General features: G+C 45.6%; 3 protein-coding genes and 1 non-coding gene across 4 annotated transcripts; 1 reads left to right on the forward strand and 3 right to left on the reverse strand.

The window, feature by feature from the left end:
- Window positions 1-5,848: 5,848 nt before the first annotated feature.
- LOC119381080 (anoctamin-7-like) lies at window positions 5,849-65,533 on the forward strand. Its single transcript, XM_049412213.1, has 18 exons — window positions 5,849-6,060; window positions 8,528-8,768; window positions 17,816-17,900; window positions 22,216-22,316; window positions 25,860-25,935; window positions 29,424-29,814; window positions 31,766-31,819; window positions 32,544-32,638; window positions 37,873-38,084; window positions 39,455-39,607; window positions 39,852-39,888; window positions 40,129-40,238; window positions 41,114-41,265; window positions 46,439-46,601; window positions 54,666-54,795; window positions 59,335-59,471; window positions 63,312-63,392; window positions 64,265-65,533. Exons 1-18 carry the CDS (start codon window positions 5,912-5,914, stop codon window positions 64,454-64,456), a joined length of 2,559 nt encoding a protein of 852 aa, XP_049268170.1. The 5' UTR covers window positions 5,849-5,911; the 3' UTR covers window positions 64,457-65,533.
- Trnap-ggg (transfer RNA proline (anticodon GGG)) lies at window positions 10,313-10,386 on the reverse strand. The gene has a single exon. It is a non-coding gene; the product is annotated as a tRNA-Pro (tRNA).
- Window positions 65,534-69,994: 4,461 nt separating the features above from the next.
- Window positions 69,995-84,444, reverse strand: LOC119382496 (uncharacterized). The gene is given in 7 exon segments (XM_037650207.2): window positions 69,995-73,121; window positions 76,529-76,625; window positions 78,037-78,143; window positions 82,663-82,680; window positions 82,682-82,796; window positions 83,680-84,062; window positions 84,310-84,444. Coding segments are annotated over 7 exon segments (969 nt in total). The 3' UTR covers window positions 69,995-73,007.
- Window positions 84,445-96,226: 11,782 nt separating this feature from the next.
- Window positions 96,227-112,407, reverse strand: LOC119382497 (beta-1,4-glucuronyltransferase 1). Its single transcript, XM_037650208.2, has 3 exons — window positions 111,500-112,407; window positions 102,628-102,853; window positions 96,227-96,439 (listed from the first exon to the last, which is right to left on the reverse strand). The coding sequence occupies exons 1-3, from the start codon at window positions 112,327-112,329 to the stop codon at window positions 96,248-96,250; spliced, it is 1,248 nt and encodes a 415-aa protein (XP_037506136.1). The 5' UTR covers window positions 112,330-112,407; the 3' UTR covers window positions 96,227-96,247.
- Window positions 112,408-144,179: the final 31,772 nt, after the last annotated feature.

Genomic DNA, 144,179 nt, shown 5'->3' on the forward strand with positions numbered 1-144,179 from the left:
TTCTATCTATTTCTCTTTCGTTTTATATGCTTCTTTTTTCTTTGATTCTCTCTCTTCCTTTCTCTCCATTTCTCTCTTTCTTCTTCGTTCTATGCTACATTTTACTCTATCCCCTCCTCCTCACCCCCACTTCCCTTTCCCACCTTCTTGCTATACTATACTATACAAGGCTACGCTATGCTCTGCTAGCGTGTCTGGATATCCGAATCGTTACGACGCTCGCCAACGGATCGTGGGTACGCGGATTCAAATCCCACCTGGCCAAGAAACTTTTCCGCCAAAAATTTCTCCCTTTTTCTTTCTTCCTCTCTCTCTTTCTTTCACTCTCTCAGTACTCGTTCTCTCGCCCATCAGAGTTATTGCGTCCCACGCCGGGCACGTCGGCGGAAGAGGACGAAGAGAGAGCGTCCCGGGCCCCGCCACGGTGGTCTAGTGGTTATGGCGCTCGGCTGCTGACCCGCAGGTCGCGGGATCGAATCCCGGCCGCGGCGGCTGCATTTTCGATGGAGGCGAAAATGCTTGAGGCCCGTGTACTTAGATTTAGGTGCACGTTAAAGATCCCCAGGTGGTCGAAATTTCCGGAGCCCTCCACTACGGCGTCTCTCATAATCATATCTTGGATTTGGGACGTTAAACCCCAGATATTATTATTATTAGAGCGTCCCGGTTCATGATGATGATAGTTTTCTGTTTGCTCTGCACGGACTAGCGGTCAGCTTGAACAGCTGCGCTGTTAAACGCTGACGACACGATACCTTATTCATTCGCCTAAGACGATTCGAAGGCAAAATCCAGCTTCATCATCATCCTAATTTTCTTCTCTTTCCTCGATACTGCTCCCTCCTGCCTCAATATATTCTCCCCCCCCCCCCCCCCCCCCATTCAGGATTTTAGGTATCGTTCGTGTTGACGCCGATAACTACGCCGACGGTCACTTTCCCGTCCGATGACGCATACTTACTCAAATACAAAAAAGACGCGTACCATCAAGGAAGGAATCAAGAAGAACAGAGAAGGGCGTCAACTCGTGTAACTGATGAGGCATATAAGGCTTTCGCCTCAATATACATAGCTTCAGATCTCAGACGATAAGGCAGTGGTCGTCTGGATACTCAGACTACATTATAATCCAAGCGTACGAGAACCTCACGATGACAATCAAAATAACGGGCAGCAGTCGAGGAAGGCAAACAAAAAAAATTATAACAAATAATAGTCTGCGACTGCGGAGTGGCATGGCTGTGGTCATCTATGAAAATGATACCGGCTTGACGAATGATGAAACGCAAAATTGGCCACTGATGCGTGCGAATGCTTGGTGAATCACAAAAACCGTATGTACACCATCAATCGTACAGATGTCGCTTATGGAATTCCGCTGTACGCTGCCATGCATGCACTTATGCTCGGCCACGGAGTTCTTCGACAACGACATGTTTAGTGGCCGGCTACGCAGAGACAACGCGTTCACTCACTGTTTTTTCTTGAATTTACGCAGTACCCTTATAGTACTTTGCTGCGTCACGCGCTATAGTTAGAAATCGCTTGCGGTTGTGCAAGTATAGCTCAGTAAAACGGCCCCTGAGAATTGGCAAATGACAATGTGACGTCATATCAATATTTCCGGAAGACATTTGATAATATTTCTCATCCATGACATGGGAGAATTAAACTTTTTTATGCGCGTTCTGAGAGCTCGTGTAGAAAGCTAGTGAAACTGATAGACAGGTGCTACACATGATTAGCGGCCCATGACAAGTATAGTGAAAACATTCTGTCTATTTCTTACTTTCTTATTTAAATTAAACGCCGCTTTAAGCTCGGCTTAACCCACTACAAGTTTATTTTGGCCAACGTGCAATGTCGTCATGGCAGCGGCGTAGCGGGGTCGCCAAGCTGCCACGTCAGTTTCAATACTACGCGAAACTGTGCATGACACGAGCGTAATTAAGGCCCGTGTCGACTGGCAGCGCAGTTGCTCGATTATGTCGCAACACATCTGAAGTTGACTTTCATTGTCTGAACAAGCTTTCGTGCCTGAGAAAATTAATGTTTTGAACAACGATCGAACATTTTGATCGACAGCAGGATTTCATCACAAGTCGGGTTTAGCACGACATATAACAACACTTGTTGAACGAAGGGGTTCATTACTATAGATCCTGAACCTAACTTAGCGCGCCAGCGCTGTTAAAAAACAGCTCTTGTCGGACTCAAGCGGGAGAGCGAATGAATGCTTTAATGGTACGAAGAATCAGTCAGAATGGCTGGCTACTCACACAAGGTACACGGGTGGACTCCTCACTTCAGCTATAACTATTGGCATTTACTGTTTTCCTGACCTGGTTCCTCGACTTGCGCTGGTTCACACCTAACAATTTATATAGACTAGAAGCCTCTCACATCTAACAGGCCGGTGCATGTAGATTCGTTCTATATGTCGCACATACGACTCTTGTCATCAGCCATAAGGGAATAAAAGCGAGATGAAAACCTCTCAGATTGTAATCTTCAAAAAGCTGAATATTTAGGAGCTTTTTCTCAACGATCAGGAATACGCTCGCGCATTGAACATATTAATTAAAACGCAGATGTTTCGAAATGCGATTTAACACAGGTTATTTGCAACTAAACTTAATAATCATGCCAACGCAAAACTTGCGAAACATAAAGCTGCTCGATAACGTATGCTGTTGGGCTAGCTGGTCCATAGCTGGTTAGAAATTTCTTGGCGCAAAACGAGAACGTGGACGAGAAGTATAGAAGAGGAACTTGGACCCTTGTCCGTGTTACTTCTTCGTCCACGTTCTTGCTTTGCGCCAAGAAATTTCTAATAAAACGTTAGTTATAGTTCTATAGTGCTACGATTTATTTAGCGTGCAGTAATGTTGAGCATAGGTCAGAAAAAAAATTGGAACTCACTCAGACTCACTCAAGAAACATATTTTGCTCTGAGGGCTCACTTGGACTAAGACTCACTAAAATTTTCCTCAACCGGACTCACTCGGACTCTGACTCGCTAAACTTTTTCTCAACCGGGCTCACTTAGACTCAAACTCACCAACATATTACTCAGCCGGACTCACTCAGACTCATGGCTTCACCTGAGCCTGAGTGAGCCTGAGTGAGTCGACTCATGAGTCCGTTGGCGTAAAACTAGCTTTTCAGATCATGGTGTCAATCCTCTTTAACGCCAATACCTCACATAATCGGTACTCCACGGTGCGCTTTTTGATCTTGTACCTTCAAATACGAGTTATCATCATATATCATATACCATCATTATCATATATCAGACCAGTAAGGACATTTTTATGAAATACGCGACTCTAACGAGATATTTTTATCAAGAACTTCCCATAAAAGAGTTTGCGGGGTGATGTCATGGCACCCCTTTCCCTAACTCACGCCTCTGATCAATGAATATTTAGGTGATTGCGAATGAATGCTAGTGTGCTGAGATATGTGTGACTAGGCTTGAGTATAAACGTAAGCCGATATAAGGCTGATAGTAATGCTGAAGATGAGTACATAGAACCATAAGTCGGCAACAAAAGGTGGAACTCACTCGGACTCAGAGTCACCAATATTTTCCTCAACTGGACTCACTCTGACTCAGACTCACTAAAATTTTCTTCAACCGGACTCACTCGGACTCAAACTCACCAAAGTAATACTCACCTGGACTCACTCAGACTGAGACTCACAGCCCGATCTGAGTCTGAGTATGTTTTAGTGAGTCGACTCATGAGTGAGTTTGCCGATCTATGATGTTGAGCGAACTGGCGTACGATGTGATTTTGTTGAAAACTTCGGCGCGCAAAAGTCCCGAAAGTACAGTATTCACTTGTTTCTTCATTTTAAAGAAATCACAAATCGATAAGAGTGTACTGCGAGACAAAGACTAAACGATAATTTGACGTTGTTAGAACTTCAAGCGTTCACGCTAATGCGCCGTATTTGTACGGTACCACGAACACTAGTGCTATTTCTTTTTTCAACCAGGCATTCTTAGGGAAGCTCTCACTCAAACGTTTTCGCGGCCTCGCCAGGTCTTGCTTAGTTTCGAGACACCTAGCCAGTGATTGGTTTCCCCGCAAGAAAAGAAAAATAAGCGTAACACTCTAATCGGCGTATATACAGCACACATATATTCTATTCCGACTTCGTCCCTGTCTTCCTCCTTGTCGCAGCGCGCGACCAATTCCCAGCGCTGCTCTTCGTCATTGCAATATTTTTGTTTCGGGAAAATTAAAAGTTTATTTCATCATCATCATCATCATCATAGGGTCTCGAAGGAATACAGAACCACAATGATTAGGACAAGTCACAAATTAGTCGCATAAACATATGAGCGAGTACCAGCATGGAGATCGGACATGCTAACTGTTATTTTTTTTCTTTCTTTGTCCGAAAGTGCTACTTAAGATGACTGTATAACATATAGATCTCAAGGCGCTTTTTTTTTTAAATAGCGGAGCTGCTTACGCTCGCCGTTGGTGCGTGCGGCGTTCGCAAGAACTCGGCCTGGCTTTGCATAGCTTAGATAGTCTAAGTCAGGAATAGTTAAGTCTGGCTAATTCTAGCTGAACATGATTGAGACTAGTTAGTCTAGCAATCGATACCATGTGATAGACAATAGTTAGCCAATCAATAGGTAATCGATAATGAATCAATATCAATAAATTAGAAAAAACGCTTGGATGAGCTTAGCCTAGCCCAAAATGCATGGTCAATACGTTGTAATAGTCAACCAATAGCCAATCGATAACTAATTGATAATCGATCAATAACCAATAAATTCTAGAAAATGCTTGTTTGGGCTCACCTTAGCTCAAAATGCACGAGAAACGAGGAAGGCGGCCCAGCCCCGCTCTTCCTCCAGGCTTGGCACCACTAGTGCGAAGTTGCCTTAATTTTTTTTTACATGAAATGCTTCTGTTATTGCAACACATGTGATAAAATTTTATACTTGAAGGAAATATGCGCACAAAACACCAGGACTTTCTTCGAGGACTGCAAAAAATTCTCCGTAGACTGCCATGGTAGGGATAATTATTTTTGAACATCGCTGCGTCATTAAAGTATATCCCTTGTCTTCACCGTATGAAAGCGCGCCATAATTTCATATTAGACCGCGTAGGTGTTGACGTCGGATGCTGCCGTCTTTGTGACGACCATGAGTCTGGCTGGGCGGTGACGCCGGCAGAATAGCGAGAACACCGGACGCGCACCGCGAAGCGGCGTACCCAGGGGCGTAGCCAGAAATTTTTTTCGGGGGGGGTTCAACCATACTTTATGTATGTTCGTGCGTGCGTTTGTATGTGTGCGTGCCTATATACGCAAGCAAAACTGAAAAATTTCGGGGGGGGGGTTCGGACCCCCCCAACCCCCCCCCCCCCCCCTTGGCTACGCCCCTGGGCGTACCCTACGATACGTTGGCCCCACTGCCAATGACTGACGACAAAAAATTGCCTTTCAGAATGAGCTGAGCTATAGTTGGTAAGGACTGATCGCAAAGGAAGGCAAGGTGTGCAAACAAGGACACAAGAGAAGTGTTGCTAGACACGTGAGAAGAGCGTGCCGTCTTGTTCTTTCGTGTCCGTGTTTGCACGCTTTACCTTATTTTATGAAAAGGAATTGCCCCTTCGCCGGTGGTCATGTGCCAAATCAGTCATTGCATACATGTCCCCGCTGCGCTTTCTTCAAAACGCTAATACGCGCCTCGATTCAACCCCAGCATTGGCGACTCGTGTCCCCCTCGCGGCGTCGTTAGGGTCGTCCGGAGCTTGCAGCCCGCGTGCTGCCCACCGGCCAGTCGTCAGATCGATGTTGCGCCCCGTACGCGGCCGCTGCTCAGAGCTGGCGGCGGTGCCGGGTGCCGGCGAAAGCCCGAGCCGTTGCAGCCTCGATGCCTGCCGGCGGCACCACGTGCTGGGAAGAGACTTCACAGTGGGCACTGGAGGCGCGCTCCAAGGTCACGCTGCCTGCCGCGGCAGCCAAGCGCAAGAACTCGCTGGCCAGCGTGCTACGCGACGCAGAAGTGGCTCTCAACCACAGGTGACATTTGCGTGGCTCCATCGTGCTCGTCGGTCGATGAGTGGCTGAAAAGCTCTTCACTGTGCGGCTCGAGGCACGCAACCGTGAAAAGCGGCGTGACGCCGTGCGCTCTGCCCGGAATACTATTAGGGGTTGTCGCCGTAAGAGCACCTCGCCCATGGCAAACAGCCTGTTGGTTTAGCGTCGACGCGCTCCGCTTATTTGAGATGACATAGGTCGTCCCACTATCCTAAATGGGTAACCAACTTGTTGCACTGGAAGAACCCACAGACGAACATGTTGGAATTTTCGAGGTGCGGCGATAGGAGAACGGTGCCGATCTTGATGGCGCGCTCTGTTGTTGTGCTTTCTATGTCTCTCCTTCACTGTCATGCACTGTTAACACGAATGGAAGGGGGGTTTTTTCGAGGGCCGGGCTGGTTTCTTTGTTAGAAACAACAAAATGAATCCAACAAGCAATTAGGCCACGGAAAGCATAGCAGACATTAATTGTTGTCTTTAACTGTGGCTGTAGTAATTATGACGATAATTGAGATGAATTAATGTGGACGAAAAATAACTCTTTCCGTCGGCGGGATCCGAACCCACGACCTTCGAATTACGCGTCCGACGCTCTACTGACTGAGCTACAATGGAAGGCGCTCTCAATAGCTTGCCGCACGAAGATATACCTGCATTCAGCGTCACATGTATGCAACAAAAAGTATGATATTGTAATGCAGCGAACTTTGGTTTTTGAATAGAACTTCTGACTTGCCCGTTGGGCTGAATACGGGATCATTGGCGGTCCACCGACACGATTCCGTTGTTTGTACTCAAACTTGTTTTTTCCAGTACTTGGAGCGTCCTGTATGCGGGCAAGCGTAAAGCTAAATCACCCTTCCAGGAGCACCTATTCGGTGCTACCGGTTCGGACCATAGCTGTCGATACTGACAGATTGATGCAAGGAAGAGGGAATGATGCGATGCTAAATTAGTAGCTCTGGAGTGATAAAATCTTGTTGATCTTTTGAGCTGAACTTCTATGTGACAAATATAATTTTCCTCCGCTGTATTTCAATCTAGTAGTAATTTCTTCTTGTACCATCCACTCGCCAATACTGGCAGCATCACAGACCCGTGGTCATGACCAGAATAGCGCTTACAATCTGTCATAACGCACTTACGAGATCAATTACAATTACGAGCAGCAAAACAGTTGGCTGATACGCTGTGTAAAACACGAGACGAACAGCGATGTATCGGGGCTTGAAAATGGGCTTCTGCATTGAATTGTGCCGAACAATGGACAACGATAGGTTCAGAGGCGATGTGAACATATGACTGACGCCATTCCATGTCTTACAATTTCTCTACTAAACGGTGAGGTTCTGTATACGCCTAGTTACTTATGGAGCTGGCCCCTGCTCGCTCTCTTTCACGCATAATATTGTACATTGAAGCCTCGGTATCTCGAACCCACCTTATAATCGAAAAATACGTTTAGGAAAAAGTAACCTCATTTCACTTGTAATTTGTGCCAACAGAAAATTTTCAAGACATTACGATCGAAAACAATTTATTTGGATATAAGCAATATCTACTCACATTAATTATTAATGTACCACACTTCATCTTATTCTAGCAACATACGTACTTGAAAAATCTCATTAAAGTACTGTAAGTGCAAAACGCTGCACTGCTCTGCATAAATGTCATGAAACTATCACGCCCGACAAACAAACTGAAGTGAAGCGTAAAAGACGTTGCGTCACCGATTGACGTTTCAATTGGGACACAAGTTGGTGTAATATACGTGATTCTTCTGGTAGACGAACGACTGCATCGCCAGAAAGTTTAGTATAAAACTCAGCGACGTACACAAAGTATATTCTTTCCGCATTGGGATGGCTGGAAGTCCTGCTCACGACAACTGCGAATGCAAAAAGATGGTCATGCGCCTTCTCTGTGCCTGAATGTTCCCGTTACTGTGTGGCAAGAAAGACACTCTCTATACAGTGGTTGATGAGCTGGACGATTGCCGCTTGACGGAAGAGTGTCTTGGGCAGCGGCCGCGGTCCTGCGAACCTGGTGCAGATATGGTTCAAAACTAAGTGCTCACATTGCCCTAATGAAAACCAACAGATAATAAGAATGCCGGAATATTTAAGGACTTGTGGGCTGTGCGACAAACCGAGAGTTCCATAGCGATGCATAGTGTTAGTGTCTATGCGCCTTTTTCTACGTTTTTACACCTTTTGTACTTCTATCAGCTTTTATATTGTTTATATTTTTTCCGCAGGGCGGAATAACCAGCTTGTCCATAAACTAACTAAGCTCCCTGCCTCTCCCTATATTTTTTCTCGTCCTCCTGCAGCTACGAAATGCACAAGTCCAGTTGTCCGTCACACTAACCCTTAACTTGACAGATCTTATAAGACATGTGGCACACGTTTCTGAAGCCTTGTGGCGGCGCCCACTGTCGCAGCGCCAAAGAGGTGGACTACGTGCTGGTCTACGAGTGCGACGATGTGAGCCGGAGCTACCAGGAAGCCGAATGGGAGCTGCATCGTCACTACCGCGAGCTCTACGAGAATGCCATGCGCAGCGAGGGACTTCAGATGGACCAGGAGCACATCGGCGAGTACGTCTTCCTCAAGGTGCACTGCCCCGTGCAGAGGCTCTGCCAGGAGGCCGAGAACGTGCGCCTGGACCTGCCATTAGAAGGCGTGAGTGTTGCACTACACTCCTTACACCAGTACTCGTTCTCTCGTTTTTTCTGGATGAGTGCTATAACGACAGCGCCGACCTTAAGCTAAAGGTGATAAGACGTTTAAGAGGTAAAGACAAGAAGAAAAGTTTACCTGAGAATGCTCAAGTTTGGACTAGCTTTTTTTAAAATATAAATTATATAAGGAGACGGTGCACAAATAAGGCGCCAGCTTTCTTTGGCTTTTTAATGACGGAACATACGAAATACACAGCACTGTATTACAGCACTGTAACTGATATATCAAAGAACGTTGTCAAAGCAATACGTACAAGGGCTTTAAAAAATGCGTAGTACATACGACTGATTTTCAATATTGACGCTCAGTGTTAAAAAGAGGATTTTTGGACTCACCGAACACAAGACTAAACTTTCTTTTTCTTCAGTTTTATTTGTAACCAAGGGGAAAGGGGTAGCCGTTGCCAAAAAGTGGCGACAGCTGCTTTATTTCAATAAAAAAAGGTGTTAGGAAAAAGCCATGCAGCTTAACTACAGCTGAGCCTAGTTGGTCGCATTACACTAAGGATGGCACAAAAAGATGAGACAACGTGGACAAATGAAGGCAACCGCGCTTCTTCCACTTCTTGAAGCCCTACGTTCACGCAAGGAACGAAAGTTTGGTACCTTTTGTAAGGAAAGTTTGCGTCGATTGCAAAACTTTATACATGCGGATCGCGAAAAGCATGCGTAATGGCAGAGCATGTATCAATAGATCCAGTGAAAACTTCGAAGACAGTTGACTCTTCTTCGAATTTCCCGACGTATGCACGTGCTAAATACTCGAAGTGTTAACTACCTTTCTGATTCACGGCTTTCGATGCTACTCACAAATGCAAGGTAATAAGTTCTAGAGATAGAAGAATGCTTGGCATGCCGTTTATTCATGCGCTTTGTGATGAGTTGCAAAACCGCGCCGCAGTCCGAACGCGAAACGAGAACTCGAGAAGTAGGCGGCTGAGCTCTGCTTTGAACCCGCCACGGTGCTCTAGTGGTTATGGTGCTCGACTGCTGACCCGAAGATCGCGGGATTGAATCCCGGCCGCGGCGGCCTCATTTCGATAGATGCGATATGCTGGAGGCCCGTGCACTTAGATTTCGGTGCACATTAAAGAACACCAGATGGCCAAAATTTCCGGAGCCCTTCACTACGGCGTCCCTCATAATCATATCGTGGTTTTGGGACGTGACACCCCCTCCGCCCCTCCCGCCACACACATACACACACACACACACACAAAAGAGAGAAAAAAGAGCTAGATTTCATGCAGCGAATACAACGTGGAAGCACCACTCCGTTGCTGAGTCAGTGCCGAGGTTCTGATCGCAAGGTTTCACAAGAAGCCAAACTGAGTATCGACTACTAAGAAAGGGAAAATAGACAACCACCCTTTTTTGTTAGGGTGGCTTGTTGGGCAAGTTGGTACATAGTTCTTCGTGGCACGAAGCCGCAAAGAAATCCATACGGATTTCTCAGAATGAAAGCCTCATGTCGCCGAGAAATTCGTCCTGGTCCGGGGTTCGAACCCGGGACCAACACCTTCCCGGGGCGGTCGCTCGACCAACTGAGCTAACCAGGAAGCTAGCAATTGGCAGCGCGAGGGCGAATTAATCGACAACTCGAAGCAAGTGGACACGTAATGCAAATAAGTTCTGCGCATTTTCCCTTTCTTAACCCTTCCGCCACCTTGCGGGTTTCCACAGAACTGATTTGCAGTATCGACTACTCTGTCCACGGATTCGCGACGGCGAATCTACATGGCTGACGTCGAAAGTTTTCGACCGAAATCGTATCTTTGGACGCGTGTGCGTGGGGGACCTGATCGTCCACGTCCACTCGTTCAGATGATGTGGTGGCGTCATGCGCTTCGTATGCGAGCATACACCACTCGTAGCATAGCTTTGCAAAAACTATCGTTAGGAACTTGCGCTGTCTTTAATGTCGTCGTGGTGAGCTGTGCACTGAAATGTTGAACGGCCGTTGATCGTGTTTCTTCAGCACTATTTTCTAAACCGTTGCTTGAGTTTCGCACAGGTCATGTTTAAAAGCTAGCGGCATATTTCATAGCTGTGCACAATAATCAAATATATACCCTCTTTGAACGTCTTAATGACGTTACAGCACTGTGATATGTGATACTTATATATTATTATTGTTGAGTGTTGAGTTTTTCGCACTGGCCCACACAGTAGGTGCGTTGTAAAAGGAAAATTGTCACGTGAGCGTGAAACATGATTGCGTCTGTATAAATTAACGACCCAGCGGGTAATATTCCTTGCTTCCCACAACTTAAGTAAACAAGGCGCTAAGAATAATTAATGGCTGAGTTTCAGAAATATAAAGCTGATGCTTCGTTGTAAAAATAGTATTTTTCGTTCGGTGTTTTTTTTTTAAATTAAATAAAGTAAGAAAATGTAGGGTCAAAATGACAACGTTCTTACTTCATAAGTGCTCACTGCGGTTGGCCAGACGGCATCGCTAATAATACGACCAACATCACTAGACTGCCCAAAGTTTTTTCTTGTGATTTTTTGTTTTTTCTAAAGTAAGACGATTTAATGAATACAGGCTGTGATCCCCACAGTTGATATATCTTAAAATTCTCTCGTTTATATGGCACAACACTCTTTATTAATTGTTCCATCTGTACTGCGTAAAATTATTAAATCGATTTTTGTGAGCTTGTATAGGAGCTCTAGGTAAGCGTAAAACTCCACTATGACACTACGAAGGCAGATGACTTTGACGCATGTACTGCTTGTCCGATATCTTTGCCCCTATTTACACAAGCTAATTGAAGTGTTCCAGCTTATAAATAGGCAGGATAGATGTAATTAAGAAAATACGACCGTAGGGTGCTCGTAAGCAATTAATCCTTACCATGTAATTATGCAAAGGGAATGCAAAGAGGCAAAGCCGCTGGTGAGGATCAGGTAACATCAGACCTGTTGAAAGACGGAGGAGAGATTATGTTAGAAAAACTGGCCACCCTGTATACGAAGTGTCTCTCGACGGGGAAGATACCAGAATCTTGGAAGAATGCCAACATCATATTGATTCATAAGAAAGGGGACGTCAAGGACCGGAAAAATTACAGGCCCATCAGCTTACTCTCCGTTGTCTACAAGCTATTTACAAAAGTAATTGCTAACAGAATTAATACGACATTAGAGTTCAATCGACCAAAAGACCAAGCAGGATTTCGTACAGGCTTCTCAACAATAGACCCTATCCATACTATCAATCAGGTGATAGAAAAATGCGCGGAATACAACCAACCCCTATACATAGCCTTCATAGATTACGAGAAGGCATTTGATTCGGTGGAGACATCAGCAGTCATGCAGGCACTGCGGAATAAGGGCATCGACGAAGCCTATATAAACATAATGGAAGAAATCTACAGCGGATCTTCAAGTAGAAAACAGCGCTACGAGACGGGACGAAGAAAGGGCACAAACACGGCGCTGACTATCAACCAAATGTGCTTTTATTCCACAAGTCCGCATATTTATACTCCACCATGACTAAAGAAAACATAACAAAAACCAGAAAAAACCGGTCAGCCTGCGCAAAGGCAAGAAAAAAATTTTCACCTCGACAGAAATGTTATCTCCTTCGAAAGCAGTGAAATCGAGGGGAGGCTAACACATGCCTCGCCGCCTTTACAAATGTGATACGCTTCAGAAACGAGACGCGCACGTTCGTCTAGTACTTTGATAGGAAACTCGTATCTTTAAAAGATGGCTGGCAGCCGCATTCATTGCAATGAATGGACAGTTGACTGTCTTTTGCTTGTTTGGAGACCTTGTTCGCGTGCTCGTGCAAGCGGTCATTAGCACACCGGCCAGTTTGACCAACATAGTAACGCCCGCAGGAAAGAGGAATCTTGTACACAACAGAATCGCAACATTCAACAAACTTTTGCCGGTGCTTCTTACTACATCTTTCCGTCTTGGTTTCTCTGTTTACCTGCTGACACAGGCTACCAAGTTTATTTTTGGCAGAGAATAACAACCTCACCCCAGCCCTACTGACCGCCTTTTTAAGATTATGTGCCACCTGGTGCACATACGGGATGACTGCAACTGGTTGCTGGGGGTGTGTCGGTGATTGCACAGCTGCTGAGACCCTGTTCTTAAAGCTAGAAAGGAGGCTTTCAGCGATGCTGGTCAATACAGTTTCCGGGAAACCTGCCAGCTTCAAACGGCATGTGTTAGCCTCCCCTCGATTTCACTGCTTCCGAAGGAGATAACATTTCTATCGAGTTAAAATTTTTTTTCTTGCCTTTGCGCAGGCTGACCGGTTTTTTCTGGTTTTTTGTTATGCTTTCTTTAGTCATGGTGGAGTATAAATATGCGGACTGGTGGAATAAAAGCACATTTGGTTGATAGTCAGCGCCGTGTTTGTGCCCTTTCTTTGTCCCGTCTCGTAGCGCAGTTTTCTACTTGAAGTCATGCACCAACCAGCCCAAATCCGTACCCTACTACAGCGGATCCACAGCCACTATAGTCTTCCATAAAGAAAGCGACAGAATCCCAATGAAGAAGGGCGTACGGCAGGGAGACACGATCTCTCCAATGCTATTCACCGCGTGTTTACAGGAGGTTTTCAGGGCCCTAGATTGGGAAGAATTAGGGATAAGAGTTAATGGAGAGTATCTCAGTAACCTGCGATTCGCTGATGACATTGCATTGATGAGTAACGCGGGAGACGAATTACAGCTCATGATTACTGAACTGGATACGGAAAGTAGAGGAGTAGGTCTGAAAATTAATATGCATAAAACTAAAGTAATGTGGAACAACCTTGGCAGACAACAGCGCTTTGCGATAGGTGGCGAGACATTAGAAGTTGTAAAGGAGTACGTCTACTTAGGACAGGTAGTAACCGCGGAGCCGAACCATGAGAGTGAAATAACTAGAAGAATAAGGATGGGATGGGGATCATTCGGCAAGCATTATGAAATCATGAAAGGTAGTCTACCACTATCCCTCAAGAGGAAGGTATATAGCAGCTGCATCTTACCGGTACTTACCTACGGAGCAGAAACCTGGAGCCTTGCAAAGAGGGTTCAACTTAAATGGAGGACGACGCAGCGAGCGATGGAAAGGAAAACGATAGGTGTAACCTTAAGAGACAGGAAGAGAGCAGAGTGGGTCAGGGAACAAACGGGGGTTAAGGATATCATAGTTGAAATCAAGAAGAAGAAATGGATATGGGCCGGGCACGTAGCACGTCGGCAGGATAATCGGTGGTCATTAAGGGTAACTGACTGGCTTCCAAGAGATGGCAAACGCGTGAGGGGGAGACAGAAAATTAGGTGGGTAGATGAGATTAAGAAGTTTGTAGGTATAACGTGGCAGCAGAAAGCACAGGACCGGGTTGACTGGCGGAACATGGGAGAGGCCTTTGCCCTGCAGTGGGCGTAGACAGGCTGGTGATGATGATGATGATGATGATGATGATGATGTAATTATAGTTGCAGCGATGCTTCAAATAGTTGTTAGTGAAGTTGAGCGGCCATACGCTTCGGTGGTACAATGGTTACAGTGCTGGGCTGCAGACACGACTGTCGCGGCTTCTACACCGGCCGTGACGGTCGCATTTCCATGGAGGCGAAATGCTAGAGGCCCGTGTATTGTGTGATGTCAGTGCACGTTAAAGAACACAGGATGCTACAAAATTTCGCAGCTCTCGTAATCACATCGTGGTTTTGGCACGTAAAACCTCAGATGTTATTATTTAAGTTTAGCAGCTGTTGGAGATTTCTCTTGAATGCCTCCAGGCGCGAGGCTGTTTTTTACCGTTGATTATAGCTTCAAAAAAAAAAAAAGAATGAAGTGTTCCGCACATTTCGCGGACCCATTCGAGGTTAGATGCTGGGCCCGTATTCACAAAAGCCTCTTACGCTAGAAAAGTTCGTAAAAGAAAATTTCATCCTATCCTGATGATGGCAATATCATTAGCGAACTCTGCTAGCCAATGACAGAGCGCCCTTACGAACTGGAAACTTTGTGATTTCGATGCCCGGACTTTTATGCTCATTGGCTAAACGCCAGTGGACTTGGCATCACGTTATAACCCAGGAAAACATCGTAAAACCATCTTAGACCAGCGCACTCTGGAGCCTTTCGCTCCCAACATTTCTTTACATTCTTAAAAGCTTCTATCACGAGATCAGGTGAAAAAGCAAGCGGAAAAGAAAGGCACGGAACATTTTTACACGTAATTAAAAGTTCTCTCACCGTGCCACAAAAGACAAAAGAGAAGCTGGAGTTTAGTCTGTTCTTTGCAAAAGGCAATGCTCGCCGCCTTGCGTTTCCCTTCGTTGCCGTCGTAATGGGAACGCGCTGAGGAAAAAAAAAAACAACAACAAAAAACAGTGAATATATCTTACTGCTTCGCGCTGCTCGTCTTTCTGCTCGTCGTCTTGCAGTTGCGCGGCCACGATAAAGCACAAATGGACATATTGATCCGGCATATGCGAAACATTGCGAAAAGACAGTCACGTTCATTCTTTGCGACGACACGCACGCACACAAAGAGGGGGGGAGGGGATAAAAATGCAGAGGCCACCTTCATTTTTAGCGACAACCGGTCCCGGCGTTCTTCGACTTTCCGGGAGTGGCCCGCGGTATTTGCGAATAATTATGCGAAAGCCAGTAAAGATGCAAAAGACTTGAAGCCAGAAAACAGTTCAAGCACGTGCCGTTTAAATCGATCTGTTTGAGACGACACGCCACGTCAGCTTCGGAGCCATCACGACCAGCTTTTCCCCCTTTCCGGCTAACCGGCTTCCCAACAATGATTCGGCTGCCCGTACGCGATGCACCTGTAGCCCGCGGCCTGTATCGAACGCGCTCTCCCCACACACTCGGCATTTACACGCACGCTCCCGCGGTGACATTTGCGTAGACGCCGTGGTCCACCACTCGCAATATACAAGCCTGATGCTAGCGCTGAAAGTAAGAATACGTGTCTCCGCAGAGGACGTACGCCAAACATCTGCACCATTACAGGAATTGCGAGATTACAGAACCACGCGGGTGTTGTCTGGCTCACACAGATTCCGACGATGAACGCTAATGGTCGTCATCCTCGCTATATTAGTTTACCTTGAGCTGACAGAAAAACGTGACACATATTGCGAGAATATGAAAAGCAGGGACGGCTAAATACATATCTGCAGGAGAAGAGTTCCAATCGACAGTGCAATCGGCGATAAGATGCCAGCTACCTCAAGTATCTAGCTTCGTAAACACGTCGCCGCCAAGCGTATTCACCCCTCTCGCACAAAAACAAAATAACTTTAATATCTTTTCCCAACGAAGTACGCAAATGTGGGCCAAAATGAAAACTAAGGACGGCTACATGAGGAAAGGTTAACGACGGACAGAAATAATTTTAAGTGCTTCACATCCCAAAGCTCAAAGGCGAGATAAACACGCCATTTTGTACTGACTCATGGTTAAAATAACGTAGCAGCGAATAAAAAATAAAGACGAATGATTCAGCGCAAATTTATTCGTTACTGTCAACAAGTAAATTATGCCGGAAAAGGGCGTCATGTAGAAATCTTGCTGTGCTCCTGCCTGAGAGGAGTCAGGGCTTTTCACTCGGTTGGCCAACAATGAAATGAGTTAGAGACAATTTCTCATATCTAAAAAAGAAATAGAAATTAGAAATTATAACGAGATCAAGCAGAGGGAAAAGCAATGTTGTCAAACGCCTCGGCCTGAAAGGGTCGAGCCTCAGGTCTCTCTCTCTCTCTCTCTCTCACACACACACACACACACACACACACACACACACACACACACACACACACACACACACACACACACACACACACACACACACACACACACACACACACACACACACGCCATAGTGTATGAGTCATCCGCTGTGGCTCGTACACGCTAGGAGTGGAAGGGAACGTTTCTCTGTTCTGGAGTGCTATTCCGGACACTGTCAAATTCCGCCATGTTGTCACATTCCGCCATGGATCAACACTAATTGGCCCTGAGGGCTGGTACAACATCTCTGATTGGCTTAAAATGCCGCCATTACGAAATTTGACAATATGGCGGAATTTGATAGTGTCCAGAATAGCTCCCCTGGTTCCGGGGAAGACGGGATTCCTGTTCTCTTGCTTGGCTCGCCCGTGACATTACTGGTGGAGGTGATGGGTAACACAGATGTTCGAAAATTATTAAGTAGGTAGTCTGGATGTAGCTGAAGAAGGGGAACGGATCGAGGGGCCCTTTTTTATGTAAGACACAATCGTCGGAAGTGAATAGGCACCGAGTCCAAGAAAATGTTTTATTTTTGTTTCGACTGAAATCTTGTAATTATCGGACAAAAAGAACATCAATTAACATGGATGGAAAAGCAGCTAGCCTTCGGTGGGTACATAACCCACACCCTTCGCCTTAAGCCTGCGATACTCTGCCAACTCTGCGTTCCCTTGTCCACTTTTAAAATTATTCCTGTATACGTCACCCTGGAAGTGTACCAGCGCCACTCGTTGCCATGGCGGCGAACAGCATTCTTTTTGCCAAAGAGCGTCACGTAACATGTGATCTTTTTACGAACTGACAGGCGACCTAAAAACCTTCGCATGCTACCTAAAGGCAACAAACGTCTCAATGGCTGCGCGTACATTCCTACGACCATGTCCCAGAGTGGAGAATTCCAAAAGTGACCGGAATGCAAGGTTCTATCTGATACACTGAAATCGCCTTTGTTAGCTTATCTTAAAAACTGCGGCATGCTAAGAAATTATCACCACAACCTGGGCGAAAGAGGGACGGTTCCAGGGTAGCTTTGTGCAGGTAATTAAAGTTCTGTTACATTGCTCACTTGTGTATTTGTCTTTTTAGGAATTGGTCTGCCAGATGTGGCTGGCTACCCGCGTAGTGTTTGTCGTCTATATACACACGTATTCAACTTTTTTCAACGCATCCGCATAAAAAAGAATCTGATCTTGTTTCTTAACGCAGCTTCTCATCGAAGACAACGAAGACGACGAAGAACAGCAGTGGATACACGAGAAAGTAGCAGCAATGTTCGACATGGGCGTAAATTGTAAGTTTCCTTTTGTCTCGATCTCAAACAAGACTAACGAAAACATGCACTTTGCTGTCCCTAATCTATAAAGGAATGCATTACGTAAAAATAGATAGTAACAGCGCTTGCAAGTGAAACAAAAAGAAGACAAACAAAAGTTCTGACTAACAACTCAAGCGCTTTATTACCAGAGTGGTTTTATTGTATTTATCATTTACCAGGACAGCCCTTTATGCGTCGGCACATCTTCGATCGCCCTGCTTGGTAGAATCAGTTTCTTGGATAGGCAATTATGCTATGGTATATTATTACAATCATTCATTACTTTCTCGTTTCTCAGTGTTGTTACTTTTTTATATTTATTCCAGTAGAGCGATGAAGGCGTTGAGCTGTTATTCAGCGCTCGTGTTTTGTCTTGCTGCCACGCCGTTTTCGCCCGCGAAAACAAGAAAGCAAAAATAAAGCCTCTTCGCATCTTGTACACCGTCCTTACAAGTAAACAAGGATATTTTGTACATTGGTATTCGAGACACGGGACTGTTAAACACTTTGTGACACGCCCTTGCTGTCAACGCATGAGAGGCTCAGGCGGAACGATTGCCCGCATGTTAGCCAGGGAAACCCAGCCTGCTGCATCACGACCACCGTTGGCGTATCCGAAGGTGGGGGTTCAAACCCTCGAATTTTATTCAATTTTGAATGTGTATATTACACGCACACATGCAAACGCACGCACCAACCTACATAATGTGTGGTCGACCCCCCCCCCCCCCCCCCCCCTCCCGCCCGGGTAAAAGTTACTGGCTACGCCCCTGACCACCACCACCACCTCCTCTTCACAACAGCTACTTGCAGGTAGCTCCGATCTAACAAAACATCGAATGTGGTGAGCACAGATTCAGAGTGTTTACGAATGTTTATTACTCAGGCTGTGTTATAAGCCACAACTTGACTACAAAAGAGCTATTCCATGCCGATCCAAGCCCTTAGAATACCAGTCGTACAAGGCCCCACCGTCTTAGCTAAGAGACCAAGGTGTTGGACTGCTAAGCTCGAGGACGCGGGTTCAGTTCCCGGCCATGGCAATCGCATTCACATAGGCGCGAAATGCATGAACACCCGTGCACTTAAAAGTAGGCGCACGTTAAAGAACCCCGCGAAGTCAAAATTATTCCGTAGCCGACCCCCATCCATCACTGCGGTGTTCCTAATAATGATATCGTGGTATTGGCACGTAAAGTGGTTGTGGTGGAGATCATGTTGCCACAAGCGGGGTTAGCCTGGCAGAAACTGCTAACTAGGGAGAACAATGATAAAACCAATTCCTCTGAGCTTTGCTTCAGCACCCTAAACTTTCTTTTACTGCGCAGCTTATCGGACCACAGTACCTGACAACACACGTTTATGTATTTCAAAGTGAGTCTGCTGCATCAATTTGAGCCCCATGACAGTCATTTAGGCGCGAAAAGAGCGAGAAAACGCAAGCCAGGGATCAGACTTGGTTCGACGGTATCTTTGAGAAACGTCGCCTTACATATAAGACTGTATCGCACGCTTGGGGCTAAAAAATCAGTGAGATAGTTGTTTCACAAGTTTGCGCTTTTTGAAAAGTATGCGCGGCGTCAAAAGTAAACCTGCTGAGGCCGTAGATGCTTTTCTAAAGCTCATTATTTAGGATTGACTGAATTACATGGTCGCTTTATTTTCCATCACCAAAGCTATAGCAACGCATTCGCAGTGATGCTAACGAGGACTTCTGATTTGGAGCAACTTTTTGTAGCAGCAAGATTTTCGTTTTGGAGCACTTTGAAGCAGCTAAAATTTCCATCTTGGAGCACTTTGGAGCAGGTAATTTGGCATCTGGGAGCACTCTGGAGCAGATATTTCACATCCTGGAGTACACTAGAGAAGCAAGTTGCATTTACATTCAAGAACCTGAATAATTATTATGGGGCTCTTATGAAAAGCAAGAACTATTTCGATTTATTGCAAATCTCATGGAGGAAATCATCTCAGGAGCTCTCCTTATTTCACTCGATAATGCACAAATAAGGGCGTCATGCAGCTAAGTGTTATAGGATAACCTCTTCAGCGTCTTTCCGCTTGTTTCTTCCTTCCTTCCTCTTCAGCGATTAATTTCGACACTAGCAAATAAACAGAATACTGGATGAATAAAATTGTACTTTATGAAATAGCACTCTGAAATACGTCTATGTGGTTTTCAACAGGCGTGGTAGACAAACGCCGCGACGTCCAACAGTGCCTCAATGCTAAAAAGTCTCACTGTCCCTAATGCATATCCCTAAGACGACAGTGGGCCTTCCGACACCAGGGCCGTCAGCGACGGGCCCGCTACTGACAGCTGCGCATATTAAAACCGAATTGTGGCTGCTGCGACGAGGAGGCATGCTTTTAATAATGAGAATAAATTTTTTAAAAAGCAATAAAAAAATTCGAATTGGGACCCTAGCACTCACGAGCTTGAAAGGGCAGGGCCTTTTAGAGGGTATTTACCGCAAGAGCGATTACAAACCCAGATGTTATGGTGGAAGGAATTACGAAAAAGTCCTTCTGGATGAAGATTCATGGATAAAAATATGTTTGAAGGAAAGTGTAAACGATTTCCCACCATTCACGTGCTCTTCTATTGACGCGAAGCACGGAAAATTCGATATTGTTCGAATTTCCGAACCTGCACTCATTGCTTCATTCATCTCTGTAAGCTATCTTCAGACGATTACAACCTAAAGCCTTTCTTTACGCACACTAACAGCTTTAAATACATTTTTCTAGAGTTATTGAAAATTGGAACGAATTACCCGGTAGTGTTCGTAAATTGGCACTGTCGGATTTTGTAGAATCGCTGTGATGAAAATATTCCTGTTTTCTCTCTCTTTTTTTTGTTGTTCTGTTCTGTTGTTTTTACTGTGGTGTCAACCTCGTGACCTGTGTATTTGCTTGTGTAAATGTACTCCACTCTCGCAATAGCCCTACATAGGGCTGCAGTATTTGAAAATAAATAAATAAATAAATAAATAAATAAATAAATAAATAAATAAATAAATAAATAAATAAATAAATAAATAAATAAATAAATAAATATCTATTGCTGGCGTTAGCGGATTTTATTGTTCGATGTCCAGAAACAGAAGTGGCAGACATTAGCGGCACGCGTGTAGTTATTAGTGAGCAATGCTTTAATTACGTGCCGTGCGATGCTTGAAACGAGCGATCAGCAGCAACTGACGACGTCTGCCGATGAATTGTCGCCACACTGTATCTCGCTACCGATTGGCCTAGACGTCACGAGCCTCTGCGGAGAGCGCATTTTGCCGTCGAGCCGACTTGCACAGCAGAAGATGCGTCAGCATGGCATGGTGGCTCATACTCGGGACGCACGCGCGAGCGCTGTTTATTCAGCGGAATAATTCTTGGTCCGTGGTTGTGACGTCGGCGGCCCCGAGATCAAGCTGCACATGTTTTGACGCGCCGACGGTGCGACTGCCGGTGATAGACACCCCTAAACCCGAGACTCTGGCTCAGTTTGGCGCAATTTGCATCGATATTATCAGGATGGTGCATTAAATCCAATTTGGCGCACTTTGGCGCAGTTGGCGCAAGAGTGGAATCGCTGCAATCGATATTGATATTTCGGCTCCCCATTGGTGGAATTTCACTAAACGGGGGATTACATTATTTATTTATTTATTTATTTATTTATTTATTTATTTATTTATTTATTTATTTATTTATTGGTACTGCAACCCCTATCAGGGTTTTAGAAGGGTGGAATACAGCACATGAAAGAAAATACAACATAATGGCACTCAGAATATATTGTACATGCAAAGGTTGCATAAGCAGAAATATTCCTATGAAAGGTTTTGTTGCTCGAATATGCTTGCGTTTATTTTTCTATGAATTAGCACATCTGTTGTGTGGTTGTATGAAATGTTCGCGCTGTTTCTGAAAAGTTTTCTTTTTTTATGCTAACATCCGTAAGTTCTTCGTTCTTTTATCGTGTATGTCTTATTAAGTTATCTGTAAGTGAGTTATGTCGAATGCGTGCTTTCCTCTACGATACCCTCCGGTGTATGAGGTGGTTGGCTCCCCTCAAGCCTGGAGATCTCTGGCCCTAGTATTACCGGCAGTTTGTTGTTGTTGCAGAATAGATTCAATTCAGTCGTTCTGTCCTAGCGTTACATATTCACTAATAGCTACATATTACCGAAATTATTTCCTATAGCTTCGTGTATACTTCAGTTTTACTTGGTGAAGGTGGTTACGGTTGCACGATGTCACTTGTGTTTCTGTGTGCGTTTTTGTGCGACAGCACGGACACTCAGCGCCCCTTTCCAATGCCGATGCAAAGAATGGTTTTTCGGCACAAAGGACCAATCGACCTACTTCCGGTCATCCATACGGTGCCTTTTGGTAAGTGACAGAGAATGCTCGTTGATATGATCAGCTTTTACACGAACATGCATATATTCGATGCGTGTATCAGTGGTTTAATACACGTCAACACTGATTTACGATACTATACAATAGAAAAAAAACTGTGATAAGACTAGAATGTCTTACCTCAAGATAACTGTAGACTTTCATTTGTGCGCGTGTGTGTTGTGAACAGAAGTAGCAGCTTTAGTCACTAATGGTAAACGAGCGACGCCTAATCTTTTTCTTATGCGGCGTGAAGTGTCAAAACAGTCAATTAAATAAGTTGTCTGATGCAGTTCTAATTTAATGCTTTGTCCGCCGGTATATGATAAAGAAATATGCGGAGACAAAGAATTGCCACATAGTCATTTCAGTCACGAGTTTTAATCTTCTGCCTAGAAAAAAATTACGCGCTCAGATATTTCTATGCAAAAATTCTAATTTTTAATGAAAAGAGCCCAGCGCTGCACCGTGAACGCTATACAATTTCGGTAACATAAGCACACCATGCATGATTCTGTATCTTTATTTCATAATGACGGACAGCCATTTAACAAAAAAAAAGAAACCTAGGTGCTTGTTCATATTGGAAGCTGCCTTACCGGAGAGCATTCGTAGAGGAAGTAAAATGTTAATTGTGCGTGGTACGTATGGGCATAAAAAGAATATGCACCGTCTTTGAATAAATATTTTCTCGGAAAGGCTTCAGTGCCCGCAAAGTAACTGGAGGTTAAGTATATTGCGTCTGTCGTATTGCTGTTCGCCACAAAAGGGCTCCTCAGAGCGCATGGAGGTGTTTGAAGGTTCTGTTGTATAGGATTTGTAACTGTCGCAAAAGCGTTAAGCGAACAAACTAGCCAAACAGTTTTCTAGAAAATAATATGAACGGTATTTCACGAATTTTAGCAGCCAATACACCGCACCTACTTTCATATTTCACGTGGCCAAAGAAAAAAATAACGAAAAGGCTGTTTCCTATCTATGTGGCGTCAACGAGGCAAAAGAGGTCAGCCGCAGTATTGATGATTCGTTTACACGCTTACATCGGATATCCAGTGATAAACATTGGTGTGACTGCGAGAGCAAGGACGGATAGTTATATGACATTAGTCACCCAATTCCCACTGCAATTTGGCGCCGGTTCCAAGAAGCCATGCTAATTATATATATTTAGCCCATGACTCGAAACTCGATGCGACATTATCGGAGACTTTATAAGCCGCGGCAGCAAAGAATAAATTTACTTGGGTAAACAAACAACCAAATTACTATTGTGTTGACCATGGTCCTTCTTGCCTGTATATTTGAGATTTGTGATGCAACGTGGTGGAAGTTGTTATCAATTTTATATTTCATTTGCTTGCCTTTTTTTATTTTCTTTCGCAGTGTTCATATGTAACAGAGACAAAGCGATCTTGCGTTATCTCTCTTGCACTATATAATCATCATCATCAGCCTATCTACACTGCAGGGCAAAGGCCTCTCCCATGTTCCGCCAATCAACCCGGTCCTGTGCTTTCTGCTGCCACGTTATACCTACAAACTTCTTAATCTCATCTACCCACCTAATTTTCTGCCTCCCCCTCACGCGTTTGCCATCTCTTGGAATCCAGTTAATTACCCTTAATGACCACCGGTTATCCTGCCGACGTGCTACGTGCCCGGCCCATATCCATTTCTTCTTGATTTCAACTATGATATCCTTAACCCCCGTTTGTTCCCTGACCCACTCTGCTGTCTTCCTGTCTCTCAAGGTTACACCTATCATTTTCCTTTCCATCGCTCGCTGCGTCGTCCTCAATTTAAGTTGAACCCTCTTTGTAAGTCTCCAGGTTTCTGCTCCGTAGGTAAGTACCGGTAAGATGCAGCTGTTATATACCTTCCTCTTGAGGGATAGTGGTAGACTACCATTCATGATTTGATAATGCTTGCCGAATGAGCCCCATCCCATCCTTATTCTTCTAGTTATTTCACTCTCGTGGTTCGGCTCCGCGGTTACTGCCTGTCCTAAGTAGACGTACTCCTTTACAACTTCCAATGTCTCGCCACCTATCGCAAAGAGCTGTTCTCTGAGAAGATTGTTCCACATTACTTTAGTTTTATGCATATTAATTTTCAGACCTACTCTTCTACTTTCCGTATCCAGTTCAGTAATCATGAGCTGTAATTCGTCTCCTGCGTTACTCATCAATGCAATGCAGGGCCCTGAAAATCTCCTGTAAACACGCGGTGAATATCTATATAATACTATAGGCTAATTATGATTTCTTATCATATTTTTGTAACCCTATCTAACAATTATTGTATACTTGTGTGCACTCTATTGTATTCTTGTGTAGACTCTAACTATTGTGTACTCTGTAGACTCTTTAAACCCACTCATGTAAAAAACCCTGACGGGATTGACAGTATTACTAAATCAAAAAAATTGAAACCAAAATGCTCGTTGACTACCACCACTTCACCACCCACATCCAGCAGAATATACCACCGAATTTTACGCCATGTCTCGAGGCAACACTACCTAAAGAAAACGAAAAAAGAAATGACACTTAATACCGCACACATAGTAGCGACAGTGGATCGAACCGATCGACCGGCCTTGCCAGCTACCTGGAAACGAAGGGTGCACGAGGCAGCGTGCGCGCCCATAGGCCCTCACCCGTGCGCGTTTCACGACGTCACCACCGCGACTGCATGGCGTTCAAACAGGCCGCTTTCTATGTAAAAGAGAGCTGAATCTTTAAATAGCTCTCGTGTGCTGCAAGCAATAGTGCTTGATTCTTTATATAGCATCGACCGAGGTGCACGCACGACGCCTACTGCGCACTCCGCTTCTCAACTTCTCATTGTTCCGACCGCTCAATGTTCAGTGTTCCGTGTTCCAATAAGGGCATAAAAATAGCCTTCACTTATTTTTCCTTGCTTGCCTTTCCCTTCTTTCTATACTCTTTGCAGCACAGTGGGTAAATCATCTTATTCGACACTGTGCTTCTTGCATTTCTTAATCATGAAAAGAGATATAGATAAAATGATGATATGCCGGCTAGGCTGTTGATATCGCAGGCTGTGTTCAGACTGGAAAAAAAAAATATTGAAGCAGCTTCACCGACCTAACGTCGCGAAGGCTGGTTAAATAGGGGAGCTGGTGGCATCATTTTGCTATTTAATTGCTTGACTTTACTCTATAGTAGTTTTGGCACCATCTGCACTGTTTAATCGGTCTTCGCGACGTGCACCGGAGGTGAGTAGTGGGGCTTGCCCAATTCCTGTGGCACATACCCGCAAGGAGCTGTTGACGAAGGCAGGAGCCCTACCGAAGAAATAAACATCCCAGTACGTTCTTCCGTCATTTTCAACGTCACACACACACGTGTGTGTGTGTGCGTATCTCTCTCTACTATATATAAATATATATATATATATATATATATATATATATATATATATATATATATATATATATATATATATATATATATATAATAACTGAACGTGTGTGCATTGAACCTACATCTTGTTTATTTTTATTTGCAGACACACCATGTACTTACAAACATCGATATTGCCAAAGACGAGACTTCAAACCCTGCAGAGTACCACAAAAAGAAAGGTAACTATTTTGGCAGCGCAGGCTCCCATCGCCAGCATGCCGAGAGAAATTGGCAGCGAGAGAACGAGACGAACGCAACGTGCATGACTATCAGCTGGGCAGCGTTACTCTTACCTTACTTTACTCACTGTTGTCAGACCTTCTCTTCAGTCATGTTATATTGCCTAACGTGGCTGATGGTTTTACAAATATCATTCGACAGGGGGGCTACTCAGGATGTCAACTACGTTATAAACGAGAAGCAATTTGTTCCTGCAAGTATTAAACGACGGAGAAAAATGATTCCTCTCACTTTTTTTCTACTTCCCCCCCGGACTGTATGCCAACAAAAATCTTATACACGTTCAACAATAAATTCCCTGCAATGAACTTAACGTGTGAAACGTACACGTTGTATCCCGATGAAGTGAACGAGCGTCGCCGAGTCATTACCTGGCATGCATTGCCGGCACCTACAGGACACCAGAGGGGCAACAGAACAACAAAGCTAGGGCTCGGACTGGTCCGTGTGTTGGCGACTCGCCGATACCGAACGTGCTTGGAGTGTACAATATAGGTTGTTCGCCAAGATGGCCAAACGAAGCAACGACTTGAATCACCAAAGCCAGGTCGAAAACAACTCTGAAGGCCTGACAGTGCACCTGCTAGATGTCTTCGTTATTGTTCTGTGACAGCAGACGACGCAAGCACGCCTGTACAATTGAGCCACTATAGTTGGTCACAACCTAGGAATAAATATAAGCTGACCTTCGGCTAAGCAGTGACGTCAGAAACTCTGATGAAAATTGCCAGGACGTTCAAGTTTTCGATGTGTAACCAGCGACACGATCATGTGTCAGTATGGAAACGCCAGCTATCTGAAGCACGAGAAAAGTGCTCAACTTCACGGAAATAAGCATGTGGGATTGGATGGAACGTCTATGCGAATTCTCTCTGCGTGGGACAGTAGGATATTTTTGAATAGGGGCCCCAATCGTTTTAGGGCCCCAAAGAAATAGCGTCGATGCCACTGCGCATGTGCCAGACCCATAGCGTTTGGGTTTTGCGTTGCGGACGATATTTCTCGAATTTAGCGGGAGCCCCAAAGCCTGCCCCAAAGGCTTTGGGTCAAACACACATGACGGCACCCACTGAAGCGACGGCTCTTGGCCAAGACTGGAGCAACTAGAGTGACCTAGCATAGGGGGAGTGTCCAAAGCGCCGCAGACCCTATTCGAAAACTATTAGCTCCTGCCGGACCCAAAGCGTGCACCCGCAAAGGACTTTGAGGCCCCATTTCGAAAACTCCCTAATGATGGCTGTGGGTGGAGCTTGTGTTAATTCTTAAGTTGTAGCCGACTATAGTCATCGCTACCATCTCATCGGGCTCGCAAGGTGTGCTGGACAAGGGCTTACGTCAGCGCAGTCATGTGAGGACCAACTTTGAAAGCCTTGCACTACACTTATTAACTGCCTTAATGTCTGTGCTTTGACCTTAGAAGCTGCACGCAGGCGTGATTAATTGAAGGAAACGTACAGGACCTCGTTACTGTGCCTCCTTTTTATTGCGATAGCAATTATATGGACACTCTCGACCGGATTTTGCCGTCACCGTCGCCGTCATGTTCCATATAAAGCCCAAATCGATAACATCCCCCGCGCATCGTACATTTTACCCGCGGGTAAAATCGCGCGAGCGGGGGCGACGAACGTGGCTGAAGCAGAGATGAAAGGAGCGACCCATCTCCGTTGCACGGAGGGCGAATGCGATAACATCACCCAGCGTGCCAGGCCTGCCGTCAATTGCTGCTCGAACAGAGAGGAAACGCCCCGCCCGTCTTCAAGGAGCATGAAGGAACGCGGGGGAGGGGAGGGGGAGGGATGTGTCGCTCGAGCAGCAACTGTGAACTTTGATTCTAAGGGTGCGGTCGCGATCGCTGGCGCGCGCACATTCTCGGCAGGCATCAGCACACGGCTCGTAAACCCTTCTAGGTGCTGCGTTTTCACGCGAAGGGATTGTGCGAAAAGTGTTTCTCTTCCTGGAGCGGCCGTATACTGTTACACCAGCGTTTTGTAGAGTTACGCGAGATCGGATCCAAAAGAGTTAGCTGCCAGCCTTACTTCGTATAATAGAGAGTTTGAGAATTGGGGCCCCAAGGAGCTTGGGGACCCAAGAAGTTTGCGAGCCGCCAGGGCGCATGCGCAGAACCCAAACCACTCTTGGGCTCTTGCGCTCGCGTTGGCCCGAGGCCCAAGGCCCAAAAATCAAAAACTAGCGTGGGTCCGCAAGGCATCCTGGGTAGAGAGCGACACAACGCAGATGCAGCGAGGGCCACGACGCAGCGAGGGCCAGCGAGGGTCTCGAATAATTTTAGTTTGGCCACGTGTGGCGCCCCGTACCTTTGACCCAACGCAGCTTGCGTTTGACCCAATCCTCAAACTCTGCTGCTCCCCCGAACGCAAGAGCAGCCTGCCCAACGCAGCTTGGGGACCCAGCGTCTTGGTTCCCCAATTCTCAAACTCTCTAATATTAAAATTTGTTGCTATCGCATTCATTGCTTCGCCCTTTTGGTGAAATTGTGATTTTTTATCTGCTTCACCGCAATACATTGCACATGCTTCACGGCATTCCCTTTGTATGCACCGCCGCGAAGCTTTGTTGTACTGCAACAAAGTGCAGATTATGTCGTAACTGCAACACTACAGTTAAAGAAAAACAATGTCCTCTATGCTTTCCTTGGCTTAATTGTCTGTTGGATTTAACTAACAGAAACATAAAATTAAGCACCAAATAAAGTAGAGCAAAGATTAATTGCAAACACAGCTTTCTGAAATAAAATTTTGAGATTTACTCGCACGTAGCACCAATCCCTAAGGAAAGCCCTTATTTGCATTTTGCAAAGGAAACATTCCTTACATAGAACTCAGGACGACTTCTTGAATGGGGAAGTCTGTCAACTCAACTAACCAGCAGAGCTCATAAAAGCGAGTGAATACGAGTATTCATAGTTTAAAAACAGCGCGAAGTAGACACGGACAAGATCCACACAGTGCTAGTCCTGTAGACACGGACAGTGGACACGGACAGATGCACAGGAGCGCTAGTCTTGCCTGCATCTTGTCCGTGTCTATTTCGCGCAGTTTTAAAACAGCAGAGCTCCACACGCGCGCTTGTCATTGACGTCCCCTGTAGTTGCATGGCATATTCAGACACGGGGTCGTAGCGCGCTTAAAGTGTTGCGCTACAAAGATCGAGGATACGGGTTCGATTCCCGGCCACGGCGGCCGCGTGTCGATTGGGGCGAAACGCGTGGAAAACAGTGTGCCTCGATGTAGATGCACAGGTGATCAAAATTAATCCTGAATCCCCTTCTACGGCGTGCCTCGTTACCAAACGGTGATTTTGGCACGTATAACCTTAGAAATTTAATTTTATGGTACAACCAGGCAGCTGGCGCCTATAAAAACGCAGGGTCGGCAGTGTGTCACACCACGCCGTTTCTTGACAGGGCTCTCGTACCTGCTGATGAAGAACGTGTACTTGGACGCGTTCGTGGTTCACGAGCGGTCCGCGCTGGAGCCCGTGTGGGTGCCAGGCGAGGCGCCACCTCCTCGTCCACAACCCTTGTCCGCCCTCAAGGTGACCGACTCGGTGCACGTTCTCGACGACGAACGCTTCTCGCCCATGGCTCCGACCGCCGCCGGCACATCCGGGGACACGCGCGCCGCCCTGGACCACCAGTGGCGGAAGCTGGTGGGCGGCCAGCCATTGGACAGCATCCGCGACTATTTTGGAGAAAAGATCTCCTTCTACTTCGCCTGGGTGGGCACCTTCATCGCATCCCTAGTCGTCCCCGCCGTCATCGGCCTCGGCGTCTTCTTCTTTGGCGTCATCGAGAAGTGAGTTGAAGTGCAAGCTTCGAGTACGTTACCGTCACATGCCGCTGTTCCGGCGCCCTTAGACGGTTTTACGGCGGGGATGTTTGCCTCTAGCTCATGCGCTCCCAGTGGGGGAAAGGGGGGGTTAGTCTGGGCGGCTCTCTTTCTTTCTTTGGCCGTGGCAGTCGCATTTAGATGGAAGCGTAACAAAGGAGGCCCGTGTACTTAGATTTAGTTGCACGTTAAAGAACCCCAGGTGATCAAATTTCAGGAGCCCTCCACTACAGCATGCCTCATAATAAAATCGTGGTTTTGGCATAAGAAACTCCAGAAATTACTATTGATTTGTTCAGTTATTTATTTACTTATTTGTTTATTTATTTATTTATTTATTTTATTATTTATTTATTAGGTGCGAAGCGTTTCTTAGCCAACCAAGGGCACTTCTATCTATCTATCTATCTATCTATCTATCTATCTATCTATCTATCTATCTATCTATCTATCTATCTATCTATCATCTATCTATCATCTATCTATCTATCTATCTATCTATCTATCTATCTATCTATCTATCTATCTATATCATCTATCTATCTATCTATCTATCTATCTATCTATCTATCTATCTATCTATCATATATCTATCTATCTATCTATCTATCTATCTATCTATCTATCTATCTATCTATCTATCCTATCTATCATCTATCTATCTATCTAATCTATCTATCTATCTATCTATCTATCTATCTATCTATCTTATCTACTATATCTACTATCTAATCTATCTATCTATCTATCTATCCGGCACTAGTGTATGACAAACACTATGAACAGGTCACTACATAAATAGGGTCGCGTACGTCACGAAAGTCACGTGTGGCACACATACCCGCATACCACGGCCCATGGAATGCGGGTATGAGCCACCGGTGATTCACAGTTTGTAGCAACCCAGGAACGGCGATAACAGACTTTCAAAAATCTTTACGCCATCGCTTATGGAGCTTGTGTCGCAGAATATGCGGGGCAGGCGTCGGCAGTGTTGTCGGCGAGGGAAATATTAGAGGGACGGAAATATTTAAAATCACGGTGAGAGCCACAATCAAGCCTAGGAATTCTGCATAGCAGTCAAGTATTCAGCCACAAAGCTGCGCCAGTGCTTGAAACTGGCGTCATATCGCGGCAACGTCGACGAAGGTTGCAATGTTCGCTATCGAGGTTTGTAACAATCTAATGAACATTACATATTAACCCCTATGACTCGCCAAGCTATGATCAACCATTGCTCAAACCGTAGGAGTACGGCGAAAACCGCTTCTTATGATGTGCACATCATCGCACCGTAGCGTGCCGTTTATTCCGATACAAATGACATCTGTGTTCTAAGGTGAGTACCGACGTCACGTGGGACCATAGCATACCCTTTGGGCCTCATTGTAGTCGACGTGCCTGGTAAGCCCATGATTGATCCCGTAGCCTAGAGGGAAGGGGGGGGGGGGCTACGAGCCTCCCCCCCCCGCCCTTTAAACTGTTGCTTCCTAAAACAGGTACTGCCCTCAAAATGGTGCTTTCCTCAAATAGTCAAGGTCTCCAGCGCGCTGCACGTTTCGGGCTGCTTGCCGTTCTTCGTGTGGCATTTCAATTTGTTGCTATCAAATTTATTGCTTCGCCCTTGCGGCGAAACTGTGACTTTTTTTATTTACTTATTTTCAATGCAACCTCTAGAAGTATCTGCGACGTTTGTAACTTGTATGTGGCCGAAACAAGACTACGCTATTGTCACATATCGAACCTACGTTTGTTCAACATTCGGTATTTAGGTTTGCCATCTTGGTGTCTCCGTTTTTTTATAGCATTTACCTGACTCGTGTCATCATGCGTACGAAGGATGCAACTGGCTTTTTGTTTTTCTGCGCCGAATGTGTAAACCTGCGTCTCCTAATGTTGGCCTTTCTTACACTGCCAGAGTGACGAGTGACAAGGACGTCCTTAAGAACGACACCAACGCCGTAAATTACACGTGAGTAAGCGATACGTTCTCTACCATATTCGAGATATTTTTTGTGTGCGGCTTATATCGCATGATTCTTTCTTTTTGCCTATTCAACAGTACCACAAAAATCGAACACTCTCTCTAGCAGGGCCAGGCACGCATGGGTAATGAAAGAAATTGCTCACTCGAGAATTGTTTTCTGAAACGTTGGTAAACGTCCCTTTGTGCATATTACCGCCTCTTCACAATTTGCATCTGCATTTATTTTTGTACAACTTGATGGCCTGCATGCATTGCAGTGAGGAATACGACAACTTCACTATTGTGCGATTGCGAAAGTAAACTAGTTTAGAAAGATTAAACAGCGCAAAGAAGTATAAAACGGTATGAAAAGTATGGTTATTAAGCATGAACCAACTCGCCCAAGCATCCGTTTTAGTAAACTGGATACGCCGACAGAATACGCCGGAGGCAGAGCTCAGCCGGACGGGTCTAGGAAATCGTAATACAGTGGAATCTGTGCACCGATTGCTTTGACATAGCAACAAAGGAGAATACGAACATAAGATTTGCTACTGCCATTAATGACACTCGACTTGCGTTACTACAGAGCAGTGAACCGACGACGACGTAGGAGGGGCGAGTCGCGTAGGTGCAGGTGAATTCCCCGAAAAAAAAAATGAAGAAAGAAAAAGCTACCGACATGCACGTGGCCGATGCACTGACGTTCATTCTGTGATTTGACTTCCAGAGACGTGAATGCTATCATCTACACCGTTGACGTCATCAAGGCCGCCGGTGACACTTTCCTCACACCCTTCTTCGCCTTCACGGTCTGCCTTTGGGGTGAGTGGCTGCTGTGTTTGCTTCCTTTCGCGCTCTCTCAATGCAGCCGTGCGTCGAGTCCATTACCGGAGCTGTGCATCGACCGAATCTGTCGACCGTTTGTCCAATGCGAGGCAAAGGAAAGTAGCCAGGCTGTTCTGCCGCTCTCGCAAGCATCTTAGCCGTGAAAGCGAAAGTTCTGTTTACGGCACCCTTAATGTGTCATATATTACGACACCCGGCCTATTGCTATGCCACAGTAGAGTGCCTCGGTACTTTGCTGTAGCTGTTTTTGGACAACCCGATAGCATTCAACTGTAAGCTCCAGAACGCGCACGGTATCAGTGATGCAGCCCGTTATTATTTGCTGTGGCTAGTGTGGGTCTGAGTTAACGACAGCTTAAGTCCCTTTTGTAGTCACTCCTGGGGGTTTTACTGTAATTTGCGCTCTACTTTTAACTGCCAGCGTGCCTCAACGCCGTGTAAGCAGCGTGTTTGTGAGAAACAAGTATATCATATGTCCACAAGCACGCACGTGCTGACAGGCCCGTACACGCACTCAGTGACAGCACGAGCAGCGGCGCTTTATTTCAACTAAATGTGCTCAAAGAGGTGATGGCGCGCCGGCTTCTCCTTTGCTCCCAAGTGCAATGTAAAAGAGAACACCCCGGAAAGAAACTCGAGTTCCTTCGAGTAGTTCTAGTTACGAGTGATCAAGCCAAATACACCGATCATAACTAGGGGTGTGCGAATATGCGAGTTTCGAATTCGAATCGAATAGTTCCCAATCGAATAATTCGATTAGATTTTCTAATCGAATCGAATAATTCGAATTCGAATCGAATCGAATCGAATAATTCGATTAGATTTTCTAACAGCTAGTATTCGAAGTTTCGAATAATTCGGCAGGACGAATATCTGAAACGCGACAAAGGCCAATGGTGCAACTTGGTTAGGGTATAGGGTGGCTAAGGCTAACGCTAATGTCGCCTTTCGTTAAACTTTCACCGACATCCTGGTTCAAAAGTAAGCGCATGTTAATCTTAAAGGAGATTATGTCATTTCCTCACGTAGAAAAACCCATGAGAAAACTGTCAAGTCCTTCACAACTTCGCCCCCGAAACGAAGGCAGGGACTTCTTGCGTAGTTCGGTCGCATATGCCGCAAGCGCCGTAAAACGACCTGACTTTGGCCTGCGAAACCCTTGGTGATTGGCTTTGCATATAAAAATTTGTTCACGCTGGGCAGTCGCCATTGCCGCACCACACCACTCGTTCAGAAACTCTCATCGTTCCGACGCGCAGTTAAAACGCTGCTGTGAAAGGGTGCCCGAACCACCCATGGCGATGAAACACAACATTACCGTTGTCAGATGAGTCGTTTTGCGCGACCATAGGGAAAAAAGAGCTAGCTACCGTACCCCCCTCTGCTAGGAGGTTAGGAGTGGCGCTGCAGATTGGAATGGTGGCTCTTCTATCAACATGCTTGCGCGCACATAAAAGCTGAAACAAAAGCCCATCCCGAACAAGTGCGTAATGAGACGGTCAGCACGCCGTAGCGTCCCCGATCTTTCCTTTGTGTTGCCGTAACTGGCGGTACACATTTCATGTAAATATACTATTCGATACTATTGGATATGCGATATGTTTGGCCACTATTCGGCACTATACGATTCGAATTCGATTCGAGATGAAATTTAACTATTCGCACACCCCTAATCAAAACACTTAAGTCCAAGGCAGTCAATAAAAAAAAAGAAACACGGAAAAACCATCACAATAAGCAATGCACTGTAGTCAGGTAACACACCATGGACGTACTACACTAACATATATTGAAAATCTCTTTGATCATAGGGACTCTTTTTTTCGAAAAATTACCGAACGTATGTTGATATTTACATCTGAACGAGTGCTTGCGAAGAGCGGAACAATAATTTTTTTGTCGTAATTACCATACACTTTCTGATAATTTTCTGCAATGTTTGTTTTTACAAGAAAGTCTACTTATGCACGTATTCCCTGTATTTGTGCGGTTCAAGTCTGCCACGCACCTAATAGTTCTTCTAACGACAGCGGCCTTCTATTAAAAATCTAATTTTCTTGACGGCTTTTGACAAGAGGCTGAACATGCATCTATGACACTGTAGAAGGCGTTCTATGACTTTATCGGACTGTTAACTAATAGGAATGAATTGGGCTGTTTGCTTTGCCTAAAGAAAAGGCAATGCGTAAGTAGGACATCACACAAGGAATAGAGACGAGACAATGCAACAATGCACCAACTAGCACCCCAACGGACATAAAGTGTAGTTTGCCTATACTGTATATATGATATGTGCGTGCGCTTCTTACGAGGTGGTTTAAGTTGCGCTTGTTGCGATCACTGTCCACTAAGAAATCGATGAAAGCCTGAGACAATAAACCTCAACCACACGTTTGTGCAGCAAAAGCGCCTTTCACTGCTGACAGCGACATTCAAGGCTCTAAAAAACTCACTCGCCCATAATCAGTAAATTCTATTCTTTTGTTGCATATGCTAGCGTTCTTGTCTGTAAGCCAAGGACCACGTTTCTGAGCGGTTTCTATGCTTTCAACGAGTTGTCTATTTCGTTTATTTTGAACATCGAGTGGAAGAGGTGCCGCCTCTTCCGCCACGGGAGCAATAAGGCTACAGCAACAAATTAATGATAACAAGAAACTCCCTCTTGAGAAGCGATCTCGTTTTCACCGTCACCCAAGGCATGGAAACGTGATATTGCGAATAATACCAGAGTGATAAGCACCTTAATTTCATTTTCGTGCCTCCTATTCATGGTGGCAGGCCTACTGAGGGTGCCCTATACAGGCCACCCTTTCTGACCGAAATGTACGAGAAAGGCCTTTCAGAACACGGTCACCATCTGTGCAACTTGTTGGCAATCAATACGTATTGGACTGAGGCCTTGTAAAGAGGAGTGCCGTCAGCCATATTTGACACTGAAGCCATAAATAGAATGAATAAGATCGAACAACGACGCAGCATTCAAGGACGCAGATGTAAACGCGATAGGCAGTCTGTCCCTCGAGCTGCTTCTATACAAAACGCAAGTAGGTGGGTCCCACACACACACACACACACACACACACACACACACACACACACACACACACACACACACACACACACACACATATATATATATATATATATATATATATATATATATATATATATATATATATATATATGTATATATATATATATATATATATATATATATATATATATATATATATATATATATATATATATATATAAAACAAAAAAATCCGTTTATTCGACCGAGAACCGGTCTTTTTCAAGGGCGTAGTTGACAAGTACAGTCGCTGGATTTATACACGTTCGCTCTGAGGTGAGAGGAATGTTCTGTTACAATGACTGTTCTATTACCAAACTGTGCAAGCGCTCCCCCCTCTCTTACTGTTAGTGCATAGTGTTCCTGTTGCTGTTAAGTGCTGCGTAAGCACATGCCCCACCTCTCGCTATAGAAGTGAGCATGCTTTTTTTCTGTGGGAGCAGTGGTCATTTTATTGCTATTGTAATAGAACTCTTTCTTCGCACCTGTCAGAGCGAGCGTGTATAAATCCAGTGACTATATACCTGTGAACTGCACTGTTGAAAAAGACTGGTCCTCGGTCGAAACGTGGAATAAATGTTGTTTTGGTGCGCGCGCCTGCATGTATATATATATATATATATATATATATATATATATATATATATATATATATATATATATATATATATATATTCCCACGTTCCGGCTGGTGGTCTAGCCTTCGTCAAAATGAGAAATTAACGGAAAGTTCACAGCGTTTTAGGCATTTACAAAATGGTGCTGCACATGCGCACGACTATTTTTGATAAGGCTATAAATCCATGACGCTTGCAAGACGTGAGGAGTGATGACAGAACGGCAAATCTTAAAGTTATAAAATCCTGCATGCGCATGAAACAAAAATGTGACACGTGCGCAAGCGCGGCCTTCCTCCGTAGCAAAAATGAAAAAAAGAAAGTATGGGTGCGTTTCCATCAGGCATATATGACAAGCCAGACACAGGTACAAGTCTGCAGGTATACAATGCGTTATGGAAAAATATGGAAACTGCGTGACAATGGACGCTACAAAGATGTTCAGTTTATGCAAGGACACGAATATTTATTTACAACATTTAAATAGAACCGTTGGGATCTGATCGAGCACTATCTTCCATGTCTTCATAGCAAGAATTCAATACGATGTCATTAAATATTACGAAGGCTTGCGAGTACGCTCGTATTTTCATTTATGCCTGCCAGTACAGTGCTAAACGTATAAATGAAGAAGGATTCGCGAATTTCCTGCCCCTCGTGTGAGCGAGCTCTTCTCTTTATATATTTCACAGTTCCTTCCCACGTGTAAGGTAGCCAAGTGGACAAACTCCAGCTCCTTCCCTTACTTCATTCCCTCTAACACACACTGGTGACGAGGCCCAAAGGAAGGTCGATGAGCTATTCGTCACATGGGATCGGAAGTTCCGCCGCGTTGTCCCTCTGGACGGCCTGGAGTTCTGCTCTTGAGGGATTCCTCCCATTGGTCCTTCGTGATGGCTGGACAGGCGTTAAGAAACTGAATTTCAATTCTGAGTATCTGTAAAAGAACGCTGCAGTTTAAATAGGAAGCGAGGCGAAACCCGAGACAGCGATGAAAAACGCCACGCTTACGCTAACTGATCAAGCAATGACTAAGTCCATCGTTTCTGTTGTATCTAAACCATGCAACGCCGAATTGTTACCGAGTGAAAGGCGCGCATGAAACGCTGTGGGTGTGTCGTAAAAGGCTCATTTCGTCATGCACATATGGATACAGGCATGGGTGTGCGTACGAGGGGGGCAATCATCGACGGTGGTGCGCCAAGTCTGCCCCATACCGTTACTGAGTCGAACCTGTCCTGACATCGTTTAATGTGCAGCGTTATGTCCATGAAGGTTTTTAAAGATAATGGCTACCGAGGAGCCCTGGTGTTGCATTCCACGAACCGTTTACTTTCCACCTCTATCCTCGGAAAGCCGAGGACCGAAGGCAGGTCATTGTGAGAAGCACGTCATCGCTTCATTTTCACTTTTGTATCCACTGCAACGCTTGTTTGCTTCCTGACCTAGCCAATAGGAGCCGGGGGGAGGTTAAGCTTTGTCCCCCTAATGGAGAACCCTTCGCACGCCTACGGATGCAGGCACTGTGTTCCTGGAGATCTGGAAGCGGCGTCAGGCGTCACTGGCCCACCGCTGGAACGTTGACCACTTCTCGGCCGAGGAACCCGAGACGCCGCAGTTCTACGGCACCGTCGCTGTGCGGGACCCCATCACGGGCGAGCTCAGCTGGCACTACCCCATGTCGCACCGCATCGCCAAGTACTGCTGCTCGGTGGGATTCTTCATAATGATGGTACGTCGACAGCATTGAACAACGGGCCGATCGACGGCAATAAAGAACATTTGTTTAGTGCAGAGTTGCAGATCTGTTGTCTCTACACTACAAATATTTACATTTCTCCGATTTCACTTATTTTTTTAACGAATCGAGCAGCATTCCGCATTTAGTAAGACGTTCTGGCGGGCTAGTTAGTTCATAGCTTTTTAGACGTTATTAAACTGCGCGAAAAGACGAGGACACAAGTAAGAAACATACAGAACACCACGAGCGCAGACTGCCAGCTGTTTATTTCTGGCAAACAAGGAACAGATATTTCAATAAGGAACGTGGGCACGTGACCATACTGTCACTCTCGCATGTGCCGACAAACATAAGAACACTATGTGGAAAACTGCGCGAAAAACTTAGCCAAAGGAAGAAACGGACGACACAAGCGCATGCGCTTGTGTCGTCCGTTTCTTCCTTTGTCTAAGTGTTTCGCACAGTTTTCCATATAATGCATTACCAACTCGCCCAACAGTCTGTTCTTATAAGTTATAAGAACCCTGCTGAGTAAGAGCGTAATCCAAGATAGCGGCCATACGAACATCGCGAATCGTGGGACGTACCAAATTTATATTTGCTTTGCGCATGCGAGGGAACCGAATAAAGCCTGATGTCACTTAACAAATAACTGGAGTAAATGGAAAAGGAAGAGGGCGCAACATTGCTTGAAGAAAACGAAAAAGGTCTACCTATCAACAAATGTGGCACAACGAAGAGAAAAATTTAGTTTTCATGTGGTTTTGTGACATCATCGTCTTTAAATTTGTTGATTGGTAGACATTTTTGTTTTCGTCAAGTGATGTTACGCTCTCTTCTTTTTCCCTTTATTGCAGTTATTTGTTAAGTGATATCAGGCTTTCTCGGTTCCCTCACATGCGCAAAGCTTAGTGAGATTGGTACGTCCCACGATTCGCGGTGTTCGTTTGGCCGCTATCTCGGATTACGCTCTTACTCAGCAGTGTTCTTATGTTTGTCGGCACATGCGAGAGTGACAGTGTGAAGTGTCCACGTTGCTTATTGAAATATCTGTTCCTCGCTTACCAGAAATAAACAGCTGGCAGCCTGCGCTCGTGGTATTCTGTATGTTTATTACTTGTGTCCTCGTCCTTTCGCGCAGTTTAATAACTTCCTCAGAATAACAGAGAACTGAATTAGTTCGTAGGTATTCATGTTAAAAAGACAGGGCGTGCAAACACGGACACAAAAGAAAAGTCAAGACTCCACAAACGTGGTGTCATCACTTCTCTCTTGTGTCTGTGTTTGCACGCCCGGTATTTTCAACGTGAATAACATTCTCATTCAGCTTTTAATTGCATACGCGGCTCCTCATCTTACAGTCCATCGTGGTACTAATCAGCGTGCTCGCCGTCACCTTGTATCAAGTGTACATGTACAACGCCTACTGCAATGGAGAGACAACCTGTGAAGTTGTGCACGGCTCCATCGTCGCACCGATGCTCAACACGATCTCCATCATGGTCTTGGGAAAGGTACGACGGCGGTGCGTCTTACGAAAATCTACACTTTTTATGCGTGATTTTACAAGCGATTTAGTTGCGGCCTTAGCTCAATCAACTAGAGTGTGCAAGTGTGGGCCGCTTCTTGAAGAATGCAAAGCAACCATAAAACAGTAATTTTTGTACATGTACACAATTCTTTAGATACAAAAGCACCTTATCCGGCTTCGGGTAATTTCCTACTAATTTTCACTGATTTCTGCTTTTTCTTGGGCAGATATATTCATACGCTGCAATCCAGCTGACCGAATGGGGTAAGTTCACCTAAGTTTGCTTAAATGCGTGGCATCAGAAAGCTACGACTTAGACGTCGTAATTTCTCGCGCCAAATAAGAGGCTTACTCTAATAGGAAAACAGGCTACAACAAATACGATTAAACATTGCTTATGATGTTAACGGCAAATATAATGTTCAAATACGCGAGTCTTAAGGCCACTTTCAACATTATAAACCAGCGCACACATACATTGACTGCTTCCTTTCTTTATTTCAGAAAATCACAGAACAAGAAGTATGTACAATGACGCATTGGTCATCAAGCTGTTTGCCTTCCAATTCACCAACACATACGCATCCCTTTTCTACACTGCCTTCTTCAGGGAGGTAAGTGAATTCTGGTCGAGCTACTGCACGTATTTGCCTGACGCGCGATTCTTCAAGCACCTCCTGCAAATCAGATATCTGAGCACTAGAAGCTCTACGGACGCGATGCGGGCTCGAAACTGCCCGCACACTTGTGGCGCTCAGTTCACCTTTGAGTGTTAGCACGACGTAAGAGTCGTGTATCACGCAGAGCTGTGGCTCAGCGTTGCATTGTTAATGAACTATATAATTGAAAAAAGCGTGACAGGAGTTTGCAAGTGAAAGCTTTGCATCGCTCACAGCTCTCTCGCTCTCTCCATTTGTGCGCATTTTATGAGACGGAAAATGAAGAAGCAAGACGGCTCCGTCATCCCACAGGAATTAAACGCTGCAAAGTGGTAAATATTCTCCAAAACAGTGCTAAGGCGGGCTTGTTGGTACGTACACATAGTTTTTTGAAAGAGCGCATAAACGGGACAAAGAACCACACAGACGAGCACCTGTATGTGTGGTTATTTTCTGTGTTCCGTTTATGCGATGTTTTTTTTAACATATTATCTTAAGAGAAAAGGGGGGATGCGTCGCTCTAGCAGCAACTGTGAACCTAAGGACGCGGTCTCGAGCACTATATCGACACCAGTAGACGGCTCGTAGTATGTACTGTGCTCTCACCGCTTACTTTGTATTGAGACGACAGATAGCACGAAAATAGCTTCACACCCTGGAGCTTGCTTACACCAGCGTTTTGTAGCGTTACACGAGATCGGATCCAAAAGAGTTCGCCGCCAGCCTTACTTCGTATAACATTACAGTTCGCCCTTGAGGAGAAACTGTGATTTTTCCCCCGTAAATGTAAAGCCACCCCCATTGCGAGCGAACACTCTTATCTCGTTCAGGGCCGGTCGGGGCTGTTCGGGCTGGGTGACCAGTTCAAGGACCGGTGCGGCCACCCGGGCAGAGACACCTGCATGTCCCTGCTGTCCCTACAATTGCTCATCCTGATGATCGTCAAGCCCTTCCCCAAGTTCTGCTACGACGTCCTCTGGCCGTAAGAGCCAAAGCGTGCTGCCACGTGTAGCTACGCTCACCCATGCACTGATATGACAGCACCTCTGCACCACACCGGACGCACGCGTGCACACGGTCAGTGCGCGGGATCTTCGAAACAACAGCATGGTGTAATCTGCGGGCAGGGGGATTCAGGCAGCCGGAAACCTAAGCCCCTGTCATCTGTTTGATTCGCGTTGTTATTAGGGGCGAAGCTCCTTAGGGTGTGGGTCGTTCCCTCCTCTGTAGTAGTAGTATGTATGTAGCCAGCTCTAGTTTAATGAATTGTTCACTAGATGGCGTTTCATGTATTTCTTAGAGTTGCTGTTTAAAGATGACAGATGGCGCTTGTATAATGCGAATGGCGCATGTCATTGGATACCTGCGACCGTAAAAGGCGCTCGCTCTTGGCGCGCTTTCTCTTTCGCTCGGGAGCGGACACTTTCCCTGCATTTCACCGATCACAAAGCGGTGATAATACAGGGACCACGTAAACCAACAGTACAATAATGATGTTTAATATATACACGGTGTTTCACACTTTTTATATGATGTACTGGGTGAATTTCACAGAAGAGTTTCACGGTTTACCGATGACTCCCTCCGGAGCTTCGCCCCACTCATCATCATTCACCCCGTGGATATGCTGTGATTTTTTAGAGGATCTTAACCTATCAACTCGCCCACTAGCTGTTTTTGGCCTAGAGTCTGAGAGCCCTTTGGCCTAGACGAAATAAATCAGGGCCATGGCGGGCCAGGAGGAACACATATACCACCTCGGGCAATATGCCAGGAACACTAAAATTTCGCTTTTATAGGAGCACTGACACGATTCTGAGGCACCCCAAAAGGGAAATTTTTCGTTTCCATGGTATGCACTATCAACGCTCTCCACACACCGGAGCCAGAAAACACGTATAAAATATTTTACTGTAATTTCAAAGTTTTCGTCACCCAGCATCTGCAAGCCAGCCTCACCGCAATGGACATTATCACGAAGGGTCGACACAGTTCACTGGTTTTGGGGACTGCTTCCTGCATGCAGCCTAAATCGCAGAAATCGCTGTCGGAGTCGCTGGACGGCAATTCACTGCACCGAGTTGTTGGTGCAGTGGTTGAGCGAACAATATTAGAAATGAAATGCGACGGGCAACTTCTATGATGTTATACATGTAATGTCAAAGCAAAGAAGGCTTCCTCTTAAAACTCACTGTGACAAGAAATGTCTAAAGGGTGCGAAACCAGTCGCAAAAAAATCGCCTGCATCTTCCCACGGGGGGAACTCGAGTAAATGTGTCGCAGAGTGGTGGGGGTATCGCGTGAATGTTGCGTAATTGGGTATGGTATGGGAATGCTTAGTTGTTACACGATGCGCACACCAAGTACGACTTGAACGGCTCCAGCGTACACGAAGTTCGGGGTCCGCAGCTCGCTTCAAACGCTTGCGTTCAGCGTCGTATGCTCGTCTCTTCGCAGCCTTGTCTTCTGCGTTGCTTGCTGTTGTTGACGCCGACGACGGTGAGGGTGGGGTAACGTTGCCTTCAACGAGTGGTGGGATGCTGATTGAGGTACTGTTGCTTCCATGGCATAGTACTCGAGTCAAGCAAAGCGTCAAGTCAAGCGAAAGCCAAGTAAAGACGCCCTTGACTGAATTCCCAACGCGCGCTCCGCCGCTTATATACGCACCGCCCGCGTTCGAGGGAGAGGAGGGAGGGAGGGAGGGAGGGAGGGAGGGAGAGGAGAGGCTTGCTGCCGGCACGAGACGAGCCGAGCATGCACAGTGGGGGGTGTGGACGGCGCCGCCGACGCCGCAGGTGCGACTAAGAAATGCTCCGCATTTAAAAACAGCACGCTAGCAAACTCCCGAGTGATGTGCACCGCGCATAAAAGAAGCACTACGAGTGTTCACGGCGCTCTCACTGATACATGCTCATTTTGCTGTTTGCTCATTTTATGCCGGGGTCCACCAAGACGTTAGTGACGCATTTCCGTCACGGATATGACGTTGGTAAAATGGACGCTAACAGATGAGATATAAAAACTAAGAAAAAGTTCCCCTGCCGGGAGTCGAACCTACGACTTCTTGGTCGCGGCGGCAAGCGCCCGTCGCTCTACCGACAAAGCCACCGAGTTTTTTTTCTTTTTTTTTCTTTATTGCCTCACAGAGTATTTTCATACACTAATCGTAAACCAGGGAACAGTACAGTGATACACCACCAGCTGTTAGCTGACTACATGTTAAAACTTTGGCATGTGTAACAACGGCTCCACTCTGGGAACCCACTCCGGTACATCCATCTGCGCTTTCTGCATTTCGACAAAACGAGAGACACATTCGCGAAAGTAATCGCGAACAGGTCTGACTTCCACATCGGCATTGTGAAAGGCCGTTCGGGTTTGCCATATACTATGCAGGCCCAGGAGCATAATAAGGTCGTAAGGTACGCCATCTTCATTTTCAACCGAGAGAAACCGGATTCCATGTGAATTTAACGGTAACTTCTTTTTTAGAGTTCTTTGTAATATGTCCCAAAAAAACACCCCACTCCAGCAGTCTAGGAAAACGTGTTCAATTGTCTCCGGTTTTTTGCATAGAAAACAATCTGGGCCCCATGGTACAAATAAGCCTTTATCTTCCAACCATGTTTTGACTGGTAAAGTGCCGGTGTGCAATTTAAAGAAAAATGTTTTAACTCCTGGCGCTACGAGCATTCTTTTCACGCGTATGCACGCCACTCCACAAATGGGCGTTATATCTCTCACACATTCTCTCTCGCACGGTGCTCTGTTGGCGGTGCTAGGCGGGGCGGGGTGGTGCCGCCGTCTGTGAGAGGTGAATTGAAGTAATGCGGCATGACATTTACTTGCGCCGATAGATACCGATTCGGTGACGACGCAGAACATGGCCTCGGAGATTGCGCGCCGCCGTGCAATCTCCGGCCATGGTTAAAGCATCTCGACGTCAATGAAAAACACTGGCCGCGCTAGCATCGGGAAATCGCCCTAGACGCAGTTACGTTCTTTGCCTTTCGCTTCGAGTTAGCGTGTGACGGCTCGTTGTCGGAGTAGTGCAGCTTCCACATGCACCAACGTTGTTTCGCCGCCGACTGCTTCGAATGCAATAGCACCGACTAATAAAATTGCTGCAGTAAGCGCTGCAGAAAGGCAACCATGTCGACAGACAAATAGAGCGAACTTGGGCATGTTGGTGTAGCATAGTGAAACACAAGACAGACAAATGTCGTGCCTTGGCGGAGCGAGGCAGAGGCCAGCGGGGCATGGAACGCCTGCGCGCGTTCGTGCCTCAAGCTACGAACCTCTGCCGCCCGTGTTGCTGAAGTGCAGTGTGGTAGCGTATGCATGAGCACAGGCGTATACTCGGGGACAACTTTCTGTGGCAATGAAGCGAAAGCTACAGAGCCACAATGCACGTATCCTACCGCTAGTGAATGTAGTCCCACAATTGCGTCCGTATTTTCTGCGTGATATATGTAAAATACTCCTTCATTTTCTACATGTAGCTTTCTGAGACGGAACGCAGCGCACACAAGCGAGATATTTGTATTTCTTTTACTTTATATGTTGTCACTTTGCGTATTTGCGTGCTTGAAAAAGTCCCGCCTTTTACCCGTACCTTGGACGCTAAGCAGCGTTTGCGTCGAAATGCAACGCTAGCCATCACTTTCCACGGCGTGAGGAGACGCGCGCCAAACCGGACTACTTCGCGTAGCAGTACATGTGCAGACACTCCGCCCCCGTACCTTTCCCTTCATTGCCACAGAAAGTTGTCCCCGGGTATAGGTTACCATATTACTCGGGAGCGCGCACCGTGCCGTTTCTCTCCTTAATTGACGACGCTTTGAAGAAGTGCATATCGAGTACCAGTGTTTTTTACGCGCTTGTTGATGTCATCTTTGAGCGGGATTCACGATCGCTGCGTCCAGGTATATGTTAAAAACTTCAGCTACCACAACGGTTAAATCATGATCATGGGCGTTAGTCGTCGCGATGGAGATATGTCACTAGGCGTCAACGTGGATGCATCCACGTTAAACGATGCTATAGCTTTCAAACGCCAACAGCCATTGTACAAGCTCTCATATATCACTACGCAATAAGCACTACTTCTGTGAAGACACGTTTCACTTTCGTGTTATAACGATTCCTATGACGGAGGGATCAACCATGTTTTTTTTTCTTTCTTGCATAACACAAATGTTACAAGCCTTGGCAATCAGCAGTATGCTGTGGATGGCCGGTGTTGCGTGCTGTGGTAAAGTAGCAATTATATAGGAGGGCTCCTTACGCGCTTTGATTTACTAGTACTTTTGGCACTGTATATATATAGAGTACCAAAAGTACCAGTGCGCCTGTCAGACGAGCTACATGCCGGCTGGACAATATACTCAAGGGTATTGAGTTCCGTTTGCGTGTAGTCCAAACTATATAGAACTCAACACCGAAACTATGCGAACAAAACGAAATGAAAGTTATTATGCCATGCCTAAGTAATATACTGTCATTTCATGATACTCTTAAGTCTTAAAATCATGTCGCAAAATTTTTATGAAGCGGGACTGATTTTTTCCTAAAACCCAATAAAACTTGAAGTATGGCATGTGAGGACAATAGCTATGTACTATCGGCGTCAAATGAAACGCGAACAGTGGAGCGCGTGGCCCAAGCATTAGCAAAGGTTTAGTGCCCGCCGTCCAGTCATTGACAGGCGCGTACATCCGGTTTGGCAGCACAGTGCGATACCCTTATTGTGCGATATTTTCGCTTCTGTTCTAGTTCTGATATCGTGATAAAGGCGGCCGGCGTTGGTGTGTCTGCGCTTTTGGCCGTTTCACTTTTCTGTCCCTTTATATATTTTATTTTTTTTCCTTTCAAATATCAGAACTAGAAAAGAAGCAAAATATTTCACTATAGGGGGATCGCGCAGTGCTGCCACATCGGATGTGCGCGCCTTTCAATGGCGATGACTGGACGGCATGCACTATACCGTGGCTAATTCTTGTGCCACGCGCTTCCGCTGTTCGCGTTTCATTTGACGCCGATAGTACATGCTAGTATACACACACGGAGCACAGACGCAAGCTGCGTCAATAACTGCCCACGAGAAAACATGCTGAATATGTCGCAATGAGTGTACACGGAAATATCTGGCGCAGGCTGATGAAGAAGGTCCTCCGCAAGTGGGGCATCATGTACAGGGTGGCGGACGAGAAGGTCTCCGACCAGCACTTCCTGCTCCGCGAGCTGTACAAGCAAGATGACCCTGAGTTCCGCAGGGATGAGTTCGCCGAGAAAATCATCCAGTACGGCTACCTGATGGTGAGCGCCAACAACTGTATACGGTGCATAGAAGATTACAAAACTTTCCAATCGTAATAAGTGCTTCACATGCTAGAGCCCCTGCCGCGGCAGCCAATTCTTACGACGCGGTTTCGGGTGAAAACGGCTTTTGATAACGTCAGAGTCTATATAGGATACCATATATCAGGGGTCTCAAACGCGCGGCCCGTGGCCCTTTCGCTAGCGGCCCTGCCCGCGCATGACATGTCTTAGTCCCGTACATATGCTTTTTATTTTTATTGCGATAGCAATTATATGGACACTCTCGACTGGTTTTTGCCGTCGGCGTCGCCGTTGCCGTCATGTTCCGTGTAAAGTACAAATTGATAACATCCCCCCGCGCATCGTATGTTCTATCCGTGGGTAAAGGCGCGCGAGCGAGGTCGACGAACGCGGCTGAAGCAGAGATGAAACGAGCCGACCCATTTCCGTCGCACGGAGGGCGCAGCGATAGCATCACCACGCGTGCGAAGCCTGCTGTCGATTGCTACTCAAGCAGAGAGTAGTCTCTGCTTCCCGTCTCGAAGGTGCATGAAGGAACGCGGGAGAGGGGGGGATGTGTCACTCGAGCAGCAGCTGTGAACATTGATCATAAGGGCTCAGTCGCGACAGCTGGCGCGCGCGCTATCTCGGCAGGCATCAGCGCACGGCTCGTATACCATTCTACGTGCTGTGCTCTCAACACGAAGAGACTGTGCGAAAACCGCACCTCTCCCTGGAACGGCCGTATACTCTTACACCAGCGTTTTGTAGAGTTACGCGAGATCGGATCCAAAGGAGTTAGCTGGCAGCCTTACTTTGTATAACATTACAATTTGTTGCTATCGTATTCATTGCTTCAGCCCTTGCGGTGAAACTGATTTTTTTAAATAAGTATGTTCATGAGCTACACAGACGTGACGGGTCTCAAGCATTTTTGTCGTGAGCCCCCCCCCCCCCCCTCCCCTGGTCACCATGTGTTAAAACGTAACCGTGGTAGAAAAACATCATACTTCAGAATCGGCGTCCAGATTTCAGTAATTCTCGAGATCAATATCAATATGTTTCTCGAAACCTGAGGTGAAACCCCCTTCAGAAATGACCCATATATGAGATACGAGAAATGGCTTCTTTCAAATGGCAACATTAACTGACATATCGTGCATACACCTCCTCCCCCCCCCTTCCGCGCGCGCGCGCTCCAAACTTCGTCACTATCCCAGTCCATCGAGAGACTAAATTTCGTGACTGCGGCCCGTTAGCTGAGGCGCGTTTGAGACCTCTGCCACACTTGGTATCCATGGATAATACACAAAGTCAAAGCATTAGAAAGGTTTAGTGTACTTTGCACACTCCGTTAGGAGCAGTGCTGTTCTTTAGGCCAGTGCTTCGTGGGAAAGGGAGTTTACTTTGTAAGAAACCTCTGGAGAGAATGCCAAGAGAGGAATGAACAATCGGTAATTATTGTGGAGCATGTAACGCTACGAAAATCGCGTTTTTACCCATTCTAAAGTAGAGTGCTCGTATATCGTGCCAAAGAGGACACAGATGCGACATCTAGTAGTGTATTAAAATGGCCAAGTTAATATTGGTTCGTAATTAACAACAGGGTAACAGGAAACTCGTGGGCATAAAGTAGCTATATATATAAACGAAAGTAAGCGCATTTTTCCTGCTATTCTTGCGTTAATTACAGTAAAACCTCGGTGATACGATCACGGCTCCTACGAATTTCGGGGTGATACGAATTTTTCTGCTGGTCCCGGCCAAAGCCCATTAGCCTGCAATGTATTGGAGTACGATTGTTGCGAACCGATCTGCCCCCCGCGACGTTTGATACGAACGTACGCTGGCGCACAGGTACGAACAGGGGCTGCCTGCGCTGTCGCGGAAGACGCAGCAGTCAAGCGCGGGCGCGGGCATACGCGCTGCGCGACCATCAACGGTGCGTTGTTGCCTCCGAGATAGTGCGCGCGAATCTTGGAGGCCTTTATGCGCCTTCGCGTTTACATTACATATGACGCTGACGTCGCGCTTTTTTTTTCGACGCGTTGACGCGTGCTCCTGTGCTCGAGGCAGCAGCGTATCTCTCTGTACTGTGTTAACACGTGCCTGCCACGTCGATGCAAGCTATGTCCCCGCAATCAGACGTTCTATGAAACAAGATTAAAACTTGGGCTGCGGCTCTACCATGAAGTCCCATTAAAGGTGGACGAAGACCCCAAGAGACGAAGCGGACGGTCTTGGCGAAGGAGCTTGGCCTCTTATCTATCGTGTGCAAAGCGCTTCTTAAGTAAATTTCGCCGCGGTATTCTGGTGTCATGCAGAAAAGCGTAGTAAGATTAGGAAGGGGCTACTAGCGGTCACGGAGCACAACACATCTGGTTCATTAATTACACACGCGCGCATGCACCGTATATTTACGAGTACAAGTACGATCGTTCACGTCTAAAAACTTTACTGGCAATTATTCAGAGCTGTTCATGACGTCGCTGCGGCCTTCAGAAACACTAAATCAAAACGTATGCCAACTTTCTTTTGTCGCATACTAATTTTTCATGTTTTCTGGTGATACGAATGCTGGATGATACGAATATTTTTGGTAAACCCGCGAGATTCGTATCACCGAGGTTTTACTGTATTTGATTGCGCTGCTGTTAATCATGATGATATGCGCTGTTGCCGGAATTCTATCAGCGGCGTTAGAATCTATACCTCGCCATCCCCAGCTCTATTGCGGTGGTTCCGCGGTATGGCCTCCTTCAGTCTAACTTGAGAGGCCGCGAGAACGGTTCAACGAAAAAGACCGAAGTAGAGGAATATGAAGATGAAGGCCAGAAGGTTGACCAGATATTAGCATCCGGTATGCTACCTTGCCCTGGGGAAACAGGGGGTGGAAAGAGGGCACAAAGAGAAAGAGAGAAGCCCCAAACTAGAGGAGAAGAAAGATTAAATAAGAAACACAGGAAGGACGGTCTAATTACAGTCGTGCAGAAAGGCCAGCGTATCGCAGTATAGCGTTTGCACGGCCTTCTTCTGCGACGTTTGTATGCTGTATGGCGTAGAATTCTTCCTTTTGACAGAGGCCGCTCGCCAACCTGTTGAACGCGTTGCAAAGGCATGAGTGCTTGCCCCGCAACCAGTGGCTCAGGCACTCATGTCTTAAACAACAAACAACGTAGTGTAAGTACATTTACTGTATAAGTAATATTCATGCGCTATTGTTACTATTACTATTACTAAAAACTACGAAGCGTATATTATATTAGAAGGGTGTTTGCAGAGAGTTGTGTGGCACGCAGTGAAGTGTGGGCTCGCATCAACGCGGGAATGTGTAGGATGATGTGAAATGCTCTTTGTGTGATGGCAACTCTAGAGATACGTTGGATATACTAAAAAAAAAAAAAGACGCGACCGCACACGACAGCCGCACACGATGAGCCACAGATTTAATACTTCCTGACGGTTATTTGCAGCCATAATCGAGGGGTACTGCGCGCTGAAAGCTGCTAGCGTCAAATAAAGCAGCGAGTTAGTCAAAATATACATGTCTTTTCACCAGTACAATATATATATACATATATATATATATATATATATATATATATATATATATATATATATATATATATATATATATATATATATATATATATATATATATATATATATATATATATATATATATATATATATATAGTGTGTATGTGTATGTGTGTGTGTGTTATCAAAGGGCGCACGCTTACCAAATCGAAACTCAATTCCAGCATGTACCTCTGCCGCACATCATCATATTCCGTGGCATACACACATGCTGCCCAACTTTCACGAGACCTTGGCCATCGCAGCTAGAACGCTCCCCTCGCTTGGGAGCCCGATTTAGTTCGATTGGAGACAGTGATTGTGGTGCGGCGTCCGAGTGTGTTGGCATTAGCGGCAGCTCCTCTCTGGTACGGTATTGGTGACGCGGAGTGAAGGCCGGGGGAGAAGGGACCAATCAATGAACGGCCGTGGATCGTCATGACGACAGCAGCGACCAACATGCGCATCGACCACCCGAGCGCTTCATGCAGTCCAAGCAGTGGACGACGCCCTCCACTTCGCGCCGCGTTGACCACCGCTTGCGAGTGGGTCAGGCGCATCATGGGCGGAGGCTCCCACTGGACTGATTTCTCGTCGCTGTCGCCCAGGCCAAGTCAAGCGGAAAATGGTTGACTCCGAGTGCAAATAACCAGCACTGAATGCGCGCCACAACAAATGAAGAGGTCGATGGACATTGACAAGTGTTTATGAAGCAGCGAATTAACATTAACTTGTCGGTATGAAGACGGCACATTGGTGTAGTTCATGGGTATTGGTGGTCCGCGGCAAGGCCACACCACTAACAAAAACAAAAGTGTGCCTATGTGTCTACATTTTACTCTGCTGTGAATACTGTTCGTTGACTGCAATGGCACTTGAGGCACGCGCATACAGATAAAGACGACCGACTTGGATTCTCGCGTCGTTTACGGCGTTAACCGGAATGCCTTTAAAAGGCTCCTCACTAGGCCACTTTCGAAATTGAGTTAGTGGAAATTGTGATGACCCTTCTGGAGAGCGGTTGTAGGATTTTTTTTTTCTTTTCAGGTAGATTCATTGCGGACATGTTAGAAAAACTTGAACTGTAGTATTAATATACCTCCAGGATGCGAGCTTCACTGCCAAAGCGACTCCCTTTGCCCCAACTATAGCATCCGCAAGAGGACGTAGTTCCCGCGCATTCTCTCAAGTGGCGGAGGAGAGGAAGCACCTCATTTTCATGTGACGATCCCCATCAGCCCCATTTTTCTTTTTCTCTCTCCATCTTTCAATTTCGCTTCTCGACGCACTAGCTGTGACGTCATTGCACGCTTCGCTTGGATGAAGAAACGGGTCACGTGCCACAGTCAGTGCCCTTCCACGGCCAGTCTGGACTCTGGACACGCACGCACCCCTATAGAGTTCAGACGGACTGTGACGTCGGCATGCGTGCGTGTGACATTTTACCCTCTCTCTCGAGGCGCGGCTACCGCGGAAGGAGGGGCACACGGTCTTCTGTTTCCACCGTTGTCGCGTCGCGCTTCTTTGCAATGCCCGAACCTGGCGACGGGCGCTGATCTTGCAAACTCATCACACTGTGGAGCTAGCAGAACGCTCCTGCTAATGCCAAGCCGACTCTCTCGTAGCTTCGTTACGAGCATTCGTTTCACCTGGCCTTCAATGCAATCCATGTTTGCCGTAAAATTACACCAGTCTTGATTGTCTGGCGTCAATTTGCTAAATCTCAAGGCCTGTGGCTCTCTCCCCTGCGAAGATCTTTTTTAAATGCGGAGCATTTCTTAGTCGCACCTGCGGCGTCGGCTGCGCCGTCCACACCCCCACTGCGCATGCTCGGCTCGTCTCGTGCCGGCAGCAAGCCTCTCCTCTCCCTCCCTCCCTTCTCTCCCTCTCCTCCTTCCTCCTCTCCCTCGAATGTGGGCGGTGTGTATTTAAGCGGCGGAGCGCGCGTTCGGAATTCAGTCAAGGGCGTCTTTACTTGGCTTTCGCTTGACTTGACGCTTTGCTTGACTCGAGTAGATGCGATGGAAGCAACAGTACCTTCAATCAGCGTCCCACCACTCGTTTAAGGCAACGTTACCCCACCCTCACCGTCGTCGGCGTCAACAACAGCAAGCAACGCAGAAGACAAGGCTGCGAAGAGACGAGCATACGACGCTGAACGCAAGCGTTTGAAGCGAGCTACGGACCCGGAACTTCGTGCACGCTGGAGCCGTTCAAGTCGTACTTGGTGTGCGCATCGTGTAACAATTAAGCATTCCCAAACCATACCCAATTACGCAACATTCACGCGATGCCCCCACCACTCTACGACGCATTTACTCGAGTTCCCCCCGGTGGGAAGCTGCGGGCGACTTTCTCATTGCATCTGAGCACCGTTCATGACCTCTCGATACTTGCGAAACGAGAGTGACGAGTTACGTTGTACTAATTTTTGTTTTCTTGGACCTAAATGGTTGTGGTAGTACAGTATAGACACGGAAAATATTGAGCCATATTTTGGCAACCATTCGCTTACACGGTTCGCAACGCATTGTTCAAGAAAGGACGGTGTCAAGGCATGGCCACACAAATGAACATTAACAGGCACAATTGCTGAATTCACCTGGATTCGCGCTTATATTTTTTTTTGCTCACAGCCTGCATTTGCCACCGAGGTTTAGGCAGCCGTTATTTTCAGTATTATTATCAATTTTTCCATTCCGCGTGAGAAAACCTGAGAAAATAGACCGCTTCATGTACCTGCCTGCCTCCGCCAACACTCGACCGTACACATTATACAAAGTCGTTATATAATGTTTACTCTCAATGTTTTTCATAGCTCGCAGTCATTGTTTTCCTCCGAACTGTACGCTCTTTTAAAATAGTGTCGCACATTGTAAAATCCTTTCGGACGGACGGACGGAAAAAACTTTATTAAGAAAAAAAAAAAAAAAAAAAACACCTGCAAGGTTGCCGGCCCGGGCTCAGGCTTTCCTGCTTCGTCTTTCAGCATATGGATTTGCATTGTTGTTTGTGACTTATATTTATCAGTGTCCTTCTATATTTCTCGTGTTGCGTTACAGTATTTTTGCACCGTTGTCCTGACCTTTTATTTGTACATGTTTCCGCTTTTATGCCCGTATTTTCTCCTGTAGGCTGTCTTTATCGTATTGTTTATTTTTTCTTTGCGTGCGTTAGCATGGAGATCTTACGATTGCGCCTAGACCCGTTAAATAAATGATCGATTAAATGTCTGACTAATTGAATGATTGAACACTAGGGGCAGAGTGTTTCAAGGAGGACGCAACGAAAATTTTTAACCAACTAGTGCCTAACTACACCGTAAAAAGATGAACATATAAGTTCACTGAAAATGATCGTCCCGCGTCATTAAACCGTCTAGAGCCTTTTGGAAATGTCATAGTAATTGGATAGCGTCGGCGGTGATATATTGAAAAAGGAAAAAGAGCCTGTATACTTATACGACGCAAATTTCGGAAAGCGGCTCGTTCCGATGGCAAAAGAACAAGAAAGAAAAAAGAAGTCTTGTTCGAAATAAACAAAATAAAACGCTTCATTGATGCAGCACTGTTTCTTTGTGCAACATACGTCTTGTATATTGAAACTTATATCGCGGGATTTCAAGTCTCTGAGCCGCACGGCTAGGGAATGACCTCGAATAGAATTATTCTAGTACACTCTGTTGCACGTAAGGCGGGCTGTGCGGAATATGTCGTAGAGGCCTGACTTCGGAATAATTTTAACCAGCCCCCTTAACCGTACACCTAAAGCCCAATAAAGCTTTATATATATATATATATATATATATATATATATATATATATATATATATATATATATATATATATATATATATATATATATATATATATATATATATATATATTACTTTATTTTTTTTTGCGTTCCGCCCCCCTTGGAATGCGGCCGAGAATCTAACCAGTAATGTCGTGCTCGGCAGCGCAACGCAATGACCACCGAGACGCAGTAGAAGGTATATTTTGAATGTAATTCCTTGAAGGTAATAATAATAATATCTGGGGTTTAACGTCCCAAAGCCACGATATGATTATGAGAGACGCCGTAGTGGAGGGCTCCGGATTCGAAATTCCTTGAAAGTAACGATAATATAATAATTATTTTATACATTATAATATAATAACTATTTCATACATTATATAATATACCTTTGAAATTTGCATATTTAGTTCTAAATTGGGTAAATTTTTGTCTGGTATTTATTATTTTGTTGTACATATACACTTTCTTCTAGTATCGTATACCTGTTTGTAATTCTTCAACCGCGACGATTCCGCAAGCCACCTCCTCGAATATCGGTGAACCTTTAAACAGTGAGAAGCAAATGCAAGTGCTTTTATCTTGCCCTTCCGATACTGCCTTGCCTTACAGTGCCATATGTATCTGACCCTGCGAACCGCACTAGACGTCAACCCTTGCCACGCACGTTTACTTTCATGGCAGCTGTTTGCAGCTTCGTTCCCGCTGGCACCACTCCTGGCGCTGCTATACAACATGTTCGACCTTCGGATAGACGGCAACAGGCTTCTCTGGCTCAACCGAAGGCCCGTGCCGTTCAGAGACGATGACATCGGTGAGTTGGCGGCCAAGCAACGTGCAGCGACGCGACTGGCCTTGAAGGGGTCATGAACCACTTTGCCAAGTAATCATCGAATGAACTCAGTATTAGAAGTTATTGCCTCACGAATCGAGTTCCGCAAAAGTTCTGGAATCCGTCAAGAACGAGCGGAATTACAGGGTTTTGTCGCTCGCTGTAAGCGCTTTTTCTCTTATCTCGTCCCAACGAGCGCGCTGGAAGGTGTATGCGCTGGAGGGATGGCACGGGGGAAAGAAGTTACGTCTGCGCGTCATGACCTTGAGAGCGCGGAAACGCGATCGTCATCTCCCGTTGTGATTCCTGTGCGCCAGGGGCGTAGCCAAGGGGGGGGGGGGGGCGAGGATGGGGGGTTCAACCCCCCCCCCCCCCGAAATTTTTCAGTTTTGCTTGCGTATATATACACGCACACATACAAACGCACGCACGAATATGCATAAAGTATGGTTGAACCCCCCCTGCTACGCCCCTGCTGTGCGCGAGTATGCGATGTTAGCAGATTATGCAGCGCGGCCCCGGCCCGTGGCGGCACCCCATGGCAAGAACATTTGGTCTAAACGCCGCTCTTGATTTATGTCGTCTACAGGCCGATAGCATGCTATCCGCTGTTAGACGTCAAACAGCGGGAACCGGCAGCTCCGAAAAGAGTGAGCGCAAGTCTGTGTATGAAAAGAAGGCGCCTGGAAAAATGGCAACTTCGCGCTCCGCTTCTAAACTCTCTTTGCCGCGTACGACTGCGAGATTTTGCTCAGTGTCTGTTATCCGCAGGATTTGTCTTCGCACCAAGCCCGAGGGGTGGTTCATGACCTCTTTAACGTATTAACACGAATACACGAACTTCATAATTGACGCGTCATGTGGGTGTACATTCACATCTCACCCCTTAATTTTGAGACAATTGGATGCTTTAAGTGCAGGGTAGCAAACGAGATGCAACCTGGATAACATATATTTGTTGCATTGGTGATATTTTTGTTATTCATTACGCCAATATATCCTTCATCCACCCCACCTACATTCCCTCTTAATCTAATATCCGATAGTGCATGAAAGCAAAAGCAACTAATGAGAAACCTCCTGCACGTTTGGCCGTATGCGAGGTGGCGGCAGCTGTAGGGTATTTCAAAGGTAGCCCAAGAATGCAGCGCATTTTTCTCAACACTATAGGACTATAATTATGACAACAAATGAAAAAAAGATGATTCGGATAGGCGATGACGTAGTAGACAGGTTTGACAAATCACATTTTCCGAGCACAGAATAGACGACGGTGGCAGATCAATTAAATAAATTCAACGAACAATACGGCAACAGAAATGTACAAACTCTTCAAAGAGTACGATATACAAAGATAGCCTTAAAAACAAAACACGTCTGACTAATGCTGGAGCGTAAATTAGTGTCGCTATGGCGAAGCTTCTGAAACTTAAGGCTTTCTCATTTTGGTCATGTCATGCCGACTGCCGGTTCATTTGAGCGTAAATAAGTGCTAGCCAAAGTAGGAGGCAAGAAATTAAAGGGTCGCCCTTGCATGAAACAGCCAGATGGTATTTTTAGGCCATAAAGAAACGTCTCGGCGAGTTTAAAAAAATCGCGTAAATGAATTGCACTGGCATATACTCATGGTATCACCAGGAGTAGACAGCGACACCGATGTGCCTAAAGAAACAATGTTAAACATGCAACGTCGATTAGAGAGAACCACCGAATCCGCAGACACGTATGAATTTAGCGACATAACAAAGAAAGAGGTAGGATTTGTAGCCCCGTCTTTATATAGCCGCGATTGCGCGATATACGTAGCCACCACGCGAGCATCGCAATGAAGTACGCGGAGCAAGCATACGTTCTTCCAGGGATACGTACTAGCACGGTCAACAGCAAAATGAGAAATGCGCAGAAAGAAATGACCTCATAAAAATAACAATTAGGAAAGACGCACAGCATAACTTAATCAGTTGTCATGGCAACGGCATTGAGGTGGCTTGCGTGCCCGCGGTTAGATCTCGGCTGTCCACCGTAACGACCTCTGGAGCGCTATCGAGACAAAGCCGGCGGCACCGATAAGAAAGGTATCGATTTGACGCGTCTCCCCAGGAAAAGCCATTGTTTGCCTCGTGGGCCAGTCTCCTATGAGAGATCGCGCACCGCCAGCTGCATGATCAAATACATACGCTACGGTGCTGCATGCGCGTACATTGCTTTCACGGTCACGACAAGACTCCGATCTATTGTCCGCAGCAAGTAGTCCAAAGGAAATGATCACGACCAGAAGGCATGCAGCCCCGGTTGAGTTCTCAGATCAAGAGGCACCTTTTCTTTGACGGTTTCAGGAGAGCGAGGAAGTCGTTAAACAAGGAAGTAGTTTACGATGAGGTCATTAATGGCTTCCGCGTTTTCGGCAACAGGGGCGTTTTAATACGCGCTGCATGGAACAGACTACTCTCGCGCCCATTATTTTACACCGTCACCCCTTGGAAGCTACTATTCGTTTTTCTTTCTTTTTTCTGTAGAAGGTTATAAAGGTTGCGCTAGAAAACACGGTTGCTTAGCGACCGTGTATTCTTGAAACTGGATGATGATACAGCACACCATTTTCAGATTCTTTTTTTAATGTTGTCTTCTCTACAAAGGGGCGTTATAATTTACAGTTAGCAAAATATGTAAGTTGTTTTCCCTGCAGGAATATTTTCCAACTGAAAACTCTCGTTCACAGAATGCTTTTATCGCCTTATGTGTAATACATCCACTCCTCCCCATTCGAGCGAAGGTACCCAAACGCCACAAATATGCTTTTCAAAAAGTACTGTGTGAGTGTGTCACGCATCATAGCAAGTTTTTCTGTGTACACAGAGAAAGGGGGAAACGGAAGAAAGGAAAGGATTGTTCAATAGAAAAAAAAGCATGGCTGAGTTCCTCCGTCATAGGAATCGGTATTTACACGAAAGTGAAACGTGTCTTCACAGAGGTAGTGAGAGCGCGCCGTGCTCCGCTCTTCGCGCCATCTCGCTGGTGATAACGAGAACACGCTGAAGTACCACCGAGCTCTGAGTACCGCCAGCGCTAAATGGTGTATATAAATAGCTCGCCGTTAGCGTGCTGAAGAACGTACGCTATTTCTGCAAACAAGTGTTTCAACAACCTATTTATTTAGAGCAAGTCGAAAGGAGTTGGTTAAGAGTGCTATTGATGTATGCTTTCCGATCTCACTATATCGGGCTACATTTGTAAATCGTCCGTTTTTTAATGTACTAACTCGAGTTAACAAAATGTGCGTGTCTCCGGGAACAAAGAGTTTCTTTTTTAAGATGCACACAGGTACGCTTCCTGTGAAGACATGGCAAAGCAATAACGGACTCTTTGTTCCCTGGGACTTAAATTGCAGATTGTGCAAACAGCCGGAGACTATTGATCATTGTTTTATTGATTGTTGTGATGCAGTCTTCTTTTGGGATGTTCTGCAGCGAACACTAAAAAAAGACTGAAATCAACCCTATAAACATTAGGTACCTTGATGTGACAAAGGACAGGACAACACCCTATGACCTAATCTTTATTACTGGTCTGCATAGTCTCTGGAGAGCAAGACTGACTGACAGAAATGCTGGGCCTCCGCGATCAATAAAAACATATTCCAGGAACAAGTGATTCAAATACGCGGGATATATGAACGTTCTAGTGACGCTCTAGACTGGTTTCCTGTGTTTGATTTGTGTTTAAAATATGCCTGATTATTAATTTTTATAATATCAATATAAGTGCAACGGTTTCCTTCCCTGTAATAAAGCAAAAAAAAAGAACGCTCTGTAGCCGAGTCGCTTAGCGCCGCGCGCTGTGGAGCGAGGGGCCGTGGGTTCGATTCCCAGTGACGGAACTTTTTCTTCTGTTTTTTTTCTTTGTAATCCTCAGTGCACATTTTACAACGTCATATCCGTGACGGAAATACGTCAGTGAAGTCTTGGTGGACCTCGGCATCGAACACTCTCGTGTTAAAAATATGTTCTGTTAGTCTGTGGTCGAGGCTACTTGGTTGGGAAATACATATGCTCGCGCGTGCCGCAAATTGTCAACGGGCACCTTGCAAAAATTGTCCCATTGTCCCAGCTTCAGCACTGGTACTTCAAGTTTCCATTGCCAATGTACGCAACTAAGTTCTTTCTCTTCTTTTTTTATGCGAATACACACAAGAGCTGTAGGTTACAGGTGTGAATTCGACAACGTGATATGATATTGCATGGTCGTACAGGGGTAGTATGCACATAATACACGTCCCCTGTACCAAATAAAAAATAGACGGATTCATATGTTCAATCTTTTTCCCGTACGCACTTAGTGCTCAAAAACGTGACGTATATAATTCGTGGTTGTGAAAGGACCAAAACAATAAATTTTACCTAAATAATCACAACGGTTCTTTTCAATCAACGGTGATACGAACTGCTATTGCAGTTACATAGGATATATATCAAATTATTCGTGCTTTCAAGCATTCACGAAATGAGCGTCATCAACTCGCAGGTATGTGGTTCCACCTGTTCGGCTTCATCAATGTGTGCGGTGTCGTGAGCAACGCATTCCTCATAGCCTTCACCTCCACTTTCGGGAGGAACCTCAAGAGTGACTACAGGCGGTTTATCTTCGTCATTGCATTCGAGGTACGTCGTGGACAATAACTTCACTTTCTCCCAAAAATTCGTTATCCTAGGGGGTTTAGGGGGTCCTTTAACGACAAAGTTGTTGCCCAGTGTCGCCGACATCTCCCTTTATGGGCACGAGCACTCTAGATAAACCTCTGGGGTCACCCAAGATGCTTCGCATAAACAAAAAAATCAAAGCTAGTTCCACCCCAAGTGAAAGCTGTACAAACTGTGAAGAATTACCTTGCCTGTATTTCCGCAGTGCTTATCTTGTGTTTATTTGCTCTTTTTTGTTCTTTTGCTGTGTTTATCTGCTTTTTTCTGTTACTTTGTTGTCTTTTTCTGCTCTTTTCTCTTCTTTCGCTGTGTTTATCTGCTCTTTCCTGTTCCTTTGCTGTGTTTATCTGCCCTTTTCTGTTCTTTTGCTGTGTTTATCTGCCCTTTTCTGTTCTTCTGCTGTGTTTATCTGCCCTTTTCTGTTCTTTTGCTGTGTTTCTCTGCTATTTTCTGTTATTTTGCTGTGTTTATCTGCTCTTTTCTCTTCTTTTGATGTGTTTTTCTGCTCTTTTCTGTTATTTTGTTGTGTTTATCTGCTCTTTTCTGTTCTTTTGCTGTGTTTATCTGCTATTTTCTGTGTTTGTTGTGTTTATCTGCTACTATCTGTTCTCTTGTTGTGTTTATCTGTTGTGTGTTTATCTGCTACTATCTGTTCTCTTGTTGTGTTTATCTGCTTTTCTGTCCTTTTGCTGTGTTTATCTGCTCTTTCCTGTTCTTTTGCTGCGTTTATCTGCCCTTTTCTGTTCTTTTGTTGTGTTTATCTGCCCTTTTCTGTTCTTTTGTTGTGTTTATCTGCTATTTTTTGTTATTTTGTTGTGTTTATCTGCTCTTTTCTTTTCTTTCCTTGTGTTTATCCACGCTTTTCTGTTATTTTCGTGTTATTATGCGATATTGTCTATCATTTTCTGCTCTTTTCTTGTGATTATCTGATGTGTTTTGCAATGCTTTATTTTCTGTTCTATGGCTTCCTTTCGACCGTTTGCTGCTCCAAACACGGTGCCTCTAACTCCCGACGCTAGCGTTTTGCTGTCGCTTCGATGGCTCGGACAGATGAATGAGCCCTTCGGCGACGCTGGTGTCCCAAACATGCAGCCTGCTCGGCTTATGTGTATCAAACGTTGGACCTGCGTGACGCCAGCGCGAGACATGACACGACGACAGGGCTGACCCTTAAACTTCTACGCAGTTAAAGAATATAGAAAAAAAAGAAGAAAAGCGTGGGACGTGCGCTCGAACTAGCCGCGTCTGGCCATGGTCCATGCAATCATGCACGGTATAGAGCAGGGTTCTCAAACTCACCTCAGCTAGCGGGTCACTGAAGAAGGTTGGAAGGGGAAGGGAGGGGGTGGGTAAGGTGTGGAAGATCTTGAACAAAATAGCACGTGCCATTCGAAAGAAGGCATTTTTTATACCACATATACGCATAATTTCTGAAGGGAATTCGATGTCAGGTTTCGAGAAACATATCGATTCTGATCTCCAGAATGACTGATATATAAACGCCGATTCTGGAACATAGAGTTTTTGTTCCACGGTTAGGTTTTAAACCATGGTTACCGCATGGAACGCCTCACAAAAAAAAAAAATGCTTGAGAGCAGTCACGTCTGTGTTGTTCATGAACATACTTATTATTTTTAAAAAATGGAACGAAGACAGTCATGTGCGGGCCAGGCCGCATTCGGCCCGTGGGTCGCGTGTTTGACAGAGGAGGAGGGGGAGGAGGAGGAAGACTTTATCTATCCCAAGAGGGAAGGGTGCTGTGGTGAAGGGAGCAGAGGAGCCTAGCCGGCGTAGGTCTCCGCTACCCTCTGGGCCCAATCCAGGATCTGGTCCTGGACCTCGGGCGCCGAGCTGCACATGACAGCCTCCCACTGCTCTTTACTATTAATGTTTGGTGAGTTAAGTGGTGGGTTCCGAGTACAACCCCACATGATATGGTCGAGATTGGCTCTTTGTTGGCCGAAAATGCATAAAGGGGGCGGGGATATATCGCAGGGTGTATAAGATGGCGGAATCAGGGGGTAGGGAACGTACGAGTCTGCAACTGGCGCCAAAGTATTTCGTGGTGGCGAGCAGCTCCCCGGTGTATACGGTCCGCTGAAGGCGGTAGTGATTTCTTATGTTGTGGGAGGTCAAAAGACGATTCCTCGCATCGAAGGGTGCCGCATGGTCTAAGGCGTCGTCAGTGGCCTGCGCCCGGCCTGTCCTTCCTCGAGCACAGGCATGAGCCGCCTCACTGCCACACTGCCCCGCATGTGCGGGCGTCCATATGAGAGCAATGTCTTGCGTGGGAGGATGTTTATTAGAATTGAAAGTTGCAGTTTGTGAGATGCGACCTGCACTGAAGCTACGTACGGCAGTTTTAGAGTGACTGACAATCATAGTGATATTGGGGATGGATAAACCTAATGCGATGGCAGCCTCCTCCGAGGAGTTGACGGATGCCGTTGTGATCTCCTTGCCGTTGGTATCCACAGCAAAAAGGGCATAGGACGAGGAAGATGGGTATTCTGCCGCATCTACATAGAGCATGTCATTGGCTCCTTGTAATTTTTTCTGAAGGGATTTTGCTCTTTGGATTCGACGTTTAGTATGATAAGTGGGGCGCATGTTTTTAGGAAGGGTCGGTATGAGTAATTGGTTGTATATGTGGTGGGGAATGTTATACTTAGCATTGGTGATAGAGGTGAAGTTAATGCGGGTAGTAACTAAAACGTGACGGCCTGAGCTAGTGGTCGCGAGTCTAGCGTATTGAGCTGTTAAATGGGCTTCACTAATTTTTGATAGGGTATTTATGATTCCTGTCGGGTGGTGTCGTGCGTTAGAGGCATCGCACGTAATTCCTAGAGCGTATTTGTAAACTCGGCGAAGGAGGGTGTTGACCAAGTCCTCCTCTGTTGGTTTAAAGGGGTGGTGCCATCAATTTTCGAGGCTATAACAAGCCTGTTGTGGGTTTCCTCTGTATGCAAGGACACTCCACACGAAGGGTCGGACACAGCAAACGTTTAGAATATATTTTAATTCACTTCCAAAGTGTACCTAAATGCCCATTCTCCCGATCGAAACCCATCGCTAGCGCGCCAAATCTGACGTAGCTGTATAGGAAAGGCAACTAAAGTTGTAGTGACGTCACACCAGGTCTCCTGTAGTGACGTGAGTGACCTCCGGACCTCTGCCACCTCCGCAACGTACGTACCGGCTGTAGTGAACTAGAATATATTCTAGTTCACTATAGTACCCGCAAAGCATCGGTTGCTACATCACTCGCCGAGTTTCGATCGCTTCCTGGCTAAGTGCGTCACAGCCTTGTGTGGTCACGTGACCAAGCCTCCTACACTTCTACGTCCCTGCCCAACCTCGGCGCCCAGAAAACGAAACCGAAAGTTGTCCACATCAAAAGGCGATATTAAATTATTTAGCGAGAATACATGAATCTTGGTGCGTGCATCATGCTTCCTGGAGCTATAGGAAACGCTTACAGCAAAGAACGCGCAAGCCACAAACATGGTGGCACCACCCCTTTAAGGTGAAGGTAGGGGACAGTATATGTGATTTTACTAATCACAAAAGGCCTGTACGAGACGAAATAGCTCTGACTCCCGGAGCCCTCCGTTTTTACCCGAGATTCTTCCTATCAGTCTTAGGGTGTTTTCAACGGTATGGCGTAAAGTTTCGAGTGTGTGCGCATAAGTCGGTTGTCGCCACTCATAGGCCCTTAGTTATTGCGTCACTTGAAAAGGAATGAGAAATGTGTCTGCATGAACAAGTCAAACTGATGTAACTTCTGTGTGTCTGTGCAGCATCTCGTGTTTGGTGTGAAGTTCATCCTCACCCTTGCCATACCTGACACTCCGGCTGCTGTGAAAAACGCCAAAACAAAGGTGAGCTATAGGTGGCATTAAACATCGTTATACTATCAACAAAAAAAAGTTGCTCATTAACCAAAATTTGGGTGGGTGGATTATCATGAATCACAATACAGTTGCTGTGTACGCTCTCCATAAGCCATATGCCCTCGACAGTCATATGCATAAGCCATATGCAAGAAGCGGGGGAAAGGAAGCAAGACCGATGCACATTAACACATAATCATTTTAAGAAGGCAAGGACTGTAAGGTCAATACAGATTCAAGATGCAGACAGTTTACTGGCGTGAATGCATCCCCCCCCCCCTACAAGCAGATCAAAACACTTGGCAGAGCAGAGCCAAACCAGGCAGTGGGCCATGTGGTTCCAACCCCCTAACCCGACCCAACACCCCCTTTCGAATTGTGGCTGCAGCAACGTGCTAAGGTTAAGTACTGCCTATACTAGAGCGCTTACTTGGGCTATTTGGTACACGTCTAAAGAAAACGAGTAACACTGCCAATAATGCGGCTAGACATAGAGATAGATGAAGCACTGTCTCTCTCTGGTAGCCCTGTCTAGTCCCATTGTTCGTGCAGTTTCTTTTCTTTACACATTTTATATATTTGTCACAATATGTATGCACCAAGTTATATAATATATGTGTTCTATTGTACGGATTTGATGTGCTTGATTCAGATGCAAAATTGAGTATTTCGAAATGAACACAGCCGTTCCTTAAAATCCCTCCCAGAAATAATGTTTGGTAACAGTCCTCTGGCTGTGCTCAAAGGTTACACTGGAAATAATAATTTTACACATGACACTACCGACAGTTTGCTCTTTGTGCCCGCACTTTGCTTCACCATGACGCGTGGTTCAAAAGAAGGTCACTGTATGCATGCAGGAGCGGCAGTTACTGTCGCACATGATGTCCAAGGTGGCCACGCTACAGGACAGACTTCTGGGCGGTTCGGGAGCCACTGCTTCCCAGACGGGCAGCGCAGCCACCACGGCTGCAGCGAACAGCGCTAGCGAAGCTGCGGCCGGTGCCACGCAGCCGCTACGACGCAAGCTGTCATTGACTCGCGAAGAATGACACGAGGACCGGGCAGCACCGCCCGTACCGTCCACAGGCAGCTGCTACGAAAGCACCTCGTTCAGGACTGTCGCATGGATTCCCTTCGCCACGGCCTCACTCCAGAGGACCGCAATGGGCGTCAAGAGGCGCCGCCGAAACACAGTCATCCTCATGGATGCTTGAACAGTACAAAACACCACGAGTGCCAGCACATGTACACGGTGCCTCGGTTCATGTGTTTGGGTTATGCTGTCCATAGCTGACTGGCAGACTTTTTCAGGAGCAATGCTGTTAAAGAGCAGTTATCAAACCCGTGGTCATTTTTACCCATGGTTGTTTTACCAGTGTTTACTTAAATATGCTTTTAAGACTAATTATCCCTGCTCTCATCGAATGAAGGTCAGTCTCTCATCACTAATACAATCCACTATGTCAACAGAAAAAAAAAAACTGACCTTTTCATTACCTTAGATTCCAGGTTTTCCTCCTTTACTTATTTAGTATTCCTGTGGCTTTTCTTACTTATCTGGCTTTTGTGTGCACTAGTGGTTAGCTTTACATTATCTGTCCCATTTTCCGCTCCCGTAAGAGCCTCGCAGCCAAAACTAATATTGCGCAGGTACTGGTCATTAGCATCTAATGTAGAATTTAAAAAAATAATGGCCACTTGGGCTACGTACAGCTGATGTCTGTTTTGTATAGTCGCCGGTGCCTATTGTGCACTTTAATTTAATTAGGAGTTAGAAAATACCAAGACTAAAGGAAGCATTTGGAAGATGAAAATTTCTTGGAGGGTATTAGAGACACACTGTTACTTTATAGATGAATTTGAGTCACCAGGAAGGCATACTAAAGGGCCTCTGCAAATTTTATAATCATGGTCAGTATTGCGTAGTCACTAGGCTACACTAGCTCGAATATAATGAAGAGCCGGAAGCCAAAATATTGCTTGGACCTTTGCTTCAGCTCCTCAGAACTCCCCACCACTTCTTTTCTTTCCTTTTACGAAATAGTAAACACTTAATGATAAACCTAACTTTACATAATAGTAAACAGATAAGTCGGGAAATGATCCCCCTGAAACAGCACCCATAAAGTCGCCTTTATTGGGACCCTGCAACAACTCTGAATGATAAGTGCATAAGGCACCTAACATTAAACGGCACCCTTTCACAAAAATTCAGAAGGATAGCCAGAGTTCTATGGGAGTGCATGCACCAGCTCTCATTCAACCTCTTGCCATTGGCATTGATTCAATAAGCTGTTTATGTGCTACTCTACGGCAGTCTGGATGACGTTGGAATGAGAACGCCATCTTCCGTGGTGACCGCTTTTGCAAACACAGCCAGAGGCTTAAGTGGTTGACTAACGTGTAAGGCCGTATAATTGCATAGTATAGCTCTGCTAATTACGCAATGTTTTTCGCTGTTCCATGGAATAGCAAGAAATAACAACCAATTTGGTAGTTGCTTACAAATGTGTCAACGTGTCAAACAGTCACTGCGAAGCCTATATGAAACAAAGTTTAAGCTGTGTAGGAAGGCGCATATGATGCTTCATTTAGATGAACTGTGTCCTTAGGTGTCCTTAGCGCTTAACGCTCATACGTTACGTCTAGGCTTGTGCGAATATTCGAGCACTTCGAATATTCGAACGAATATTACAGTATTCGATTTCGCTTCGAAACGAATTTAAATTCTATGAAATTTCGAAGTACTCGAAATGAAGAGACATAAACCGCATGCAACCCCCTGTAAAGGTGGTTTCACTGCAATAGAGGGGTGCTATACCGTGAATACACCTTCCAGGGGAAATCCACACTGCCGCGAAGCCCCACTTCACGGTTAAATGAACATACTATTACCCTCACATCGATTCATCATTTTTAAAGTTTAAAAGCTTGTTATACCGGCTTATATGCTCTAAGTATAGCGAATTTTAAAACGTAACATATTTTACAGGTTATCACTTGCATTCTACCGAAAGTCAAATCCTGCTACTATTCAAAGTTTCTTCCACTTCCCTTTGAACCAAAAAGAATGACATATGCATATGCCTTGTTTCAACTTTTAAAATATTGCGCTGGTTAGTTGGGTCATGACAAATATGCTCATTTTTCTTTACGATATATACTATTCGAATTCGCTTGGAAATTATTCGATCAAATCACTGTTCGCTTCGGACTAAAAACTTACAATTCGCACAAGCCTAGTTACGTCCCTAGCGGCAGAAGGGATGGATAAGAACAGGCACGCTGGAGTGGGGACATCTGTGCAGGTCTGTAATTCCAGTACGTCGAAACACAGGTGCTGGCAGCATGCCCTCCTGGCTTTTCCATTTTGAATGGTGCTGTGGCTTTGTGCTCACACAAAATGACACCACTACTCTGTCAATCACAGCGCCAATATTAATTGGCACAGCATTGTGTGGCTAATCCCCAAGTTGCTCTGCACAACCTCGGAGTTTACTTATCAGTGGTGCAGTGGTATTGTTCTTTGTTAGTGTCTGTAAGCGATGTCATTTCCTCAATTTCGCCAATCCCGCTGTTTAGCCACAAACTCAAAACAAATCTAGGCACTGGCCACCATGTGTAAATGTGCGTAGGGATATGCACAAAATGGTGTGCTGTTTCAGGGAGGTTAAGGAGAGTGTTGGCAGTCTTTCGAACGAAGGCATGATTCCTGTTTAAAAGTACAGTTTGCAACAGTTGTGGCTAGTGACTAAGGCTTATTTGCCACATCTTAAAAGAAACATCATGGAAAACGAAAGAAGAATTCTGATAAGTTCAAAGCAATGCAGAAACAAAACATGAGTGACAACAATAACTTGAAATTCTTGTATGATTTCCAACACATTCAAGTTTCACAGCATTTGGGTACGAAATTGAATAAAAAATTATATGTTAAAGAAACCATATTTGCCGTGGTCACAACAAAAAATTCAAGTCAGGAATCTTTTTTCATATGTAATCTGCCAAAAGAAATTGTGAATGTATTTTTCAAAGTATACCGCTGATCTACCCCAGTCGATATAGATTTTTCTTAAATGTCCTTTAAAAGCCGAGTAACAACTTTCTGGCAAAGTGTTTCTGCATGTACTTGAAGGCTGACTACAGTGATGTCTTTGTATGATAAATCTCACTGTGTGCATTCCGTCCAATATATATTTTCAAGAGCTACAAGCATGCCTTTTGAGCAGCTGTATGCACAATCTCCAGAAATGTCAGAAGGCTAAGTTGTCTGAGAAAGCTAGCTTGAGTGCTTGAGGCAGGTTCTTTTCCTGAACATGTTCCCATAAGGTGCCCTGTATCAGGCATACTTAAGGGACTGACAAATAATGTTTACAGTGCCTGTTTTCTTTGTGCAACAGAAAGCTTACTGGTCAGAGTTTCTAATCATGAAGTGGTAAAACGAAAAACACTGTGAGACATTTTATATCAGAGTATTTCTATCTGCAGCGTTGATGAAGTCGCCCACGCAACACATGCTGCAAACAGTGGCAGGTGAGCGCGACAGCAGTTCGTGTTTGTGCACTGTTGTGTGCTGTGCATGCCCACACACCATGCGCACTCAACGTGGCTCGACATGCTTCCACTTATCGCCACAAAGGCAGCGCCGCTTCTCTGTGTCAATTAACTTCTTAGCAATAAGCACAGAATAAAGTGGGGACACCTAATAATATACAGACTGTAAATTTAAGCACGAATTCTGGAGTGCCGAAACAACAGCACACTAAGTACAGCAATTCGAATGACTTAGTCGCGTAGTACCAAGGCTTGTCTGCCAGTCGATGCGATGTGATGGTTTTTGTGACTTTCAAACACAATTTGAAAATACAAACGCTAATTGAAACAGAAAAAAAATATGCTTGATTCTGTCACTATAATTCAGTCTTTCCACTTCCACCAGCGTCTTGTGACACATCCTGGCCGATTGACAATCCCGTTGAGGGAAGTGCTCTGCTAGTCTGCCTTAGACTGCTCAAATATTTGGCGCAGAGTACAATTTGCAGACATCATAGGTATAGCCAGAAGGGTGAGGGGGGGCTCAAATTCTTGAAGAAAATTTTGTTTGATATGTTTATGTATATATATTTACTTATTATACAAGCACTCATACACACATATGGGATTTGACCCCCAACCCTGAAATAAGAACCTCACTACATCGCTGGCAGACGTAATGCAAAGGTCAGGAGGCAAGTAAAGAAGAATAAAGTCTATGTCTTACGAATGTTATTATATGGTGAATTAGCAAGAGAAGCTATGGGCCAGGGGTAGCAAACATTGTTTACACTTACAACAATGCCTTGTGAATGTCAAGAGTGCAATGCAGTGCATGTTGCTCTAAACAACAAGAAGCTTGCAATTGTATGCCTAATTATATTTGTGCCATTTTCATGACTTGCCAACTGCAATGGAAGCACATTGTTGACAAAAACTCTCACGATCACAGTCAACGGGATATCTGTGAATGCACAAGGGCAATGCTGCCTATATTCACTGCTTTTCAAAGGAGTACTAACACACTAAAGTGCCATCTTATTATATTTGTGCTCAGCAAGGCATCCCAGGTGGTACAGACAAAAGCTGGGGCCTTGCTTTAAGGCATTTCTAATATTTGCAGTGCTGCCTTAGACTTGATGTGTTCAAGGAGTACTTTTTCTGTGTAAATAGCCCAAATGCCAATATTGCACAATTCAACATTATTGTTAGAGACACTGTTGTGAGCACCCCATTCCAGAACAATGTGGCACTGGACTAGCTCGACGTCTCTGGAATGGAACAGGCCAGGTGCAAAGGAGGCACTACAAAGACAAACCACTGATTTTAATTCTGTTTGACTGGCACCACTATAAATGTGCACAAGATGGTGTGTTGGTGCCACATTTGTAGTTTGTCTTACAATGAAATGACATGCATGCACATAACAATGTAAAGGAGGGCACCCAATGTATTTTTTTGTGCATTGTTTAATTGTATCCCCTTGTGTATGAATTCATTTGCCTTTAGATTAGAATAATATGATCAATTCTCTTAATCTACTTTGCCCACTTTGGCATGCTACTGCTATCTGCTATCTTACCCCTGAACATCACTTTTACTTGAAAAACACAAAAGTAAAGTACATATATGACAGATAAAAATATATCTGACAATACAGTTTGGCCTTTAGATCCAAAAAATACATCTTTGCAATAACATCCCATAGTTCATTTAAAGCCACATTTGCTAAACTTCAATTTTACAGTACAAGCAAGCCAATACTGTCCGTGGGTTGTAGGCTGCATTTAGTGAAAGTTAGTTTGTGGGATCCAGAAATACAGCCACCTACTGCATGTTCATTATGTGTGGATATAGCGAATCTAGAACACATGCTCTGGCGGTGCCCCGCGTTACGTGGCGGCGCAGTCATCACGCCGTCAAAATGGGAGGCTGCTATTACCAGCTCCAGACTTGAAGAACAGCTATGGGCAGTCCAACGGGCCCGCGACGCAGCAGAGAGACTTGGTCTTTCTGTTCTGACGTGGGAGCGACCCACAACGTGCTAGGGCGCATTCCGAGGGACCAAAATAAAGTTTATTCATCCATCCATCCAAAGATGAAGAAGCTGTCATCTGTAGTGACACATTGGCACATAAGTGTATGAAAAAAATTAGCATTCACCGCCACTACAGACTGTAAATAAAGGTGTGTTGAGCAAAACAGTGTATCTTAGATAAAAAACAGTGCAGTATATATAAACAAGGGTGAGCACGAACAGAGGACCAGCGCAGATGTTGTCAAATACTGCACTGGTCCTGTGTCCTTACTTGTCCGTGTTTATATCGCTCTTTTTTTTTTAACCATGGATATGTGCCAACTGGCTCGCATTCAGATGCTTTTAACAGTAATCATTGCAAGATGGTTTCTGTCAGACTTTCTAAATCTCAAAGTCACGTTTAAAGCAACCATACTTTTTATGTCAAGCCCAGTCACCATTTGATGAATGCATGGTTTGCCGCTGAAAATACGCACACAAAAGAAGACGAGAACGACAAGGGCTGCCCGTGTCGTCGTCCTCGTCTTGTTTTGTGTGCATGTTTTTAGCGCAGACCTTTCCTATATTCCTTCTCTCTCTCTTGTATAGCAAGGGTCTTATATGCACTCCGTAACGACCGATTTGCTGTAACACGAGCCTGTACTGCAGTCAAGCATGCTAATAATGAAAATAACTAGTTGCTGTGCAGTGAAGCTGCACAGCAATTGCACTACCTGGTGCTTCTTTCATCAAATTACCACTCTATCGAACTATTCTGTGATTCCCTTCATCTTCAGTATACCCTAGTTCACTTATTTATTCATCTGTGCAAGCACGAATATGTGTGCATAAATACATGTGTAATGGTGCCAGTCAACTGGCATTAGAACCAAGTGGTAGTAGTGCTGACACATCCTTATGATGTTAGTTCCATGCTGAATGCGTTCAATTCTGAGCACTCCATTTCTGGCATTTACGTTTCAACAATATTTTCCTGTTATAATACGTAACGCAAGAACACTAAAGCCACCAAATGAAATTTAACGCCATATGATTTTTCTTTTGGTAAATGTTTACTTAAGGTTTACAAAATCCGCAGTGGCTGGAGCTGCATGTCTCCAACACAGACTGTTGAAAGGAAACAGGTTTAAGCAAATGTAATGCTTACGTAAGGCCCACATTCATTTTCTAGAGGCTATCACATCTTGTACACAATGCCACATTCTTACTGTCTGAATCAGTGTCATAGTAATGATCCTGTAGGATGCCGAGTAGTGTGGTAACTTTAAAGACAATGCTAATTTTTGCACACACACATTTATATATAAAGAATATGAACGTCCCTTACTCCAATGTGGTAACCAAACTGCATTATAAAAAAAAATGTGTGGCATTACATTTGAATGCAACTCATGTACAAACAAGTTTACAAGTGTGGTGTTAAGTGAGTTACACACATGCATGTACAGCACTTTTTGCAAGGGAAACTGAAAATGGCTGCATTAGGCATATTGTGAGGCTTGTAGTGACAATTACCAGAGCATCACAGCAGTTTGTCAAAAGTGTGTTCAGCACTATGCTTCCTTACAGGCACTGTTTATTCAAGAAATGTTGTTACGAAGGTAATGTACTGTACAGGGCTAACCGCAAATAAACCTCCACTAGCTTGTGGTTGGAGGTTAATCACAACAACAACGTAATATTTGTTTTACTGTAAAAGGTCGACATCTTAGCTAAGAAGCTAAATATTTTGTCAAATGAAGACAAGTATGACAATCACTGGATCATCCATGAAGGACCTATGTTGGCTATATAAAATATTGTCCATGTTTTTTCCAAGTTTGTGAGAATGTGTGCAGAAGCATAACAGTTGATTTCACATATGCGAGGACTCTGCCCAATAGTGGACAAGGTCAAATAAAATATTCAACAACACAACAAAGATACATCAACCAAGTTTGATTTGGAATACTATCACCACCTTCTAATGGCCACAGAATGCAGGGGTGTCCATACATACCTATATTCGAACTCATAATAAAAGATCTCAGGTATCCAAAACTGGTTCGATGCTCTCTGCAACAGCTTATAATGCACAGCAAAAATTTTAGATGTAAGGCTGCATAATTTGTATTAATATTCTAGATGATTTATGTAATCCAATCTATGCCTGTCTGAAAGAAGACAGCCAAGAAAGTAAATTCTAAAGGTGGTGTTAGGTGCCATCAAGTCGCTTGAGACTCCAGGTTATACCATGAGCACATGAACTCCAGTCAGACATGCTTACCGTATTTACTCGAATCTAAGCTGATGTTTTTTCTGAAAAAACGATGTGCGAGAGTGGGAGGGGGGGGGGGGTCGGCTTAGATTCGAGTACAATGATTAAGTTTTTTTTTATGGCCTTGCGAATCTTGGGGGTCGGCTTAGAATCTGGGCCAGCCTATATTCGAGTAAATACGGTATAACACAAGTTCTTCGAGCTCACCTGAGGCCTCCAGCTATGGGTATTACATATGGGCTTGAGAAAAGAAGCATTTTGTCTGCCTCAGCAGTGTCAGAATTGAGTGGTTGTGTATTCTGCAAGTGCATTGTCCCTAAAAAACAAGGATCATGAACAATAAATGTGATGTTTGATATTTCGCTACTGAGAGGTTCTACATGTATTTTTGCAGTGTATGAAATAGCACTTGAGTCCTGCCTTACATGCAGAGTAGTTTGTTAGTGCACTAAAAGCTTTGTACATTGCAACATGGTATCTGACAAGTGTGATGCACAGTGGAGATTTATTGCTCACACCTCGCTGATATATTTTGTTACTGTAAAGAAAAAGTTACGACAATTTGATTGCAGGTGTTCTCAGCATGCTGCCCACTCAGAACCAATAAACATGGCCAAGATGACAAGATGGAATCCACTTTATCAGCATTTTCTACCCCATCAGACTCATACATGCTCACTGACATATGCAGGGCTATGGCATAAAACATATACTTTTCTTCTCCATGTTTTGCTCACAGTGGTGCGAAATTCTAACCTCGTAGGTGAACAGTTCATCGCTTCTTGTACAGACAAGGCATCAGCTTGAGCGTTGGAAGATGTGGATGCGCTGTCGTGCTCCTGATCTTCTTGAAATCGAACAATACAAACATCTTGTTGGATTCATCCTGCAAACAAATACTTGCATTTGTAGTGCAACTATGACTAAAAGAACATCACATGGCTACTGTTTTTTAATGATTGCTAATCATGGTTATTAAAAAAGCAAAGTCAGCTTATAACATAACTCAGCACAACATATCTGTTTGATGGATTTCTTAAAGGGGCCATGAACTACTTTTTCAAGTAATGAATGAATGGCCTCAGCACCGGAGTCTATTGCATGACGAATAGACTGTGATAAAATTTCTCGAATATGTCAAGAACGAGCAGAGTTACTGGGGTTTGTCACACGATTTAAGCGATTTAAGCGCATGCTGGAAGCTAAGCAGAGAGGGATGGCACAGAGGAAAGCAGTTATGGCAGCACGCGTGTTGAAATGCAATCGCTCTCTCCCGTTGTGAATCCTGTGCACGAGTGTGGCTCACTTTGTAATGTAACATGGCTAGGAGCACAGTGTAAGTAAGTGGCGGCACCCCGTGGCAAGAGGCGTAGCTGATCCAAACACTGCTCTTAATTTATGCCAGCTATTAGCCAATAGCATGCTACCCGTTATTCAATGTCAAACAGTGGGCGCAGCCAGCTCCAAAGCGAGTGAGGATGGGCCTTTGTATGAAATGAAGGTGCCCGAGAAAATGGCAACTTTGCACTCTGCTTGTAAGCTCTCCTTGTCACGCAGAACTGTAAGATTTCGCTGAGATGTTCACAGCAGTGTGTGCTACTGTTTGCAGAATGTGTTTTCTCACCAAGCCTGAGGAGTGGTTCACGGCCCCTTTAAGGTACCGACACAAAAATTTTGCATCATTTTTTTATGCTGCAGTGAGTAGCTAATTATCCATTTATCGTGACTAAAAGCCTAGTTTGCTCCAGCATGCACCATTTAAATATTTCAAGCCAATTTTTGTGGTGCTCAATAGCAGTTTCAATTTCACAAAGCAATAAGAAAGGAAAGTCAAGGGAGGCAGCAGGCACTGAAGTCAGAAAGGCTGAGATTTCCCAATCGAATGCCACAGCGCTGAGGTCGCGCATGTCAAAGAAACTGTGGCCTCAGTGACCAATTGTACTCTTTTGTGCGTGCAGTACTCGCCTTCCGTCTTTCTTTTTCTAGTCCCCGTTTTAACCCCAGTGTAGGATAGAAAACTGGACAGTCTTTCGATTAACCTCCCTGCCTTTCCACTTTTTGCTTTGTCAATCTATATCCTTCAATCTCCCATAAACTCAGTAAGTATGTATTGAACACAACATTTCCTATACATCACCCTTCACATGCTTAACATCTTATTATTTCATTGTGCTACCTTGATTTGTCCTCTTGATAAACTTTTATCATTCTGCACAGACATCAGCACAAATATTTTCCTTACGAGTCTAGTGTAGACTCCTTGAAGGTGCCCTGCAACAATTTTTCAGCATGGTGAGAAAATGCTGCCGATCGGTAGTCGAAGATCCCGAGAACACGCGAGCCAAACATTAGAGCACAGCACGTGGCCTGGGATTTACAATAAATTCTCAAAGTCAGCTAAAAATCGCTTCCTCTTCTCTCGACAAATGATGCTATTTACTCAAAATCACTGCAATAGTGACTCAAGTTCCACGTCATTGGCTGATTTGAACATGGCGCACTCGGTAGTTACTGCGGCCACCACTTGACCGCGCGTGCGATCACACTGAAAGTATGCCACATGTTCGACGAAAAAAAAAAAAGAAGTGCTCAAGGTCACGAGGAACGTGTGACGTACCTTCTTCCACCGTACCATACCTCCCTGCTTAGCCTCCAGCGCTTTCGTCAGGTCGAGAGAAGACAGAAAGCAATTACAGCGTGCGACAAATCTTTGTAACTCCGCTCGTACTGGACGGATTCTTAAAATTTTTGCGGCAGTCGATTTGTGAGGCAATAGGCTCATAGGCAATTTAGTGAAGCCATTCCATGGATACTTGGAAAAGTGTTGCAGGGCCCCTTTAAATGGGCATCCTCAAGCTGGGGCATTTCATGGGGTTTACAGCCTTTAGTTGCAATAACAGCTGCACTGTTTAAAAAAGGTGTTTTTCAAGTTATGTGTTGCAGCTGATTACTAAAGGGAACAACACACATGCATCAGCATTGCTGTCATCTGCAGCTGCTATATTGAAATGCAAAGCCATGCACATGTACCTACTCCTCTCACAAATATTAAAAAAAAAAGCTTCAGACGAAGCGATATCTCTCGCGAGGTTTCCTAAACCAGGATTAACAGAAACATTAATCCACAGTGCCCGGATTGCGGGGAGGCATTTAGCACTCTAGCACATACGCTCTGGCAGTGTTCTGCATTACGGGATACGTCACATCAGGCCCGTAGCCAGGAGGGGCGCAAGGGCCCCCCCGAAATTCTGATAGAGGGGGGTGTTTTACCTGAAAAAAATAATAAGTAATAAAAAATCACAGCATATCCACGGAGTGAATGATGATGAGTGGGCGAAGCTGCGGAGGTTCATCGGTAAACCGTGAATCTTCGTGAATTCTGCCCAGTACATCATCACCGACGTGAGATCGGGCGCGTTTATACTAAAGGTTCGATGAGAGTTATGACGACTTGCAGCTCACTTTAATTTTACATGTACGCTGTGAATTTTCATTGCTTAGAAAACCATTGCTTTAGAAAACATCTGGCGTCTTTTCGTTTTGCTTTTAGAAAACATCTGGCGTCTTTCGTTGGTTTATTTCATCAATCGACGGCGTTTTGAACAAAATTTTTATTGTTTAATCACGCACAGGAGAAATCTCACCAGGCACTACCTTGGAGGTAAACAATGGCTGCTAATGGGAATGAGAGACAGAAGAAGTCGGCTTTTAGCTAACACTTACACTTCTACTTCTACTAACGTTTCCTACTGGAACATGCCAATGGCTGCTAATGGGGAATGAGAGACAGAAGAATTCGGCTTTTAGTTAACGCGCACGCTGCGAATTTTTTATTCTTCAACAACGCACAGGAGAAATCTCCCACCGGCACCACCTTGGAGGTCAAGATCTGGTACTAGCGTTAAGACTGGTTACGCACTACGAGGGCAAACGGGTGCCGCTTTAGGGAGCTTCGTCCCTAAAATGGGCGTTTTTCAAGGCTCTCAGCAAGTGGGCCCCCTCCGAAAAATATGCCTGGCTACGGGCCTGCGTCACATACAAGCAAACAGGAGTGGGAAGAGGCCATCTCAAGTACCACGCTCAAGATCAAGTCAACGGCAGTTCAGAGGGCCTGGGAAAGAGACGATTCCGACATGGGAGCAGCCAGCGGTGAGCCGTGGGCCCCAGCAGGTCCTCCCCGGCTAGTCCCTCAGGACTTCATTAAAGTTCTGTGTCTGTATGTCTGTCAGATACACAAGGCTATACAATCTAACTAAAAGAAAAAAAAATGAAGGAGTACAGGAAAAGGTTTACCAGATGTTCAAGCTCAAATCCAAACTTTTTCATGGTCTTTGCAAATCCTTGAGTTGTTGAAAATCTGCTCTTTACCTCTGCAATTTTCAAGGTACCACTGCAAGAGAAATACAAGAAGGCTTGCACTTTCACAATACAAGGTTGAAATAAACTCTGCTATTCAGCCATAATTTTGACGAATGTGCACTACCGTTATAGTGCCTGTTCAAGAGGAGCAAACAGGTTTGCCCTTACAGTAAAACGCTGTTTCTTTTCCACAGATGGCACAATGGAATCAATGACACAGGACTTGCCTGTAGAGTCATGCCGGTAAAAGTTTATGATCACTGGAGGCTGCCCTCTTAGAATAACGGAAAGCTGAGCTAGATGGTAGTGATTCATGCTAAAAGACGGGGCGTGTAAACATGGACACAGGAGAGAAGTCGGGACAACACAAACACCGGCATTTGTGCTGTCCTGACTTCTCTCTTGTGTCGTGTTGGCATGCCCCATCTTTCAATATGATTGCACTCTTGTGTATGTGAAATCTTACTGGTGGACCACATAGCTTTAAAAAAAAGGAAAAAGTTTCCATGGCCATTTATGCAAAGCCATTTTTTTAATCATGTCATAATTCATGATATAATATAAAATCATGATACAATTATGCGGAATGCCGTAGTGAAAGCACCAGATTCATTTTAATTACTTTGAGATTTTTTATGTTGTACCTGCTTCTAATCACCTCACTGTTCTAGTATTTCGTACCCATCAAAATGTGGCCACCATTACTACGAACTCAGCAGGACACCGCCATAGCCACTATGTTACCATGGCAGGCCCCAAAGCACTGATGGCATTTCCGGTAAAAAATAACATTGAAGCCACTCTTGAATCTTCAGAACCATAATGAAGCTGATTCAAGGCACAGCCATTCACAGTTCAGCCTTCTGTGATGACGCCTTGAGCATACTCTCAAAATTTGCACATGGAACTTAATTTTGCACCTAGGTATCATTCATCATGTGTTGACCATCATAATAAACTTTTTTGCATGTCCTGTCGGACAAAAACATTTTTATATTCTTTTATTCAGAACATGTCATCAAACTGGAATCACCCACAACCAATCATTTATTTTATCACAGATTGTCGCTTGTTCAAGCAGTCTTTGTTAGCATTATTTCAGTGCAATTGATTGCAATGCTTCATCGTATGTCTTTTTATTGTTATGCACATTTTTTTTCCTTCTTCTTCCCTTTTTTGATTTGCACTACTGCATTATCAATGTCTGAATATTTTTTCTTGTTCTAATTCGCATATTGAGTAGTTGGTGAGGATCACCTTGCTCAACCTTATACTTCTACTGTATACCTTCCTGAATTTTTGCTGTGTTCTTCAATAAGGCGCACTTGCATTATTGAAGCTTCCCTCTAGAATGCTTTGCATATGAGGGTATGTGTATGGAATGAATGAATGAATGAATGAATGATGCAAGCATCAAGAGTAAGCTATATCTTTGCACTTACCCCTTTTTTAATATGCGGTTTGCTTCCAGAACAAACATGTTCAAATTGGTTCCCATCAACGACAGACAAAACACAGCAACGTCAACAGTTTGACTGGGCAGAGGAAGCTGGAAAGAGAAAAATGAAAGGTTCTGAATGTTTGCAGAATATGTTCATTCACTTAGAATCTGATAACACAGATGTGAACAAGACCATTAAGCTAATGCGATGCGACTTCAACGAAGCAGTACATCATTGATCTACATTTTAGCACACTCGACCACAAGAAAAACTGAAATAATGTGCACAGTAATCACACATATGCATTATGATAAGAGTGAGCTCACTTTTCAGTGAGGCGTCTTAAAAACCACCTTTGCATGTCCAAAGACCTGCAGCTTTCTTGCATTCTTTTGCATTCCTTTACCATCTTTCATACACCTTTTTGCTTTCCTTTGCATGCCCAGTAGCTTGCAATCTCCAACTTTGAGGGCGTGAAACCTAGATTTTCCATGCACCTTCACTCATTCTCCAATTGCCTATCATTATTGCAAAGGACATAGTCAAAGATAGCCTTACCATAGTTAAAAAAAAAAGCTTATGATGTAAGACTAGTGCTCCATCTATACTCGATCTCAGAAGTTCCCTTCAGCGCTGTGAAGGCTTCAGGGGTCCTTAGCCAATAGGAAGGGCGATTAGCCCCTCCACATGTATTCAATTCATCCGCGTCACATCGTCTGCTCGGCGTCTCCCTGATGTCTGCTCGCACGCGTAGGGTGAGTAAAGCGAACAGACAGCATCGCCGAAAAAGAAAAAAAATGGCTGCACCCATCGCAGCTGGTGCCCTCCGCTTGAATCAACTCGTCATCCTGCGCTGTATGACCCGCAAGTTACAAACTGATGCATGTATTTGCTTTAGGTTAATGTGCTGACGCTTTGACAGCAATGTAACCTTGACTATAGTGTGTGAATTCCAAGAACCATTATCAAATTCTTGGCGCACTGGGCTTAGCAAGTGTGGCTAAACAACAGGTGATCTTGCAAATAGCGACAAAATGTACCCGATGTTTGGTCCTCAGAGTCAGATGGCACAAAGCGATGGCTCATTTCACCATTTATTTGTTGCTGCCAGTGAAGTCGGCGAATAGTAAGCGCAAGTTCAGATCGAAGCAGGCGGTCGCGTCTGCATGGGCGCTGCCATTTTTATTCGTAACAACAGTTACCAGCGGTTACTGATACAACAATTGAAAGCACGTGTCATAACTACGAAGAAGAATAAACATACCACGCACCGATGTGACGTAACACCTGCCAAACAAGTGCAAATGTCTCAACCCTGCCAATTGCAAGGTAATTATATCTGGAACTATGTTTTGCTGCGCAAGTGGGTTACACCCTGTAGCCTTGGTAGTGCTGAACGGTAGTTGTGAGATGGAGTATAGAGTTCTCTCTCTTCATTATTTCTATTGTGTCATGGTGACTTTCTACTACGTCAATTACTGAATACAACTCTGCAACTGCAGACACAGTGTTGTAACATGGATTGAGTTGCATGTCAACAAATGCATGGTTTTGTTGCTGCCATTGGCTCTCGTTCTTGATTTTCATCTTCAGCCACAATATATCAAAACAGGGAAACAAACAGGGTTCACTGGGCTGTGGACAGTTAATTACTTAAGTACACACATGTGGCACAGTCAGCTTCCTGCGTTACAAAATTTTTATACCCTGCTTCTCTCACATTTCCTGTATATGCATTCTCTGTCTAGCCTGGACTACCGCAGGACTGGGAAAGCAAAGGCTGCCAAAACTCACCATGAGAAACATGCCTGACAAGCACAGTTTAGTGAAAACCGCTTGTAAAATCTCTTTAAATATGGACTGTTTTGAAAAACTGCATGCAGCATCTTGATTAAGGTATCAGCTTTCACAGCATTAAAGAGACCCTGCAACACCTTTTTATGTTTTGGTCACCTTACTTTTGGACCCTGTCACCTCACGAATTTCATGCCACAAAATTTTTTTCATGATCATCTAATATAACTGGAGTTATCCATAAGACCCCTTTCTCTCTCCTTTCATCGCCACGAGTGCACTGGAAGCGATGCTTGGGTATGGCAAGGGGCATAGGTCGGCAAAAATTTTGGAGCTCACTCAGACTCACTCAAGAAATATATTTTGCTGTGACGCTCACTCGGACTCAGATTCACCGCAATTTTCCTCAACCGAACTGCACTCAGACACACCTAAACCTTTTCTTAACCAGACTCACTCGGACTCAATCTCACCAACATTTTGCTCAGTCGGAGCTCACTGAGACTCAGACTCACGGCTTGACCTCAGCCTGAGTGAATTGACTCATGAGTCTGCTGGCATGAAGTGAGCTATTCCTGATCATGGTGTAAATGCTCTTGAATGCCAATATCTCAAATAATGGGTGCTACACCTTTGGGTCTTGTACCTTCAAATACTAGATTTCAAGGGTTTCAATCTAGTAAGGACGTTATTATGAAATATGCGACTCACACGACATATTTCTATTAAGAAAGTCTCGTGAAAGAGTTGGGAGGTTTTAGTACCTCCTCCCCCACCCCCTTACTTACGGCTCTGACCAATCATTGAGGTGTTGCATGAACGCTAGTGCGTCGAGGTGTATGGGAATAGATCTGAGTATAAACGTAAGCCGATATAAGGCTGATAGTAATACAGATAGCTGAGTGGATAGGATCATAGGTCGGCAATTAAAGGTGGAGCTCACTCAGTCTCACTCATGAAATATATTTTGCGTTTAGGGCTCACTCGGACTCACACTCACCAATATTTTCCTCAACCGGACTCACTCGGACTCAGCCTCACGCAAATTTTTTTAAACCGGACTGACTCGGGCTCACACTCACCAAAATATGACTCACCCAGACTCACTCAGACTCAGACTCACAGCTCGATCTGAGTCTGAATGAGTGAGTGAGTCAACTCATGAGTGAGTTTGTGGACCTCTGGCAAGGGAACAATGCACCACCCAAAATTTACGCTGCTGCAAGACACAGCATTGAGAATTTTCTTTTTTTTTTCTTTCTTTGACCATGTTGGTCACTACTTCTGGTTCAGACATGCATGGTGTCGGCATGTGGTAGCCAATACATGCCAAGCCCAATTGCTGTATAATTGGTGATGACATTGTGAAGAAAAGGGCAAGCAATTACTGGCTGTTTATGACAAAAAAAAATTAAGTTTCCTACTGACGACAGTGAAATAATATTTGGCGTGTTCAGAGGAGCATGGTTAACAACATTTCCAACATTAAAAAAATGTTAAGTGACAACTTACAAATGCTATGCATTCTTATTTTTAAAGTAAAACATTGACCATATGTGTACATTAACTTGTGTTGTACTTCGCGGTTCCTGCATACTACCGTTCAATGCATATAGTTATGCTGCATTTGCAGCAATTGGCTATGTGTTACTGTAATCACTGGGAAATATGCATGACCTTACTACTCCGTTTCAGTCTGTCTGGAATGCCCAAGCGACAGGGGCGGTTTCTTTTTCACCAAGCTTCATTCCACAGGACTCTTATATAGCATATGTTGTATTGTCGCATTCTCTAAACAAATACAATAAAATAACCACCAGGAATGTTACCTTACACGATTAGATGCTTGGAAAAATAAATGGCAATGTGCGAACATCGCATTGTGTAAGGGAAAAGGTTTTTCACTCTTAGATGTGTTGTTAAAGCATTTAAATTGTGCTCACCTTGTGAACACGTCAAGCAGTTAATTTTTCCGCATGATAATTTGTAATGAGTGCATTACCAAAAGTACCTTCAACATGGGCATCCAAAGGTGGGGGGCAAGGGGGGGCAGCTGCTTTCCCTAGAATTTCGAATAATATCTTCTATGCAGCAGCAATAAGCTACACAGCTTGATTAGCACACTCAGGTCCCGCATATCTGCATGAAACAGACTTCAGGATTGCCAGACAACTTTGCATGTTACACCCTACTGACTAATCTTGCCGGTCATGTCATGGCAGTGAAAAAAAAGCTGCCTCTGCTAAATGCCCCTTCCCCCCTGAACCCCCCGAGGATGCACCCCCCTGCAAAAAGCTGTGCAGACGTCCTTGACCTCCAATGTGCTGCAGCCTAATGGCATGTAGCTTCATTGATTTGTTTTAAAAGTGCACTGAACGCTATTGTTCCTTCTCGCTTCGCAAGCTTTTCAACGATGCACGTGCAGCTGAGGGTGGGAAACGGTTAGGTGGAGTAACAAAATTATGAAATTCGCGGTCATAAAATGGAATCAGCTTGTGCAGGACAAGGTGAGCTAGAGATCATTGGGGGAGGCTTTTGTCCTGCAGTAGACATGATAGGCTGATGATGACAATGCAGATGATGACATATTCTATATTCGATTCAATATTCGAAAGGTAGTCCTTTGCCTTACTTTTACTGGATTCCTACTAGAAAATTTACTATTCGCACATCCCCTAATATTAAGCAATCAGCTGGCTGTGCACCATAGTAAAGGGAAGCTGCCAAATCCTATTGTACTAACAAGAATAATTTACAGAACACCTAGCAATGTAATTATTAATGTGATTTTTTTTTACAAGAGCAGCTTGGTGAAGACACCAACAAACTTACCTTACTCATGTCACAGACCTGTGACATGGCCATTCAAAGCAACAATATCAAAAGAATGGACCTTGTTGCTTGTGAGCTCCTGTGCTATCTTCGCTTCACCACAGCCTAGGTCAGCAATAACAGTTGACTTTGGCCTAAAGAAAGCATGGAAATGAGCTATTAGCTTCACGGCAGCACCTGCCGTTAAATGTGATTGACAATTTACATACAGCATAACAATAAGCAATGTTATTAGCCTGACTTTATAATGCACACTTAAGCTTTTAGTGGTGAGTTGGAAAGCATCATCAACAAACAACACAGGAATACTGCCATATGAGCATTGGTGCCCATTAGGTCAAAGAGGCATCAGGCTTATACCAGATTAGCTTCACATGAAAAATGGCATTAATGCGAGTAGATGGGCTAACAAATCCGCTCTTCAGTAGTGATGCAGCCTTGTGGGCTCACTTTTGGAGAGCATTTCACTTGCTGTTAATTGATCAACCAAAACATAGCTGCGCAGTACTACAGTGCTTTTTGACAATGCCACAACTGAAACATTCAGCCAAAGTATGATGAATACCTAACAAGAGATATCGAACACAGAAAGATGGAGACTTGAGTTCATCAACAGTAGGTGCAGAAGGGAAACCCAGTAAGCTAAAAGCAAGCCTTCTTACGAGAGGGCTTGTCTTTGTCACCACAATGAAAACAAGTCCTTTTATTAAAATTCTTACGCCTACTCGAAACTTCGCTGACCAGGTTTGCCAACTGCTGACCATTTCACAATGCACATCTGTCATGCAGGATCTCATTAGCCAGTAGCGATGCATTAAACTTGGAATAAAGGACAATGGGTATACAGACAAGCATTGCCATGTCCTGAACCTCTCACTTCCTTTGTTCCAAATTTAGCACACTAATCAGTTACCAGGAAACTTCAGAGAAAACTAGCCCCAGGCTATATTTCACTGCCATTCTAAGCTGAATGCTGCCCGAAGTTTTGCAACACGAAGCAAGTGGAATGAAACCTACATGCTATGCAAGCTTTCAATGATGACATCCACAGGATTTACCGGCCACTTGGATACTTGTTGCTCGAAGCCTTCATGGTAAACCTGAAATGACTGAGGATCACTTTCAAATGACTGCACTGCATCGTCACTTGCTGTTGTGTACAGTTCTTCATTAAGCATACGAAACTGCGCTGCTCGTATTCTTGCAAGTGCCCACTCACGAACATCAGCAGATGATGCTAGGGAAAAAGCATGTCTCTTTTTACTTTTAGCCTTCCCAGTGGTCAAGCTTGGGTCGAGTTGCTTCCCAACTATCTGTGGTCCTTGTGAAACATTTTTCTGTGTGCCAATGCCAACGGCTGTGTTAGGTGCACTTGACGGTGAATTTATTATCTCTCTCCTCTAATGTGAAGTCACTTAAGGACTTGCGTGCTTCTTCTTCGGCGGACGATGGTTCCTTGATCCTTCGTTTAGTCCTTTGCTTTTTGACCTTGTGTTCGTTAGCTGACAATGACGACGTATTCTGAGGGTATGCACCAGAACTTCCCTCAGCCGACGTTTCGTCTTTTTCTGATGACTTCCTTTTCTTCTTTTTTCTTTTCTTTTTTCGTTTCTCGTTTTCCGTAACTTCACTGGCGCTCTCCCGTACCGGACACTTGGCGACTCGAGACGAGCCGGTGTTCATCTCCTCTGGCTCCAAGCCCCTCAAGATCGACGTAACACCACTTCTAAGCTCTTCGATTAGCTTGGCCTCATCTGCGTCGCCTATCGCCGGCTTTTTCATTTGGCAGGTCGCCCTTTTCTTACGCTCGCGAGGCCGCGCAGCGCCGACATTACCTTCAACTCTAGTTTCTCGTCTCGCTTTCTTTTTCTTTTCGGTGAATTCACTCGCCTGGTCAAATCCCTTACGCTTTCGAGGTGGCTTCGGACTCGTCACGTCTGGATCGTCACTGGCTTCCGTCTTTTGCGGTCGCTTGTCAGCAAAACGCGGACGTTTGCGTTTCCGATTTGCAGAATTTTCCCACTCACGTTCAACGGGCGAGCGCACTTTTCTTTTCTTCACGGGAGACACCCGTGCGACATTCATATCGCCGTATTGTTACGACTTTCACAGTCACAAGTTTATGCACAGCTCTTCACATAAAGGTCGTCACACGACAGTCGGTTAACAAAGAAAGCGCACTGTTGGTAGATCCTAGCAGCGGAAATGGCCACGCTACTGCGCACCAGACGTAGGCAACGGAATATCATTTAGCTACCAAAAAACGCACCACATCAATCTCAGCAGACAAAATACGAAACATCGAAGGGCCCCACGTGCCTTTGTGTATGTGCATTGCTAGACAAATATGTTTCATGAACGCTCACGCTGCCTAGACCTATAAGCACTATAAATACGCAAACGCCCGCTTTTATTTGTAATGTGGCGCCATCTGTTGTAAAAAAAGATGCACCATTAAATATTTCACACTGCAAGTTTTTATTAAAGTTTTTATTCAAATAGTTTGAATTATCTCTTTATTTTTGAGGCGGTAGACGTAGTCTTTGAGAGTAAGCAGCGCGCGTTATTTAATCTCGGAGGTTATGCTTGCGTTTCTCGTGTGTGGTCAAAGGCGTCAATGCTTTCATAGATGTCGCTACATGCCCGTTCATTGCAGAGCCGTCGATGGGGAGAGTCTGGCGAATGGGCGGGGCAGTGACGTCGCGGCGCGGCGATGACGCTGTTCACGTCACCGCCACGCCTCCGCTCCGGCGGCGTCCGCCATATATAGTAGACACTTTTAGTTGGGCGTACGTAACGAGCCCACGTACGCGGCACGATACGTTGCGTACGCTGCATGCGAAGCGCTCAACGACACTTTTAGTTCCCCGTATTGCCGTACCGAGATACGTTTGGTTCAACTGGACGTATGTTATTAGAAATAAAACAGCTTTTGGGTGCTTTTTAGCGCCCTCGCGTAGCAGCGGCCGTCATAATGGACACTAGCATCCAAGCCAAGGCGAATCGTTTTTTGGATCTGTATTTGGATCCATGGTACAGTGGCTAGAATCGGTTTGTTCAGTTACGCGAGGTTTCGCATGTGCGTGCGCTTTTACCGTGTGTTTAGTCACGTTGTGTGCGTTTAGACAGACTGTGTTGACCATTGATACTGTGCCCTTTACTGTGGCCTTACCGTGCTGAGTTCCGCTGCGTGTGCGTGCGCTGTTCGTGTGGTGTGGTGTTTTGCGCAGTTGCCGTGAAAGTAGCGCTTTTGCTCAGCTCGGCGCGCGCGCCTAAGGATGCCTCCGACGGGCGTGTTATCAAGTGCGCGCTTGTTGTCGGTCCTGAGTTGGGCGGAAATTGAGGACCTCATGTTTGTATTTCCGCTAGCAGCGCAATATCGTCGCTCAAAGTAAAATAAACTCGATTTGGGCCGGCTTTGTTGCTCTCTGCGTTCGACGCCATCGCTGCCGTTTTGCCATCTGGTTCCTATATATCAATCGAGATATCGCGAGAGCGTCACGCCGCGTACGCTTCGCCTGGTCACGTTTACGCACGCCGCGTTTTTTATCGGGCGTACGCGCGCATCTCTGGAATCGATGCGTTACGTACTGCACATGCGCAGTTCTCTCCCGTGGCAGTGCTGCGTACGTGGGCTCGATACGTACGCCCAACTAAAAGTGTCTAGTCTTTCCGCGCGACGGGCGCACGGCTGAGGCTATGTACGCGCTGTTCATTCGTGAAATCTAGCGCTCCTAAACAAATTGCGAAAGCGAAATCGTGCAAGAACATTGTTATACAAATTTAATGAAGAATATGGAGTGAATTAAACGTGTCCAAATCACCGTGAAACTGAGTTGTGCACGCCGATTCGAGTCCACGACGTTCTACGATACGCGCGGTGCTGTTAGAGCGCAGCTCTTAGGCGTCTGTTCCTGCGTTGTTCGGCATCGCCGTTGGCGTAGTCGGCGTAACCGATAGAGCGAACGAGGTCGAAAGACAGCGAACGTGGATTCTGTCGATATCACGAGCCACTGGCCTCTAACATCGCTTTCTTCCTCCGTCATGCGTGCTCGCCCTTCGGTCCGAGCTCGTGCGCATGCAGGGCTGGTGGGTGCGCTGCTACTGTCTCGCTTGTCGTGACGGGGATGTCGATGACGCCTACAATGCACAGAGTGGCGTGCGTAGCACTCGAGCACTGGCAGTTTCTGTGGCAATATGTAACGAATGTTCCAATGCGGATAGCCAGAAATTCAAACACGGTTCGCGTTGCCTCAACACAAAGCTGCGCTCAGAATTCGCATGAGAGAGTATCGTGATCATCGGTGACTTTTCGAGCTATGAAGACATGTGGGTTTGCGTCTATCTTGGTTTTTTTTAATGCGAAGCATTTCTTAGCGAACTTCTGCGACTGAGCGTATCTATCTGTCTACCTACCTATCTAGCCGCCTACGAATTTGTGCTCTCCTGGCCGTTTCGTGTACGGGGTGTATACCAAAATTGGTATGGCATAACGTGACTGTGTGACAAACATAAATGACTGGTCATAACATGAAAATCATGACACGCATGTCATGTACAGCATGATTTACATGCCACAGTCTTGGTGCTCTTGCGGCCGTTTCGTTAATTTTATATATACCAAAATTGGTATGGCTTGACATCAGTGTATGGCGAACATAAATAACAGGAGTTATTATGAGAATCATGACACGCGTGTCATGTACAACATGACTTACGTGCCACGCTCATGGTGCGCTGGCGGACGTTTCGCTAGCTTGATATACACCAAAATTGGTATTGCGCGACATCACTGTGTGACGAACATAAATAACGGGAGTTAGTGTGAAAATCATGACACGCGTGTCATGTACTGCATGGCTTACGTGCCCCGCTCATGGAGCGCTGGCGGCCGTTTCGCTTCCTTGATATACACCAAAATTGGTAGTGCGCGACATGACTGTGTGACGAATATAAATAACGGGAGTTAATGTGAATATCCTGACGCGTGTCATGTACAGCATGACTTACGTGCCACGCTCATGGTGCGATGGCGGCCGTTCCGCCAGATTGATATACACCAAAATTGGTATTGCGGGATGTGACTCTGTGACGAGCATATATAACAGGTGTGATTTTTGGAACATGTCACATGACAAGTGTTACGTGAGAATCATTGCATACCACGCCGGAAAAGTCTGTGCACGTGTTCTGGCAGCAAAGCATAAGATAAAGAAGAGGACGGATCGCGTGTCGGTTCATGATGATGACAATTTTTATTCGCCACTAACGGGGATTCTCCAAGCTTAAACAGCTCTGCTTTTAAAAGAAACATAGATACCAGCGCACGTAATTGTATTAAGGCCACAAAAGCGCAAAAGCGGGTGTACACAAGCGGCTTGGGGATCTCGAGCCCTGAAATTCCCTCTTAGAAAATTTTAGTGCCGGGACCCCAAAGTGCCTTGCGTACGTAAGCCCCTTACGTTCCTTTGTATAGTCCATGGGTGCGGCTGAGAGCACAAGGGAACGTAAGAGGGTGAATAAGGAAGCGGCTTGGAGTCCCCGGCACTAAAACTCTCTAATAAGAGAGAAAAAAAATACTCACAGGGTCACTTATGCATTCGCCTAAGACCACTCGAAGGCGAAAGCCGTCTTCCTTTTCTTCAGTTGATGTATTGTTCCTCACGCCCCGCCACCCTCCAAAATCGGAGGCACTGCAATCTTTCTATACCACATCTGGTCATGTGCTGGCGTCATCACGTGAAGTCACGTTATTCGACGTCATGATGACGTCACAATCTTTGGTCGTATGGTCACGTCATTACGTGCCATGATGATTTTTGACATCCCTCGTGTTGACGCCGTGGACGCGGGCGGTCAATTTTCGCGTTTGCTGAGCCATCTAAGGTTTTCGTCAGAGCAAGTGCAGGGCCCCCAGTAGACGTGTGTTAAATGAAAACAATACCTCGTTCGGCTAGTCTGATAGCGGACAACCTGTTGGTTTACTTTACAAAACCATTTTTCTGCTCAACTTCTTCGCGCTCTATACTTCCTAATCACGAAATTTCATCGAGCACATAAGGGCCCCTTGCTATAGTGGAAGAGCTTCCTGCACGAGCACAAACATCGTGCACTATACGTGCATGTGCACATTCGCTTAGCACACAGGCGCAGATTAATTTACATGCGCGAATTAAACGTGAAACTGGTAGCATGTACACAAGCGGCAACAAAGCGCTAAATGACACCATAGGCTGACAGCCACAGAAATGCAGACCACATAACGTACAACACGTGCCAGATAAACGCCGCTGCTGACGCGCGGCGGAACTAACCTGCGATATCGAAATAAATCTTCCCCTCATAACATCACGGTAACGACATCCCAAGCTCGTGCTCAGAACGCGCGATAAATTACGTAAACGCAACACATCACGCTTGACACTTACAGCGTGATCGCTGCAAAATTTCAATCTGCCCAAGCGATCGAAACGCGAACCATAAAACTCCTTTCTTTCAGCGTGACAAAATTATTTTTAAAGCTTTTGCGCCTGAAAGGGCCCCATTGCACAACAAATAATAAGTTTGTGTTAATGGTACGCTGTTTATAATACCAGCAATATTCAAGCTAAATACTCAAGTACGTATCTCGCATAGCACGGAGCAGTCGGTCGGGGTCCATTTGCTGCGTCTGATGTTTCTGATCCAAAGGCGTCGTCGCTTCTTTTCCTTCGGAAGCTTAAAAAGGCGGAAACCCTGCGCGCTGCCGTTTCAACAGCCAACCGCGCAACAGCAGCCCATCGCACGCAAGAAATTCACGCTTGAATGCGAGGAGCAGTCGCCATGAATACGCGCGGCTTCGCACAAGAGCTTCGTAACCTACGCGCGCTCCTCAGCAATCGCGTAAGTGCGGCGCGCCGGCGCCTCTCCGTCGCGGCAGCGCCGGACTCCGCGCCGCGCTGTGGCGCTGTCGCCACTGCCGCCCGCCGCCGCCGGCGAGGAGAGAGCGTTTACGTCACGAGAAGAGGGCGGCGCTGGGGCGGAGCTCGGAGAGCGGCGAGATGAAACAATCGCCAAACTCTCCCGAAGGGTATATATGGCTCTGGTTCATTGTAGAGTCACTGGAAAATTTTTCTAGTGACTAGTTCATTGTAAAGCGACTTTAGTTCATTGCTAGTTCATTGTAGAATGCCAGTTGGGGCGCGTGACTGTGCAAGTTGTAGCGAGCACGGGCCAAGAAACCACCGTTAACTTATCGGCCTACCGCTGCAACGGTGCCGGCGAGTCGCGGCCGTAGCTGATTTCGTTCGCTCAAACCACGGCTGAGAGCAGTACGTTCGCTGGCGCGCGAATGCGCAAGTCTCTTTTTGTATTTCGCGGGCTTTCTTTGCAGCTTGGAAAAAAAAAAAGACTTTCTATATCGCAAATAATGCAATGGGGGTTCCTGAAGAAGCTCTCGAACTTTGAAGGCCACATTTCTTGCCTAAAGTCAATATTTAGCAATTTAGTTAAATAATCCTAATTAACAAATTAGTTGATTACAAAACAAAAAATGGTCTGTAGTGCGCAAAGTGGCTGTCAGCAATTGCAACTGATTTTACTTGCCTGCCTCTAATATTGTATTTTTTAACCATTGGCTAAAGATAGCTGGGACACAAGTATACAGACAGACAGACAGACAGATAGCCAGCCAGCCAGCCAGCCAGACAGACAGACAAAGAACGTTTATTTGGTCCTGAGAAGACGATGAGTGACCCCATTAGGGGGTACCGTCTGCGGACAGCACCCACAATGGAGCCGGGAGGTTGAGACTCTCGGCGATTTCGTGGGCTCTCTGGACAGCCCTGGAGGGAAACTCCGCCGTGGAGTTTCCCTCCACGGCGGAAGACTGGCTCCGTCTCGTCTCCAGCTCCGCCAAGGAAGAACAGCTAAGGGCTATCCAGAGAGCCCACGAAATCGCCGAGAGTCTCAACCTCCCGGCTCCATTGTGAGTGCTGTCCGCAGACGGTACCCCCTAATGGGGTCACTCATCGTCTTCTCAGGACCAAATAAACGTTCTTTGTCTGTCTGTCTGTCTGTCTGTCTGTCTGTCTGTCTGTCTGTCTGGCTGGCTGGCTGGCTGGGTGGCTATCTGGCTGTCTGTCTGTATACTTCCCGGTCACGAACGGCGTGCGCGCTATCAGCGTGATATATATCATTCTTGATAGGAAAAGTGTCGCGAGCAGGGTTTTCAAGAAAGGAAACGTGAGCAAGCCAGATTACGATTACAGTTGTGTGGCAGAAATATTTCCCAAATACTCGATTTTTTCTTAGAGTGCCCTGACTGATGCCGGCTACACTGTTACTGATCCCATCGGTCCGGAAAGCTGGCAACACCTTTACTATGGGGTGCTATTCTGGAAATTGTCAGATTTCTCCATGTTGTCAAATTCCGCCATTTTTCAACTCTGATTGGTCTGGAGAGCTGCTACGGCCTCTCTGATTGGCTTAAAATGCCGCCATTACGAAATCTGACAAGATGGCGGAATTTGACAGCGTCCAGCCGATAGCACCCATGCTCTTTTTAACACGAAATTGTTTTATGTCGGGGTCCATCAAGACATCACTGACGTCATTTCCGTCACGGAAATGACGTTGACAATTTGCAGACGAACATATGACAAAGAAAAAAAATAACAGCATATCCACGGAGTGAATGATGATGAGTGGGCGAAGCTGCGGAGGTTCATCGGTAAACTGTGAATCTTCCGTGAATTCTGCCCAGTACATCATCACCGACGTGAGATCGGGCGCGTTTATACTAAAGGTTCGATGAGAGTTATGACGACTTGCAGCTCACTTTAATTTTACATGTACGCTGTGAATTTTCATTGTTTGATCACGCACAGGAGAAATCGCACACACGCACTACCTTGGAGGTCAAAATCCAGTGCCTATAGACCCTTTTCATAAATACGCCACCTGACGGTGGGCTTTTCGTCAGTTTCGCTTCGCAAAGGAGCGTGGGATAGCCAGCGCCATCGTGAGGGAATGGAAAGCGAGCCGTCAAATGCGTGAGTGCTGTGATTGTGCTGGCGGCTAGTTCTCCATGTCATCCGCTGAAATCTCACCGTTTGCGTGCTTGAACGAGCTCTTAGTACTCTCCGTTGGTCTTTCTGAGGTGCTTCCGATGCACAATGAGCAACATTTTGTACCCTTCAACGGGTTGGACGAGCAGTTTGGTTCGACTGCCGCGGTTGCGGGACCGTGACTACAGCCAACTCGTATGCGCGCCCGGACCGGGAAAAAAGGCTCGCCGAAGCTACAAACTTCTCACCGAAGAAAAGGAAGGACGTCACTGTCGCGGAACTATGCGACCGCAACCGGTGAAAATCCTGTCTGCCGCAAGCCACACCACGCAACTATTTTCCGGACGTCACGCGGTAGATTTGTATGCAGTGGCGTAGCCAGGGGGGGTGGGGGAGGGCACACCGGGCCCGTGCCCCCCCCCCTGAAATTTTTTCGCCATGGCACACAGCACAAAATGACACTCGACCACATCTGCCTGCCCGGCCCCCACTTCAGATCAAGCTGGTGCCCTGACCTCCCCCCCCCCGAAAAAATTTCTGCCTACGCCCCTGTTTGTATCTACTAAAAAATGTTGACACGTGGCTTACGATATGCGAGTACTGTCGCTACTAAATGAACGGTACGCAACTTCATTTTTATTTTCTGGCTGGCCTTACGAACCCTCGCAGTATTTCTGCACAATCTATCGCAATTCACCGCATGCAGGCACTCGGGAGAAGACTATTCATTCGTATAAGCAAGGCTACACATGGCGCTGTGAAATACTCACGTCCGTTTCTGTAGCGCGTTTACAAAACGGTGCCCTTCCGCACGTCCGTTTGACGTCGCGTACGGAGAGAGAGCACGTGCGTTTGCTGTTCAAGTTTTACGCGTACCTTATCGCTGTTCTCGTCGCGATATCCTCGATGGTGGCACATGGGAACGCAGCACGTCTGCACAATTGCAGCACGCCGTCTCTACGAAAAACGTTGATGACAGTTCACGATTCGGCGGTGCTGAAATGTCACGCACTGGCACGGTGCCGAAGCCTGCGTCGTCTGCTGCGGTGCCCTCACAATGGCGGCAGACTGTAGTTTGCGTGTGCGGCGCTAGGGGCGCCCTTTTTCGAAAAGGGTCTATATAAACGGGGTGGTCAGTGAACGGTTGTGCAGCGCGAGCGGTCGGTTTTTTTCAATCAAGACGCTGCCGCGACGCTGCCTCGCGACGCTGCCTGCGTCGGCGCCGCTGCGCCGCGAGGCAAGATAGGGGGGGGGGGAACCGTAGGAGAGGAGAAAGAGGGGGAAGCGTAGGAGAGGAGAGGGCGATACATATCACGTACTGTTGCAGCGCATTGTCTTTAGGGAGCCTTCATGTGTGCACGCCCCCTCCGTCTTTAAGACTGGTTATGGGAGAGGGGAAGGGGAGAGGGGTAGGGGAGATGGGGTATGGGAGAGGGGAAGTCGAGAGGGGTAGGGCAGAGGGTGAGTGGAGATGGAAAGGGGAGAGGGGCAGAGGACATGGGGAATGGTGAGGGGAGTGGAGAGGAGGTGTGTGGAGAGGGTATGCGCATGCGCAGTAAGGGTGGTCACGCCGCACACCACAACCACCACCACCGGACAGATACTGCCGGCTGCCGGGAGATACGCCGGACAACGGAGACGTGACAAGGAGAGGGACTATGGTTAGACTAAGAGGAGCTACGCCCCTAAAACGAAGAATAAGTGCCGTTGACGCTGATGACCTGAGAGTCGAGCCCACGACTACTCTGTTCGCGGCGATAGGTGCACGAGGCTTTACAAACGCGCCTTATATATCTCACACCTTCTCCGCGATAGAGACGCCAGCGGGAAGTGGAACGCCTTCGCGCGTTCACGGCTCAAGCAGTAAACTCTGCCTCTCGCTTTCCTGCAGTGCTGTGTGGTAGTGTATGCATAAGCAGAGGCATAGCTAGTAGCCCTACTCGGGAGCGTACACCCTGTCGTTTCTCTCCTCGAACGACGATGCTTTAAACCATGCAGTGTTTATTATGCGCTTGTTGATGTCATCCTTGCACAGGATTCCCCATATGCTGTGTCCAGGTGGATGTTAGCGACTTGAGCGACCACAAAGGTTTAGTCATGATCATGGACGTTAGTCGTCGGGATGGAAATGCGCCACCAGGCGTCCTACGTCGGTGCGTCCAAGTTAAACGGTGCTATAGCCTGCCAAACACCAATAGTCATTGTGCAAGCTCTCATATATCAACGTGCTGTTTCTAGTGTACATCAATGATATTGCTCAGGATGTTTGCATGCAAAGTGCGTCTGTATGCGGATTATTGTGTGATTTACCATTGCATTAGATCACTCTCTGACCATGAGTACTTGGAACGCAATTTAGATATTATCATGCACTGGTGTGTTAGGTGGCGTATGTCTCTGAACCCTAGTAAGTGTCAATGCGTCTCCTTCACTCGTAAACACGACCCATATCTGTTTGATTACACATTAGACACTGTCCAGCTCACGCGAGTAACTGATTATAAATACCTTGGTGTTCATTTTTCATCAAATCTTACTTGGACTAAGCACGTTGAGTATATGTTACAGCGAGATCCTGTAGAATGCTAAATTTTGTTAAACGAAACTTCAGCTTAGCTTCTCCCAAAATCAGAGAATTACTTTATTTTTCGAGCGTCAGACCTATATTAGAGTATGCCTGTGTGACTTGGGACACGCAAAGTAAAACCCTTTCTAATATGCTCGAGCTGGTACATAACCGTGCAGCCGTTTTGTCAGTTCTAACATTGACTTCACGTTTGGTGTTAGTGCACTAAAGGGTAGGTTGGGGTGGGAACTACTAAGTACACGTAGAAAAAAACATGAGATTAGAAATGCTTTTCAAAATCTTTCACGGCATGGTTAAACTAGGTAAAGAATCTTACATTTTACCGCCCCATTTGTTATCTCACAGAAGTGACCACTCTCTAAAAATAAGAGGAAGTTTTTGCAGAACAAACGAATACATACACTCGTTTTCTCCACACACAATCTCCCAGTGGAATCAGCTTCCTCAGGAGATGGTTGACTGTCGCACTGGAACATCGTTCAGAGACTTACTGTTACACTGATAGCTACATCTCTTTTTTCTGTTTTTGTGTTAATCTTGTTTTCATAGTTATCCTTTCATGTAAGCATATGTTACCCTGTGTATTCCCCCCTGCAATAATGCCTTCGGGTGCTGCAGGTACTCTAAATAAACAATTAACGACTTCTGTAAAGACACGTTACCGATTCCTATGACGGAGGGATTAACCATGTTTTTTTTTGGTTTTTTTTCGGCACATGGCAGCTTCTGCGTGAACAGTGCGTGAGCTCGCCCTTAACATTTTAGCTCGGTATTTGTCCAGTGGGCCTGCGAGGTGGTCGGCAGGCTCGGCTTGCCGAACGTGGGACTGAGCCGGGTGTGCGACCTCGTCACGTTCCGCAGGGCCAAATAAAGTTGTTTTCAATTCAATTCAATCGTCTGCTGCTACCGCCAGTGTATGGACGCTATTCTACGTAGAGATCGAAAAGCTTCCGCAGGCATATACTATGTGTGCAGGCCAATATGTACACGTGAGCATGCATTCGTTTGCATGCATCGTTTGTCCCACTTTTCTGCATGATGACACAGATCCGGCGTGATGCCAAGGTTTTGGCGGCATACGACGAACACCACTGGCAACCATTCAAGGTTATTGAAGCATGGAACGCTCCAAACGAGGGCATTTACTATCTTCTCGCGACAGTCTTTTACCCAGAAATGTGGGCCAGTTGGCATAGACGCGTTGTGAATAAAGGCGCGGATAAGGGCACGAACAGACGACGCACTCATCAGTTTGTGCCTTAACATTCCTCTCTTCAGTTCATGACCTTATTCACAGAGTCTTTTACCGTTGTTAGACCTCGCAAATGATGCGAATTTCGCGTAAACAGTTGAAACAAATCTCCGGCAAATTTTCTTCGTTTATCCGTCGGGCGATTTGTCTCGCTCGCAAGAAATTACTATAGACATAGACATGCGATAGGGTGTGCAATTCAAAGATATATTTTAGAAGAGATAGACCGCTTTAACCGAATTAAGTAAGGTCTAGCGCTACCAGCGGAGCGAAAGAAAGATGCGGGGCTTCTTTTTTGACGACGCGAAGAAACGTGGGGACGCTACTTCCCAAACTCTCAATTTCGGGAGTTTGCGCTCTTTTAGCCGACACAGGCTACACTTGCATTTGCATCAGGCACTTCACTGTTAGAAAATAATAGCGGACGAAAGAAGATCGCAGCGTCTGCTCTAATGCAAAGCTAATAATTTCTGGGTTTTTACGTACGCGCCGAAACTACGATTCTTCGTAGTTTCTTCGTAGTAATTCGATCATTGCAGTTATCGAGCAAGGACGCCTCGTGACACAGCTCATTCGTAACTCGCCAAAAGCGAAAGACACAATGTTCCGGCCCCTCAGTCTCTGCAGTAATTTACAGCGAAAGGTCCGGGTTTTGAGCGTTTATTTCTCCGAATGTGTGCCGCGAGCAGCAGGCAGGCATCACGAGAACTCCCGGCCTTTGCCGTAGCGCTGTTGAAGCGCCTTGCGGAAGCCGAGGAAGATGCGGTAGTTGTGTAACTTCTCCGCGTTGCGGACGCTGTCATTGGTGGTGGTGTTGCGCATGCCCCGGTGGATGGCGAAGGCGTCACTCAACACCAGGAACCGGAAGCCGGCCAGGTGCGCCTCCAGTGTCTGCGACGGTCAGTGCCGAGCAGAAGAAGCGAACGTCAGTCAGCTGCCCCGGCTAGCCCACCAGAATACCACTTCTACGAATACTCACGGATTGAAACGATACATCACTTTTTATTTTTTAAGTGCGGAGCACTTTAGGGGCGCGGGCTGTCGTCTCTTGGCGTCACGCTCAAAGTACCGAAATAGGTCAGAAGAGGATGCTACACGTCAGTACCATAATAGGTCGAAAGAGGGCGCTACAGGTCAAGTCAATACCAAAATAGGTCAAGAAAGGGCGCCACTGAATCACAAATGAAGGTTTCCTTTCCAGCCATGGACGCCAAGCAAGCTGCACGTCTTTAGTATAACGACTGCTATGAGCGATTGCTCGGGATAACTGCGTCATGTCGCTGGAAATCAGGCCGCTAAAAGTAATATGTGGACACTGATGAAGGTGTTCCGAATCAAAATTACGCCGATACTACACGAACTGTAGACGCTGGAAACGAAAGTTCATTATTCCATCAACTTTTTCACCGCAGACTTCCGAGACAAGGAACGAAAGAAAAAAAAAATGCGACACACAAGCTTGACCTAGTTTGCCAATGGTTGCCGATTCTATTATCAATCTCGTCATTTCATCTTTGTGCATGTGCAAAACGTCACTTCTCGCGCAAGTCTGTAAAATGTTTCTGCGTTTAGATACTAAGAAAATATGTCGTATAATGAGGAAAATTTCTGCAGTACCACTTTCCGCCTTGACGACACAGTAAAACCCGTAATGTCGTATGACAGCACCCTCTGCCGTAAACCCAACGTACCATTTGTTACAAATCCAGTTGTATCGACTTAATCTTTATTTTTTATTTTTTCGATGCTAGAGAGATGAAAAATAAGGCAAGAGCATTACACACACACACACACACACACACACACACACACACACACACACACACACACACACACACACACACACACAGAGGTGTGTGCATACGTGCACGCGTAAGTACCTATACTCTATACTTAGAATTCTACCGAGTCGCTGCTATTCAGGAGACAATATCTTTACAACAAATTGCTATCGCATTCCAGCACACGCTCTGTTGGCTTTCTCAACGATACACACAAAGTGCAGTGAAAGCTTCCAAGCACTTAAAGCACCAGGAACATAGTGAAATATATTATAAAATCGAAAATGTTTTATTTTTTTTCAATTTTGTACTAGGAACCTACTGAAGTTGCCTGTTCCTCTAAAATGTTACCAAATAACCTTAGGAATCGTCCTTGAAGTACACTAAGAGATGTACCACAAGAAGACCATACATACGCAAACTAAACGAATTCACCTCGACCTTTTTTTTTATTTTGTTTACTTCTTTGTTTCCGAACCTATTTCGAGCTTGCAAACACACTAAACCCTGACTGAATCTATAAAACCAAATCACGCAGCGACAAAAATCGTGCCCTAAAACTAGGCCCATAGTGAAAGCGTACTTCAACACGATGCCAAAAGGTATTGGCGTCATAGCAGACGCGACAGTGTCTTAAAGTTCGGTCTGCGCGTTCGCGTGCGTGATCGTTATCGGTGAATATTTCAAATGAAACTCGATTTCGGTAGCGCCAGTTATAGACTGAGGTCCTATGTGCTTTCCTAGCTAAGCTAAATATTCAAGTTCTTGCTTACCAAATTATACTTTATAATGGTCTGTGGCGACACACACGTCACTTGCACGTGAAAGGGTTAACGTGGGGCGCGCAGCTGCAGCCCTGCATGTCCGAAGTTACAGTCGCCAGCGAAAACGCAGGGAAATAATAGATACACGTCGGGAGGGTTAAGCTAGTGAGCGAGATGTCTCGAAGAATGCATGCATGAAATATGCGGCCCCGAAAGCCGCATAGAAACAAAATGAAGCAGACTGCTCCCGACAAGGCGACGCCCAGAAACGTATGCTGGTCGTAAATATCGGGGCGCGCTCCGTCTGGCCGCTCATGAACTCACGCTGGAGGGGAGCTGTCAATTAGCCTCTCTTGACGAGTAGAACAGTTGACTAAAAATATATAAATTTTATTTAGCCCTTAGTGAAAGTAGTCAGCCCTATACAAAGGTGTTTTGATTCTCTTAGTCAATTTCGTGCTATCAGTCACGTCGCCGCGCCTTTTCTTTATTTCTTTTCTCTTTTTTTTTGGGGGGGGGGGGGGGCAGAGTAAAATGGAAGGACGATTTCCTGCGCGCATAAAGTCACGCCTATATGACAAACGTGCCATCATTAACTAGCAAAAAGCGCCATTGGAAATAATGTGGTTTCAAGGTTCGCCACTTCATAACAACCGGAATATCAACGTGCACTGAAAAGCGTGCGAGGGACAAGTGTTGGACAATTCATTCCCTTGGTCGTCCAAACTTTGAAGATCGATGCGTTCTTGGCGATGGATGTGTTAATAATTGTTGGGGTTTTACGCGTGCCGAAAACACAATATATGATTATGAGACACGTCGGAGGGCACCAGATATTTCGCACACATGGGCCTTTTTAACGTGCAAGCAAATTTACGTGCACGGGTGCTCGTTGCATTTCGCCCCCATCGAAATGCGGACGCTATGTCCAGGAATCGAACCCGTGCCCTCGAGCTTAGCAGCGCGACACCTTATGTGCTAAGGTATCGGGTGATTGATGTATATGTAGGACGGCTTCCGGCACTGAAATTAGTGGACGATCAGAATTTTAAAAACTACGATAACTATAGGCATGGCGGTGCTTATTTGTTGTTTTAATTGAAGTGTAGAAATAAAAAAGTAAAGAAAAAATAAAGTGGACGAAAAAGCAACTTTCCGCCGCAGGAAATCTAATCCGCATTTTTTGCAAGGTGTACTCTCACAAAGACTCACGTGGTTCGGTTCTCACGTGGAGGTCACGTTGTAAATAAAAATAAACATGCAAACTCAATTAGTGTGCTGAGCTGCAATGACCTCAATGCAAGTTAACCCTCTGAAGGCAGGTCGGCGCATGCAGTATTAGCACATAATATAAAGCGCTAATTCACAGCCTGATTGGCACGGTGTATTTTTTGCAGTGATTTTGCGCAGAATGACACACGCGAACAAGGCAAGGCAAAAACACAAGCACTTGTGTGTGTCTTATTCCCGTGTTATGTATTCTGCGCTAAACTCTGCAAGGAATACATGCAGTGTGATTGCAGTATATCTATAGTCGGATACAACTTTACAAGTCCGCTGCAGTTTCTCCTCAAAAGCGTGGATGCAGGGCTGGGCAAGGGTATACTTTTAAATTGTATCGCGATACGATACAAGATACTCAGGCAAGAAATATTGAGATACAGGTAAAAGATACAACCGCAATAATTGTATTCGATACGATACATTCCAATTGTATCTTAAAATACTTTGATACATTCGCAAATTTGTTATTATAGGCCCCCATAATGTAGCAGCGAACGCCTATGCACAAGAAGGTCTGAATTCAAATGTCTTAAATCTGACCAATTTTGTTTCATTTTAATGAAATATCTGTTAGTATCTCAAAAGTTTTGCCCTTCTTGCTCAATGTACATTAATTTACTGCCGAAACAATTTATTGGGCGTTTGTTTTAGCTGCTTAACAAGACAGCGCTTTGCTGACAGCGGTTCTTGCTTGTCATTTTTGTAATTCTGCTTGCCGACCAGCTAGCGGTTTACCATCTAATCGTAAGAACTTCAATAAAGAGCCTTCGCACGATGACTGCAAATACCGGTGTAAAGTTTTACCAGCTCCGCAAAAGACCGTTAACGCTGAATCGCCGGTGTACAGAAGCAACAACGCTAATTGCGACATTTTTTGTGATGCACTGTGTATGAGTATAGAGCACATATAGAACTGCAATGTCTTTTTATATTCTACTTATCTGCTGACGCAAAGTGTTCGTTATCAATGTACTCACAAACCCGCACTCTTCTAACAAACTTTCTTCAACGAGAGAACATGCGCAGCCAAGAAACACCTCAGACCTACTGTGTTGTCACGTGGTGGTGACGAAGTATGGAAGGGACGAAACTCTTTATTGGCTAACTTGTGCCCAAAAAACCAAGCAACTCAAAGTAAAAGCAAAGCACGCCGTACACTGATGACAGCAATGAAAGTCGCCGTTGGTCGGTAACCTCTTCACCGGATGAACGCGTCGTATTTTATACATCAGAGATCGAGCCTTCCAGCGCTATCGCTGGTGCTCGCGTAAGCTACCGCATAAACTATAGTACTCGTGTCCTGCGCGTAATCTTAATCATAACTGTTGGGATTTTGCATCCCAAACCCATGATATGTTAATGAGGGATGCTGTAGTGGGGGGCTCCGGAAAATTTGACCATCTTGTGTTCTTTAAGCGCATCTAAAACTAAGTGCATGGGCCTCTATAACATCTCGCTTTCATCGGAATGCGGCAGCCGCGGCCCGGATTTTCGAGTAATCTTAACAGAACAATGTGAAACAATCGCGAAGATTCTGAAACATTGCGGCGCGGTGTGCGCCGAGCGGTGCTAAAAGTTTTCTTTTTTTTTCTGCGGTTCAAACGCGATCACGCCAAAATAAAGAAATAAGACCGCGTTGCAAAAATTATCGCATGCAGGACACCGGCGCTATTCACGCTATTGCCATCAACAGTTCCGATTACCTGGTGATTAATAGAAAATTAGGGAGGCCTAAGAAAGGAAAACAAATATAACTGCAATAGAAAGCTCTTTCCGTATCACATTCGTAGTGAATAAGTATGGGAACACGATACAGACAGCACCCCTAATAGCTTTGACAATTAAGCAGGTATATAGTATCGTCGACTTACCTGTTAAGGCAAAACAATAAAAAATTCAGTGCCTATGGAAAATTGCCTGAAACGTCCCGCTGGGACGCTAATGAGAAAAACGGACCATTTGGTATAGAAATGTTTCTCGAACGCCCTTCCTAACATCTTTAAGATGGCTCCCAATCATTTCCATTAATATAATGCAAACTCAATTTCGCTATTTTACTAAGCAGTAATTGATTATGAGTGCAAAGCAGCGCAGCAGACAGAAGGGGACAGAAGAGGACACAGAGCGCTGAACTTCCAACAGTTTATTTCTTTTCAATGCCTTCGCTTTTATACAGTTACACACTGTTACATCAGCCATGCGCGGAACACAATGATGTTACAATTCATCACGTGGACAAACCTGAATAGATATTTTCCCTATCAGTGGGAGCGACAGAGGGGGTACTTACACAATCCTCCTTTAAAGAAAAAATCTTACCAGCTTCGATGATTTCGCGTGTGATGCGATCTCTGCTTTTGGCGACAATGCTACAATCTGAATATCTTGGCCGACACCCACACGTCGGCTGCGCTGTTTTGCACTCATAATCATGTTGTACCAACACGCCCAATCCTACAGTCTTCTTACTAAGCAGTAAGCAGAGTGTTTGGTACTGTATACTCATTGCATGCCCACGTAATTGCATATTTCTTTTCAAGGGCACCTTGGCAGAACAGTAAACTCAAGTGAAATGTAAATATGTAAACAGTAGCAGAAATAAAGCAGACAGTTGAAAGTAGGGACATAGGGCAGCGAGCTTGTTTTGGCAGCCAGTTACAAAAGACATAGTGCAGTGACCCGACCGAAAAAAAAAAACAGTAACTTCATCTGTGTTACTTTATCTGTATAACTTCATCGGTGTTAAGATGAAGATTTACCAACTTGCCCAAATAGCCACCTTACTCGAATTTATAACTTTTTTTTTCGGTCGGGTCACTGCAATATGTCTTTTGTAGCTGGCTGCCAGTATTCTGACTGCGCATTTGAAGACTGAAGTGGAAAGTGCCACATGTGTTGCACTTGTAATAGACGAGCACAAAAGTTGCAATAAGATATGTCTGTAGTACGGCCGGTGGTCTAAAAAAATTCGCCTAGAAGCGTTTATTTAGATTCCTTTTATCTATATATAACCTGCTATTGGCGATGTAAAATTAGTAAAATATATGTAGCTTGATGTGAGCTTTAAATTGTAACGACACGTTCCAATTTTAGAAATGTAACTAGAACGAGTTCCTTTCGCATTAAATGAACTTGTAACGGGAACTCGTTCCAAGATTGGGAAGGAACGAGCTGTCGTTCCTCTTAGAGGAACGTGCACAGCACTGACTATAAGTCACAAGAACTATGCGATGAGCCGTCTGAGCAGTACCTGGACGTTCCGTGTGAATCCATAACCGATGAATATCTCGCGAAACTTGGGCACGCCATGAGGACCGACGTAGAAGCACTCGTAGCCGAATTCGAAGACCGCTTCGTAGGCTACGTAGAGATCGCTCCTGCTCGGGACGTTCCTCCACTTGTTGAAATTTGTTGCCCGCTGGTTTTTACTGAACGCCACAGCGTGATACACGCGGAAGTCTTTCTTGTTTCCTGTTCTGGGGTGTTGGTGGCGAGAATGAGAGATTAGAAAGACAAAACCAATCAATAAATGAACACAAACACAAAATATCGTCATATTTGCGACAAAAATAAGACCTGAATATACAAAGCAATGCCTTCAAAGTGGGCAGAAAGGTTAAACTGTGAAAGACAAACACTATGCAAGAAAAATCGGCAACCGCATGTGAAGCGCATAAAAATAAAAGCAGCCTCGGCACACTAAGGCGCGTGAATCAATCGATGTGGTCTTAGCTGAAGGATGGAACAAAAAAATCACAGCATATCCACGGGGTGAATGATGATGAGTGGGGCGAAGCTACGGAGGGAATCATCTGTAAACCGTGAAACTCTTCCGTGAAATGCGCCCAGTACATAATATAAAGAGTGTGAAACATCGTGTATATATTAAACATCAAACTTTTATTGTACTGTTGGTTTACGTGGTCCCTTCATTATCACTTGTGATCGGTCAAATGCAAGGAAGAAGTCCGCTCCCGAGCGAAAGAGCGACCGCATTCCCCGCTCGCCCTGTGCGAATTAAAGGGGTCATGAACCACTTTTCCAAGTAATGATCTAATGGCCTCAGTATCGGAGCCTCAGTATCGGCCTCAGTATCGTCAATGGCCTCAGTATCGTCATGAAACGCGATCGCTCTCCCGCTGTGATTCGCTTGCGCGAGTGCGGCGCCGGCAAGTGGCGGCATTCCGCGGCAAGAAGTGCATCTGATCCGAACGCCGCTCTCGATTTACGTCGGCTATCGGCCAATAAGCATGCTATGTCTTTGCGACGTACAGCGGACAGACGCCCCGCCCACCGACGAGAGTGAGAACCGGCCTCTGTTTGAAAAGAGGGTGCCTGGGGAAACGGCAACTTCGCGCTCCGCTTGTGGCCATTACGCGGCGCGCACGACTGTAATATTTGGCAGAGCAGTTCATAGCCGTGTCAGCTTTCCGCAGGATGTGTTTTTTCAATCAGCCCAAGGGGTGCTTCATGACCCCTTTAAAGGCAAGGCTAGAGGGAAGACAGGACGCGCGTTCCACGACGCGAGGTCGGTAGCATGCCCAACGAAAGCCAACGGAACGCGATCGTGCAAGTGCTCCGGCTTCGCATCGTCTCATGGTTCCATTTAGCGTCCCAAAACCAAACATATTGCTCAAGGTGTGCCTTGCGTTTTTCGTAGAAATAATTTCTTTATCATGTACATTAAGACGAAAAGTTGAAAGCTCACTAGAGTGTATCGCCCGCAAAGTATGTCTTTTAGTGTGATTTAACTCTCGTACGGCAGGGTCCTCGCGCCGTTGCCGGTCCACCTCGCCCGTTGACGATCGGGCGAGGTGGCTACATACAACTACTTCTACTACACTTTAAGAAAAACATCTGGCGTTCTTTCGTTCTGCTTTTACAAAACATCTGGCGTCTTTCGTTGTTTATTTCATCAATCAACGGCGTTTTGAACAAAATTTTTATTGTTTAATCACGCACAGGAGAAATCTCACCAGGCACTACCTTGGAGGTAAACAATGGCTGCTAATGGCAATGAGAGACAGAAGAAGTCGGCTTTTAGCTAACACTTACACTTCTACTTCTACTAACGTTTCCTACTGGAACATGCCAATGGCTGCTAATGGGGAATGAGAGACAGAAGAATTCGGCTTTTAGTTAACGCGCACGCTGCGAATTTTTTATTGTTCAACAACGCACAGGAGAAATCTCCCACCGGCACCACCTTGGAGGTCAAAGCGTAAGACTTGTTACTCACTACTACGAACACGACGACTACGGGGGACGAACGGGTGCCGCCTTAAGGAGCTTCGCCCCTAAAAGAGAAACACAACCCGTGACATCTTGGACAACGAAGTGGCTTGCACTATATATATATATATATATATATATATATATATATATATATATATATATATATATATATATATCGCACGCTACGTGGATGTCTCAGTCGCTTTGTTATACAAATCTACGAAATTGCAATAAACGCATACTCATTCATATTCATTATATTCGGTGAACGACTGACCTATGTTGCCGAATTTTTGTTTATTTTAGAATTTAAAGCATAAATACATTTACTGAACAGTTTCAACGTACAGAAGCAGATTCTTGCAGGAACTATTTCAAATTGTTCACCTGTACGAGGGACGTGATTGCTATCTTGAGCGTACGCATGGAGCTGTAGCTCCAAATGTCACTCATTAAGAATGCCTCTATTTTGGACAGCCGATGTCTTGGCGACACAGTCCAGAAAGTTAATCGCTTTTCGGATCGGTTTTAATTAGGGTAAGGCGGGGTAAAATGAGACGCGGGGTAAAACGCGACATTTTGACTTTGCCGCCCTCTATAGCTAATACAAAAAGTACATTCTCTTTGTTTCTCTATTTCAGCGATAGGTGCCAGGTAGTTTTCGACATTTTATGTGGAAAACTTGATTGCTCACAGCGTTCGCGCGGGAAAAATTGCGCGGCTGATGTCAGTGTGTTCGTGACCCGCCAAAAAGGGGCGAAATTCTGCTCGGCCATATTTTCGGATCCGTGCATGAAGTTACTCCGGCATCAGTAGAACAATGTAATTATTTATGTTGTTGCTTTATACTACTAACTACATGCCGCCAAAAGTTTAGTTCATTTAGTGCCATGGGCCAAAGAGGAATTTTTTTTTAATTCGGGCATGTGAGAGGGGCAAAACGCGACAAAAAGGCATTGAATTGCCTTAGAGGGTGTCTTATTAAGTGAACCATTTATTTACGCTCATTATATATGATATTCTTTAGTTAAGGATGGTGCGGACGTACAAGAGAATATCATCTAGAGTTTCCTGGGACAAAAATGACCATGAAAAAAGCACTGAATGCTTTTCAGGAGTTTCGGAGCAGCACAGCGCCGGTTTCTGTGGGGATTCAATGCGTGGAGTGCAAAGCCTGGGCGCATGAAGACTGCGTGGCGGCCCACGGAGTGAATTTGAAGTGTGCTTCTACTGCAAGAACTGAAAGGATAAAACTTTTTCACGCTGTCTCATGTTGCCTCACGCAGTGTCTCGTTTTGCCCCGCAGGTTGGGGCAAAATGAGACATGTGGTGCATTTTTTGTTTCTTTTTAAAATAATATTTTGAACCGTCACAGCATAGCCATATTTAAGTAGCACATACCTTGTACCCAAAAGAAAGTTCCTGTGTTGACATTTTATGGTAACGAGCGACATAAAAAAAGATATTCACTATTTTCAAATTTTTGTCGCGTTTTGCCCCGCCTTACCCTACCATCTGGCATGTTGCGAACGGAAAATGTTTAATTCACTGCAGCAGTTCTACGCAGCATCTTAATATATAAAGTGTAACTGTTTCTGACGCCCTGTCTGACGACATCAGGTCATGGCTCCTTATTTCGTTACTGTCTTCATCACTGTTTCATATATAGCGCACAAGATAACTTAACACCAGAGCGTTTTATGCCGGGGTCCACCAAGACTTCAGTGACGTGTTTCCGTCACGGAAATGCCGTCAAAAAATGCGCACGATCAGATGGCAAAGCAAAACTTGGAAGAAAGAAAAGCTCCATCAACGGGAGTAGAACCCACGACATCTCGGTCCGCGACAACAGATGCCGGGCACGTTATCCACTGTGCCACGGTCACGCACTCTGGAGGCTTTGCAAACGCGCCTTTTATATGTCACACTTTCCTCTCACAGTGCTTTTGGTCAGCGGGGTGGTGTCGCCGTCGGGGAGCGGTAAAGTGAATTAATGCTTCATAACCGTGGCCTTCGCAATTACCTCCTGCAATGCGTCGTTGCTACACGTCCATCCCATTCGGCGCGTTTCCCATAGAAGAAGTGCAGTTTTGCCAACGCCTTAACACACAACACACCGCGAGGTGGCGTCCTTAGCCCAAGCCTCGTAGTGTGCCTCGGCCTCGCTCATAACCATCCATATTAAATATAGCTCTGCCTCTGAGACGCGCGCCAGCCTCGCCTGGCTGTAACACCACGTTTCCCGCTTACGCTCGCCCCGAGAAAAATCGCGGCCGGGCTAGATGACAGACATGACGCGCGTTCCGTTTCCCTCTAGTCCCACCGTGGTGTTCAATAACTAACATGCGGCGTGATGGCGACTTTAGCCAAAGTTCCGCGTCTAATCAGCGACGCTCTCCTGGCTGGCACACCGCTTTCTCTGATTACGCTCTCACCGTTAACTACTACAGCTACCAAAAGGTTTGTCTAATCGTTGATCATGGACGTTAGTCATCGGGATGGAGATGTGCCACCAAGCGTCAACGTGGGTGCATCGACGTTAAACAGTGCTGTAGCTGCCAAACACCAAAAGACATTGTGCAAGCTATCTTATATCAATGTACAGTAAACATTCAACTACTACTTCTGTAAAGACACGTTTTACTTTCGTGTTATACCGATTCCTATGACGTAGGAATCAACCATGTAGTTTTTTTTTTAGATGCGAAGCAGCTTTTGCTCTGGGCTGTGTCCGTCGTCGGTGGTGGCGTCCGCGCTCCACTGTGCATGCGCCTACTCTCTTTCCCATTCTCCTTTACGCAGGTGTTCGGTCGCCTTCTCTCCTCTCCTCCCCCGCGCTGCAGCCGCGGCGCTGCCTCTCCTCCCACGTGATGCAGCCGCGGCGCAGCCAAATACAGCCTGTAGCCCACTCTCTTCCCTCCCTCCCCATTTCATTTGTATGTAGAGTGTACTAGATAGGGGTAGTGGGACGAGGGAGAGCTGGCGGCAATGGCGCGCAGTGAAGCTCAAAGTACGGAAATTTTAACCTGCCGCGTGGTGGCGTTGCTGTGCCTTTCACCTGGCACTGGCGGCACGCCTGCCGGGCGCGGTCAGTTGTAATGTTTGGCGCGCCTCGATATGTTCTGCTGAACTTCGCGTTAGCGTCTTGAATTGGGCTGGCTGGTACATACTGAACATTGAACGAAGAAACAGCGCTAAAACAGGACGAAGACGAGAGGACACAAACACGGCGCTGACTAACAACAATATTCTATTGCGTTTGCACACAATCAGTATACGCATCGGGGACCGTGAGCAGTCATCTGGTAGATCACTGTAGGAAATGTGATTGCGAACCAGTTTTTAAAGATTTCGAAGTTCCAGGCACTTATGCAGAGCAACGTCAACGTGAAATCTTTGAGGCTTTTTGCATTCAGATAAGTAGAGACTTGTGTCAGCGCAGCTTCGCTGTCACTTCGCAAAAATGAAATGTTGTATCTTTTAAAACGGTGATTTGGCAATGTTACAGCGTTATCTTGTTCCCCGATGTGTATACTGATTGTGTTTTCCCCGGTACATATTGACGTGCAAACGCAATAAAATATGGTTGTTAGTCAGCGCCGTGTTTGTGCCCTCTCGTCTTCGTGCTGTTCTAGCGCTGTTTCTTCGTTCAATATTCTTCGCATTATCGCGAAGGCCTGCTCCCCCACTGCTGCAGACCTAGTTAACTTTCTCGATTACCTGGGCAAATGGGAAGCCTGCAGCCCTGGAAAGACGGGATTTCTAAGTGACTCCACGGCGACAGGACTGAGAGTCACCATTGCCAGCACTCTCTCATTACTTCAATACCTTACAGAATCACTTGGATTCAAGTACAAATTGACTTCGCGTCTCAGTACCGACCCCATAGAGCACCACTTCGGTATTGTTCGACAGTCCAGTGGCTGTAACGCTCACCCGTCGCCAGAGCAGTTTCTGATCACTGTGAACTGCCTTTCATTCTACAAAAATATATTGCCAGAAGTGCTGGTGGTGCCAATGCAACTCCCGACATCATCAGTTCACTGCTTAATGCGCACGACAGGACACACCAAAGAAAATCGATGACTTGCTCCTGCAAGGCAAGTTGGATGAAGCACAGAAATGTTTGGTTTTAACCCCAGCTCCTTGCAGTCACCACTTGTCTTTAGTTATGGAAAAGAGTAACTCACGACTGGTCTACTACATGGCAGGTTATGTAGCCAGGAAATGTGTTTTGAAGTATGGCTGTTCATCATGCAGAGACCTTCTTATAAATCCAAGTGAGGCAGCAGAGAATCGGCTCCCGTCAGGGTTTACAGAGCAGTGTGACTGGGGCGCGGTCTTCTATATCCATCAAAGGAGCTTTACATTTTCATCTCTACACTTGAGGACCTATTCACAGAATGTTTTAGTGTCAACAAGCTTTACACAAACAGCATATCCGATGTTGTGGCCCTTGTGAGCAAGAACTTTCTTCCTTCCAACACCGTGGGCCGCACAATTCACGGTTAATAATAATAATATGTGGGGTTTAACATCCCAAAATCACGATATGATTATGAGAGACGCCGTAGTGGAGGGCTTCGGAAATTTGGGCCACCTGGGGTTCTTTAACGTGCACCTAAATCTAGTACACGGGCCTCAAACATTTTCGCCACAATTCACAGTGAGGAAATTCGTCTCAAAGTTGTTTATTTTTATATTCTTACGCGCCTGCACTTTTTGGTTAAAGGCCTGAACAGTGCTATCAGCACTAAGCGTCAGAGGGCCAAGCACCTTAAACTGAGCAGGACTACTTAGATGAAAATTGTGCGCAAATTCATGACCCTTCAACTCGCTCACGTGCATTTGTTGTTGATGTATCCAGTTGTAAATAAAATGTTCCTGCTTGTTTTAAAATGCAATAAGCAGTTTCGGCAGAGTGAATTGTTAAAAAGTATGCGGATTCACTTCAAAGACTGGATAAGAGCGCAGGTGCATCAATAGGTTGGTAGGCGGCCGGCCCAGCGCGCTTGCGGCGCCCAGGTGAAAGTCGCAGTGGCGCCATCTTCCGTCGTCGATACAAGTGGCCTCACCGGAGAGCTCGCCCTCACCCCACTACCCCTATCTAGTACACTCTATTTGTATGTAAGCGCGTGCGCTTGGTCGGCTTCCATCATTCTCGCTTCGCTCCCGTTCAGATGAGTTGTAACGTCAGCGTCAGCGCCACTCGTTCACTCGGCGCTAACAGAAAGCAATGCACCAACACAACGTAATGATAACACAAACACTAAATACAAACCTCGAACACTAACGGAAACGCCGAGTGAACGTAACGAAAACTTGGTGTGCGCCCCCAATGCTGCTTCGCATCCCCTCATGGTTCCCTTGGTGGGAGACGCTGTAATTTTTTTTCATATGACCGGACGTCTAATTACGAACGGCGTTATACCTGTGCAAAATACAAAAGCTCTTTTTATTGAACGGCCTCGACGCAACCTTTGAACTTCAAGCGACGCATGAGACTAAGCTAGTTGGTATATGATAGATACAGGGCTAGCAAATTATAAAAAGTTTAGTTACACTCGTTTACAGTCATCTTTACCTTTTTTAGCAACCTTGTGATGCGTAGATTATGTGTGCACACGCGTGCTTGCGTATGCTTATATATATATATATATATATATATATATATATATATATACGTGTGCTGTTTCTAATAAATTTCAGTTGGAAATCAGCGCTTGGTCTCGTTCCCCTCATTATTGTCCGTCGTCCACTCCCGTGCTGTTATCTTGAAAATTTGTATTTGACTTTGTTTAGGATTTAGGAGCTATGGGATATTCTGAAGATGTATTTTTTTCCTGGAATGATTGTATTTGATTCTATTAAAAAAAAAGACGCTGAGAACCTCTACTAAAGGCAGTATTTTCTTTGGGCCTTATTTTTTTAGGCGTTAATAACTACACGTATAGTTACGTGCACCGAGTCAGAGGTCTAATTTATGGCCTACCTATATGACAGATTTATTCGCTGTGAGATTGAGCTATTAGATGCGAAGTATCTTAAGGCGGAGCTCAATCCGGTGGTGGTGGTGGTGGTGGTGGTGGTGGTGGTGTGCGGCGTGACCACCCTTACTGCGCATGCGCATACCCTCTCCACACACCTCCTCTCCACTCACCCTCTCCCCTTCCCCTCTCCACTTTCCCTCTCTCCTTCCCCTCTCCACTTTCCCTCCCCACTTTCCCTCGCCCCTTGCCCTCCCCACTTTCCCTCTCCACTATCCCTCTCCCCTCCCCCTTTCCACTCTTCCTCTGAAACGCGGGCTAGACATGCCGAAATTCTCTCCTGCGCAACGCCGCGATGAGCTCGAGCGCATGCGCGTCCCCTCCCCTTCTCTCTCCTCTTCTACGCTGCCCCCTCTCGCCCGCCTGTCGACCGCGTTCCCCGCTCGCCCTGTGAGAATTAACGGCCAGGCTAGATGGAAGATACGACGCGCGTAGCGTCCCTCTTCGCGTTCCACGACGCGAGGTCGGTAGCATGCCCAACGAACGCCAACGGAACGCGATCGTGCAAGTGCTCCGGCTTCGCATCGCCTCATGGTCCCCTTTAGCGGGAGATGGTGTAATTTTGTTAAAACGCACGCTTGATAACGATAGAAAACGTACAGCGACCGAACCCTGCTTGAACGTCGAGATCATTACCTGACACAGGTCACACAGCTGGCGTTTGGAAGGAAAACCATTGAATCCTCGTTTATATCAGCTTCCAACCTTGAACATACAATAATATTATGAATTTCTTTTCGCCTTTGCATGTATGCTTAAAGCATATAAGCCCGTTCTCCAAGTCAACAAAACTCCCAACGTTAACTTCTGCCAGCGTCCTTTTGTCTTTTTTTCGCTCACCTGCTGAGCAAAGCGCTCTTGGTCCTCGGATGGGTGACAAACTCGGTGCCTTCAAAAGCAGGCACGACGTAAAGGCACTTCGTGCAGGGCGGCTTCCGCAGCAGGAACGCGGAGAGTCGCTCGTAGAGTCCGTACTGCGGCATCACATCCACGTCCGTCGCGTAGAAGAACGGGCTCGAAACGCAGCCATCGCGGGCGACGTTTCTTAGGTGGTTCTGCGGGAAAAGCAAACGGGGCCAGCCGCGTTTCCGTAGTATTGCCAGAAAGGCACGCAACAGTGCGCGGTGGCTGTCGCAGAACAACGGTTCGTCGGCGTCTTCCCACGCGAGCGTGTCTTTCGCAGCACTGTCGTTCCTCTCGGCGGGAGACACAAAGTGAAAGCTGAAGTTCTCCCTGATGGCAGGGAAGCACACCCTGAGCACGTGCACGTACGTCACCATCAGCTGCAGGTCCAAGTCCTCCCTGAAGAACACGGCCACCGACGCCGGGCCCGTCCAGTGCTCGGAGAGCTCGCGCAGCCAGTGCAGATGGTCCAGCGAAGCGATGGTGGACAAGCACACGACCGCTCGGTCGGACGGCCGCTTGTCGCCCTCGATGGCGTTCTCGTAGACGCGGTAGAGGGACTGCGAATCCAACCTGAATGGCGGCAGCGTGAACACGTCCGTGTAAGTGGACAGGATGTTTCGGAGAGCGGGCACCCTGGTAGAACTCGTCTCGGGCACGCCATCGCGCAGGATACAGGTCTTGAAGGGTGCGCAGGTTAACAGAAGTGTGACTGCGCTCGCGGCGAGAACCGTCAGAACGAGGCTGCTGCGCAACTTCCAGTGCATCCCTTCCGGAGATACTCGGGTTAGATGCCGCCGTTCGAAGTCGCTTGCCGTATTTCACGAGGGTGCCATGTGGTGTCCCTGATCCACGACAGCGGAGCGAAGCAAAAAAAGGAAGAATGCATGGTTTACAGTATCGTCTTTTCAGTTTATGTGAAAAAATACTCGCTAATTAGCATGGCACCTAACCGAATTTTACAAAACAATACACTGACAGAGGAACATTCTTGCCGGGTAGCTCGGAACACGTAATCTACAAAGACAAACAAAAGAAAGACAGGAAATAAATATCATCCTCTCTTTCTCACTCACCACACACACACACACACACACACACACACACACACACACACACACACACACACACACACACACACACACACACACACACACACACACACACACACCGTTGGGGCAAATAACTCACGCTTGGCCACAGCAGTATGATAAAGAAAGAAAATACGGTGTACGTTCGGTTGTACAGTACATTTGGCTTATGTGTCGGCTGGTAGACCAGCCTTTGTCAAGATATGCTGGTTGCTAGTTCAACTAAAGCTGATCCACCCTCATAAATGTTAAAAATTATACTGCGCAGCGAAAACGTACGTCGTATTTTCCTTGTTAATACGAACTTTAATGATATGCTGGTGGTGTTAACCCCTGGCTGATTACCTGGAATGCTGCTCCAGATGATAAGTGTTCCAATTACGGTTAGGCGCTGGGCAAAATTAAATGCCGTGACGTGCCAGTAAGGACCGTCACGAGGCGCCACCTGAAGGGTACGCAATACCCGGCAGCTTCAGAATGATAGAAGAAAGGAAATCAAGTGCTCAGAGGTACTCCTTGTTGACCCAAAGATTAGAATATCCATTCCGCCTAAGTTGAATGACAACATAATACTTGTAACATTATTGCACCACTTGCGGCCTTGCAAAGCCTATTTGTGTCAGGTGCTGCACAGGATTCAATGTGCTGTTAGGTCGTCAGCGCAACAAAATGTCATTGCGAAGATGTAAGACGAGTCCTTCTTGAGTGCCCGTGGCACGATTCTGCAAGGAGGAAACCAAACCGCTAGACCTTTGACCCCTCATTTTGTCGTTGCATTATTGTTGACCGCGGGCCAGGATTTCTTTTTTTTCTTTTTTTGAGAGTACGGCGCTTGCTACTTAGAATATTTGCGAATACGCATATATTACACACGAACTACACGTTGCTGGCTAAGCTCCCAGTTGCTTCCCCGAATATTATCCAGTTTATATGCGTATGTATCTCACTTCTCATGTGTGTGTTTCATTTTGTTGTGTGTCCATGTGTTTTTTTACGTAGATATGCGCAGAAATCACGTGCCTGTTTTGAAACTTGTGCATTCGCACTTGTTTAACCCTTTGAAACGCTATGTACACAATTGTGTACACAACTTGTCTTTGCCATTTGTAACGACAAGGGGCTAAGAGAGAGCAAGATGCATTGAGCTTTGGGTTAAATGAACATCTCGCATAATAACTTTGTCTTCGTTTAACTTCATTTTGCAGTGTAGTGATGTATACGATCAGTTTGCTGAAGGCACTACCACTGTTCGACGAGTCATTCGATGTGCCCCTTCCCGCTAGCCACGTCAAAAGTATAATTTTTCTTCACTCCAAATGGGCATACCCGAAAACGAATTTGACTATTTCTGGCGTAAGATTTCATTCTATTGTCATGGGGTCGTGACGTCGACGAAGGCAGCAGTCGGCGGGTCCAAGATGAAACACTCTTTGGCCGAACTTGTGGCCGGGAAACAGAAAGTCAAACTACAGAAATACCCACTGTACACTGATAGCGGCAAACAAGGCGTCGGTCGTCGATAAAACTGAACCGCTGCAAGGCGCGCCGGCATTTTATACATGCGGCATCGAACATTACAGCCTTATTGCTATAGTGGCCGCGTTAGTTCCAGAATAATCTCAGCTGTTCGTGTTTGCGCGCACAAGCCTATAAGAAGATTCTGACATAATCTAGAAGGTTCCCAGACATTAGGGCGCGGCTTGCGTAAGGCAGCGGCTACGCGTGCAACGGACTTGTTATATACAAATAATAAAAGAAGCGCGCGTGGCACTATTAACGCAAAAACGGAGCATGAAGTGACTTCACAATAAAAATATATTTAATTACAATTCAATTATAATTAACTACTGTAACACACATAAACTAACTCATTATGATATCATTTTTGTTGCAACAGAATATTGAGTCCATTGAGTCCCTTGAAATAACGTATCGATTTGACGCATTTAGAACCGTTCTTCTCAGGTGGCGTCTGAAAGGGTTAAAGAACTTTATGAGACCCTTAGCGACAGTTCACTCCCTTCGCTGCCTTCCTTTACTCGCGCGTGGAAGAGATAACATGTTTGTGGTATCTTAATGTCTCGATCGTTTACTTTCCAATCTTCTGATTATTTATTGTGCCATTACTTCTCACGAAATAAGCAGCCAGCGCCAATGAAGGTGACATTTATAAAACATATCAATAAGAAAAAGGAAGAGCAAGATGACAGAAGACATTGAAAGATCAAAAGTAGCCCAGTGCTCAAACTGACCACGCACAATACAAACCAAGCGGTGAGAATGTGCGCTAATTTCACTTTGTAAAAAAATGAAAAAAAAAAAAACGACGCGAGTTGTAAATAATTACCTACGTGTAGTAACCTCTTCCATAACCACTCTAAACTGTCGGTATTGAGCTCTTATAGAATACAATTTCTTGCATCCGTCGTACCTTGACCCCGTTAAACGACCGAGGCGCATGCGTGTATGTGTTTGCATGCGATATACTACCGTATACGTATAACTACTAAGCATCATAGATTAGTTTTCGGACTGACTATAATATACAAAGCGACTTCAGTTCTCAGTGCCGAACAGGTTCATAACGTCGATGCTAATGAACGGAGCCGACAAACGGCATCGCACTAATTCATCGACGAAGCCCTCCCAGCCGATGGCTTCACCTTCTTCCGCAATAGGAAGCAAGCGGCGAAAATCTTGCGCCACAAGGAGTGGAAACAAGGGCTAGGTGTCGCAAGCAAACGAGAAGCAGAAAGGACATCGGACATCTCAATGTTCCGAAACAGGTGTTGCGAGCACGCCTAAGGAATGAGCAAATGCGCCGGCAGCCTTCCGTGAATGGATCGACAGGTACAGCAGCAAGAGCAAACGCGCCTGACTAAACGAAGGCTCTTCTCGTACGAGCGAGTATGCGGAACTTGTTTCACTCAAAGACTCTGCCGTTACGCGTGTGCGAGGCATGTCCATTGTACACTGGTCATGTAAGGATCTCCGACTTCGCCAAATGGCAGCTGCAGAACGAGCTCCTGCTGCGACAGCTGCGAGACATTGTAATAATCGAAAGCATCGTACAAGAAATGCATTTTACGTGGCAATTTACGGGGACATTGGAGTATAGCCAATAAGTCGTGCACTGGGTATATATCTCGGCCTACCAATAAAAAAATGTTTGCCAGCTTTCTTTTGGAGCTTTAAACTCACTCGATCGTCTGTCTAAAAAGAATTCTACATGTGATTCTCGGCACTCACCTGCCATGATTTTAAGGTAACTAGGGCGTAAGAAAACAAGCGCTGAATAACAATTACCGTACTTTCTCGTATATAACCCGCCCCTGCATATATCCAGCACCCCCAATTTTTAAGCGAATTTCTCCGTTTTTTGATGCGGGTTACATGCGAGAAAATACGGTATATTACCGCTACGAAGTTCGTAGCTTTCCGGAAATATGGGTGGCTCTCCAATTGTTTTGTGCTTTTGGGGAATACTGGCAGTGGATCCAGAAACAAGGAGGATATGGCTGAGCTCCAACGCATGTGCCCAGAGTCTCCTCGGTTTTTATATACCCTACACCTGTCCTATTTTGAGCTATATTCGCTGGGCAAGAAGGAATTATATAAATCAAATTATATAAACTAGAATCATATGAGCAAACATTTTGCTATCTGCGAAACATCCACCAGCTTTTTCTTCTGCAGCGACTACATACATACGGTTAATTCATACTGCGCATACTTAATGTTATGGGAGCGATTTGAGTTGTAAGGAGCAGGCAAAAACTTTAAAACAAAAGAAAAAAATGGCGAGGCATAACAATTACGTCGGTAAAAGCCGACGCAGAGAGAGAGAGAAAAGGTTTATTATGGCAGAAAAGCTGAGAGGTCGGCCTGAATCAATGTTCTGGCCTGCTACTCAGCAGTAGGAAAGGGGAGAGTGGTAGTACAGAGAGTGGAGAGAAGATGCGGATGATGATGATGGAAAAAAGTGGCGACGAAGTAAGTCCTTGAATGTCCAAAAACTATTTACAGTCTCTCGTCGAGCTCTGTATCGCGCAAAAACATGTTCAGCGCTTTCAAAATATCGCGCTGATGACATGGTGGTGGTCCCAACAGAACTTTTTCTGAAACTTGTTGCTTCGATGACAACAAGACGGCCGCCATTGAATTTCTTTGCGTGAGGTATCGTGGGCAGACGCACAGGAGGTGTTCGATAGTCTCAGGAGTGCCACACATCTCGCAATTGGGACTGTCGGCACGGCCGATAAGGTGTTGGTAACGGCGAGTGAATGCCACACCTAGTCGTAGTCGGTGAAATAAGCTTGTAATACACCTTTTCATGGTTGGTGGGATTCTAACACTCATATTTGGGTCAAGTTCGTGAAGCCGGCGGTGACGATGGCTTGGTAAAGACCAATATGCTGCTGTAGTCTCACTCAGGAGTGTGTACACTACGGTGTTAGTATCCGGTCGGGAAAAGGGGATAGCTAGTACTCTGGCGTTATCATGGGCCATCTTTGCCTCCGCATCGGCTTGCTCATTGCCCTGCAGACCGCAGTGCCCTGGAACCCACTGACACATGATACGATGGCCAGTTTTCAGGGCGACATCGTGTAATTCGGCCACTTCGTGAGCAAGTATGGAATAAGGTCCTCGTTTAAGTGCTGAATCTATCACTTGGAGTGCTGGTTTACAGTCACAAAATATAGTCCATTGGTGAGGAGGTTGCGTCGATATGTAACGAATTACCTCGCGGATGGCTACAATCTCTGCCGCCGTCGATGTTGTTCGGTGGTCCAGACGGAAGCGTTCACTGGTCTTCAAACTTGGTATAACGAATGCCGCTGTTGACGCAGTGGGTAACACAGACCCGTCAGTAAAAACATGCACAGAATTGGCATATTCTGTAGATATATATGATAACGTTAATTGTTTGAGTCCACATAAAGGTATGCGCGACTTTTTACCCACTCCTGGAATGGATAGGCGCACTGTAGGTCTTGATAAAATCCATGCTGGTATCTCTGCAACTTTTGCGGGAGCGAAGCCTGAGGGAATGATGTTCTCATGGCGTGAGATGATTTCTGCAAAAGTGCTGTCCGGTCGGTGGGTGTGGATCGTTGCCAGAGGATGACGTTCATGCCGCGTCAATAGTCGGAGATAAACTCTTAACGGTTCGCATGAAAGATAACTATTCATGGGAGTTATGCGTGCTTCCGCAATAACTCCTAATGTTGACGTACATCGCGGTACGCCAAGACATGTCCTCAATGCCTGAGCTTGCAAACTTTCTAATGTACGCAGGCAGGACGGGCGTAGGTTTGTCATGACAGGTAAGCTGTATCGTAGGTAGCTTACGAAAAGTGCCTCATACAGCTGAAGCAACGACCTCTCTGATGGGCCCCATTTCGTGCCTGCTATATATCTAAGCATGTGTATGAAGCTGCTTAGTTTGGATCTAAGCATCGACACGTGCTTCGACCAGGACAAGTTTCGGTCAATCATCACTCCTAAGAATCGATGATGTGTTACATATGGTACGGAAGTGCCATCAATTATGATTTGGTAACGATGCATCGTTTTGCGTGTAAATGCGAGGGCCGCACACTTCGCTGTCGCCAATTGTAGACCTCGCGAACGCAAATATTTAGAGGTGACCGACACTGCACGTTGTAGTCTTGCCCGAAGCTGTGGTCGTGAAACGCCGGAAGCCCATATACTGATGTCGTCAGCGTACAAGCTCATCCTGGCTGTGTCTGGCACTACGTCGGCGAGTCCTATGAGATGAGAGTGATGTTGAAGAGCGTCGGGCTGAGAATGCCGCCTTGAGGAACTCCACGGAGGACTTCATGACGACTCGTCTCTCCATCCGTCGTCGTCATAAAGATGGTCCGGCGTGTAAGGTAATTTCGTATCCACAGAAACATTCTGCCTCCAATCCCTAGCTCCTCAAGTGCGTCGAGGATAGCGTCATGTAACACATTATCATATGCCCCTTTGACATCCAAAAATAGCGCTCCTGTCAAGCGTCGGCGCCTCTTGGCCTGTTCAGCAGTTGATACGAGATCGATCACGCTGTCAATAGAAGACCTTCCCTTGCGAAAACCTGTCATTATGTCTGGATAAAGGTTGTTCTTCTCAAGAAACCATTCCAGCCTCGTCAACAGCATTTTCTCCATGACCTTGCCTACGCAACTTGCCAGGGCAATTGGTCTGTAGGATGCCAGGGCATGAGGTGTTTTGCCAGGCTTCAGAAGCGCCACGACACGACTGGTTTTCCATTTTTCCGGTACAGTGCCTGTGCTCCACGACGCATTGAACAGGGATAGAAGAAGAGTGCGTGCCTCTTTTCCCAGTGAACGGAGCGCAGCGTACGTGATGCCGTCTGGTCCCGGTGCCGATGAGCGTCGAGTTGAAGCAAGTGCAGCATCTAGTTCTTGCATCGTGAACATGACATCAAGACGGTCATCAAGGGCTGGCGGGGCTTGTCGGTCGTTTGTTGGGGGAATACTAGTAGCTCCAGCAACAATAAGTTTGCAGTAGTCCTCCGCAACGTCTACTTCGCTCCTACGTTGTACAACCGCCAGAGCTCGAAATGGGTACTTTTCTTGAGGGGGAAATCGTAGGCTGCGCATAACGTGCCATATTTTGCAAAGTGGCTTTCGGGGATCCAGGGAAGTACAAAATTTCCTCCAGCGTTTAGTGTCCAATTTGTCAAGGTGCCGAAGTACATGTCGCTGAGCTTGGCGGCATGTCCTGAGGTCCGAAACAGATTTCGTTCTTCTGTACTTCCTCTCTGCTCGGCGACGTATGGCACGCAGTTTTTCATATTCAATGTCGACGGACGATCTAGGTGCCAATACGCTTATGTATTTCGTCGTGACTTGAAGAGTTGAGCTTATGATACGTTCGAGGTCCGGCGGTGTAGTTTGATGTGAACAAGCGTTTTCAACCGATGTCTGGAAATCTTGCCAGTTAGTCGACTGAATACGAGGAGGAGAGGCTTGGAGGAACCATTTCAGTTGTACATAGGTCGGTATGTGGTCGCTGCCATGAGTCTCGAGATCTGTACACCAGGTAGCTGATGGCAGAATGCTCCTGGATACAAATGCAAGGTCTAAGGAGCTACTGTATGTTGGACCTCGTAGAAATGTGGGCGAACCGTCATTAATCGTTGCGAGGCCTTCGTCATGTAGGAAGGTAGCGAGCTGTTCTCCCCGTTTACTTGTTGTAACGCTTCCCCATAACGGGTGATGTGCATTGAAGTCTCCGATAAGAATATGCGGTCCTGGGCAGCTTTGAATGACAGAACTAAGGTATCTGCAGTCAAATCTCGCTTTCGGTGGTATGTAGCCTCCAATGATAGAAAATACGCGTTGCTTATGTTTCACGCTCACACATATGTATTCATTGGAGGCATGATCTGTAATGTTATGCCTCGCGTACACAATGTCACGCCGTACAAACAACAGAACTTTGCTTGTGGATATATCTTGGCGTGACCAAAGTTGCAAATACCCTGATAGTCGGAAGGAAGAAGTAATATTCGGCTCGCAGATAAGCACAAATGGAAATCGATACTTGAAGAGACGCTGTCGAAGATCTGAAAGGCGACCACGTAAACCACACGCGTTCCACTGCATAATAACAGATCGACGCAGGCACTCTTCGTATGACGAAGATCTTCCTGAGAGCGCCATGATGAATGACTACTCCATAGCCGCTAATAGCGGCTCTAGAGTATCCATTATTTGTAACGCAGCTTTCGCTGATGGCGTGCGTAAACTAGAGAGCACATCTCGCATAACAGCCATCAGTTGACGAAGCATGCCCTGGACCTTGACTCCATCAGACTTGTTAGGCAGACGTATCGCAGGACCTTCCTCTGAGTGATTCTGGAGAGAACCTATCGATGGCAGGATACAGGCGAAGATTGAAAATTTTCAGCACCCGCTTTCGCCTTCGCTTTGATGACGTCGAAGCAAGCAATGTAAGGCTATTTTTCTTAGACATATAGGAGACATCGCGTACAATAAAATGCGGGCTACTTTTTTTCCTTCTCCCTTCCTCGTTACGACAATTTATCAAAATTATCCCTGTCACCTAGAACGATTCTGCTTGTTGGATCTCAGTTATGGGCATTTACTTATTCGCGGAGAGGAATTTTTTTTCATGAGCCATCAAACCCATTAATTCAAGAAATAACAAATTTAAGCTGATTAAATTAAAGGTAACTAAATTACGGCACATGTTACAGTTTATGAATTGTAGCCGGTGACTTCGAAAGTCAAACCCACTTGAAGCGAATTCTAAGCATAACAGTTTGCACATACGCATCCCAAAACTTTGACAGAGTACGCTGTCCAGTAATCTAAGCGAGATTCAGTGCACTAAAAGAAGTTTTGTTGAAAAAGTAACTAGAAAAGTGCAATTGGACAAAGCTTATCTCAAAACTGGCGCAAGGTTCACCGAGGACGTGCGTTGTGAAATCGCCGACTTCGATTCGTATATTCGTTCGTACGAGCCTCAAGACAATCAGTTAAACAGTTTAACGTTGAAAGCGGTAATTCTTAAACCGTGCACCTTGACTTCTGGTGTAAGTATTGTCCGCCGATTCGAGCTGTCTTGGTTAGTGAACAGGTTTGCTCCGTATTCCAACGACGTTATGTTTCGTTGTTGATCTGTTAAAGGGGCCCTGCAACACTTTTCCAAGTAATCATCGCATGTCTTCATTAAAGAACTTTATTGGCTTACGAATCGACTGCCGCAAAAGCTTTTAGAATCCGTCAAGTACGAGCGGAGTTACAGGGACTTGTCGCACGCTTTAAGCGCTTTCTCAGTTCGTATTAGCGAGCGTGCTGAAAGCTGCGCAGGAGGAGGAGGGGGGGGGGTGAGGGCGGAATGACAAGGAGGCAAGAAGCTACGCCCGTTCGTCAACGCGCGTCATGACCTTCAGCATTTTTTTTTCTTCTTTTCGTTTTTTAACAGCGAAGCCGTTTAAGCTATCGGTAACTTGTGCTCCATCGTGTGCCGCAGGAATTGGGCAAGCCCCACTGCAGAGTACAGCAGGTGCGAGCGTTAAACGAAGACTGCTGGGCGAAATGGAGCACGTGAAACATGTGAAAGAGAGAGAGAAAGAAGGAGCTAGAAAGAGAAAGAGAGAGAAAAAAAAAGGGAGCAAGCGATAGAGCGAGCAAGAAAGAAGAAGAGAGAGAGAGAGAAAGAAAGCGATAAAAAGAAAGACAAAGAGAAATATGGATAAGTAAAGGGAACAAAGGCATACAAAGATAGAAAGAGAGTGAAAGAAACAGACACGAAAAAGAGAGAGAAAAAACAGAGCAAGACAGAAAGAGAAACAAGCAGAGGGAGAGAAAGGGAAGAAGGAGAAAAAAATGGAGAGAGCAAGAAACAGAAAGAAATAGAAAGAAATAGAAAGAAACAGATACAAAAAAAAAAGATACAAGAAACAGAGAGAAAGAGAAAGAACGAGAAGAAAAAATGGAGAAACAAGAAAAGCCCAGCTGCGCTCTTCCTTCAGGCTTGGCACCACTAGCGCGAAGCTGCCTTAATTTTTCGCTTCGAACGCGCGGCTTACTTTCAGTTAGGGGTGTGCGAATATGAAATTTTTCGAATACGAATCGAATACGAATATCCACCTTCGAATATCGAATCGAATATCGAATATCAAAGGAAAAATGCCTTCACAGTAACAATATTTCATTTAACATGTATCTATTTAAAAAAAAAAAAAACATTAACAGCCTGACTGGCAACACAACATACACTGCTGTCTCCAGAACACAATGTCCAGGCTAGCACAATGCACATCACAACACAAGCAAATATCACGGCAGAATGAAAGTAGTGACTACATGTTATCATGAAGAAATATGAGTTGCTCCAAATGATAAGGCAGCAGGTGCTCCCTTGTAACAGAGACACCCGCTTTCCCCCCCCCCCTGCCACTGAAAAGGCACGCTCGCTTGGAACAAAAGTGGCTGGTATAGGGAGGTACATGGGGCAAAGCTTTGCCAGACTGGGGTATCTGAAGGTGCCTACAGTCCGCCACCAGACACATGGGTCACTGTCCTTCTTCAGAAGTGGTCCCGCATAGTGAACGAGTGGTAGTGGGGCACGTTGCGGCCGCTTAATATTGAAAATGTACGGTTACATGATCGCCAACAGCGCTGCACGTCGGAGATGCACCAGCAATAAATCATACGTATTGCGGCGCTCGTCGCAGGCAGATATCGTTCCTCCGTGTACTTACGATGTTTATCGCTCCTCTCGGCAACGTTTTTTGCGATACGAACGCAGCAGAAATGTGGAAGAGGGGTAATTTATGCATGATAATCGAATCGCATATTAGAATTTTTTGAATATTCGAAGTTATCGAATATTCGAAACTTTTCGAATACACGATTTTCGAATCGAATACGAATATTTCGAATGTAATATTCGACGAATATTCGAAACTTTCGAATATTCGCACACCCCTACTTTCAGTGCGATCGCGAGCGAGTGTGTGGGCTCGTCACGGCATCCCGCGGCGGCCGCGGTAACTATGCAGCTCATGATTTTAAATCAGCCAATGGCCGTGCACTTTGTGTTCATGGTGCGGCCATCTGACTTTATGGAATCACTTGTCGAGAGAAGAGGCAGCGATTTATAGCTGACTGAGAATTAATTGTAAATTCCCGCCCGCGTGTTACGCTAAATTGTTTCGCTTGCATATTTTCAGGAGCCTCGACTACCAATCGGCAGGGTTTTCTGATCATGCTGAAAAAGTGCTGCAGGGCTCCTTTCAGAGAGAAACAACTTTAAGTCCAGCAAGTTAACGGGGTGAGCCTAACGCAGCCTAGGCGTCGTCCAGGAAACCAATAAAAAAACTATATGGTTGCAGAGCGCATACTAGGACGAAACACGACAGCTGACTGCATCGAGTAGCCAAAAGGTATCCGCGACCTTTCCGATGTGAACCTTTTATGCTAACATAACGATGGCGCGACGGATACACGGTTGTACATCGCATTTTATGAATTGTGATATTCAGCCGTACCGGAAGAGCGTGTTGCCGCATTACTTGAAGCGATCACGTTATATATATATATATATATATATATATATATATATATATATATATATATATATATATATATATATATATATATATATATATATATATATTGCTGGAACTTCTTTGCGTGCGTTTTTTTTTCAGCTCCCGGAAATCGCGAGCGCCATTCAGGTCGGAGCTCGGCGCCGGATGCCGGATATAATTATCGCTATCATAGGCTTGCGTCAAAAATCTTCATTTTTTTATTCGGATCCTCCAGCAGCGAAGGGAGGAGGTGGAGAAGAAGAAGTATCAAAAGAAAGGCAGGGATGTTAACCAGGTACAGGGCTGAGCCCGGTAGGCTACCCAGCACTGGGAAAGAAAAGTTAGAGGGGAGAAAGGAAAGACCACTGTTCTAATAACAGTTCCGTGTGTATGATTCACAGATGGTGAATCAGTCGGGGAGCCTTTGTTCGCACTAGCGCTTTCGTTGCCTTTCAGAACTGTGACGCGCAGTCCCATGGTACCAAGGTCTTGTCGAATGAGTTTCCGCTTAGCTAGTGTAGAGTAGTGCGGAGTCGAAACCTTTGATTTTCAGAAGAATGGCATTTTCGTAGCACAGTGATTGTTTGAGCCCTCGACATGTTACTGGCAGGTTTATACAGGGAATAAAGAGCTATGTCGATGACATCTTAATATAAGCAGACACGCTAACAGCACGAATACAGTGCTGACACGGCTAAAAAAAATTCGGACCCCTTACCCTGTCGAAAAATCGGGGCAAGCGAAGCATGGCGTGTGCGTGCCTGACCTCTCACGGAAGACAGAGTTAATTGAACTGTAGTCTGCCACATGTTCTGAAGTAATTGTGCCTTGCGTCTTTTTCTACTCATTTATTTAATTTATATTTGTCTGTACATAATGTAGAAGCTGAGGCTGAGGGTTAAGTGCTACGTAGTATTTGTTATTGTGTAACTGGAGAAACAGAAATTTAAAATGTTTACGTTACAAAGCCAACTACCCTTTTCAAACAGACATCTGTGTATTTTTATGATGCATATATATTTAAACGAACACACCTGATGTTACTCCCGGTGTTAGCAAGACCCCTTCAGAAGCTTAATCATCTCCTTTGTGCTGACCTGCGGGCTAGGTCATGTATTATCTAAGGAATGAATAAATGAATGAATAAGTGCATCTTGGCCACGTACTACCACAATCCTCAGCCTATTTTACGTCCACTGCCAGGACGAAGGTCTCTTCTAGTGATCTCCAACTCGCCCTGTGTTGGGCAAGCTAATTCCACTTGATTCTTGCAAGTTTTCCCATTTGCTCGCTCACGCCAACCTTTCTGCCGTCCTCGGCCGCGCTGCTGATCCCTTGGTGCCCAGTCCGTCACTACACCTGACCGACGGTCGTCTATTCTGTGCGTATTACATGGCCTGCCCAGATCAACTCTTTTGTCTTGATGTCAAATAGGATATCGCCTTCTCCTGTTTACTCTCTCATCCACTCTTCTGCATTCGTGTCTCTTAATGCTACGCCTATCCTTTCCCGCTCCATAGCACGCTGTGTAGTCTTTACTTTCGCCTCGAGTTAGTTATTATCCAAGTTTCTGCCCCGTATGTTAGTACTGACTACATGCAATGATTGCACACAACTCGTTTCAAGAAAACCGGTGAACGCCCGTCATATCATGTGGAAATTCCTGCCATACGTGCATCAGCCCACCTATCTTCTTCCCTTTTCCCTTATTACCCTTCTCTTATTACCTTTTCATGAGTAAGCTCCGCTCTTATAAGTGACCTAGATAAACATACTGTTGCACAGATTCTAGAGGCTGGTTGCCGATCATGAATTCTTGTTCACTCGCCAAGCTATTACTAAACTCGTAAGCTTTATATACTTTCCGTATATGTATTTTGTAAGGGCAAATCTCAGTTACATTTTTTTAAAAGGACTCGCTCGACACATTTCCGCTGGCTAATACGTTACTGGATGGCGCGTATGTTGCATTTTCACCCGGTAATGACCGTACATGCAGTACGGCGCCATATCTTAGCATTCAGGCGTACACCTGCGCTGGTTCTCGCGTTGGGCAGAAAGCAGCAGCTGTAATCAAGGGGCAGAGCATCGCTCTTGACCTTAGTTCAGCTCCGCTGACGCCTGCACACGTCTTCGTAAAAGCACTTACGACGTCATGCAGCACCGAGAAAATATCAAGAAGTGCTCCTGACGCGCTGGCGTTTTCGTCCGCAGAATTTACGAGCTATTTTCTCGCTAGTGTTTTGAGCACGACTTTCTTTGTTCCGCTAGGTCGTTTTCGAGTGCTACCATTTCACTCTCTGCGGAATGAGATAATCGTCACCGCCGTATTGCCGCTGTTCATTCATGCATCTGCCGCACGAAGGGCACAGCTGCTTCGCTGCGACAGCAAGCTTTGTTCGAGCCTCGAAGCAAACCTTTCGCTTTGACGCGTCAACATTCGCCACGGGCAAACATCTCCGAGCCATCTGCCTGTGCACAATAAAACACTCGGCAAACAACATTACCTGTTGGCGACAATTTTTTTCTTTTTTTGTACTGCCGTGGTTACTCAGCGGGTAAGGTGTCGCCTTTAGCTCCGGCACCATGACAATTCGTGACTCGTGTATACTCAAAACTGTAAGTAAACTTCAAACGGCTAAGCTCGAGAGGTGGGTTCGATTCCCGGCCGCGGCAAGACTGTACTTATGCAAGAACACCCGTATACTTAGATTTAGGTGCACGATAAAGAATCCCAGGTGGTCAAAATTAATTTCGGAGTCCCCCACTATATTGAGAATGGCATAGCACTTTCCTACTTCATATCAGCTTTCCAAAAATCTTGTTATCAATCTATCGGGAAAAGCTTCTTCTCTCAGAAGGACATAGGCTTACCGCTTCCGCCTTTTCACTTGGCCTGCTGGGCTGTCTATGCAAAAAGTTGCCCAAACGGGTTAAACCTTGCTTCGCTTTGAAGCTCCAGCTCAGAACTACATTTAAAAAGTGTAGCTGTCCTCCCCTACACAGACAAAATGTCGCATGGTTCGAAGAATGTAGGCAACCGTTTTGACATTCAAGTCGCCTTTCGGGCTCCAGATAGGCTCGGACGCATTAGCTCTGCTATTAGAAAAAAACAAAAACAACAAAATTGACCGCGTATCTGCGTGCTTCGCTGCAAATGTCGTCGAAAGACGATAAAGGAGGCGCTGCGTGAGATATGGACGCCATCTGGCAATAAATACGTCGGGAAACATGACCCTTGTGCAGAGGGCTTTCGACGGCAGAGGGCTGCCGCATTTTCAGCGCAGCCTAAGAAACACTAGGGTCTTTAGAATTACGTATCTATGTATTTTCTCGTAAAGGAACACACCACCTAATACTTACGTATTGATGTTGCGCCTCAGATATGCGTAATATTTGCTTTTTGATCGACAACATTCACAAGTATGAACTCACCTACCAGTTTAAGATGGCCTGGAGTTTAGCAAGTGCTTAAACTTTGGCCAGGTGGCTGAATCGTGTGACAGACAGACAGACAGACAGACAGACAGACAGACAGACAGACAGACAGACAGACAGACAGACAGACAGACAGACAGACAGACAGACAGACAGACAGACAGACAGACAGACAGACAGACAGACAGACAGACAGACAGACAGACAGACAGACAGACAGACAGACAGACAGACAGACCAAAATTTCTGCGTTGAAGTATCCCAAGAAAGACTACCGTCTTAAAAAAAAGAAAAAACAGGCCTGCGCGGAAAGCGCAGCACTGTCACAGCGAAAGCTGAAAGAGCGGTATTTCTAGAGCCCGTTATGAATTCTCTTGTGGCTACTAATAAAAGTGCACTAGCAACGTACCCACTACGCCACAAATCATAATTTTTGTGAAGTTGGGAAGCACCCACCACGACATTATTCGTCATTCTGCGGAGAAGCGAGGTACCATTTGCAAGGCATTATGTGCACTTTGTTGATGCGAGGGCTGATGACGAAGAATTATGGCTGAGCCCTTTGTAATGGGTTGGAAGCTTTAAACGACCCCTAGTTACGTATCTCGCATTGTGTCACGCCCGGTCGTTATTTAACTCTCCCACCACGCTTTATAACATACGTTCACGTGAGAAAGAGAGAGAGGGAATTAACTTTATTAAGACCCTGAGGAAATGGATCATGAGAGCTTTATGGGCTTCCTTGGCAACCAATAGAATTTCACTTGCGAGGAACCCACTACGCTATAAATTATCATAATTTTTTTGAAGTAGGGAAGCAGCCACTATGCAATTTTTCGTCATTCTGCGGAGCACTGTGGTACCCGCTAAACACCTGTAAGGCATTATGTGCACTTCGTTGATGCTGTGGCTGATGACGATGAAGAATTATGGCAGAGCCCTTTGTAATGGGTTGGAAGCATTCAACAGCCCACTCGTTGCGCAATTCGCATTGTGTGTGACTCCTGGTTACATAATTCGCGTTGTGTGACCCCTGGTTGTTATTTTACTCTTCTACCACGCTACATTACAAATGTTAATGTGGTTCCTTCCCGACATGAAGCCTGTACAGGGTCTTTTTGCAAAGCAGTTTCAAGCACCGGCATGGCTCTGAGGTAGAATACTGGGCTCTCACGCAGAGGGCCTAGATTCGAACCTCGTTCAATCCTGGAAATTTTTGTCTTATTTCGCGCGATAGTGGTTACGGACACTGGCGGCGGCGGCGGACAACTACGGCGCCAAAAACGGCCCTTGTTGTGATCTCATAACAGCTTTCGTTGTAAAAAGTGATAACAGGGCACAGGGTGCATTCAGATCTCGTAACAATAAGCATCAGAAAGTATTTCTGAAATATGCGTGGGGCGTAGTGTAGAACATTCCTACTAGTTGCGGTAAGGTTTTTATAGGTAAGACAGGTGGTTACTCAAATGACGTGCGACTCCGACAGCACAATAACTACCCAAGTATACAATTCATGGTTCTCACTTAGCGATACGTTGCAGCACATGCAAATGTGTACCTGTGTTCTGTAATACCACTGTCATGTTTAAGCAGCAGTACAGGAAAGCACCTAAAATCGTGGAAGCGTTCCATATTTACAAACCTGGCCATGTGTGCATCAATGTCCCATCTATTGTTCTTTCAGACAAAAAGATCTCATTTCTAGGGTCGTGGTTTACACATCAGTTACGTGTTTGAAAACCTGCGGTCTTACTTTTCTCGGTATGCACGGAGTTCGTGGTTAATGCAGCCTTGTTCTGTTAGATTGTCTTTTCTCAATTCTGGGGATGTGCAGTCGACTCTGTACTTTCTACTTATGTTTATTTCCTTTCAATATAACTTAATTGAGTCGCGAGTATCTTCTTTATTCTGTCTCTGTTAGTGTTGCGCTAGCAGTTCATCGCAACATGGAATGATATCGCAGTTTCGGCCCGTAGTACGCAAGCAATCATCTTTATTTTTTTTTATGACAGCCTAGCCATTGATTTCTACCGAAGGGTACATCGAATGAAAAATGGAAAAACAGGACTTACCAAAGTCAGCGGCCAATACACACACACACTATATATATATATATATATATATATATATATATATATAATATATATATATATATATATATATATATATATATATATATATATTATAAAGGCGATTTATTGAGTGTGTAGCTGGTCGCTGGTCGCGCAATGCACCGAGAGCAGTTCGCTAGCTCGAGCCTCTGCTGCACACTCGATGATGCTGCCTCTGCGCCAGAGTACTTCCTCTTCGTTACAATATATATATATATATATATATATATATATATATATATATATATATATATATATATATATATATATATATATATATATATATATATAAAGTCTCGGCCGCGGTAACTGCGCTAACAAGACTGATTTATGCAACCTCCTTTACGGAGTATCAATGTCCGATCGGATACGCAAGACTTTCAGGACGATAGGCTGTTCTGCATATCTGGAAAAACATTCAGGTGGCTTGTAGTGAACAGCGCCCGACCGTTCGTATGAGAGGCGTGACGCTTGTAAGAAAACGGCACGCGACGTTAAAGAAGCCGACAAAAGCTTCGCCGACAAGCAAGTGGTGGATTACGTGGCGTACGCGCAATATAATATATTGTGAGCGGGGGTACGAAACAACGTCACTCTGTCAGAGGGGACGACACAATGGAGTGCGTCTAAAAATAGTAGTAACGCCGCAACGCTATGGTTTTGTACTATCCTAGTTATATAAACTATAATGTAATTCGCCGCATAAATTGCGAGAGGCATGGTGACAGGAGTTTTCCACGCCCACTAAGGCTATACCATATATGTTCACGTGTATAGTATTGGTTGAGTTATTGATCATGTTTAACGGCACAAGGGCATCTAGGCCGAAGATTAAGTGTACCATGAAGTTTCTGTTTATGTTTTACCATAGTTAAAACGACGATTTCATCCTATAGCAGGTCGATAACTGTAAACTATGTGCCTTGGGCCACAATGGTCATGGTGGAGTTTAAGATCTAACGCAATATTTTTGAGCCATAAATTTTTGAGGACCCTTGTGGACCGGTAGAATAGATGAGTGACCCCTTGCAGTGAGAGAAAGAAAGGTGGGGGGGGGGGGGGGGGGGGAGGGAGTCATAACACAGCATGCAGCGTGAAGTAGGTGGCTTTTATTTAATTTTGAATAAATAAAACGCGCGAAAGAACGAGAACGAACAGAAAAAACTTGCCCAGTTAAACTGGCCCAGTTAAATGTTATAATGCTTTTATTTAAGTGGGTCTCCGCGGAACCCCATTTGAGAACCACTGATCTAAAGTAATGATCGAGGTGAAAAAAAAACAAAAAAAATTAAGTATGGACAACCATCCATTTGTAGCACGAAGCCACAAGAAAATCCATATGGATTTCTCAGAAATAAAGCCTTTTAGTCACCGAAAAATTCGTCCTGGTCCCCCGGACCAGGTCATCCTGGTCCAGGTCGTCTTGGTCCAGGTCGTCCTGGTACTCCGGACCAAGACGAATTTTTCGGCGACTAAAAGGCTTTATTTCTGAGAAATCCGTACGGATTTCCTTGTGGCTTCGTGCTACAAATGGATGGTTGTCCATTTTCCCTTTCTTAACCCTTCCGCCACCTTACGGGATTCCGCAGAACTGATTTTCAAAATGAAGTATGAATACACGGTGGAAGGCAGCCTAATGTATTTACACTTGCCTAGCAAGTGTTACGAGGCCGCAGCCACTTTAGTATCTGCTGGCTCATTTCTCACAACAGGGAGGACTGGGCTGCAGGCTAGGTTGGAAAAATATGTTCTTAAAAAAAAATCGATATGTAAGAAAATGGAACACTCTTCTGCACGTACGAAAACATAGCGCCATCGCATAGTGTATGAAAACTACAACCCGGAAAACAAGTTCACGATATTCAAAAATATTTCTCAATGCTGTGAAATTCATAACCGCTTTATTTTTATGCTACTAACTTGATGCTTTCATACGGCGCTGCTGTACACAGCTCGCGTATCAGCGGCGTAAACTTAAACGCAGCATAAAATTAGATTTAAAAAGGCCTGTTTCGCCTTTTTCTTACATGAAAGTGAGATGAATTATTGCTTTGTTGCCGGTTTCTAAGCATGGGGGTATACTCTATAGTGTATGTTCTTGAACGCATGCGTGTTACAGAGCCTCCGGAACAAACGCTGGCAAACGTGGGAACGAAACAACTCGATGAAGCACTTTCGGAATTGTTTGCATTTGAATTTACGATGAGAGTGCATAACTTCCAAACGAAATTGTCCCACAAAAAAAAAAGCAGTTTCTGTGCGTATTCAGTCACCTTGCAGCACAGCCGTCTCAAACAACGAGTATTACCTGCTCTCGAATTGCGGGTGTTAGGATCACTTATTACAGCGCAATAACCATTCAGACAGGACGCGGAGAGATAATATATATATGGCCGGCATCGCAAAGATATGCGCAAGCATGATGGGATAGCGTGTTGCAAGCACCCTTATCTAAAACAAACAAAAACAGCTTTGCGCGGCGTCACAAACATTTTTTACGCTCTCTGTGTATTCCATGAAATCAGAATCGACTGAAGAGGCAATATTGTAAGAAGAGGTGTCGTAGTTGCTTCAGATATGTTAAGCTTCTTGTGAATCCTGAGAAAAAGTTGGCATAACGTCTCAGTGCATATAAACGCACTGGTTGCGATGGATGGCGTATAGTGGAGGTTTCAAGGTTAATTTTGACCACTTTTTTTTTTACTAAGTACATGTGGTGCGAGCGATATTTACATGTCGTTGTCCACGTCCCAATGCGGCAGCCGCAGCTGGGCATCGAACCCACGGCATCTTGCGCAGCACCAGGACGGCAGTGCCAGTGAGCAACCCCAACGAATGATATACCTTGAAAGTGTTAAACTTCGGCGTGGCTTCGAGAGCCCCGTGCGATCAGTTTGATGGTTCAAGAATACTTTACTGTCCTTTTAGTGATGGGAGCCACGAAAAACAAGCTAGTTTGCATTAATTAATAATTTTGTTCATTTCACCGCTGCCCGGCGGCTTCCGGCATCATCGTCAGCTAACCCCATCAGGCAAGGAAATTTGGTAGCGCGCAAAAAAAAAAAAGTTACAAGTATGAAACTACTCGCCCAGCGGAAAGTTCTATTGTAACCTCATCAGGTTTATTCATTAAATTTTAATTTGAGAATTTCTGTCGGCACATAAGTAGCTGAAGCGCCAAAGTTTGTGGAGCCGTTAGCTCTTCTAACACGCCATGCAAGACCTGTAATTGTGCCGGTGTACTGCGGTGCCCTTGAAAAAGCAATGGCGCAAGCTCTAGTAAAACTTTATACATCACGCTCACCTAGCTTATAAGCGCTAAAATTGCTTCGCAGTACTTAATTGTCGGAGTTGGAAGACGTAAGAAAAAATACGCGGCCAATAAAATGTTTTATCATAAAAATGAAAAGAACACAGACCATCACCGACGTCTCTCTTAATATTTATTATGTTACTTCCCGACCAGATGGGCTTCCGTCAAGACCTCACTTTAAATGAAACATTTTATGACTCTTCGTTGCCCGCTGGAACCGTAAAAAATTATGAGGATTTTTTCAGTCAGTCACGTGTTTGGAAAATACAGCATCTATAGATAATCGTAGCCAAGCGCATGGAAAATCACGGGAACGGTGGCTACGGTATCTCGCCTGCACGCTGTGTCACCATAAAAAGAACAGGCATCACAGATACCTGAGCCATGGTCTCGTTGAAAAGCTACAGCTGTATAATCATTCGTTGAATTCCGCTCAGTGAAGTGATAAGAACGACAGCTGCGGCCAGTGGTGCATAGCTGCATTCTTTGTTCGCTGTTAGCTTTGCTCTGGAAGACACCTGCATTTTCCTCGTGAAATTCCCCGAAAAATAAAATGAACACCTTGATGGCGCTTTGTCGATTGTGCTCGCTACCTATACTAAGTGTGCTGTTTTGCGATAGCACATGGGGCGTAAAAACAATATAGAACAATACCGAAAGGTACTGTCGGTTAAAAGCTAAACCATAAACATACACACACTTTTCTTTTCCGTTTTTTTTTTTTGTGTGTAAACGTCTGTTCTCCAGTCACAATATATATGAGCAGCGGTTTATTCGGCGCAGGTAAAATACTGAGAACAAGGAGACGACACACACACAGTCATGTGCCATATGTATATACATCTTTTAGGCGCTGTTAACACAGAATCACATTTTACAGCTATCAACAAATGGAGTAAGCGAACAAGAAAGTTTATAACGCGCCATGAGATCCACTCATTATGTTTAACTGAATGCAACTCGTGCAAATGTCAGTTCTTTCGCGCCATGAAATGCAGTCTGTCATTCCGGTACGCATTTCAGACGTTGTACCAGGACACACTTGTGGTTTAGAAAGCTGCGTTCACCCTTGCGTGCCGCATTGCTTCTCTAAATAATCGCTCAAATAAATGGCTCGCCTCATATGACGACACAAAATGGAAAATGAAAGGCATTCCTCATCGTTAAGCTTTTAGCGGCGCGGTTTCATTATTGTACACGTGCGTGCGAGAACAAAGTGATTTACACACCTTACTGTAAACGCGATGAAGTTCTCAGAGAGTGCAGAGCACACTGCGGTGAAGGCTTCCTGGATAAGTCGGCCATGACAGACGTGACAGAGGTCGTCACCTGCGTGTTCCAGTTGCTTCTCCAAATCGGGGTTGTCTTCGGTGAAGTTTTGCCGGTGGTCGCACGGTGCTGCCTGTTCTTGTACCGATAGCGTGAGCCTCGGCGCGCATGTCACTCGTCCGGACGGAGCCGAGAGCCTCAAGAACCCCGAGCGCCGTTGCTTGTGCCGAAAACTCCCTCCGCTGTTCGGGCCCACGTCCGGGAGAGGGCAGAGCACACAAGTGACGCAATCACCGACGCGCTGCAGAAACGGAAGCGGCAATGAGGACGGCAGGAGGGCGATCGAGCAGCAGCGAATGCGACGCACGGCTCCGCAAGCTCCAGTTGCGCCGAACGCGTGCATCCAGCTAAAGGTCGCAAGCGATTAAATCATGTGCGCTGCCACACCACGCGGTGACGTTTTCGGATGTGGGTGGGTGCGCGGCGCAACCAAGAGCATCGGCATAAAGCGTTGAACACGGTGCACGAACGCGTTACATGTGCTTCGCGGCCGAATGTGTGGAAAGGTGGCGATATACGTACTTACTCATTTGACCTCGCTCTGGGAGCACTCACGTCGCAACAGCAGCGCGCACGTGTATAAAAAAAAGCGTGAGCTGGCGCATAATACGGCTAGCGGCCGTGAACAGCCAGGCAAACATTCAACAGCAAAACTAAATGGACGGTGCAAAGGAGCAACAATAAAAAAGGCGAAGACAACCGCTGAAATGTGCAACTCGGAGGATGATTACTGCTTAGTATACGGAGCGTATACTGCTATGTTAGCATGATATTAATTCCGTTTCATACTGAGATGCTCCAACACATTGCGTTTAGAACAGGGTGATACCCTTAGAAGCGCTTGCATGTTGCCGCTTTCATCGCGTCTTGTGCCATAGCTCCCCGAGATGATTACATGCATGAGCATATCTGGTTACCTTATTGCTACAGCAGGTATGCGAACCGCGTATTACTGCATGGCAATGAGAGTACTTCGCAGGAAAAAAAAAACAACGAAGGAAAAAGTTAATAGAAAAGGAGAATGCGTAACGGTAGCCGAGTGTGCATCTGCGAGTTTCGTAAACGGTCGAAAACTAAGCAGGCACGAGACAGTTAGGTGGCGTGAGATGAACGACTTCTAAGCTTGGAGACACGCTTGCGCACTGCCCCCCCCTTCCCCCCCACCCCTTCATTTGCGTTAAAACAGTAAGGCACCACTTTTGTAAACCTGCCAATGAACACCTGAAGAAAAAAACAAAAAAAAAGCACGCAGATCTAGCGCACATGCATCTATGTGAAACGTTTCAAACGACGAATAAGTGGGATCCTCCGAATTACTTTTGACCACCTGAGGTTCCGTTATGTAAATCAAAATATAAGACACGCGCGTCCTTGCATTTCACCCGCACCGATATGCCACCGTTGAGGCGCGGATCAAACCCACGACCTCTGCACCGCACGCCATCCAGCTACCGTGGCGAGTTCGTAAAATGGGTAAATGAAGGGCGATCAAGCCTATGCCAACTTGAACCACGTGTCTCAGCAAGCGCTGATTATCTTCCAGATCGACATATACTTGTCAGTAACCGAACGAGCATATGTTCTAAACGACAGAAAAAGAAGGCATAGAAAGCTTCGCATTAAGAAGAAATTTGGGTCTTCGAAGCGTACACTAACGCAATTCTTAGCAAATCCTCCTGGATTTTCCTGACCATGCTTTTGGGCGTTGCTGTCTCGTTCGCATAATAATTCACACTTAAAACATCCAATTCCCTGTCTGGTAACGGGATCAAACCTCTGTACATCCTCCAGCCTAGCATCCCAATTTGCTAACCATTTGCCACAACAGAACGTGTTCTCTTATAGTGAATACTATTTTCATTGCTCTTTTGGGTGATCGCCACGTGTGTTACACTGCGTAGCTCGGATGCAAGGGACCATCTGTGTGCGCCACAGTTTACGTCAAATATGCAGGAGTGAAATAAGCAAGCTTACCGCCGTGCGTCCTTTCACTCAACGCCTCACCTCGACTTGAGAAAGTCGATGGGCGCGTCGTCTCTAGGCCGAATAAGTAACCACATATCTGCGATAATCTGCAGCAATTCGTGAGAAGCGCGGTGTCATTTTCAGTCGCTGTAACGAACTCGATCAAGTGAAGGACAAACTTCGAGTCGAGGCTTGTTAGAGAACACGGGGATCAGGGCTGTCATCGCTGTCGTCCTCGTGACATCCCCTGAAAAACACCGCCAGATGTTTCAAACCGCGTAAGAGCGAAAGAGCGGTGACGGTAACGTAGAAGTTAGAAGCCACGGGACGCGTTCATCGCCGAAATTTGCTGCGCGTCTTTCATCGTATACCTTAGCGCTGTGGCACGTTCTTACAAGGTCGAGCACGTTGTGTCTTCTGATGGAATACGCTTTATAATGCTGGATAAAACATCAATCCGCTATGCAACGTTTGTCATCATGGCTGAAAACTAGGGGTGTGCGGATATTCGAGTTTTGAATCCGAATCGAATAATAGCTTACCGAATAATTCGATTCGACTTTCGAATAGCTAGTATTCGAAGTTTCGAATAATTCGACAGGCGAATACCTAACACGCGACAAAGGCCAATGGCGCAACTTGGTTAGGGTGGGGTGGCTAAAACTAACGCTAACGTCGTTGCAGTAGGCCTTTCGTTAAAACTTTCACCGATATCCTGGTTCGAAAGCGACCGCATGTTTATATTAAAGAGGATTATGTCATTTGCATACGTAAAAAAAAACGAACACATGAGTCAAGCCCTTCACAACTTCGCTTCCGAAACAAATCCACGGACTTCTTGCGTAGTTCGGTCGCGTATGCCTCAAGCGCGATAAAACGTCCCGACATTGGCCCGCAAAACTCTCGCTGATTGGCTTCACGTGTGACAATTAGTTCACGCTGTGAAGTCGCCACTGCCACACCGCACCGCTCATTCAGAAACTCCCATCGTTCTTGCGCTCAATGAAAACGCTGCTGTGAACGGGCGCCCGAAGATGTTTAGGCCTACAGCACCCATTGCGATGGAGCACAACTTCACTACTGCAAGATAAGCCGTATTACGATACCATGTAGGGAAAAAAAAACTTGGTACCGTACGCCTTCTCTTAGCCGTTAGGAGGTTAGGAGTGGCGCTGCTTACTGGGATGGCGCCTCCTCTATAAACTTGCTTGCGCCCCTATAAAAGCTGAAGAAAAAAATTAAACTCTCGACAGTTGCGTAATAAAGCTGTCGCCACGCAGTAGGGTCAGAGATTTTTCCTTTGTGTTGCCATAAATGGCGGTACACGTTTCGTGTAAATACACTATTCGATATTCGATTCGATATTTTTGGTCGCTATTCGGCACTATTCGATTCGAATTCGATTCGAGATGAAATTTCACTATTCGCACACCCTTACTGAAAACCCCGTCTCCTGTAGCCATAGGCACCAGTGTTGCGTTATGGGCGCCTCCATTCCATTCCAATTCCATTCCGGAGGATTAGAACTTACCAGAATTCCATTCCTTTCAATTCCTCGGAATGAAAAAACTTAGTCCATTCTCACTCCGGGAATGGCCGGGCAGCTCAATTCCGTTCTTGTAATTCCTCAATGTAGGAAAGGCACCTTGATAGTTTTATCGAGTTAAGAATGAACATAAAGCTGATGTCATCAGATGCATTAGGAACTGGAAAAGTACGCAAAACACGTTAGCAAGGTCAAGTGATAGTAGCTTGGTGACATATCTCCTGCAGTACAACCACCCTACTAATTCCCATAGTATAGCTACCTATAGCATTTGCATGGTCAGCAAGTTTGGACGAATGGTGATATTAACATTTTTTTAAGCTTAAATGTGTGAATGCTAAAATGACGACATAGCGTATTTTTATGCTGACAAATGTAGTGTTCAAGAAGACTAAGCAGTTTTGCCATGCGTCTGCAGCGCCCGGGCACAGTATTGCAAAAGGGTGGGGGGGGGGGGGGGGGGTGTTGAATGAGGTGAGACGGCAGTCAAGCTGGTATACGAAAGCTTGCGGTGAACACAAGCATTGCGCCAGCGTCAATACTCATCACAACTTAGAGAAGCGCTTTTTCGAATATGCGTCCGAGTCGCCAAAGGCGACAGAAGCAAAAACAATGAAGTGAAGGGTGGGGAGTCAGCAGGCACTTGAGGCGCCGCCGCGTGAGTGAGTGAAACAACTTTATTGAGTCCACAAGGGGAAAAAAACTCACAAGGCGTAAGGGGAGGGGGAGGGGGAGAATCTCGGTCACGCGAAGAATAGAGACAAACTTCGGAGCAACACAGTCTATATAAGGACAGAATTGTGGTAGGCGCGTTGCTTATAAATGTACAGTGCTTGTAGACAGCCAAGCCATTTTGAAAATACTGCTTTATTGTTAAATCTGAGGCTCTGACTTACTAATGCTTGAAGTTTGAAAAAGAGCGCATAGACGAAAACGTGCTCTACATTCTGAAAAAGACGTAATTCCATTCCCATTCCATTCCGTGCAAAAGGCGCTTAATTCCATTCCCATTCCATTCCTCCAGGCGTTGTCCTCATTCCACTCCCATTCCATTCCGGGGTCGTGAAAATGTGGAATGATTCCGGAGTCATTCCAATTCCGGAGTGGCAACTCCGCAACACTGATTTAGGCACCGACAACTGGAGAGGTGGGGTTCTGTCATATTCAATGTCGACGTGCTGTGTTTCGACACGAGATCTCATTTGACCGCTTCACTGACCACCCATATGACCTGGAAAGGACACTGGTTGTCCGTTTCGTCGACTGTCACCGAAATACACGTGCTTTATGCCGAAGAAATACCAATGTAAGCGTTACTTACGGTGTCGACTGAAGTACGACACATAGAAGCATAGATAGGCGTGCGCAGGGTTCTTTATTAAGGGGGCCAAGTTTCACCGCAGACCCCCACTATCTCCGTTGGTGGAGTCCGAAAGAAAGCGAGCTCCGCAATGGGTGCAAAGATGAAAATGAAGCGATGTCGTGCTTCTCACGAAGGCTTGTCATTGGTTCCCGGCTTTCCGGGGAAAAGGTGGGACGTAAACATATCTTTGAATGCAACGTCAGGGGTCCTTGGTAGCCATTATTGTCAAAAGACATGCTAGCCGCAACCTGCACATTAAAAAATGACGTGAAAGGGGCGACCCCCCCCCCCCCCCCCCCGTGCGCACGCCTATGCATACAAGAGATATTTTACAATGCTTTTCTCCCGTTACGCCCATTCACACTTCCCATCTGTATACACACAGGTTCGCACGAACATGCGAACGCTACAATTATTATTGAAATATTAGGGTGTATAGGAAATAGGGGACCCAAAGTTAGGGTAAGCTGTCGGTTGAGCACGAGCATAACATATCGCAAGCGGCGCTTGAGTTCTGCACGTGCACAGTGCCGTTTATGCTATTTTCGGGTACGCTGTTTGTAAGATGTAGCTTGGGGGGGGGGGGGGGGTATAAATTAGCCTAGCGAGAAATATGCTTCTAAAATTCCCTATTTCAGATGTCAGTGGAGGGAAGTAATTGTTTTGTTATGTTTGAAATAAAACTCGCGATAGTGGCTTTTTTTTTTCATGCCATATGCATAAAATGAAGTTTTTAAATTTTATTTACAGCCTCACTAAGTCAGTAAACAAACTCATTTTTGTTTTCCTCCGCTTAAGAGCGTCAAACAAGGTGCAACTACGTGCGTATAGCTGTGGAGTGGTTTGCGAGCGAAAGTAACACCGCCTGTAAATTACAGAAGTCAGTTTATGCTGCTCTTGTCGTGACTACCTAAGTCAGCCACCTTGATCGTTGTCAGAGTTAAAAGATATGCGTAGGAATAGCTGAAAGTTGTCTCGAGTGATGTTTGACGAATGAAATTTGTACGGTACTTGAGAGAACGGCAGCATGGGCTAGTTGGTGATTTGTATTCGACATATTTGCACAGCGCTACGAGAACGAGGACGTATGAAAGGACACAACACAGGCGCTGTATTGTGTCCTTTCATACGTCCTCGTTCTCGTAGCGCTGTGCAAATATATCGATTGTACGGTACACCGTTCTAAAGGCTATTCAGAAAATTGCCAAGAAGCATGAACGTTTACATTCAGGGCGTTTTGACTACACCTCCAGAAATCATCATTGCGGTTACATACTACTCAGCACAAGTAGCGCGCATCGTTACGTTGCATACCTACATACAAAAAGTTTTTGTATGTTTACAATATCAAGTGTCCGCGAGGTGCGGTTAAATCACAAGCTAAAGCTACGCGAGTATAAATTTTACAATATGGCAGCTGCTCTGACCGCGGAAAGCCGCCTCAAAATAATTTATGTGTTGACAACGGAAATATGTCGCAAGATTTATGCTGAAAATCTGATGAAGGAAATCTGAAGGCAACAGCGATGGAGGAAAGTAAATCTTGTGCCCGGTGAGGAATTATGTTTTGTTGTAGACCACCCCCATGCTATGGAGCACTGTACATGATGGTTATGCTTTTGTTTACCCTCTCACCTCCTCCTTTCCCTCCTCCGTAACCTATCATCAGTCCCCTTACTTCTCTTTCCCATCCCCTTGCTAAACCATAGGCTATGCAATGCTTTACCATCTCCCCTCCTCCTTTCCTTCCTCCTCGCACTCACTTCCCTTTCCCACCGCTTTGCTATACTATGCTATGCATGGTTATGCAATGCTAGGAGCTGCTTGGCACATACCCGCTTTCTGTGGCGCATACCCGCCCAGTTTTGTGCGTGACGCCACCCGTGGTTTTGCCAAGCTGGAACAGCTGCGCCGTTAAAAACACGGCGAGACCGAATGAAGCGAAGATTCTGCTGAGTGGCGTTCCTTGAAGCGCGCGAGCTCCGCGTTCACTTCGTCGTTGCGGCATTCGCGTGACCTTAAAAAAAAAAAAAAAAGAAATGAGGAGCCCTTATCCTATCGGGAAAATGGGGGCAAACGAAGACTGGCGTGTGCGTGCATTACGTACTACTTTTCTTTCTTTCTATCACACTTTGCAATGCTCCCTTTTAACTGTTTCCTTCTTCCATGCCGGGAATTGCACCTTCATTTACGTGCTTAGCAGCGCAACACTTCCCTTGCTATAGGCAACAACGATGGTCATGCGTTCATATCCAGGAAACAATGAAATATGGCAACGTGAGATGACAAGTCACCCCGATAAAAGATTACATCTTCATATCAGAAACGGCTGATCGCCGACAGGCCCACGATCGAGAGAGCATCAGTGATTGGAAAACGGCGCACACAAACACGCACGCGACCGGCGCACCTTCGACGGCCGGCGCCGGGTTTTTCGCGTATGACGCCGAAATCTGCGAGTTATTAAAGCTTCGCTTAAAATTTTAAAAAGCGGCGCTCCTGTGATATAAAGTGCACGGCAACATAACCACACCGGTCGCCTTAGGCGAATGCATAAAGGACTCCGTGAATTTTTTATTCATTGGTTTGGATTATCGCATCACTCCACAGTGGGATGGCTGCCGTTGCTCCATTAGCCTGGATTTATTTCCTTTTTACCCTGACGCTGTCAAGGTATGCCCCTTTTCTTAAATATCGCTTTCTCTCTTCAGACAGAGATATATATTCAAAATAAGAAAGTAATTAACTTAAACTGCCTTCGATATAGGTTACAGCGGCGATATACGAAGTTATGAGCTTCGCGCTTATCGAGACCCCAGGGGCGTTTCCCTCGAACACATGCCCTCGAAGTATGCAGATAGCTCCTCCTCTTGCATCGTGTTCGCGTTAGGTTCGAGTATCAATGCGTGTAAACCTGCAGTGACACGAAGTGCAGAGAAGTATTATATCGAGGCCATAAAGGCTGCTTCTTAGTGGGGAAAGTGAAAGGCAGTGTAACATTCGAGGAGTGTAACTTATCAATACAACACAGCTTTATTGGAATTCATTCATGGATTTCAATGACATTTGTTGGAATCCATTCATGGATTTCAATGACAGCTCAGTTTCCCAAATGAGGCTGAAGAAGCCCGAAGCAGAAGGGGCCACTAAAATGAGCTTCAGCGATACCGAGAGCTTGGGTAGGCGTCAAGGAATACTGCTGGGACATGACGTCTCAAAACATAAAAAAATAAACAAACAGTAGTGTTGAGCAGCAAGCGCAGTAGGTGATTTCACAACTTGTGGTTGTGTCACAGCGGTTGCCATAACGCATTTGTGATGAAGCGCCTTTAGCAGCGCAGTAAAAGGGAGCGAACCCTCCAAATGTCTACCACGGCCGCTATTCGCAATGCCCATAGACTGTCGCGCCACCAAGCGGAATTCAGGAGCGTCCTCTCGAGGAGGGTTAGTAGACGACAGAATGGCAGCACTACGCAGTCGCTCCCTTGTTCGGCTGTGCTAACCTCACTGTTAACGCGTTGGCAAGGAAGGAACACTACGACATGGCGTGTTCCCTGCATCAGTGAACAAACCGGGCCCTCCGTGACACGAGAAATCTGATTCGTTCTTGCGAGACGCGAAGTTTTCGTGAAAATACGTGGCGACTCGCCCTTTCAATGCTAGCCCACAGCGTACGCATACTATCAGCTTCGCGAGGCTTTCTGTAGCCACGTAGGTTAGTTAAATGTTATCGTCTCACATATTCAGTTGAAGCTCACCCTGTTTTACTTGTATATAGCATTGGTCAGTGTTTCTTGTAGTGCATCAATCCCATAACACTGTACGCGGGAGGTCGCCCCGGCTCGCGATGTGCTCTTGTAAAACTGAGCGATCTCAAGTTGTCGATACATTAAAATATGCCTCTATCCTTTGTCAGCAAAGCGCTGTTACTAATCGTGCGAGCGACGTTTCAATCATTCGAGGACGCGTCTGCTCCACGCCTTTCGTGGAGCTATGGTGGAGCGAACGCTTTCCACGCCGTCCTTCGCTAGGGTGTTGGTTTCATAGCCAGCGCTGCGCCGCTTGTTTTTGTACGTTTGTTGATAGGTGGCAGCACACTGCAAGCGATTTGCTCCTTGACCGATCTGAGAGCGAAATGTTCTCCGCGCCAGTGGTGCCAACCCTAGGGATTTATCCCTAGATATAGGGATTTTCTATCTCGTTCGGGGATTTGGCGTCTTTTTGTTGAATCTAGGGATTTTTGTAAGGCTCTGGAAATGTGAGATTACGTGGTCTGGTTACAGGCATTTCAGAGTAATCACGCCCTTTCAGCTTGAACGCCTATAAAAAACTATATTTTTTGCTATTTCCTGTTCAATTTTTTTTTCATTGAAGAGCTTTGGTGTTCTGCTGGGCCGAGTGAAGGTGATAACAGTTCTGTAACGTGAGATTATTATATGCTGAATACTGAGGGAAATGAAAATTTGTCGATGTGTTTAGCATGTGCACGCATATCATTATGAGCGCCGTGAGTGATTGTTGCGCGGGGCAACAAGGCGAAATTTTGTCTCATAGCGCACGTAAAGAACACGTTCACGCCCACTGCGTGCCCGCCGTGCAATGTCTCCATGCCAAATAACTACCGAACCAGGAGGCTTAGAGAGAAACAGAGTGAAAGTAGGACTGAAAATTGGGTGAGCTGGTACGAGTTTATTATTATGAAAACAGCGTGCTGGGTTGTTTTCAGTCTTTCCGTCGTGCCGTTTTCATGAGAGCGAAAAGAAGACGGAAATGTATGGCCAGACGGGAAGCTGATCGAAAGTATAGGGGGAAGGCGTAGCTATCAAACAGTAAAAAAGAACCCACATACATCTGCTGCAAATCATGCAACACTTGTTGCATTTGTGGAAAGTTAGAAATTGACCACCACTTCGCAAGCTACAAGTACAAGAAAGGCGCTACAGACTTGCAGTTGACCCGACCGATCACATCTATGCCTTCAATGAGTGCGCAAAGTAAACTTGACAGAAAAAATCTGTCTCTGTAAAAAATTGGCGCCATCTGCAAGCCCTTTGTATGCAACTCCAGAGAACATGTAGAAAAAAGACCTTAAATTGTGGTTAACATGGTGATTTTTACTTTTACAAGACTCAGAAGAATTGAGCCACTAAGCGCATTATTTTAATACTTTCTTTAAAGTGAATTAGCCTGAATAATGACAATAAACGGACAATCTAGGGATTTTTCTTGTATTCTAGGGAATTTTCGAGGGTCATTCTAGGGATAAAACGTTGTCTTATGTTGGCATCACTGCTCCGCGCCCAGACGTCTCTGTAATTGTAAACGTGGTGACGCGGAGTGGTCGAAGTTGTTCGGCGGAGGAAATT

The sequence above is a fragment of the Rhipicephalus sanguineus genome, chromosome 2 (assembly GCF_013339695.2).
Source record: "Rhipicephalus sanguineus isolate Rsan-2018 chromosome 2, BIME_Rsan_1.4, whole genome shotgun sequence".
In the NCBI taxonomy this organism is placed as follows: Eukaryota; Metazoa; Arthropoda; class Arachnida; order Ixodida; family Ixodidae; genus Rhipicephalus; species Rhipicephalus sanguineus.

Bases quoted from the DNA above. Each gene is read 5' to 3' on its own strand.
- LOC119382497 (XM_037650208.2), bottom strand. From the start codon at position 112,329: ATGCACTGGAAGTTGCGCAGCAGCCTCGTTCTGACGGTTCTCGCCGCG. The intron at 102,854-111,499 runs GTGAGCGAAAAA...CCAACACCCCAG, and splicing joins AAGAGCGCTTTGCTCAGCAG to AACAGGAAACAAGAAAGACT. The intron at 96,440-102,627 runs GTACTGCTCAGA...TGACCGTCGCAG, and splicing joins GATTCACACGGAACGTCCAG to ACACTGGAGGCGCACCTGGC.
- LOC119381080 (XM_049412213.1), top strand. From the start codon at position 5,912: ATGCCTGCCGGCGGCACCACGTGCTGGGAAGAGACTTCACAGTGGGCA. The intron at 6,061-8,527 runs GTGACATTTGCG...CCACTGTCGCAG, and splicing joins GAAGTGGCTCTCAACCACAG to CGCCAAAGAGGTGGACTACG. The intron at 31,820-32,543 runs GTGAGTAAGCGA...TTTGACTTCCAG, and splicing joins ACCAACGCCGTAAATTACAC to AGACGTGAATGCTATCATCT.